Source organism: Neomonachus schauinslandi, chromosome 2 (assembly GCF_002201575.2).
Source record: "Neomonachus schauinslandi chromosome 2, ASM220157v2, whole genome shotgun sequence".
NCBI lineage: Eukaryota > Metazoa > Chordata > Mammalia > Carnivora > Phocidae > Neomonachus > Neomonachus schauinslandi.
This window is the reverse complement of record NC_058404.1, coordinates 163567467-163683992: the sequence shown is the minus strand read 5'-3', so window position 1 is coordinate 163683992 and position 116526 is coordinate 163567467. Positions and strand designations below refer to the sequence as shown.

Sequence of the window (116526 nt, the reverse complement as noted above, 5' to 3'; positions counted from 1 at the left end):
ACGGTCCCGGAGTCCCGGGATCGAGTCCCGCGTCGGGCTCCCTGCTCAGCAGGGAGTCTGCTTCTCCCTCTGACCCTCCCCCCTCTCATGTACCCTCTCTCATTCTCGCTCTCTCAAATAAATAAATAAATCTTTAAAAAAAAAAAAAGAAATTGTATCCCTTCTCATGGGCGCCTGGGTGGCTCAGTCGGTTAGGCGACTGCCTTCGGCTCAGGTCACGGTCTGGAGTCCCGGGATTGAGTCCCGCATCGGGCTCCCTGCTCCGCAGGGAGTCTGCTTCTCGCTCTGACTCTCCTCCCTCTCATGCTCTCTGTCTCTCATTCTCTCTCTCACAAATAAATAAAATCTGAAAAAAAAAATTAAAAAAAAAATAATAATGTATCAACATTGGCTCATCAATTGTAACAAATGTACCACACTAATACAAGATGTTAATAAAGGGGAAAGGGTGGAGGATGGGGGAAGGGGAAGGGAGTATATAGGAACTCTGTTCTTTCTTTCTTTCTTTCTTTTTATTTTATTGGAACTCAGTTCTTTCTGTCCATTTTTCTGTAAACCTAAAATTGCTTTCAAAAGATAAAATCTATTAAATAAGAGATGGAAATAAACCTTTCTGAATGAAATTTGTCAGATGGTTTTGATCTGGAACCTTGCAAATGTGGTTATTAAATAACTTAAAAACATAAGGTTAACTTAAAAAAATAAAAGAACAAAACAATCCCTAAAAATCTAAGCCAAACTGAAACAAGTGAGCTTAATTCTACATCAAGTTGATGGTACAACCAGAGAAGAGCTATTTCAGGTGATCGTGAAAGCAGTATTTTGACTACATTTTTTTTGTGGGATATATTCTAAAGACTATAGGAATGACAAAGAAATCTTAACCTATATTTAGTTGTTTTAGTGTTAATTAAAATACTGTGATTACTCTTTTGAAACTGTTATTTTAAAAATACCTATGCACATATATTCTAATAAAAATATTAATCATTAACAATTAACAATTACATATTTGCTTTTTCCTACCATATATTTTGATCCTTCCTGAAAGCAAATAATATGTTAATGTTATAAAAACAAATTTTTATCTTAAGAGAACAGAGATAAAATATAAAATAAAAAATTAGCTGAAATTTCTAATCTTCAATTTAAGTAGAAATTATCAGTATGAACTCATTATTTACTTTCTCTTTCAAAAAAATGGTTATTTCCTTGTTCTGCTAACTGGAAAGGTCTGGAAGTAATAATAACTTATTACTTATTAATAAGTTAATAATAACTTAATAGGGATGCAACAAGCAACCCTAGTGCCCAGAGTGTAGTCTCAAAATACTAAGGAAGCAAATTCTATGGTGAAATAGCTAATTTCAGATCTAGAATAAGAAATATACCTGGTGAATCTGGGGCCTGAAAACCAGGAAGCTATCAAACACTACAGGGGTTATGTCAAAATGACCAAGAGCCAAACTGAAGAGGCTCTGCTGGCTGAAATTGGCAACAATATGAGCATCAAAAAGAATAATAAGGCACTTATCATATGATCTAATCGAGTAAAAGGATTCAGAGAAATGATTTCATTTTTAGGAATTTCTAAAAAACTTAAATCAAATCTATAGTGACAGAAAGCAGATCAGCAGTTGCTTCGGGCCAGAGATGGGGTAGGACTGACTGACTGCAAAGGGGTGCAAAGGAACTTTTTTGATGATGGAAATGTTTTATATCCTGATTGTGGTGGTAGGTACATAGGTATGTACATTTTTCAAAACTCATTCAATTGTACTCTTTACATGGGTGCATTTTATTGCATATAAATTATACTTGAAGATAGTGTATTTTTAAAGAAATAATCATTGCAATGGATAAAAAATATGTAAAAATCCTGCCAGAATTCTTAAAAATTCTTAATTTTTAAAAAAGATTGATTGATTGATTGATTGATTGATTTTGACAGTGGGAGAGGGGGAGAGAAAGAGGGAGAGAGAGTTGTAAGCAGACTCCATGCTGAGCACAGAGCCTCTCACCTGGAGCTCGGTCTCATGACCCTGAGATCAGGACTGTGAGATCATGACCTGAACTGAAAGTAAGAGTCCGATACTTAACCAACTGCGCCACTCAGGCACCCCTTAATAATTCTTTTTTTTTTTTTAAGATTTTATTTATTGGTCAGAGAGAGAGTGTGTGTGTGCAGGAGCAGGGGGAGTGGCAGCCAGAGGGAGAAGCAGGCTCCCCACTGAGCAGGGAACCCGTCTTAGGATTCCATCCCAGGACCCTGGGATCATGACCCGAGCCAAAGGCAGATGCCTAACCGACTGAGCCACCCAGGCGTCCCAATAATTCTTTAAAAAAAACCTTTTTGGCCACCAAATTGCTAGGTTACCAGCTCATTATTCTAAAAATTGATAATATGGAAATTATCAAACATATACTTCTTTTCCTATATACGGTGGACTTCAAGGAAACTACTCATTGATGAGGGAGAGTTCTTTATAGAAGCACTGCAGTTAATAAATGCAGAAGGAATGATAAAATTAGATTATCATTTTTGAATCTTTTAGGAAAGGATGGATCTAAGCAATGATTACCAATGGTTGCTAAAACCATGAGGTAAAAGTTTGATGAGGGACCTTATTCTTAAATGTATTGATGGATGAGGTTGACCACATTTGAACCTACTGACTGCCAACCAGACATTATGTGCCTCTTGATGTGATACAATAGATAGTGTATAGCATCATGTGTGAAGTAGTCTTGCCTAAATAAATAAACCTGAATCTAAAACAAGCCTCTTGGTGGGGCACCTGGGTGGCTAGTCGGTTGAACACTGGGGTCTTGATTTTGGCTCAGGTCATGATCTCAGGGTTGTAAGATCAAGCCCTGCGTCCGGCTCTGTGCTCAGCACAGAGTTGGCTTGAGATTCTCTTTCTCTCCCTGTCCCTCTGCCCCTCCCCCCCCCACTCTCTCTCTAAAATAAATAAATAAAAACAGAGAGGGAGGCAAACCATAAGAGACTCTTAACTATAGGGAACAAACTGTGGATTGCTGGAGGGGAGGTGGATGGGAGGATGGGGTAACCGGGTGATAGGCATTAAGGAGGGCACTTGATGTAATGAGCACTGGGTGTTATATGCAACTGATGAATCACTAAATTATACCCCTGAAACTAATAATACACTATGTGTTAACTAAATTGAATTTAAATTTTAAAAATATATAAGAAAATAAATAAATAAATAAATAAATAATAAAATAAATAAAATCTTTTAAAAATAAAATAAAATAAAACAAGCCTCTTGGGGCAACTGGCTGGCTCAGTTGGTAGAGCATGCAAATCTTGATCTCAGGGTTTTAAGTTCGAGCCCCATGTTGGGTGCAGAGAATACTTAAAAAGTAAAATCTTAAAAAAACAAAAATCCAAACCTCTTAATCGAACTTTGTTTATAGGACATACCATTCTATACTCATTAAAATGATAAAACTCGGTAAGTCTGATCTTAGCAAGCTTGATGAAGATGTGCGACATTGGAAACTGTCATGTCCTACTGGTAGGAAAAGAGCAATTTGGCCCACACACTTTGATTTTGACAATCTTTAACCCTAGGGAAAAAAATCACCTTCTTGCCACTAGATGGTGCCTATTGGCTTATCGGTTTATTGCATTGTCTTCTATTACATTGCTTCATTTCTCTTATTACTTCTAGTGGGTCTCTGGAGGAAAGGACTAGAGTCTCACCAAGAAGTTGTAATCTAGATCCAGTCAGCCATATGAGCCATATGAGCCGTATCTGCTTTCTGGCTTTGCACAATGTTGGCCCTGGGGACAAATCATTGACACTTGCTGTCTCCCTAAGGCACTTAGTTAATTCAGTTCCTTAGCAATATCTATCTTTAATACTGTGTCAAGAGTATTTTTCTGAAGAATATGTTTTTCAATATATTCTTATTATTTTCAATTAGACCATAATAAGAATAGCTACATTCTCTATGTTAAGTTGTTTTTGTTTTTGTCTTTTAGTTTGAGATCATTTCAAAGCTACAGAAAAGGATGCAAAGAAATCCTGTATACTCTTCACCCAGGACCCAGGTTCTCCTACTTATTAATATTTTACCCTTCTCTCCCTCTCCCTTTCTCTCTTTCTTCCTCCCACCCCCACCTTCTCATTATCTCTCATACATAAATATACAAGATATAATCATATATAATTTTCTAAACCATGTAAGAATAAGTTGCAGACATGATGCCCGTTGGCTTTATAAACAAGGGCACTATTCTACACAACTACAGCATACCTATCAAAATCAGGAAATTAACATTGATACAGTACTATCTAATCCACAGACTTCATCCATATTTCAATTATCCCAATACTGTCCATGATAGCAAACATAAAACAGAACAAAATAAGCAAAAAACAAAACAAATAATTTTTCTTAAATTTTTTATTTTATTTCTTTATTTGACAGAGAGAGAGAGCCAGAGAGCACAAGCAGGAGGAGTGGCAGAGGAAGAGAGAGAAGAAGGCTCCCTGCTGAGCAGGGAGCCCCATGTGGGGCTCGATGTGGGGCTCAATCCCAGGCCCCTGGGATCATGACCTGAGCCGAAGGCAGACGCTTAACTGACTGAGCCACCCAGGTGCCCCAACAAATAATTTTTTTAAAGCCTTCCTATTTTCCCCTTTCCTTTCTGTTCTGGACCCAACTGAGAAGCACGCACAGCATTAAGTTGTCGTGTATTTTCTTCAATCTGGACAGTTTCTCAGGCTTTGCTTGTCTTTAAGATCTTGACATTTTTGAAGGTCAGACATTTTGAAGGCTTTCAATTTGGGTTTTTCTATTGTTTCCTCATGATTAGATTCAGGTTATGATTTGAGGGGCAGGAATATCACAAATGTGATGCTGTGTTCTTAGTGCATCGTATCAGGAAATCTACAATGTCATTTTGTTCTGTTACAGGTGATGTTAGCTCTTATCATTTTGTTTTTCCACTGCAAACTAATTAATTGGTTATTAATCTAAAAATAATTTCTAAGTATTTTATAGGGAGATACTTTGGGACTATGTAAATATCCTTTTTCTCATCAAACTTTCATCCACTATTTTCCCTGAACCATTAATTACTAGGGTTGTTACCACATGGTGATTTTCTAATTACATTATTTCTTCTACATTAATTAGTTGGCATTCTACCATAAAGTAGAGCTTTCTATTTATTTATTCATTTCCTTGTATCAGTGTAGATTTATGGATTCCTATTTTATTCAGTAGTTTATAATGCATTATTAATATTATTTATTTTGGTGCTCAATTTGTTTCGTATTTGGCCAGTGGGAGCCTTTTCCAGTTGAATCCTGTGTCGTTTAACATGATCCCAATATTTTTTTAAGATTTTATTTATTTATCTATTTATTTATTTATTATTAAATATCTTATTTATTTATTTGACAGAGAGAGAGACACAGCGAGAGAGGGAACAGAAGCAGGGGGAGTGGGAGAGGAAGAAGCAGGCTTCCCGCCCAGCAGGGAGCCTGATGCGGGGCTCCATCCCAGGACCCTGGGATCATGACCTGAGCCGAAGGCAGACGCTTAACCGACTAAGCCACCCTGGGACCCCAACATGCTCCCAATATTTTTTGAGAGCTTCTTTATTTTCTGGAGCAAGCAGATGTTTCAGACTCAACTTGTGTTTTCCTTGGAACAGTCCTGGAATTGGCAACTTATCCAATGAACCCTGGTTCCTTTAAGTAAGGTGTTTAGAAACCAAGATCTGGGTGCTAAGTTGCTCTTTGTTATAAGAGCACCACTGGGTCCAGGCCTCTTGCCAGAAAGAGCCAGGAAAAGTTCTATGCCTACCCAACATCTATATCTATATCTATATCTATCTACACAGTAAAACAACTATGAGTTCACAACACTACCTATACATCCAATCCAGTTCCACAGTTTGTTCTAGTGTTCCCCTTTCCGTATTTGTACTGCTTCTCTGATAATAAGAAAATTGTCTCCCATCATCATTAATACATTTATTTTCCCTGTAAGTAACCAATATCCAGATCAAGGGAGCCATCTCCTCCACCTCCTTGGTTAACATCACCAAACCAAATCCACAGGCCACCTTCTCAGTCCTGGTCCTGCCACACCTGCCAGTGACACTATTTAGTCCCTCTGACCCCAAACAGTCCCCAGTCATTCGTGATTGCGCCCTCCCCTTCACTCTGCCCGTATAATCAACCACAAAGCCCTGATTATCCTGCCTCCTAAATATTCCCTGAATCTGTCTCCTTCTCTCTACTCTTTCCATGGATGGTATAACCAGGAAAACTGTACCAACTGCCTAGCAAATCGTTGATGTCATTGAGGGCGTGGTAGATTCTTTCTCCCTCCCCCTCTAATGTTTTTTGGCTGGTGACCAATTTTTAAGGGCCTTATTAACCATAATTAGAGAGTGACATGTTTCCCAGGCCATGCTTGCTCTCTCCCCGATGATTATTCAGAGCCAGGAATTGAATGGGAGGAGTTAAGCTTTGGTCCTGGCCTGCAAGGTGGGGAGACACTCAGATGACAGAGCTGTTCTGGTTGAAGGATGGAGGAAGAGGCAGAAGGTGAGAGGCCATCTCTATTAGTTGAGCCCCCCTGGTGGCTTGGTATCTTCTAGCTTCCGGTCCTAACCTCTAACGGGCAAATTGAAAAGCCCAGCTCTTCTCTGTAATTCTGACAGGTAACTAATACAGCATTAATCAGCTACTAACTAATTGCTAAACTCCTATGGGTAGGTGAGTGCAGCTCAGCTTGGTGCTGCACCCTCTTTTCTAGTAATTTGTCCCAAGAGTTGAGTTAACTTCCCTGTCTTTTAACTATTTCACATTGTCACTGACCTTGCCTTATCAGCTCAGAGCTGATCTAAGAAGTGCAGGTGGGGTAGGGTTGGGAAAGTGGCTTTTCTTCTGATTATAAAAGAAATCACTACTTTCCAAAAACTGGGGGACAATGAAAAGAAAATAAAGAAAATGAAAGTCATCCACAATACCACAACTCTCTGATGTAATTTCTTCCAGTTTTTCTCTGCTCTTATAAAACAACTTGATATTATAAAAGGTATTTCCTTTTATATCTTGTTTTTTCTTAACATTATGATATCAGCATTCTTCCATTTCATTTAAAATCTTTTGAAAATATTATTAATGAAAACATAGATGTGTCCTAACAATATCCCAATTTTTACATTGAGGTTGTTTCCAGTTATTTTACAATCATAAATATTGCTGGAATAAACACTTGTGTACATAAATCTTTGTCCATTGATAATTATTTTCTTATGTTCGATTACTAGATGTAGAATTATCTGGCCAAAGTCTGAACATAGTTAAGTTCTTGGAACATACTGCCTAATTGTTTTCCAAAAAGCTTGCTGGAAAAAAAAAAAAAAGCTTGCTGGAATTTACACTTTCATCAGTCGTGTGTGAAAGTGAGTACCCTTCTCACTCTAGCAACACTGCACCATAAAGGATTGGAGAAGAAGCAAGATAGGAAGATAAAAAGGAAGATAAATGGAAAAAAAAAACAGATCAAGTAGTCACTTGAGGAAGAACATTCCTATCTGACTTCCATCTTTTTACACTAGGATTTGATGGTGATATGTAGCCGTTCTGATTTTCTTAGGCGCTTTTAGCCTTGGACACTATGTATACATCGAGGGAAAGAGAAGATTCTAAATTGCAAGATGCTTTGGTGGTGCTGGACGCTCAGCTTTATTATTTGGTAGGTAGGTTAAACACATTGAATTGCCCAGGCTGGACACTTTAGAGCATCCTCTCTCCCTCCTTTCTCTTACCCTTCACATCTGATCAATCAACACAGCCAGCCACTCTGCCTCTTCTCTATCTGTCTCCATGTCCTCACCCCATTAGCTTCTCAGGTTCAGGCTGTCATCACTCTTCACCTGAACAAATGCAATAGCCTCCTAACAGATCTCTCTCAAATCATCCTTCACACAGAGCAATCTGTCTAAAGCATAAATCTAGCCATGTCATCTTCTGGTTTAAATACCCACAAGGGTGTTTAATTGCCTGCAGAATAAGGATCAAGCTCTTTATCCTGAAGACAAGGGTATTGTCTATTCCCCTCTGTTACTACTGCTTACTTTCTCCTGCCTTGAGCCTTATACATCATTAATAGCATGTTATTTACTGCCCAAACATCATTCTATTTCTTGCCTCTAATTTGCTCATTCCCACTACCTAACACACCTTTCCCTCCTCCCTGATAATGGCAGGGTTACACCTTATCCTTTTTCAAAGATAGTAATTGCCCCTCCTTGGGATCATATCACATATCCGGTTTGGACATATGATTTGTTTTGGCCCATAACATGTGAGCAGAATTATGTTTGTCACTGCCAAGTATAAGCTTTAAGAGTCAGAGTGTGGCTTGCTATGCTCCCCTCATGCCCCACCCCTGCAGCTGTGAGATCAGCAGTGCTCCAGGTAGAGAAGCTTCATCAGCTGGGTCCAAAAGTGAAGACAATACGGACAATCTGCAATAGACATGAGTGAGGGATAAACTTTTGTTGCTGTAAACCACTGAGATTTTGTAGTCATTTGTCACTGCAGCATAATGAATCGTACTCTGACTGATTAAAAAACAATGGCCATCTCCTAATCATCCTTCACACAAGGTACTACCTCTAATGAGGTTCTATAGTACATGTCTGGCTGCCATGTTTGGTGATACAAATAGACTTCCTATTTGGGAACCATCATTGCCCAAACCATGAGTTTGGGCAGGGGGCAGTTTCTGCCTCCCACCAAGGAGGCCAAAAAGAACCAATACCTGTTCTCCCAGATTCCTCACAGCTAGGGAATAGGCGTGTGACCTAATGTCAACCATCTAGAAACTCCCTACACATGATGTGGAGTCTTGATACAAAGAAGCAAGAATGGGATATTACAGCATTAATTCTGGTGCTGGGGGCAGCATCTGGTGGAGTGACAGCAGTGAGAGCAGAGTTAAGGGCTGAAAACAGTGAATGTCCTGTAGCGACAAGATAAGCAAACTGTTCCGGTGGTGTGATCCAGCTGTGTTCCAGATGGCCTCGTCCCCTTAGGTCCTGCTCACTTTCTGAGCCCACTTTGCCAGTTCTCCTACAGTTCTTTGATGTACCCAATGTCCTTCCAATCAATCTGTTTTCTTAAATTATTCAGACTTGTTTTCTATTGTCTGCAAGAATCTTATTCCTACTCATCCCTAGGGCTCCAAGTGATCTGGTCTCCACATGGAGTCACATTTTATTTCATTTTTTTTATTTTTTATTTTTAAAGATTTTATTTTTTTGACAGAGAGAGACACAGCGAGAGAGGGAACACAAGCAGGGGGAGTGGGAGAGGGAGAAGCAGGCTCTCCGCTGAGCAGAGAGCCCGACGCGGGGCTCGATCCCAGGACCCCAAGATCATGACCCTAGCCGAAGGCAGATGCTCAACGACTGAGCCACCCAGGCGCCCCTGGAGTCACATTTTAAAAGGCCAATCCTGCATCCAAAAAGAACTTTATTTTTTTTTTAAGATTTTATTTTTTATTTATTTGCGAGAGAGAGAGAGACAGAGATAGCGAGAGAGAGCACAAGCAGGGAGGAGAGGGAGAAGCAGGCTCCCTGCTGAACAGGGAGCCTGATGCGGGACTCCATCCCAGGACCCTGAGATCATGACCTGAGCCAAAGGCAGACGCTTAACCGACTGAGCCACCCAGGTGCCCCAAAAAGAACTTTAAAAAGAATTCCAATATTTATCTAATTTCTCTGAAGAACATTAAAAGGAATCCCATTCTGATCCATTCACCCACATTTATTCATGCTCTTTCCTCACCCACCTCCACCCTGAGAAGAGTTCTCATTTTTAGAGTGTCTCGGAGCCCCAAACTCACAACCCACCTACCTCTCCACATCTGGATTGCCCAACTCTGGCACCTCTTTTCCTCTTACCCTCTTTCTCCCCCAGTTCTTTGTTAGCTAGATCATCTTACCTCACCTACTGAGGTCTTTTTGTATTTTATTTCACCACCTCGTACCTCTCTACTCATTTTCTCAATTCTGCATCATCAATTCTGCAAAAGGTCTGTTGCTGTTGTCTTTACTGAGTTAGTTGCCAACATTAAACGGTGGGAGAATTCCAACACAAAACCTGAATTTCCAGGTCTTCCGAAAAATCAAAAGACCTGGCAATGTTGGGATCCCATTTTTCCACAGTAAGAGTCAACTGAAATTTGACAGCTGCTGCCTCCTTCGACAGGGCATCCCTCCAGTTCTCCGTGATCTCTGCCCCGTCTTCCCCACTCTGGCTCCTACAGGAATTTGAATTTGCAATCCGTGCTCTATAATTGGCCACCTGGAATGGCAGGAAGAATCTGTGAGATGAAAGAGTGCATTTTCTTTAGGGATGGGGCCATAGAGTGAAAGGAAAGACAAAAGAAGGCAATACTTCGCATATTGTAAATCCAGTCCTCTTACAATAGGACTTATGGAAAAAGAAATGCACAGGAGAAAGTAAGGCAGCTTCAGAAAGAACCAGGGGGCCAGGAGGCAAGACAAATGCATTAAAGTGGCTTGCTGACAAGAACCAAAAAAAGTACGTTTACAAACTTCCACGAGCTTACATTTTGTTTTGTTTGTTTTCATTTTTTTATTGAGTTTTTTATTTTAGTTCCAGTATAGTTAACATACAGTGTTATATTAGTTTCAGGTGTACAATATAGTGATTCAGCACTTCCATATATTACTCTGTGCTCATCATGGTGTGTGTACTCTATAATCCTCATCACCTATTTCCCCCATCCTCCCATCCACCACCCCTCTGGTGACCATCAGTTTGTTCTCTATAACTAAGAGTCTGTTTCTCGGTTTGTCTCTTTTTCTTGCTCTCTCTCCTTTTCTCCTTTCATGAGCTTATATTTTTTTTTAAAGATTGTATTTATTTATTTGGCAGAGAGATCACAAGCAGGGGGAGCGGCAGGCAGAGGGAGAAGCAGGCTCCCTGATGAGCAAGGAGCCCATCGTGAGGCTCAATCCCAGGGTCCGATCCCAGGGTCCTGCGATCATGACCTGAGCCAAAGGCAGATGCCTAACCATCTGAGCCACCCAGGTGCCCCCTTCTTAAGCTTATATTTTGAATGCTCTCTCTCTCCTCCCACTCTCCACCCCTACCAACCCCACCCCCTTCTCTATACCTGAAAGGCATCATCCTTGATGTGCCTCCAAGCTGCCAAGGAAGATACATAGTGCCTACGGTTTAGTAGCAACTACATTTGATTCCATGTTAAGCGTATATAGGGGAAAGTTTTTGAAAGGAATCATAAGATAAAAATATTTCAAAAGGAATACTTATTTTCCAAAGTTTGCTCATATTCCTTTTAATCCTAATTTACATGTGCAGTGTTAGATTTGTTTAAAGTTAGACACATCGGGGGCACCTGGGTGGTTCAGTTGGTTAAGCAACTGCCTTCGACTCAGGTCATGATCCTGGAGTCCCAGGATAGAGTCCCGCATCGGGCTCCCTGCTCAGCAGGGGGTCTGCTTCTCTCTCTGACCCTCCTCCCTCTCATGCTCTCTCTCTCTCTCAATAAATAAATAAAAATCTTTTAAAAAATAAATAAAATAAAAATAAAGTTAGATGCATCTAACTTATCAAACAACTGGGACTAAAATTTCTTATACCAAATTTATTGTTTTCTTACAACTTTATCATAGTTCTTCACTGAGAGAACTTACTTGATATCTATATCTCTATATTGTATCTGTATTTGTATATGAAACAGAGTTTCAGCTCTTTAATACTCCATGGTTGTGAGTGAAAATAAAATGGTAAAGTTCAGGCTGGTAGAGAAGAAACCTACGGCAATATTTAAGGAAGAGAAAGTCAATAAAATAGTAGATTATTAAGGAACTCCACTTTAGGGGCACCTCAGTGGTTCAGTTGGTTAAGCATCTGCCTTCAGCTCAGGGTGTGATCCGGGCTTCTGGGATTGAGCACCCCCCTCACAATGGACTCCAGGTTCAGTGGAGAGTCTGCTTTTCCCTCTCCCTCTGCCCCTCCCTCACCCTCTGCCCCTCCCCACCTCCCGTGCACACACTCTCTCTCTCAAATAAATAAATAAAATCTTAAAAAAAAAAAAAAAAGGAACTCTACCTTAACATAATTCACCCTTGTAGGAAGAATTCAGGGGTTTTAATATTTATAAATAATATATCACACTCATGCTTTTCATGGGAGATCTGAGAGTTGAATTTACCTTGGAAGGAAAGGAGAGGGAGAGTTAAGTTGAGAGTAGAGAAATACTGTTTCATCTCTGTTGCATACACTTAAAAGAAAGAAGTTATAAATGACAGATTTGGGTTACTTTACTACACTGTTTTAGCTTCCATTTCTTGTCACTTTATTCTCTTGTAGTATTTGGTTATTTCATATATTGTAAACATGAACTGCAGAATTTTTTACAAACTGATTTCTTGGAAGTAAAATGATACAACCATTTTAGAGAATAGTTGGGAATATCTAGTTAATTTGAAGATATGCATACCATGTGACCCAGAAATTTCTCCTGTAGGTATATACCCCTAGAGAAACTCTTGCATGTGTGTACAGGGAGAACTGTACAAGAATATATGGCTGCTGGAAAATGAAAATGGTTAGTACTAAAGTACTAAGAAAAATATAAGGTACCATTAGTTTACATAAAGTGTATATTGAGTCTAAAATCATGCAAAAATACTGTGTATTCTGTAAGAATGTATATATGTTAGTAAAGTAAGTATACATGAATGAGAAAGTAAATACAAGTTCATGATAGCAGTTTTCTCCTGGACAGAGAGATATTTCTTGGGCTGTGATAGGTACATGAGTGTTTTTTATTATACTTCTTCTGCCTTTGTGTATGGTTGAACTATTTCATGATACATCTTAAGTCAAATGAATGAAATCTACTTTTAAAAACTATGCACACAGTGTAACCAAATTTCTGAAAATTTGGAAAATAAAGGAAAAATCACCCCAAATTATACCATCTTAACCCTCAATTTATTTTTTTTTTAAGATTTATTTACTTATTTATTTGACAGAGAGAGACACAGCGAGAGAGGGAACACAGCAGGGGGAGTGGGAGAGTGAGAAGCAGGCTTCCTGCTGAGCAGGGAGCCTGATGCGGGGCTGGATCCCAGGACCCTGGGATCATGACCTGAGCTGAAGGCAGACGCTAAACAACTGAGCCTCCCAGGCACCCCTAACCCTCAATTTAAAAAATTAAGTAATTCCTTCAACATCTGAGTGAGGTTGGTGAATACAAATGTTATTTCTGCAGCTATTCATAATAGCCAAAATCAATCCAAATGACCATCAATGAGCGAATGGATAAACAAAATGTGGTATATCCATACAATGGAAGGAAATTCAGCAATAAAAAAGGAATGAAATGATAATATATGATACAACTTGGATGAAATTCAAAAACATTATGCTCAATAAAAGGAGCCAGACACAAAAAAAAACACATGTTGTATGATTTCATTTATATGAAATGTCTAGAAAAGGCCAAAAAAGTGCCAAAAATAGATTAGTGTTACCTAGGCCCTCAGAGGAGGGAACAAGGAATGACTACAAATGAGCACAAAGGTTGTTTAGGGGATGATGGAAATGTTCTACAATTCAGTTGTGGTGATGGTTGCACAATTTTGCATATTTACTAAAACTCATTTAACTGTACACCCCAATGGATGAAGGTTATGGTATCCAACTTACATGTCAAAAAAGCTGTTTTAGGGGCACCTGGGTGGCTCAGTCAGTTAAGCATCTGCCTTTGGCTCAGGTTGTGATCCCAGGGTCCTGGGATTGAGCCCCATGTCGTTGGGCTCTCTGCTCAGTGGGGAGCCTGTTTCTCCCTCTCCCTCTGCCTGCCGCTCCCCCTGCTTGTGCTCTCTCTGTCAAATAAATAAATAAAAATCATTAAAAATAAATAAAATAAATAAAAGCTGTTTTAAAAAAACAGTCATTGAGGGGCACCAGGTTGGCTCAGTCAGTTAAGTGTCCAACTCTTGATTTCAGTTCAGGTCATGATCTCAGGGTTGTGAGATCAAGCCCTGCGTCGATCTCCCTGTCTCCTCCCTCTGCCCCTCCAATCTCTCTCTCTCTCTCTTAAAAACAAAAACAAAACAAAAACAAAAACAGTCATTATAGAAGAAACAGTTAGGCTTGAGGGAGGAGGAAGGGAATGTTATTTCAGCTTAAGGACATGAATGTGGTAGAATATAAATCTGAAAAAGGACCCAGAATCCTAGCCCATTAAACTACATCAGTTGAAACCTTCCAGGTAGGTTGAGGTGGAGGCTGAAAGCAAAGCTTCCTTTCAGTCAGGGGCTCTGGAAAGAGGCCACCTTTTAGGAAGGCCCTTACCAACATGGAACAGCCATGGTAGAAAACATAGTAATGGTGGCACCACTAGGTAGAGAGAAATCTAGAGATGATGTTCCTCGTACTCCATGTTCTATGGGTGGTTTGCCAGAGATTCAGAAGTTCCTGCATATCCTGAATTGGAGAAAGTGGGCACCAAGGCCTGAGAAAGAATAAACTGAAAGAAGACTTAAAGATTAGAATCCTGGGAGCAAATACCATGTATATATTGAGGATCCCCAAATATATATGTCTAACTTGGATCTTGCATCTAACTCGAGGCTCCCATCTTCAGTGGCCAACTTGATAGCTACCCTTGGGTACTGCAGAGAAATATCAAACTAAACATAGCCCCAAATGGCAATTTTGATTTCTACAGACCCACACCTCCCCACCCCCCCAATCTCCCAGGTTGCCACTCCCACCCACATCCACTGTTTCTGTTTCCTCAGGACATGGAATCCACTTTCTCTCTCTGCTGCCACCACCTGTTCCTGGGCACCATCATTTCTCTCCTGAACAAAGCAACCACCTCTCCATTTCTGCTTTTGCTTTCCTCCAACTACCCTCCACACAACAGCAAAAATATTTTTTTAAGTGTACTTGTTTATTTTTTTAGTAATCTCTACACCAGTCGTGGGGCTTGAACCCACGACCCCAAGATCGAGAATCATAAGCTCTTCTGACTGAGCCAGGCAGGTGCCCCACAAAAATCATTGTTTTGTTAACTTGGGTCCTGTCACTCAAGGGCTTAAAACTCTTCAATAGCTTCTCATTGTACACAGAATAAATCCAAACTCCTTCTGTTGGATGATAAGGCCCTGAATAATCTGGCTCTTGCCTAAATCTCTGTACCATCTGGCCTCCTTCCCCTTACTCACTATGCTTATTTACATTTGTTCTTTTCTCAATTTTCACTTTTCCTAAGCTTTTCCCATCTCAAGGCACTTACTGTTCCTTCAATTCGTACTGACCTCCTGCCTTCTTCTCTGCCACATTTCAGCTTAAATCTGCCTCTCTCAAAGTCACCCTCTCCAATCACTCTCTGTAAGGTAACCTCCCTTTCTAGTCTGCCTTTGTCCTGGTTTTGTTTTCTTCATAGCACTTTTCACTATTTGCAATTATTATGTGTTGGTTTACTTATATTCTGGCCTGCTCCGCTTATGAGAATTGAAACTCTGTGAACCATATGCTATTTACTATTGTAGCCCCAGCATCCAGCATAATACGTGGAATGCTGTAGTGCTCAACAAAGATTTGTTGAATGGAACCACTTAGAAAACCACTTGAATATTTCCTCCTATTGTTCAATTTTCAGAAAGAAACAGATTTTCTTGGCTGGATCAGACTATTTTGATTACAAGGAATGAGAGCCCATTGAAGCCTAAATAAAAGGGAGATTTATTGTGCAGACACAGGGTTCTCTCAGGAAGCTGAAGGGCAAAGGTACAGACGTGTCTTAGGAAAGAACTCAAAGCAGAAACTGGGGTGATGTTAGAAGCCTATGGATTTTGCTCTACTAGCAAGTTAACAAGTTAGCCTGCCACGGTTTCATAGATTCTGGCAGAAGACACAAGATTCCTGCATTAGAGAAAAAGAACAATATGTCATTTATACCAATAGTATTAGCCAGCGTTTGCGCTGGTTCCAAGCTCTGATTCCCACAGGGTGGGATGTGAAGAAAGCCGAGTGATGCTTACATACCCAGGGGGTTGTGTTACAGGCGAGAAACCCTGAGTTACGGGAGCCAAATTTTTTTTATCATGGGTAGTATGCATGCCTGACCTTGGCTCTGGGAAGGCACATTAGCTTTATCATGCTGGATAGTAAACAAACCTGCTCTTTATTCCGGAGAGACACATCATCTCTATATTCCAAGGCTGTTTGCTGTGTAAACATTTTTGAAAAGATAATCCAGAACAAGGGCAGTCAGTGCCTCACTCACAAGATACGCAGATATGCAAGAGATCCAGGGAGAAATGTCTCCCACCAATCAGGTGGTGGGGAAGTGGGGACAGGATGAGCTAGGCAGAAAAAACGACGGACATCCTCCACATATACATCTCAGGGAATAAGTGCAACACTTTTTACAAGTGAATTTAGGGAATATTTACTAATTTTATCTTACAAAACCTCTGTCCTTAGACCTGTTTTTCTTAAGGAACACATTGATACCTCTTTCTAAAAGGCGCCTGGGTGGCTCAGTTGGTTGGGCAACTGCCTTCGGCTCCATTCATGATCCTGGAGACCTGGGATCTGATGGAGTCCCACATCGGGCTCCCTGCTCAGTGGGGAGTCTGCTTCTCCCTCTGACCCTCCCCCATTTCATGCTCTCTCTCTCTCAAATAAATAAATAAATAAAATCTTAAAAAAAAAAGAAAACAATATTGTATTTTCATACCAATTGGTATGGAGAACAATTTAAATTCCTGGCAATGATGCATTTGAAATAATTCTTTGAAAATAGGTTCTTTTTTTTTAAATTTTCTGTTTCCGTTATTTAAAGTGCAGATTGTGGCAAAAGGTCAAGGTGGGTATTGTTTTGTTTTTCCTGCCTAAGGGAATGTGAACTATTTTGATACTGTGTGAGTAAAAACAAAACTTGAAACATTTATTAACTGACTTTAAAAGAAACCTAAGGCAGTACTAAGAGAGTTAAATGCTCTGGTCTAATTCCCCATAACCATTTCAGATATTTTTAAATTACATTTGTGTATGAATTTAAAATTCTAGTTACCCAGAATTCTGTGGATAAAGAAAATCATATAGTCTTGGGAAGTAAACCAATAGTCAAAGCTTGCTGCTACCAGAGTAATCTTACTCTATGATTTCTTTCAGATCAATGATTATAGAGTGGTAGTTTGTAAATAACTATGATTTATTTATTATTTCTTCACTTCTACTGGTTGTTACATTTGTCTTAGATGATGAAACCATAAAATGTTGAGCTTAAATCAGTTTGATTCTTTGTATAAAGAACTTAGCATAGCAATTAAATACTTGCTAAATTAAGAAAATGGTCCTTAAAATAAAGAAAGACAGAAAATTGACCTCAAGTCAACTACAGAATCAGGATTTTAAATCTTTATGAAAGATGAACATTTAGAAACAGCTTCCCTCTAATTCAGTGTGAACACTTTTTCTTTGTCTGTCTCTGAAATTTAAGAAAGATAATTCCTTTGACCCCTTATTTCTCCCAAGAGAAAATCAAACCTATTTCAGGTATACTTAGCGAGAGCTAGTATGTAACAACAAATCTAAATAGAACAGATTACACATTGTTGTTCATGTGACGAAATGTGTCCTTAAACTAGGGAAATATTTCAGTTAACAAGGGTTCGTTAGAAACTACATGCAGGACACTAAACTTATTTACTGAGAAGAGTGAAGAAAGTACAAACAACAATAACATAACTTCCTTTCTTTAATGTACTCATTCAAAACGTGAAATGCCATTCACCTGCTGTCGGGATTGCAAAATGTAGCTACTATTTGGATAAATGAGTGTGCTATTTAAAGTGTGGAACTGCTTGTGACTAGTGCGTGGTAAGTACAGAAATGGAGACTAAGCAAGTAGAGACCTTTTTTTTAGCAATTCGACAGAATAATTTTCTGCGTGTTGAATCTAATAAAAAAATTAGGTGTCAATTTTGTATATCTTCTTAAATTTACTTTTTCTAAGAATTCATTTTTTTTTATATTTTACAAAAGTGCCATTCTTCTACAGTTTGGAAGTAAAAATAAGAAAACTGGTCCTTACCACAAATCATTTTAGAAGCTGTTTCAGTAGAGAGCATTATAAAGTCATCTATTATGACTACTACCCGTAAGCAATCACTGAGCACTACGTCATATGATGTGATTATAGGTTTGCTTACTAAATAAGTTAGATGTATTGACTGTTAGGTATGTACTGAGAACCCAAAATATTTGGGGTACCTGATGAAGCTGACGTGCTAGCCATGACCTCTTGGTCTATAATCCCTTCTCCGAAATGTTGTAGGATCCTGTTCACCTCTGGGAGCTGGCCTCAGCTTGTTCTATCACAGTGGATTAATATTAGTTAGCCTAAATAATATGTGAGTCTAACATTATGTCACCCAAGAATCTGGAATTGGGACACTGAGAGACTGAGTGGTTAGGTCACAGTTGGGCGTATGAGCTGAAATGTCAACAGTTGTTACAACACCAAACCACATGTAAGCTGATGTTATAAAGGCAACACAGAAGCCACGAGTAAGCAGAAATTTTGCGAGCGAATAAAGGGAATGAGAAACTGGCAAACGTGCAAGAAGCAGAAAAGAGAGGGATCTTATTAAAATAGAAATCAGATCATGTCACTTTTTGGCTCAAAATCTTGCCTTTTCTTCTCATTTTAGAGTAAAAGTCAAAGTCTTTAGAATGGCCTACTACGCCCTATGGAATCTTTCCTCCATCCCCCTGAGTTCATCTCCTATGATTCTCCCCCTCATTCATTCCAGTTTAGCCACACAGACCTAGTTTTTCCTTGAAGCCAGTACATTATTGCCTCGGGGCCTTTGCACTTGCCATTCTGTTCTATTTCATGTTCTTCCCTAGTTACCTGCATGTCTTGCTCTCTCACCTCCTTCAGACCTTTGCTCAAATGTCATCTTCTCAGTGACGCTTTCCCTGATCACTCTGTTTAAAATTGTAATCCCATCCCCACCCACACCCCTAATCCTCTGTCCCTAATTCATTTTTCTCCATAGCACTATCATCATAAGGCATACTATACATTGTACTGAAGTGTTTATTGTCTGTCACCCATCACTAAAATGTAAGCTCCATAAGGTCAGGTGTTTCTCTTCCTGTTTGGTTCTTTGCTATATGCCCAATTCCTGTGCCTAGTTCCTGGTGCATGGTAAGTGCTCAATAAACACGTGGAATAAAATAAATGAATAAATCAGTAATGGAAATGGAGGACATTGCTTTGCTTTCTTGCTTTGTAATTCTAGTCCTCAAGGGGTCTGGTCACACTCTATTACCTATCATCAGATGTTAGAATACTACCTTTTAATAGCTCTTTTCTTTTTTATTTTTTTAAAAGATTTTATCTATTTATTTTGACAGAGAGACAGAGAGAGAGGGAACACAAGCAGGGGAAGTGGGGGAGGGAGAAGCAGGCTTCCCTCTGAGCAGGAAGCCCAATGTGGGGCTCCATCCCAGGATCATGACCTGAGCTGAAGGTAGACGCTTAACGACTGAGCCACCCAGGCGCCCCTTCTTTTTGATTTTTTTTAAGATTATTTATTTATTTATTTGACAGAGAGAGACACAGCGAGAGAGGGAACACAAGCAGGGGGAGTGGGAGAGGGAGAAGCAGGCTTCCTGCTGAGCAGGGAGCCTGATGCGGGGCTCCATCCCAGGACCCTGGGATCATGACCTGAGCCAAAGGCAGCCACTTAATGACTGAGCGACCCAGGCGCCCCCAAAGCAAAGTTTATTGAGCAATAGTAAAGTTATTGAGTTATAGAGTACAAAGCTCCCGAACACGGAGGGAACCAGAGAGTGTTGCCACCAGAGTTTCTAAGTCTAGGGGTTTTTACGGGCTTGTTGGTGGGGCTGTTTTAACCTGATTAAGTCTCTATGCACCTGTCATCCAATCAGGTTTTTGTCATCTATATATCATGTGGGAAAGAGTGGAGGGCAGGGTGGTGTAAAATCCTTTAAGGGTGGTTTCCTCTTGGGGTGGGGTGGGGCCCTTGTCCCTGCCTGCCTTTCTTCCAACTATCATAATTTTTATTGAGATGATTCAAGCGGTTTTCTGTTCATTGCAACCAACAAATCAAGATTAAGATAACTACCTATCCCTGAAGGCCCATCTCAAATCACACTCCTTCTGGGAAAACTCTTATTATCCTAGGCAGAAGGAATAAATTTCTATTCCCCTAATACTCTTAAAAAAAAAAAAGTCATAGAAAAAAAAACAGGAAAAAAAACACAAAGAAAAGCCCTTGTATTCTCTCTTTTCTATATTGCTCACATGGCCTTTTCACATGCTGCTTTGTATGTACAGATACCGATGTTCATCTCATCTCCTCAAATGAATAATAAGCTGCTGCAGAACAAGGAGCACATTCCTTATGATCTTTATCATCTCTGGCTCCAAATGGTGTACCTTGAACTAGGAACAATGACCAAATGAACAAATGTTAATGCAGCACATGACAGGGCCTTATATGAACATGTCCATTCAGAGTTATGCCTCACATAACATACCAGAATGAATCTCAGATCAACTAAAGAGTCGAATGTAAGAACTATAAGAAACTATAAGAAAAAAAAGATGTGATATTTGCCATTTGTTTGGAGGTTGGAAAAAGTACTGTCTGAACTTTGCACATTTCAGCTAGACTGACCCAATAAAAATGAGCCTGAAGCCCTCTCACACGTCATTTTGGATCCTTTTTTCTCCTGCCCATAGTCTCTGTTCCTGGTACTAATCCTGGCTGGAGCCACTGCAAGGCTGGCCCTTTAAGAGACAATTGAATACTCTTGCCCAAATCTGAGGCTCCGGAATCAAGCCCATAGCTACAGTCATGTAGAAGATCTGACAATTACATGATTGTGTTCAGTGAGCACATTGGCTTTAGTGTGAAGGTGGTGGCCTTTGTTAGTCTGTTGACTAAGTGTAGGAAGAATTGTTTTTTTCTGCTTGTACTCTAACAGGCCATGCCCACTCTTGAAGGGGACCTTGTGCAACATTATGATGTAGCTCTGAATGCATCTGAGGTGGAGAAGTACAAAGGCATCTCTTTGTTCTGGCTGTTAGAGAGGTTGGAGAAATTCATTGCCTTCCATGCAGCCTGCAATTCCATCTTTGAAAACAATACCCATTTCCAGGCTCTCCCATTATCTACATACCCTCTCCCTGCCAGGATGGTCCTGGTAAACACTGTGATCTGTCCTGCTGCCAACGCATAGCAAAAATTTGGTGATTTTCTCAAGAACTGCCTATAAATGATACCACATCATAATTTGGGTCCGAGACTCAGAGGATGCTTAAGCAGAATGGCTGAGAGCTGCATGTGACTGGAAGTTGCCCAAATACCTGGCCACACTACATGATCAACTGACCTGGGCTGGTAAAATGGGCAAAAGTGAAAGCTCCACCGATTTGGGAGAATGGTGCTTGTAGAAAAGAAGAACCAGGTCTTGCAATTATGCTAGTAGACAAACGTGCCAACAGACAGAGCAGCTCTGTTTGAACCGTGAGCCACCACATCATGTTCAGGAGTCCCATCTGAAGTCACCCACTGAAAACAGTGGAACCACCTGTGCCGTGCCCTACTACTCATCTCTTCCCTACCCAGCCCAAGAACCTACCCTCATTTCTCTAGACGAGAGCACAGGTGTGAGATGAGGGCTATCTGGTTTCCAAGAACTTTGGGGAGATGGAATCTGTTTACAGATCAACACAATGGTGGACTCTTGGGCATCAGGGAGCTTTGCAGATTGGGCCCTGGTCCAGGATATCTGGTTACCAATTTGTCCCAAGGCTAGAAGCTCATAATCCTGCCAGGCAACAGCAGTACTGGCCCTTTAAATGCCACTGTTTCTCCCACATATCTTGCTACAAAGGCCATAGAAGGGCAACTGCCTGCAGCCACTTAGTATTTGCTAAGGATCACCTTCTCATCTACTGTTGAGACCACTGCCCCTTGCTCTGCTCTGTTTCCCTGGTTCTATACTTGCTCTTTTGATATCTGCTTCTAGTCTTCCTTACTTCAGGACTGGTTCAAATTTTCCTTCTCTCATTTATAGGCCTAGGGCTCTTGCCAGTAAATTCCCTTAAATCTTCATGCTTTGTTGATTTAGGTGTACTACTGCCCTGGGTAAGAGATTCCCCCTCCTAACTTCTTCTCCGTGAAACTAATCTAATAGCTTTTCCAATGAGAAGCTCAGAGGCTGAAACTTACCTTAACAAACTGCTGACTGGGGGGTCTTGAGGACTCCTGCATCCACCTCTCAAGTGCCTGGAGTACTGTCCAAGTAAATGGCCTACTAGGAAATCTTTTGAGCAAGAAGTAGAGGAATTGCCTCTCTCTCTAAGGAACAGATTGTTTCAATGTGTTGGGCTGAGACTTCAAAACTGGCAAACCTGCTCTTAGAGCAAGAGGATTGAGTCATTGGGTATCATAAACGCAATAACCCTTGCTCCCAATCTCCACCCCAGATGGTAGCTGACTGAGATATCAATACGCCTATAAGGTCCTTTTCTTATAGGAAAACATGGAGAACTCATTTGGTCATGGACTGTTGGAGATTGTGAGTGCAGATTCTGAAGTCAGACCACCTGAGTTCAAATCCAGCTCTACTACTTCCTGACCATGGACCTTGGGAAATTATGTTACCTCTCTGTCTCAGTTTCCTCATTCATAAAATGGAAATGATGATGTTAATAGCAGCGACCTCAAAGGGCTATTGTGAGTTTTAAATGAATTATTACATATCTTAAAAGTGGTCAATGATTGTTAGCTACCATGATTATTAGGCCAATTCAGAAATACCTGGATATTTACAGAATTAATATTCTAGGGTACATATAAGTTTGTTTACATAAGGATGGTGATAAATAAGAAAGTAACCTTTCCAGACATGCTTCGACAAATTGAATAGTTGATGATGTCTTTCAGTCTGTAATATCCCAGGAGTATCTCAGAGACTCAGGAATGGAATTGTCTACAACTTCTGAGATAGAGGAGTATATTAAGTATCTCAGTGACAGCTTAATTTGCTTTAGCCTAATACAAACCTCTATTTTTTTTATTATGTTATGTTAATCACCATACATTACATCATTAGTTTTTGATGTAGTGTTCCACGATTCATTGTTTGCGTATAACACCCAGTGCTCCATGCAGAATGTGCCCTCTTTAATACCCATCACCAGGCTAACCCATCCTCCCACCCCCCTCCCATCTAGAACCCTCAGTTTGTTTTTCAGGGCCCATCGTCTCTCATGGTTCATCTACAAACCTCTATTCACAGTCTACTATCTCTATAGCATCTCTAAGTCAGTACTCAGAATAATATATTTTAGATCCCAGATCAGATTACTGGGATTTGTATTATCAACTTGGAGATTTGGATGATTCTTAACAAGTTTTCTCCTTTCCTTATATGGTAGGTTTTCTAGATCATGGATACTCAGAAGTAGTTCAGATCCTACTTTTCCAACTGTGCTGTGCTGCTGATACAGTACTTACAGAGGAAATAATAAATGTTATTTAGCAATCTTATCTCCTCACTTGCTACCACAAAAAGTGTGGCAGAAAAGGTATTGTTTCCTTCAGGGCTAAGATAGCAGTCTCATAGAGTTTAAGAATATGTTCACATCTGCCCTGATCATGAACCTCCTCACCCCTACATCAGTATAATACATGCCCCCACGCTGTGATAGGGGGCCACTCTCTGGCCAGAGGACCTTCCAGAAGGAAGTGATACCTGCCATTATGGCCACTTTTGAGGCATCCCATAAAGGTAAGATCTGATCAATGCTGACTAGAAAAATCCTAAGGTCCAAATCTTGGGTCCCTCTTCTTTTTGCCCATAGGATTTCAATTCAGAATCTCATATACACCTAGCCTTTGAAGTTCCTGAGATTCCTTCTTAAAATTGCATATGCCAAGACAGTGAAGAAAAGACCCCTTGACAGACCTGAGGAGGTACACCTAGGAGAAGGATGCTGGTGAAGAATAGGTGAGAGAGGACACATGGGAAATGACTAGCCAAGTGGGTGCGTGTGAGGATAAAATGGATGTGTTGGATAGTAGAGGTTTCTTCAACAAATTTGAGCATGTTTTAAACAAATGCAAATATTTCTGTAAGCGCCTTGAGGTTTCTAATATCTTTTTTTTTTTTAAGATTTTATTGATTTGAGAGAGAGCACGAGCAGGGTGGGGGGCAGAGGGAGACGGACACACAGACTCCCTGCTGAGCAGGGAGCCTGACACGGGGCTCGATCCCAGGACCCCAAGATCATGACCTGAGCTGAAGGCAGATGCTCAACCATCTGAGCCATGCAGGCGCCCTTTCTTTTAATGTCTCTCTTTTTTTTTTTTTCCTGCCTTGCGGTTTTGTTTTTTTTTAAAGATTTTATTTATTTATTTGAGACAGAGAGAATGAGAGAGAGAGAGCACATGAGAGGGGGGAGGGTCAGAGGGAGAAGCAGACTCCCTGCCAAGCAGGGAGCCCGATGCGGGACTCGATCCAGGGACTCCAGGATCATGACCTGAGCCGAAGACAGTCGCTTAACCAACTGAGCCACCCAAGCACCCTGCCTTGCGGTTTCTAAACTACCTTTGGGCATGTGCTCAGTTACACTCTCACACACACATATGTACATACATCGTGATTAGGGATTTTAGGATTGCTGAATACCTTTAGGCCACTGAGTAATAGTTTTTCCCTCTAAATACTTACAGTGGTTTGTAATATTTTTCACTTCGTCAGGAGATTTGGCAGGAGCTAACATGCAAGTAGGAGCAAGTTATGGAAAGGGCCACACCTGCTGAGAAAAGGAGCCACTCCTTCATCCAGGAACAAAGCAAGCTTATCGTGAAAGGCAACACCTGATAAACCTAGTTGAGACACCTGTGATGCACACTGCAGACATGTACCAGCGGAACTTCTCCTATCTCCATGAGAGAGCCACTTTTAGAGTGACTTTAAAAACATGCTCTAACACTTCTGAGTCATCAGAGAAGACAGTACTGTAGTTAACCTGAAAGAGAAGGATCCAGGCAACATTTAGGACAGAATGGAAATATTCTTGTCCTCATACTTTTAAGTGAGAACCTGAGACTTTCCTCAGCAATTCTTAAGGGCTGTTGACACGCAGGAAGTGGAGAATGACCTAGTTTTGAGGATGACATATATAGTGTGACATGTTGCTCTGTGGAAGACAAATATATAATTTTAAAAAAACAACCATTCAACATTATTAGGAATTTCCACTTCAATGATTTGAGACATAACACATTTATCTGAAACTCTCTGTTAGGAGGCTTCACTTGACCTAAATCCATCATTTATTCAACACTTATTGAAAATCTGCAATATAGTAAGGGCACCAGGGATAGTGCAGTGAATCCCGTTTTCACATAGTTCATATTCTACTGGGGAGAGATAGGCAACAAACAAAGGAAGAAATAGACGATGTGTCAGAGGAAAAATGAAACAAGCTAAGAGCTTGGGGAATGATAGGGATGCTATTTTATGACGGTCATAACGATGAGAATAGTGAACTTGCTAACCTTCCTAGATAGAAGGTATAGCAAGTACAGAGTTCCTACAGTAGAAACATGTTTGGCATGTTTAAAAAAACATCAAAAAGGCCAGTGTGGCTGGAGTGGGGTGATGGCGGGGAAGAGTGATTGGAAGTCAATAAGATACTTGTACAAGCTGCCAAATATCCAGTCTTACAGCCAAGAAAAGGACGTGGTAGTTTAAATACGTTGAGAAGCAAGTCGACGTTCCTAGCAGGGGGGTGACCTGATGCAACTAAGCAAAGGATCATTTGGTTGCTGTGTGCATCACAGATTGTAAGCAGCAAAGTGGAACAGCCCATTAAGAGAGTACCGCAGTAAGTTAAACAAGAAAAGATGGGAATTGGAATGACAGTCGTACCAATGGAGGTGCCAGAAGTATTCAGATGTATTTTAAATATACAGCCAGTATGACTTGCTTAAGGATCAGAGATTAAGGTCAAGCACCACATTTGCGTTATAGCTAGAGTCTGCCACCGGGCCTTCTGATTCTCCATTCATTGCTCCTTGTCACACCAACCTCTTCTTGCTTCCATGCAATATTAGTGTTTAACTTCATAATGTCATATGAACTATTCTTTTCAAGGAATATATTTGAAGTGTTCTCATTAAAGAGCCTAGCTAGTTGGCATCTATTTCACAAACTGTTAAATGCAAGTGAAAAGTGCTATATGTGAAGCAGTCATGATACTGAACCCTCCGGCAACTAGTTCAGATGTGTCAGACAGACATGATATTCAGATGTGCATTATATAGATAATACATATTACTTCACAATTATTGTGTTAGCAAACAAAGACATCTTTTGATTAGATACATAAATCTATGAAAATGCTTATTTATAAGTAGCAAACTTTGAAAATACTCAATGCTTTTTTTTTTTAAAGATTTTATTTACTTATTTGACAGAGAGAGACACAGAGAGAGAGGGAACATAAGCAGGGGGAGTGGGAGAGGGAGAAGCAGGCTTCCCTCGGAGCAGGGAGCCAAATGCGGGGCTCGATCCCAGGACCCTGGGATCATGACCTGAGCCGAAGGCAGACGCTTAACGACTGAGCCACCCAGGTGCCCCGAAAATACTCAATGCTTTTTTTGCTATCAGTAAACATCTAGACCTTGACCTGTCAGAATTTACATTCTTCTCAACTTTCAACAAACCAGATATTGAATGTCCACTGTGTCAGACACTAGACATGAAAAAAAACCAAAATAAATGGTCCCTTTTCATCAAGTAAACAAAAACAAAAAAGCAAAAAATTTAAAATACAAACACCTGTTGAAAACTATTGATCAGGTAATGCTAAACAGAACAGCTGAATCCTGTGGAATTGTCAGGAAAAGTTTTCCTAGATATGCAAGCATGGGTTTTAAAAAAAGGAATCAAATTTGGCAGGTAGAATATTCTAGGCAAGGAAAATACAGCACAGAGAGGCTAAAAGGTAGAAGTAAGCCATGGCATATTAGTCCACACCCAGGTGTAATAGGACTGGATCATTATAAGCTAAGGGTGGAGGAGGCAATTAGAGGAAACCTGCAAACATAAACCAAATAGTTCACAGCTGACATCTGAAAATAATGAATGTGATTTAAAAATAAACCCATTTAAGTGGTTTTTGGTTTGTTTTGCTGTTAGTACACATTATAAACAGGTGCCACTGAAGGCAGATTTTTTTTACATTCATACATCCCTCAGCATTCATCAGTATGTTTATTTTTGCTTATTAGGTTTATTTTAGTTTTTAATGTTTATTTATTAAGTTCTCTTAATACACTTTTTAAAAAGGCAAGCCACACCATGAAAAAGTTTTTCCCAAGAAAACGATCCAAAGAGCAGATTACGCATCAATAAATAAAGGTAAGAGGAGCGGTTTTCTATCCCCCGCTTCCAAGCCAGTGTGCAGTAAACTTTAAGTGAGAAAAACTGTTTTAATCGATGAGATGCCTTTAAAATGCTTAGTACAGGGGCGCCTGGGTGGCTCAGTCCGTTGAGCGGCCAACTCTTATCTGGGCTCGGGTCTTGCTCTCCGGTGAGTTCCAGCGGGCTTTGGGCTCCTCGCTGGGTGTGGAGCCTACTTTAAAAAAAAAAAAAATGCTTAGCATAGTGTCTGGCCCATAGTAAGCACTCAACAACTTCTGGCTATTATTTTGACCTTAGACCTCTCAACCATTTGCGATTCTGTTTTCTCATTTTCAGAGGAAGAAAGAGGTCACCGACAGTCCCTGAGGCTCCTGCCAGCGCTTACAATCTCCTATTTCAAGTAGGTATCGAATGAATATTTGCTGAACAGACAAAATAAACTCTTTCCAAGGGGTCCGGCTAAGCGCCCACCAGAGAACCAGCCAGGAGATAGGATCAGGCGCTGGTCCCACACGCCAGTGTTTGGGGGTGGAGAACACATCACACGCCCCCCCCCCATCCAAGACCAATAGGCGGAGAATCTGAGTTTGCGATCTTAGCCCTACCCACAGCCAAGTCTTTACTCCTCTCCCGCCTCTGCGAGCCTATCTCCCCGCGGGGGCCCCGCCTGCGGCCAGAATCGCTCTTCCCAGCCAGCGGGGCAGCTTCCCACCTCCACGGCGCCCCGGACACGCCCCTTCCGGCCGAGGACCCGCCCACCGGCCTCGCCCACGGCCCCGCCCCTCCGCGAGCTCTGCGCTCGCTCCTCTCAGCGCCCGCCGCCGGCCGCGTCCACCTCCGACGCTCTGAGGTCACCGACGGGGCCGGGCTGCGGGGGGCGGAGGGACGGAGGGAAGATGGCGGCCGAGGCCGGATATTGGCGCCGCCTCCCCCAATCCTGGAGCCGGCGCAGATGAGGCGGCTCGGCTGGGGCCAGCGGCGCTTCGGAACCCGAGCTGGGGGGACCCTGGCGGTGGGGCCTGGCCCTGCTGTATGCCGGCGCCTCGGCTAGAGTGAGCGGCGGCGGCGACGCCTCTTTGCCCTGGCCCTCTCCCTGTCGCTGTGAGTCCGAGCGGGTGGCAGGCGGCACAGGCGGCGGGGCCGGGATGGAGGACGTTAACTCCAACGTGAACGCGGACCAGGAGGTGCGGAAGCTGCAGGAGCTGGTGAAGAAGCTGGAGAAGCAGAACGAACAGCTGAGGAGCCGCTCGGGGGCCGTGCAGGGCGTCGGCTCCCTCGGGCCCGGCAGTCCGGTTCGGGCTGGCTCGTCCACTCCCTCCTCCGGCGCGGCGTCCCCTCGGGGCTTCCCCTTGGGCCTCAACGCCAAGTCCGGCAGCGGGGTCGGGTCGGGCCCGAGGCGGACGAGTAGCGAGGAGCTGCGGGACGCCACCTCCTTGCTGGCAGCGGGCGAGGGCGGCTTTCTGGACGAGGTGGAGCCGCTGCGGCCCGAGGAGCTGGAGCGCCTGTCAGGCTGGGAGGAGGAGGAGGAGAGCTGGTGAGCGCAGGCCGTCGGGCCGGGGCTGGGCGGGGACGGGCCCGGGGGCGGAGAGCGTCTTCCGAGGGTACCCCTGGTAAGACACCTCGCTTTGTGTAGCCAGATCCGCTCTCTTGACGGGGACTGGTGGGTTTTTTGCTTTGGCTGCGGAAAGGTCAACTGGAGTTGGGGATTCAAGGCGTGCTAGAGGAACGAACGGCGTTGTAGCTAGTTTTATTTTCCCCTGGGTTGTGGTGGACCCTCTGGGTTTTAGACCCTGTTGGGGTCTGTGGTTTGGCACAGCCTGGGAAGGAAGGGCTCCTCGCGGGGGGAGGAGTCGGCGGTGGGAAACTGCTTTGTAAAGAAAGGATCTTGCTTTGTGTGAAATGTTGGCTTTCGGAGTGTGGTCTGAGTATTTTGGATGTCGGGGAGGGGTCTGCATGATGAGGTATCACCGGGTGCGGGGAGCAGACCAGAGTGTTCTAGTGCGGTCGTCAGTGGTTTGGACCGGTGGGAGATGGGTACATTTCTGGCCGCGACGGGGAGACCGTGTGAATCAGCACTCCCCTTTTGGGTAGTGGGGTAAAGCTTGCTTTGTGTGAAGAGGGCAGAGGATGGTACTGCTTTGTGTGAAAAGTCAAGGGTGGAACAAGAGCCTGGCTCTTATTTTTTAAACAAGAATTGGGGCTGTCATTTTTCGGTGCTGTGAAGTGACAGTTATCACATCCGTCCTTAATTTCCATGTCATCCTAGGGGCAGAGAAAAGAAGCCCTATTTTAAAAATATAAACCAAAGCTGTATTGTCATAAGCTACTTCTTGATAGAATTGTGACCTATACCATAATATCACTTACATAAATAGAAAGGTCATGGGAGGCATTCTCCCTCATTTTATTGCAACCCCATAAAGATGTCTATGAGAAACTGTCTTAATTTATCCCTTTTTAAAGTTTCGATTTGTAGCTAAAATGTGTCAACTCTTTGTTGAAATTGAAACTTTTAAGCCAGTGAAGTGGAAATTCTTCATGGACTCTAATACTGCAGAGGTGCAACTTTACAGTTACTGAGATAGTTAAGAGCTTTGCCTGGATTCAGGCCCTGGCTCTGCCACACGAGCTGTGTGACCTTGGACAAGTTACTCTGAGCTTCACGTTTTTCCTCTATTTGATGGAGAAAATAATAGTTCTTATCTCTATGGAGTTGTGAAGATTACATGAGATAATTCATGTATGGTTTTAGCACTGGGTCTGACACATAGTAAACTCTCCAAAACTAACTGCAGTTACTCTTAAGCCTAGTTATTTAAATCGCGAAATATTTAGTAAGCTCTTACAGGATCTTGTGGGAAAGTCTAAAGATTCATTAACATGTTGATCCCTGTTCATTAAGGCAGTTACAGTCTTGGGAGCCAAGTTTTATGCAGTTAAATAAGCTAGGAGATATACAGTGAATTGCAAAAAAAAGAGTGAGAGGAACAAAAGTACTGAGAATGCTCAAAAATTGGGAAGAAAATAATGGTTCAAAGTAGCTGAGGCGAACTTTGAGGAGAGGTGGCTTAGGAGCCTGAGGGTGGGGAAAGAGTGGGAAGGGCCTTTATGCTCTGACAACTGCTAGAGCAGAGTCAGATTATTTGTAACTCCCAATTAGGAAGGTTTGAATTACAGAGATACTCGAATATATGATATCAAGCTGTTATTTTATTTCCAAGTAATACGAAATATTATTAGAACTGTCTATGGTAGTGACAGTTTTTCATATTAGTGTGAGATCACGTCCTCCCAAAGGAATCCTGGGTGTGTGTACACTTTAAAAGAATCCAGAGTCATTTAAATATCATCACATGCCTCTTCCAAGTGATGATGATAATGATGCTCTTAATAATGAGGATTAGCTGCACTCACGAGCCCGTTTTAGATTATGTATTATTAGAACACTGACTCCACTTGGGGAAGCTGAATACGTATTTTGCTGCTTTGGTTTCTGAGCAGAGTTTGTTCAGGTAAAGCAAGTCTTAAATACTGTGCCAGAGTTTTCTTTTACCAGATGGTTCCTGCTTATTGCTTTGATCCTGGCTACATATCTTGATCCTTTCCTTTTTCTGAAAAGATTTGTGTGAATTGAAAGTTTTATAAATCATTTAAAGTGCTTTAGAGTATGCTTTTGGAGTACAAGTGGGAAGGGGTGGATGTTAGTGCGGGGGGGGATGATTTCAAAGAATTAAGAATTTTTTCTTAGCATACCAAAAATTTACTTTCTGTAACTTGACACCCATTGTACCTTCTTTTTCATGTAATGTTTTTCCCCAAGTGTACACTATAAAATGCTAGTTCTGAAGATGTTAATAGATACTGTGTGAAAAAATAATGGTGAGTCTGAGGTTAAATACATGTGGGAAAAATAGTTTAACAAAAGTAAACAGGTTTCTTTAATCCTGGACCTGTTTAATATGCTAATTGTATATTGAATATAGTAAATTTCTAAGTGGTAAACTTTTTTTGAGCTCCCAAGGATCTAGTACCTATAGAACACACTTAGAAAACAGTGCTTCAGACCAGTGGCTTTCACAGCCTTTTTGATGGCTTTTTTTGGACCCACCTTCATGATAAAGAAATACATTTTACATCATAGCCTATTACACAAGTATATGAATAATTGAAACAAATGTATCACAAAGGTATAGTTACTTTTAGTGCATGTGGTAAGCTCTAATATTTTCTGTTTCTTTAGGGAAAAAATGCTAGTTACAACCCATTAAGCTGATTTTGTGACCCATTAATGGATTTTATCTCAGTTTGGAAAGCACTGTTACAGAACAACTCAGAAGAGTCAGAGAAAGCAGTTAACATCATTGTACGTCACAGTGTATTAGGCTATGCCGGGTAGCTTATAAACATTTTTGCATTTAATTTTCATCCACTTGTGAATTAAGTATCATTTTTAGGTAAGCAAACAACCTTTTTTTTTTTTTTTTTTAAAAATTTTATTTAGTTATTTGATAGACAGCGAGGGAGGGAACACAAGCAGGGGAAATGGGAGAGGGAGAAGCAGGCTTTCCGCTGAGCAGGGAGCCCAATGCGGATCTCTGTCCCAGGACCCTGGAATCATGACCCGAGCCAAAGGCAGACGTTTAACGACTGAGCCACACGGGCGTCCAGGAAACAATCTTTCTAAGCATCAAATAACACACAGTAAATGATGGAGTCAGGGTTTGAATCCAGGACTTCATGACATCAAAGCCTATGCTGTTCCCCCTGTATTTTGCTTTTTCCAGGTATAATCCCTTTTCCATATGAATGGCCCCTTAAAATATTTGAAGACTGCTGTCATGATCCTGTTGACCTCTTCTACCCACCACACACACTGAGCATTCTCATCTCTTCTGCAGAGTAAAACAGTCCCAGTTTATTTCATCATTCCTAGTTAATATAACTTTCTGATCCTTCGACCGTGATCACTTTTCTCAATGAATTCTAGTTGCGCATTGTCATTAAACATGGTACTCAGAACTGTCTGTACTCAGCATTTTATTCTTTTTTTTAAGATTTTTTTTTTTTTTTAATCTCTGCACCTGTCATGGGGCTTGAACTTACAAACCCCAGATCAAGAGTTGTATGCTGTACTGACTGAGCCAGCCAGGTGCCCCTGTACTTAGCATTTTAGATGATACTTGACCAGACAGTGTGTGGTGGATACACCTTGCTTGAGGTAAATGCTGTTATTTTGAAACCAAATATTTCATTAACAGTTTTGGTTTCTGTTGCTTATGTTTAATATGATCCAGTAGTGTCAATTACACTTAGTATCTTTTATACATTAATTGTTAAACTAAGTCTCCCTAACCCTGTTTTTGTGCAATGAATTCTTTAGGCTTTTGTATTTGTGTTCATATATATATCATATATATATATGGCTTATATTTAAATTAGTCTTGATTTCATTTCTTAGTCTTGATTTAGGCATTTAATATTATTTTTTGTCATTTTCACATTTAATAGGCATACCTACTGGGTCTTCATTCAAGTTGTTAAAATGACAGAATAAAGGGCTCTGAAATGTGCAGCTCAACTAGAATCCCTCCTGATTAACATCAATCTATTAATCAGCACACATTGTGGTTTTTCAGTAACTTAGTTCCATTTGTTATTATCAAGCCCATATGCCATTTTTTTAAAAGATTTGTCAGAGAGCGTGAGTGCACATGTGCACACAAGCAGGGGGAGCGGCAGGCAGAGGGAGAAGCAGGCTCCCCACTGAGCAGGGAGCCCAATGCGGGACTCGATCCCAGGACCCTGAGATCATGACCCGAGCCCAAGGCAGACTGAGCCACCCAGGCGTCCCCATATGCCATTTTGTATGGATATTATGAAAGATTTTGCCAGTTGCTTGCTATAATTAAGTTATACTGTGCCTACAGTGTCTTAACTGCAATGAAGTAAACCTATCAAAGTAGAAATTGCATTTTATTTGTTTTGACTTGTTCATGGTGAATCCTCTGGCTTTTTCCTTTTTTAACTTCACATTTTGTTTAAGTTTTGAATTTTGCAAGGAATAAGTTTGGTCTAGAAATTCTAGACGTGCTTATTTTTCTCTTTAAAAAGTATCATATTTCCTCTTACCTACACTTTTGACCCTGACAGGTTATTTTATTTTATTAATATTTTTTATATTTTTATTTAAATTCTAGTTAGATAATATACAGTGCAATATTGGTTTCAGGAGTAGAATTAAGTGGTTCATCACTCACATAAAACACCCACTGCTTATCATAACAGGTGGCCTCCTTAATACCCATCACCCATCTAGTCCATCCCCCCTCTCCCTTCCTCCATCAACTCTGTTTGTTTTCTATTGTTAAGAGTCTCCTATGGTTTGTTTCCCTCTCTTTTCCCCCCCTCCCATATGTCCATCTGTCTTGTTTCTTAAATTCCATGTGAGTGAAATCATATAGTATTTGTCTTTCTCTGACTTACTTCATTTAGCATAATACACTCTAGCTCCATCCGCATCATTGCAAATGGCAAGATTTCATTCTTTTTGATGGCTGAGTAATATTCCATTGTGTGTATATGTACATATACAATATTGGCTATAATGGACATTGCTGCTATAAACATCAGGGTGCATTTACCCCAATCTGTATTTTTGTATCCTTTGGGTAAATACCTAGTAACACAGTTGCTGGTTGTAAGGTAGTTCTATTTTTAACTTCTTGAGGAACCTCCATACTGTTCTCCAGAGTGGCTGCACCAGTTTGCATTCCCACCAACAGTGTAAGAGGGTTCCCCTTTCTCCACATCCTCACCAACATCTGTTGTTTTCTGTGTTGTTAATTCTATACATTCTGACAGGTATGAGGTGGTATCTCATTGTGTTTTTGATTTGTATTTCCCTGGTGATGAGTGATGTTGAACTTCTTTTCACATATCTGTTTGCCTTCTGGATGTCTTCTTTGGAAAAGTGTGTATTCAACCTGACATGGTACTTTAGATTGACATATTTTGAATCAATAATTCAGTGACAAAATTTCAATTATTTTACATTATTTGGAGGGGTAGGCCTAAATCTGTTTCAAGCTATATTCTGGCTTACATTCTGACTTATTGTCTATCACCTTGCTTTATTTGAAATTCAGTTTCCTTTGACAAATGTTTATTTGGGCTGCCCATTTGAACAAAGTATTGACAGAAATGCAGAAGGTAAAGAATATTTCTGCCCACTCTTTGTCATTTAGCCTTATTGCATATTTTGCTCCCATATTATGGGCTATCCCTCTTTTGATACTAATGCCCTTAGTATACTTTTTTTATCCATAAATATTTGTTGATTGTAATTCACATGCAATAAAACTTGCCCTTAAGAAGTGTAATTTAGTGGCTTTTTTTTAGTATATTCACAAACTTGTGCAGCTGTCACCACTATCTGATTCTAGAACATGTTCATTAGTACCCTTCCTGCCCCCCTGCTTAAAAAACAAAACCCCAAAAAACCACCAAACCCATTATCAGTCACTTCCCATTTCCCCCTCACCCCACATCCATTTACATACTTTCTGTGAGTATGGAACTGCTTATTCCGGTCATTTCATATAAATGAAATTATGTAATATGTGGCATTTTGTGTCTGGCTTCTTTCATTTAGCATGATGTTTTTAAGGTTCATGTTGTAGCATGTATCAGAACATTTCCTTTTTTTCCTTTTTTTTTTTTTTTAAGATTATTTGAGATAGCACACGAGGTGGGGGAGGGTCAGAGGCAGAGGGAGAGGGAAAAGCAGACCCCCTGCTGAGCAGGGATGCCTGATGCAGGACTCAATCCCAGGACCCAAAGATCATGACCTGAGCCAAAGGCAGCCGCTTAACTGAGCCACCCGGGCGCCCCTTTTCATTCGTTTTTATGTCTGAATAATATTGCCACATTTTGTTTATCCATTCATCAGTTGATGAGAATTTGGGTTCTTTCCACCTTTTAGTTTTTATGAAAAATGCTGCTATGACCATTTATTTACAAGTTTTTATATGGACATGTTTTCATTTTTTGAGTATATACCTAGGAGTGGAGTTACTAGTTCAAATGGTAACTCCATGTTTAACTTTTTGAGAACTGCCAGACTGTTTTCCATTCCCATCAGCAATACACAAGGGTTCCAGTTTTGCCACATTCTCTCCAACACTTCTTATTGTCTTTTTTGTTATATAGCCATTCTACCTGTGTCTCATTGTGGTTCTGATTTGCATTTCCCTAATGACTAATGGTGTTGAGCATCTTTTCAGCTATTTATTGGCCATTTGTCTGTCTTTGGAGAAATGTCTATTCAAACCATTTACCCATTTTCTAATTGTGTTAATTGTCTTTATAATAAGTTGTAAGAGTATATATGCTGGATGCTAATCCCTTATGAAATATATGATTTGCGAATATTTTCTCATTCTGTTTTTTTCCCCACTTTTTTTCTTTTTTTAAAAAAAGATTTTATTTATTTGTCAGAGAGAGAGAGAGCACAAGCAGAGGGAGCGGTAGGCAGAGGGAGAAGCAGGATTCCTGCTGAGCAAGGAACTCAGTCCCAGGCCCCTGGGATCATGACCTGAGCCAAAAGCAGACACTTAACTGACTGAGCCGGCCAGGTGTCCCTGGTTTTTTTTGTTTTTTGTTTTTTTCACTTTCTTGATGGAGTCCTTTGAAGCACAAAGTTTTTAATATTATAAAGTTTTATTTATTCTTTTGTTGCTTGTGCTTTTGATGTCATGTCTAAGAAACCTGTGTCTAATCCAAGATCACAAGATTTATTCCTATCTTCTAAGAGGTTTATAATTTTAACTCTTATATTTAAGTCTTTGACCTGTTTTTATTTTATTTGAAAGAGAGAGCACGTGCACAAGCAGAGGTAAAGGCAGGCAGAGGGAGAGGGAGAAGTAGGCTTTCTGCTGAGGGGGGAACCCGAAGCAGGGCTCAATCCCAGGACCCTGGGATCATGACCCAAGCCGAAGGCAGATGCTTAACCAACTAAGCCACTCAGGCGCCCCTTTGATCCATTTTTTAAATTGTGGGTAAAATATACGTAGTATCAAATTTGCCACGTTAAACCATTTTTAAATGTATAGTTCAATGGCATTAAAGTACATTTTATATTGTTGTGCAACCATCACCACCATCCATCTTCAGAACTTTTTCATTTTCCCAAACTGGAATTCCATACCGATTAAACAATAACTCCCCTTCTCTCCCTAGCCCCTGACAGCCATTCTTTCTGTCTCAATGATTTGACTACTCTAAATAACTCATATATGTGGAATCATACAATATTTGTGCTTTTGTGACTGCTTTATTTCACTTAGCACAATGTCTTCAAGATTCATGTTGTAGAATGTCTCAATTTCCTTCCTTTGCAGGGCGGGGTAGGGGGCTGTCTCTAAAGCTTTATTTAATCTTATAATCCTCAATGGGCAAGAAAAAGCAACACTTAAATCTTCCTATCCCAAACCTGAGCTGTGTGATGCATATGATTTTCATATTTAAATATGGAATTTATATGTATGTGCTATTTTTTGTGGCACAAAACTCCCACAAAAGTCAGCCTTCAAACAGTTTCCAAGTATATAGTTCATTATTGTCAACCACATTCACATTATTGTGCAACAGGTCCCCAGAATCCTTCCATCCTGCATGACTGAAACTCTACACCCACAGAACAGCAACTCCTTGCCTCCCTTTTCCCCAGCTCCTGGCAACCACCATTTTACTTTGTTTCTATGAGATTAGATGCCTCATAAGTGGAATCATGTAGTATTTGTCTTTCTGTTACTAGTTTATTTCACTTAGCATAATGTCCTTAAGGTTCACTCGTGGTATAGCAGGTCATGTGGTTTCCTTTTTTAGGACTGAATAATATTCTGTTCTATGTATATACCACATTTTTTTTATCCATTCATCTGTCAGTAGACATTTGATTTCTCTCTACCTCTTGGCTATTGTGAATAATGCCGCTGTGAACATGAGTGTACAAATATCTCCTCAAGTCTTTGCTTTCGCTTCTTTTGAAGTAGAATTACTGGATCAAATGGTAATTCTGTGTTTAATTTTTTGAGGAGCCACCATACTGTGTTCCATAGCAGCTGCACCATTTTGCATTCCGACAAGCATTACAAAAGGATTCCAGTTTTTCCATGTCCTTGCCAACATTTGCTTTGACCCATTTTGAGTTTTTATGTAATGTGAGGAGGAGTCCCAACTTCATTCTTTTTGCACGTATATATCCTGTCACTGTACCTTTTGAAGACTTTCCTGTCCCCATGAAATTGTCTTGGTACTCTTGTTGAAATCGATTGTCCATAAATGTATGGATTTATTTCTGAGCTCTCAATTCTATTTATTGATCTTTGTCCTTATGCCAGTAGTAAACAGTCATGATAACTAAAGGTTTTTAGTAAGTTTTAAAGTTGGAAAGTGCGAGTCCTCCATGGAGTTTTGTTCTTTTTCAAGATTGTTTTGGGTATTCAGTCTCTTGTATTTCTATATGAACTTTAGGATCAACTGGTAAATTGCAGCAAAAGCAGCTGGAATTTTGACAGGGATTGTATTGCGTCTATAGATAAATTTGTAGATCAGTCTATATTGAGAGCTTAACAGTATTTATTCTTTGAAATTGTGGACATTGGGTGTCTTTCCATTCACTTAGGGCTTTAATTTCTTTCAACTATGTTTTGTAATTTTTAGGTTATAAGTTTTGCATTTATCTTGTTAATTTTATTCCTAGTTATTTTATTCTTCTTGATGTCATTGTAAATGGAATTTTTTCTTAATTTCATTTTTTGATTGTTCATTGCTACCATATAGAAATAAGGTTGATTTTTGTTTATTCATTATATTCTGCAGCCTTGCTGAAGTCACTTATTAACTGTCATAGTTGTTTTTGTGTGTGTGTGTGTATTTCTTAGGACTTTTTTATATATAAGATCATGTCATCTGCTAATAAAGATAATTTTACTACCTCTTTTCCAACCTGGGTGCCTGTTTTATTATCTTCTTGCTTAATTGCCCTGGCTAGAACATCCAGTATAATGTTGGGTACAAGTGGTGAAAGTAGACATCCTTCAGTGTGATTTTTATTGCTCTTTTATTTTTAATTATAGCTAACAATTATTTATTGCATTAACATATGACAGATACTATGCTAACCACCTCATATTTTGTCTTCATAATAATTGGATATGATCAGACTATTATTAACCTCCATTTTAAAGATGGGGAAATTAAAGCTTAGATTAAATAATTTACTTATAGTCACTCAAGTATATGGCTGAGATTGGATTGGAACCCAGTTAGTCTTACTCTTTATTTTTAAAAAATTTCAATCTTTACCTAATTCTGATTATCTGTATTTTTGTTATTTTTAAGATTTATACTGTTATTTACTTAAGGGTATTATGTGTCCCCCCAGTTCTGTCTTTTGGTCATTTGTCTATAATAACTTGATGTCTGTGTACATTTTTATTTCTGTATATGAGGACCTCTTTTTGTACTCATTATTCTTGTGCTAAATTGGCCTTTGGGGCCCTTGGGAGTCTGATAACGTAGTAGCTGAGAGCTTTGACTCGAACTAGATAGCCTGAGTTGAAGTCCCTGCTCCCAGCCTTCTTACCTGTGGGACCCTGGGCAAACCACTTAATCTCTGTGCTTGAACCTCTTCATTATCTCCAAAATAGAGATGATTATTGTAATATAGAATTTAATGTAATATATGTAAAATATTAAGAACAGTTCTTGGCACACTGTTCACTGTTTTATTATTTTAGTTTCAGATTTGCCTATCTTTGCATTGAAATTTTAAAAAACTTTTTATTTTGGAAAATTTCAAACATATAGAAGTGTAGAATGAACCTCAACTTATTACCCATCTTTAACACTTAACACCTCATACCATTCTTGTTTTATCTATACCACCCAAACCTCAACATCCTGGACTATATTGAAGCAAATTCCAACCAGATATCATTTACTTACTAAATATTACAATAGAAGATAAGGACTTTTTTTTTTTTAACATAAGCACAATACCAGTTTCACTCCCATTAAAAATAATTTTTTAGCATCATCAAATGTGCTATGAATGTTTTTAGATCAAATTTTCTAAAAATTGATTTGCTTATCTGTGTTTAGAATTTTTTTATTCTGTGATAAACTCTAAAATGAAATGTTCTCTTCAAGCATTTTGATCATTTTCATATCCCCAGTTAATTTGTTGGTGATGGTCAGAACAGACCCAGTTCTCATTTCTTTCTTTCCATATCACTATTACATCTTTTCTTTGTACTAGAATTGAAATTTGTGTTAGTAATATTATTCATATCTTCCCTTGGCCTGTTGGCTTGTAATCAACTCTCATAATATCATCCCTGTTTTTACATGTACAGTTATTTAATATTTTTAGTTAATTTCGGTTTTAGTGTTTCTGTGCTTTGATTCCATGTACTTTTACTCTTAGGCTCCTACATTTTTGTAAAACAAAATAATTTCAGTCTAATTTTCCATAAATCCACATTTTCTTCACTAAATTTACCTAGAATGTTGTACCTTATTGAGGAAAGAAGCAGTCTTGGGTTTCAGAGAAAGGAGTTTTTACTAATGGCTTTTATTAGAATTTTTTAAGGGCCTCATATAAAAGAATGAACAAGTACATATACGCATAAAAATCTTTACTATTTAAAATATTTCTTGTTGAGGAGGAGAGTTAGGAACTGACTTGTCCATCTCTTCAAGTCTCTTAAGATTGTTTTCTCCATCCTTACTGTGAATTGTGCTAATTGAAAAGGAATTTACATGTGGGCAAAAGGGGAGTGTATATGTGAAATACTTTCTAAATGAGTTTTAGGTTGTTTATTCATCTACTCTGCTGCACTTTTGTAGTTGAAAGTTTAATATTGCACATATAGTGACTGCATTACCTAATTAGTATTTGTTAGTTAACATTAGTTGTTAGTATCTAGAAGTTTGTAATTTTATTTTTTCCCTTTTTTGTTTGAGAGAGCCATTATTTGTTGACATAAACCCCTGTATCTGTAGTGGAGACAATAGATTGAAAATAGAGATGTTAGGAAAAATTGATAATGAGTTGTCAGGCTCTTTGCAGGGCCCCTAGGAACTTTTGCAGAACATAAAATCATAGAAAGTGAAATTAGAAATGGACTTTGAGATCAGGTGGTCATGCCTCTTGTTTTTAAGCTGTTTAATATCCAGACTGGTGAGGACAAATGGTTGTATCTTCTTAAAAATGTTTGAGGGGCCCCTAGGTGGCTCAGTCAGTTAAGCGTCCAACTCTTGATTTCGGCTCAGGTCATGTTCTCAGGGTTGTGAGATCAAGCCTCATGTGGGGCTCCACGCTGAGTGGGGAGCCTGCTTAAGATTCTTTCTCTCCTTCTGCCCCTCCACTCCCCCCCCCAAAAAAATTTGAAATTAGAAATCGAATAAGTCATTCATGTCTTGTTAAATCCATTTTACTTTAAATCAATTTTCTCTTAAGTTTATGAAGACATATTAAACTCAGACTGACTTCTTATCAATAAATTTTATTGATAAACTTCCCTAACTTAGATAGTATGTGGTTTTTACTTGCTCTGTTTTTTCACTCACGGTCCTTCATATCTAAGAATGAACTTTATTACATGGCCTCTTTGTTTTTATGTATGCTTTTCATGGGAGACCATTGGTAGAATTTGACTGTAATTTTATTTGCTAAGTCTAGATTAATAAAGCATTTGATTTGTATAATTATCACTACTTATCTGAATAGCTTGGCAGTTATTTGCTGATTAACATCTTGAAGTTTGTTTTCTAGACTCTTTTGTACCAAGGAGATGTTACTTTAAAGTAACGTGGCTCTTTGCCACGTGTGTGTGTGTGTGTTTTAAATGAATTAAGAAATTACACATCTAGGTGAGCATTTTATTCCCTTCTTAGTGGTTTTCCAGTGATTCTGATGTGACTTAAAATTTTTTTTATTAAGAGAACAAATACTTAGAACCCCTATGTGTAAACAGCACAATGTTGGGGAAGCTGAGAGACATAATAATGAGGTTCTTGCTTTCTTAAAAAAATGGAATTTGGCCAACAAGGGCCACATGGTTGGTAAAATATATTACGGTCACTATTGTTTAATTATGTTCTGTATACAAAGTACTGTATAAGGCATTTTATGCATGGCAAATCATTTAATCTGCATAATTTTACATTGTTATCTCCATTTTTTATTGTAACATATGCAAAACAAAAAATTACCATTTTAACCATTTTAAGTGTACAGATCAGTGGCATATACACTGATTTATGCAGTCCTCACCACCATCCATCTCTAGAAGTTTTTATCCTTCCCCATTGAAACTCTGTATAAACAGTAACTCCCCAATATCCCTATTCTCTTGCCCCCAGCTCTTGGCAGCTACCATTCTACTTTCTGTGTCTATGAATTTGACTACTCTAGGTACCTCATGTAAGTGAAATCACAAAGTAGTTGCCCTTTTCTGTCTGGCTTAAATTTGTGTCTTCAGAGTTCATCTGTGTTGTAGCATGTGTCATGTTATCCCTGTTATAAAATTACAGGTAATGAAGTTAAACTCAAGTCACATAGCTGATAGAGTGAATTGAGACTCATGCTAAGCGTGAGAATAAAACATTTGATGTGTATTTAACCTATGGTTATTTAGCTTTCGGAAGAGAATGTTTTTTAAATATTTGAAGGAGTATAATGAGGATTATTAGACTTACTCTATAACTCTGGAGATCATTACTAGAACAATAGGTATAAATTAGAGGCAGGCAAATTTTTATTTAATATAAGTTAGAATTTTCTAATAGAGCTGTTTCTAGGTGGTACGGACTGTATTTATTTTAAACTTTTTTTAGAAGATTTTATTTATTTGATAACGAGCGAGCACAATGGGGGGGGAGGGGCAGAGGGAGAAGGAGAAGCAGGCTCCCCACTGAACAGAGAGCCTGTGTGGGGCTCGATCCCAGGACCCTGTGATTATGACCTGAGCCGAAGGCAGACAACCAGCTGAGCCACCCAGGGGCCCCTGGTATGGACTGTCTTTAAAAAGTGTAAGTAACCTGCAGGTGCACTTGGCTGGCTCAGTTAGTAGAGCATATGACTCAACCTCGGGGTTACAAGTTTGAGCCCCACATTGGGGGTAGATTACATTAAAAAAATAAAATCTTAAAAAAAAAAAGTGTAAGTAACATTCAGCAGTGAGGACTGTTGAATAGTCCTGTGATAAAGGATGTTACAAAGAGTTTATAAAAATTAGTTGAATTAGGTTACTTCTGAGTGTTAACTCTGTTTCTGTGATTAAAATATTGCAATCTATTTGGGAGTATAAGATACCTTCAAGACAAAGTGCTAAGCTTAAATGTGGGAGAGATCTTTAGCAATGGGAGCATCATAGATTTTTTTTTTTTAAAAAAAAGATTTATTCATTTTAGAGCGAGCAAGTGAGGGGAAGGCTAGAGGGAGAGGGAGAAAGAAACTTCCAACAGACTCCTCGCTAAACTCAGAGCCCAGTGCCAGGGTCGACCTCACCACCCTGAGATCCCTATCTGAGCTGAAACCAGGAGTTAGATGACCAACCGACTGCGCTACCCAGGGGCCCTTAGATTTTTTTTTTTTCTTTTCTGAATCTATAGCACATTTTTCTGAATATTCTTAGCAATGGAAGATTCTTTTCCTTGTGAGGGTAGGTATGAGTTTTGAAAACTATTAAAAGTCATTATTATGCTAGCAAATAAAAATGGGTTAGCAAGGTATTTAAAGTCTTGAGCAGTCCAATTCCAGTTCTCCTTTTTCCTGTGTTTACTTACTGTTGCCAGCAAACTTCGTGGACATTCCTGCCCCGTGGCATGTTCTGATGTTCATTCAGCAACAGAGCACCTTTTTTCTTTGTGAAATTCTAAATATCCTGCTTAGTTTATTTCCTTTTCAGTGTTACCTACCACTGTTTACACACCATTTTTAGAGTCAATGTAACAAGACAACCTTGTACTTTGGTCTCTGTAGTCTATCTAGATTGTGAGCAGTTTCAGCAGAGGGACAGTATCATATTCATCTTCATGTGTCTGAACAGGCTCTCAGTATCTTATGTGTAGTAAGAGTTCAGTTACATTAAATTACATTAATCAATCTGATTGTCAGTGATGTTAAGTTGAAATGAGGTGAAGCTGGAAACTAATGAGACCAAATTCTTGCCTGACTTGATGACTCTTAGGCTAGTTGAGATGAGGAGTTTCCCACACATTCTGAATACTAGCAGTGTTGAATCTACACTCTCCCATGATGAATTAAAGAAAAAAATACTGTCTAGATAGTGTCTGATGTTAAAAAGATTTTATTTATTTATTTGACAGGGACACAGCGAGAGAGGGAACACAAGCAGAGGGAGTGGGAGAGGGAGAAGCAGGCCTCCCGCTGAACAGGGAGCCCGATGTGGGGCTCAATCCCAGGACCCCGGGACCATGACCCGAGCCGAAGGCAGACGCTTAACAACTGAGCCACCCAGGCGCCCCCAAAAAAATCAGTTTTAAAATGAAGATAGTGATATCTCTTTTGTGGGTTAACAGATGCACCCTGTTTTAAACTTATTTGTACTTTTTGTGATTTCTAAATTTCCTGTTATGAACACAAATTGCTTTTATAATTTAAAAAATCCTATTTGGGGCGCCTGGGTGGCTCAGTCGGTTAAGCGGCTGCCCTCGGCTCAGGTCATGATCCCAGGGTCCTGGGATCGAGCCCCGCATCGGGCTCCCTGCTCGGCAGGAAGCCTGCTTCTCCCTCTCCCACTCCCCCTGCTTGTGTTCCCTCTCTCGCTGTGTCTCTCTCTGTCAAATAAATAAATAAAATCTTAAAAAAAAATAAATAAAAATAAATAAATAAATAAAAAAATCCTATTTATGGGACTCCTGGGTGGCACAGTTGGTTAAGCATCCAACTCTTGGTTTCAGCTTTGGTTGTGAGATTGAGCCCTGCATTGGGCTCTGCACTCAGCGAGGAGTCTGCTGGAGATTCTCCCTCTGCGCCTCTCACTCATGCACATGTGCGCTCTCTCAAATCTTTTTTAAAAAATCCTGTTTATGAGATTTAAGTCAGTTTCATTACCTTGTGGTCACATAGGTAGGGATCATAATATAACATGATACATTAAAAAGCCATTGATGTTTTCCTTATTACTTAGTGGTAGTAAGATTATATATCAAAGATGAAAAAAGGGGCGCCTGGGTGGCTCAGTCATTAAGCGTCTGCCTTCGGCTCAGGTCATGATCCCAGGGTCCTGGCCCTGCTCCGCGGGAAGCCTGCTTCTCCCTCTCCCACTCCCCCTGCTTGTGTTCCCTCTCTCGCTGTGTCTCTCTGTCAAATAAATAAATAAAATCTTTAAAAAAAAAGATGAAAAAAATTTGGTTCCAATAAGTTTAGACATGTGTTTTTGATAGAACTGGAGCCCAGGTCAGCTGTTGTATATGATTTTATCTATTATTCTTGTATTTAACTTTGCATTTTAAAAATGAAATTACTCAGGGACGCCTGGGTGGTGGCTCAGTCGGTTAAGTGTCTGCCTTGTGCTCAGGTCATGATCCCAGGGTGTTGGGATTGAGGCCCGCATTGGGCTCCTTGCTTGGCAAGGAGCCTGCTTCTCCCTCTGCCTGCCGCTCCCCCTGATTGTGCGCGTGCTCTCTCTCTCGCTGTCTCTCTGACAAATAAAATCTTTAAAAAATAAAAAATAAAAAATTTTTAAAAATTAAAAAGAAATTACCCAAGTGTAAATTTTCTTTTTAATTTTTTAAAGATTTTATTTGAGGCAGAGCAGAGCAAGAGAGAGAACACAAGCGGGGAGGGGCGGGCGGAGGCGCAGAGGGAGAGGGAGAAGGAGAAGCAGGTTTCCCAATGAGCAGGGAGCCTGTCACAGGGCTCCATCCCAGGTCTCTGGGATCATGACCTGAGCTGAAGGCAGACGCTTAACCAGCTGAGCCACCCAGGCGCCCCCCAAGTGTAAATATTAATATCAGATTTGCCTAAATAAAGTATATCTATTTTTGTGGAGGTGGAAAACCGTGAAACTTTTTTATTTTCCGGGAATATCAGATAAGGAACCCCAAAGCTGTGTGTAGCTCACATCTCGTGAGCCTTCTGGGCAAAGAGATCTGTATGCCAAACTTTAGGGAACCTGATGCTGCTGCCCTGTAAACCAGAAGGGCTTTTTCCCTTCTCCCCCCACTTACCAGGCCCCCTGCCTCCTTGCTTGTCTGCTAGGAACATACCTAAAACTATATTTGTAAATCAGTTTAATTTTGGCTTTTTTTTTTTTTTTTGACAGAAAGAGCACACAAGCACGGAGAGCGGCAGGCAGGGGGAGAAGAAGTAGGCTCCCCTGCTGAGCAAAGAGCCCAACACGGGGCTCAATTCCAGGGTCCTGGGATCATGACCTGAGCTGAAGGCAGATGCTTAACTGACTGAGCCACCCAGGTGCCCCACATTTTTAATTTTCTATTCATTTTTTAAAGATTTTATTTATTTGAGACAGCACAAGCAGGGAGGAGGGTCAGAGGGAGAGGGAGAAGCAGACTCCTCGATGAGCAGGGAGCCTGTTGGTCACCGGGCTCAATCCCAGGACCCTGAGATATGACCTGAGCTGAAGGTAGACGTTTAACCAAATAAGCCACCCAGGCGCCCCTAATTTTTTTTTTTTTTTTAAAGATTTTATTTATTTATTTGAGAGAGAGAGAATGAGAGACAGAGAGCATGAGAGAGAGGACGGTCAAAGGGAGAAGCAGACTCCCTGCCGAGCAGGGAGCCCGATGCGGGACTCGATCCAGGGACTCCAGGATCATGACCTGAGCCGAAGGCAGTCGCTTAACCAACTGAGCCACCCAGGCGCCCCGCCCCTAATTTTGACATTTTTTTAAAAAGGAAACAATTTGAGTGGTAAGTAGCAGAATTAAGTGTCTTAATGTAAATGGGTTGATTTACAATAACGTACTGTTCCTTATGGTAAGGACTCATACTGGCCAAAGCACACTGCATGTTGTCTCTTGTGCTAGTTTAGTAGCAAAAATGAACATGTAGAAGTATGTAAGTTTTGGGGTGCCTGGGTGGCTCAGTCATTAGGCGTCTGCCTTCGGCTTGGGTCATGATCCCGGGGTCCTGGGATTGAGCCCCGTGTTGGACCCTCTGCTCAGCGGGAGGCCTGTTTCTCCTCTCCCAATTCCCTGCTTGTGTTCCCTCTCTCGCTGTCAAAATAAATAAATAAAAATAATAATTTTTTAAAAATATGTAAGTTTTAAGACTTTAGGTAATAATAAGTTTTTATTTTGCCTGTTGCATTTACTCAAAATCACATCCTCTGGTGTCTTTCACTTGGGAATCCAAATTATGGAGGAAATGGACACCTTTAGGAACAAACTAGCTTATTGAAGAGGAAGGCTTTGTAAAACTAGGTCTTTAAACTAGGTGTGGCTCCAAAAAATGCAAAACCTACAGTTTGCTTTGACTTTGAAAAGGCTCAAATGCTGAAATAAAAGTGAAATTTCTTAAAGGTGTTAAAGGGTATATAGGGAGGAAAAGAAAAAGTGATTGTATCTCCTTGAAATGTGAAAAATAATAAAAACAAGATAATGCAGCACCATAATATCTGATATGAATTTTTTTTTTTTAAGATTTTATTTATTCATTTGAGAGGGAGAGAGACAGAAAGCACAAGTGGGGGAGAGGCAGAAGGAGAGGGAGAAGCAGACTCCTGGCTGAGCTGGGAGTCCGACGTGGGGCTCGATCCCAGGACCCGGAGATCATGACCCGAGCAGAAGGCAGACGCTTAACCATCTGAGCCACCCAGGTGCCCCTGATATGAAATTTTTGAAAGTATTTGGAAAGGTAAGGTGAAGAGGGAGATAGTGTTTAGTTAAAAATTAGAGGTTTAGAATCCATGAGGATGAATCAAACCATCTCCCACTTCTACAGTTTACTAGAAGGAAACTCCTCCCACACACAGCCCTCCATTCAAGAGATTTTGCTCATTTCTCTGTGAGAAATAAGTACCAACTTTACTCTGTGAGAGTAAAAAAGTACCAACTTTGTGTGGCTGTTAAAGGGTTTTGTTTGAAAGGTGTGAATAAGAAGCAAGGGTGGGCCAGGCCAAGTAAGTGGCCTGTATGTCTGATAACATTGAGGAATGGAACTTAATAGATGCTATCGAGTTAGGAGGTTTTAGAAGTATGTATTTAGTGCCTATTTAGTATTGTATTTTATAAGGATGATGTAATTAGGTTGTATGTCTTTATTAATATTAGATGCAGAAAGAATATAATTTAGTAATTTCAGGATGTGAGTATTTTTTGAGTGGGCTTGCTAATTTCCTTTCTAGGAGGGAGATAATTGACTTGTGTTGACTTGTCATAGTAAAATTCTTGTTTGCCATTGGTTATTTTTAGCTAGGGCTGTTCTGGAGAGGATTAAAAAATGAAATTTAAAAAACTGATGAAGGGCCGCCTGGGTGGCTCAGTCGGTTAAGCGTCTGCCTTCGGCTCAGGTTATGAGCCCAGAGTCCTGGGATCAAGCCTCGCATTGGGCTCCCTGCTCAGCGGAAGCCTGCTTCTCCCTCTCCCACTCCCCCTGCTTGTGTTCCCTCTCTTGCTGTGTCTCTCTCTCTGTCAAATAAATAAATAAATAAAATCTTTAAAAAATAAAAAACTGATGAATCCTAGAAACCTAAGTCTAGAGGCTTGGAACTTCACAAGCAGGCATTACAGGTCTCAATGGTAGTACATCAAGTGAATGAGAGAGGCTAACAGATAGCACTATGTATAATCTAGTTTTGTCCTAATTCATCTTTAGTTTCCTGTCTAGCACCGTGCCTGGCCAATGGTACTTGCTACGTTAATATTTCTTTAAATGAGCAAGTAGAACCTGATACTAAGGCTTCAGGGTACTTACAGTTTAATTTGGAGACAGAATGAACACGGAATTCGGGTCTCTCTGAAACCAACAATGAGAGTTCATAGAAGAAAGGCATATATGGACTTGAATGTGACAAAGGGCTTAGGTACAGGTGGAAGGTATTTCTTGCTGTTCTGTCAGAATCAAAACAGATGAGTGCTGTATTTGAGTAGGGTAAAGAGAAAGCCTGTGAAGATACCTCAGTGAAGTATGTTGGGGAACAAGTGAGAAATCGTTGGGTTTGGGACCATACTGTGGATGGCCTGTGAAATCTAGGAAGAGATTTTTGAGTGGTGGAATATTCTTAGCAAAATGGTGTTTTGGAAAGATTAGTACGGCAATTGTATGTAGGTGGGAACAGAAGGCAGAGCTATGCTTAAAGGGCTAGAAAACTGAGCCTCTGAGTTTTATCAGCCTCTTGTGCCCAGAAGCACATGGCAAAACTGGAATTCAGTCTTTCCATTTCATTCCAAACTCTTCATAATTGATTACATAAAAATCATCATATCAAAGTAAATGATTAAAGATCAGAGTAGTTCCTCTATTTTTTTTTTTTTAAGATTTTATTTATTAGACAGCGAGAGAGGGAACACGAGCAGCGGGAGTGGGAGAGGGAGAAGCAGGCCTCCCGCAGAGCAGGGAGCCAATGCGGGGCTCGATCCCAGGACCCTGAGATCATAACCTGAGCCGAAGGCAGACGCTTAACGACTGAGCTACCCAGGCGCCCCAGAGTACTTCCTCTTATAAGACATTTACATTGTTTAAAAATAGCATTTTGGTCTTACTAGCTTTTTTTTTAAGATTTTTTATTTATTTATTTGACAGAGAGACAGCGAGAGAGGAAGCACAAGCAGGGGGAGTGGGGGAGGGAGAAGCAGGCTTCCCGCAGAGCAAGGAGCCCAATGCGGGGCTCTATCCCAGGACTCTGGGATCATGACCTGAACTGAAGGCAAACGCTTAACGACTGAGCCATCCAGGCGCCCCCTTACTAGGTTTCTTATATGAGGATATTGACATTTGGGGCCAGATAATTCTTTGTTGTGGAGGCTGTCCTGTGCATTGTAGGATGTCTCCAGACAAAAATGCCTCCAGATACTGCCAGATGTCCCTGGGGGCACAATCACCTTAGATAATTGCCTTACAGCATACTTACACGATACAGCCTCAACCTAACCAGAAGTATTTAGTGCTGTATTGCAGGAATAAGGATTGCATTCTAGTAACTGTGTTCCCTTTACATTTCTAAGTCATGAAATAGTAATGTTCTGAACATTAAGAAAAACTAAAGTAATTTATTGTACAAACCTGGGCTCTATTTGAGAGTCAAGGGAGTGCTAGGATGCCAAAACAACAGGCTTAAATTAGGACTTCCCTGGGCAAACTGGATGAACGGTCATCCTAGGAGTTAATCTTCACACATACGTTCGGTACTTACTATGAGTAGAGTAGTATGTTAAAGTGGTAAGAAGTAGGCTTGAGACCTATGGTGGTTGGAAAGCCTCGTGAAAAAGGCAAGTCTTGAATTGGTCTTGAAGTGAGGCTTGAATTAGATCAGGAATATGAAAAGGAAATTCTGCCCCCTACCCCCCATTGTTAAAATTATGAACAAAGACATCTGTGGTTTAACTATCCAGGATGCATGAGATGAACATTTGTCTGGTTTGGCTGGACAAGATGGTTTTTTACTGGAGTACATGGGAGAGAAGATCAAAGGATGTAGTTTTGGATGAGATAGTAAGATCCTAAAAATTAAGGTGGGGGCTGTATTCTAAATTTTTTTTTTTTTAAGATTTTATTTATTTGCGAGAGAGAGAATGAGAGAGAGCATGAGAGGGAGGAGGGTCAGAGGGAGAAGCAGACTCCCTGCTGAGCGGGGAGCCCGATGTGGGACTCGATCCCAGGACTCCAGGATCATGACCTGAGCTGAAGGCAGTCGCTTAACCAACTGAGCCACCCAGGCGCCCTGGGGGCTGTATTCTGATGAGAAAGTTTTTGAGCTGTGAAACAATGTTACACTGATCTGTATTTTAGCTAAATGGTAGTGGGCAGAGGATGGATTGGAGGAGTAAAAGTCTAGTAGGTATGGGGAAACCACTTGAGATTATTAAATTGCTTATGTTGGGTGAGATGCGGGTCTAGACTTGAGTGAAGTCAGTGGAAATGAAAAGGAAGGGTTGGATTTTAGGGGTATTAATGAATTGATAGGATGTGTTGATTGAGCACATTGAATATGTAGAGAGAGGAAACAGTCAAGGTTAGCATAAAACTTTCATTGACTGGAAAAAATAGTGGTGCCATTTTGTGTTTGGAGGTATTTGATTTTGGGAGGATGTCTGTAGTAAACCATTGGAGCTCTATGATACTCAGAAAAATTAGGACTAGAACTATTTGAAACTAATATATGTCCAAAGAATGATAGTTCTCAAGCCTACTTTTTACCACTTTGTTATGATGAAACAAAAAAAGACTTCTTCAAATTAAAAGTTTCTGGTTAAATATAGAATAAAATAATAGGAACAAATTTATAGTTGTATCCTGTGAGGCAGCAGTAGATAAAGTAACAAAAATCCTGTGATACAGAAAATGTGTGACGAAATAAAACTCAGTTTTTACACTTGTAATGTGTATTTTCAGACCCTATGTCATCACTTCTAGTTTTGGTAATTAAACTTTAATAAGTGATATGGTGAAAACTGATGGGAAAGGAAGAAAGTTAAGAGACAGAGAATAGGTTCAATTTAGTCTCTTAAAGACCCTGGCATAATTGATAACTGTCACTTGGGAGAGATCCTGGTTAGTTGTTATGAGTATTTTGAAAGGAACAAATGAAGTGGAATGGATACGAATTAAATAGAAAAAAAGTTTTTTTAAATTTTTCTTCTTTTAAATAGGAAAAATTTAGTTCTCATCTTGTAACTAGAGTTTACTAAGTGGTACAATCGAGAATAACTGTAGAATTTTTGTATAATTTTTCAAGAAAAAGTGCAGTGCCCTATTATGGATTCTTTATAGTTATTTCTTTCATTCATTCTGCAATATTGAATTCCTTTTCTACTATGTACAGAGCAGGTTTCTTTGGGGTTGAGGGTATAGCATAAGAGATGATGGGGATGCCTAGAGTCCCATATGAAAGACAGTTATATAAGATATAAATAAATATATTTATATATAAATAAATTGTATATACACACACACAACTACAAATTGAGGACTAGATTGGGTTTTCTTTCTAGGAAAATGTCAGTTCTAGAAATACCGTCCCTCTCGCCTCTCAAAAGTATTTTATGCATTCTGACCATTTCAATATACGGTATATGTCGGGAATCCTCACATACTCTTATCTTTCTTTTTATATAACTCAAAAAGAAGAGAATGTCTGAGCTATTCTTAACTTTAATTCTATAAACAGTACAGAGTACCATTCTCACTTCTACTCTGGCATGTAACATAAAAATATTGCCAGATTTTCTTTAGCGCTTCAGTTACCTGATGTTTTAGGCCAACCTGTTGTTGGGGATAAACACATATATTTGAATACAAATATGTAAACATATATATGTATCTAATACATATATATCACACATACATTGGGTACTTACTATGAGTAGAATAGTATGTTAAGGTGATTAGGTAGGCATGAGAACTATGGTGGTTGGAAAGCCTCGTGAAAAAGGCAAGTCTTGAATTGGTCTTGAAGTGAGGCTTAGATTAGATTCCTCCCATTATTTTGTTCATATTTTCACAAAGTGGATAAAATATTTAATTTTATAATTCAAGAAACTAATTTTAGAACCGGTAGGAATACTGCAAATAGAAATTCTCTGATAAAAGAGTTGTTTATTGTATATACAAACCTTTGTTACCAGTATGTTGTGGATTCTTTTTTTTTTAATAAAGATTTTATTTATTTATTTGAGAGAGAATGAGATAGCATGAGAGGGGGGAAGGTCAGAGGGAGAAGCAGACTCCCTGCCGAGCAGGGAGCCCGATGTGGGACTTGATCCTGGGACTCCAGGATCATGACCTGAGCCAAAGGCAGTCACTTAACCAACTGAGCCACCCAGGTGCCCCTGTGGATTCTAACTTTATGCTCTATCTTTTCTCAGATATTTGTGCAGAAACTTTCTTAACAATAAGAAAAATATATTAATTTTTAAAACCTAACCTTAGTTGACAAATTGTTAAAGGTCATTATAGTATGTATGCATTATTACCCGGGATTTGAAGGACATGTCATTTGCTAAAAGTTATGACTTGTTAGCCATAAGTACCATGGCTTCTACAGATAAAATCCTGTTTAAGGCATTTCACCAATAAAAAGTTATTTAAAAAAAAAAGTTATTAACAAGCAAAGTACTTGAAAAGAATCAGTGTGGATTGTACACAAACACACACACTTCATATACATGTAACCTATATATCTGTATGTAAATATACACACACACAAATTTATGTTCTCTGTGGACTAAAAAATTCTGCTTTTAGTAGTAATTGTTATATTGTATGTGGTTGTGGCTGAAATTATATGTTTAGTTAGTATACATAAGGACTGTCATGCTTTGCCGCTATTGTCAAAATTTTGCAGTCTGGTATAGTTTGAGACTCCCAGCCTTCCTGATGTCTTTTCTCAAGCAAAACAAAACACCAAAAAAAACAACAAAAAAAAACCCCTCAGTTTTTGATTGCTGCACTCGAAGTTGGTCTCACTGTAACTATTGTTTCCCAGCAGTACGTGGCTATGCCTCAAACACTAGAAAATTGTCTTTTTAAAGAAGTAGTTTCCAACCTCACTTTTGTGGAATCCCAGAGAACATCAAAACTGTTTTGATTTTCTTAAAATTAAAAAACTCTTGCCATACTGGAATGAGAATCAACAGAGTCATGAAATGAAAATGGAAGCATAGAGTGTCACTATTTGAAACTTTGGAATTCACTGTTTTAAAGCTTTTCTTTAGTCTTTTCGGCTTGCTTGCTTGCTCTGCCCTGTGTTTTGGCTCACTGTGTTGTATTCTGCTGTCATACTTTCTGTTTATATATGTGTCCTACCTACCCTGTAGCTAATGTCACTTCAGTGCTTGTGAACTGTTTTTTTGGGTTTTTTTTAATATTATCTCTTTGTCAGAGAGAGCACAAGCAGGGGGAGTGGCAGGCAGAGAGAGAAGCAGGCTCCCCGCTGGGCAGGATCCCGATGCAGGACTTCGATCCCAGAACCCCGGGATCATGACCTGAGCAGAAGGCAGATGCTTAACCGACTGAGCCCCCAGGCGTCTCAGTGCTTGTAAACTGTATAAGAATTTCTTAATGAATTTGCTTTGCTAATAATTACCATTATTATTGGTAATACCAATGATAGTTCTCTAAAAACTAGAAGAGTATTTTATATTTCTTCATATAAATGTAGTGTATATGCCTTTAAGTCTGCTAATGGGCCAAATATAGTTAATGTCATGATCAATCTAAAATTTCAGAAAGACTCTTGCTGTATATATGAACTGAAGATATTTTTTTCCTTTTCCTTTTTTTTTTTAAAGATTTTATTTATTTGAGAAAGAGAATGAGAGAGAGAGCCTGAGAGGGGGGAGGGTCAGAAGGAGAAGCAGACTCCCTGCTGAGCAGGGAGCCCGATGTGGGACTGATTCTGGGACTCCAGATGGGATCATGACCTGAGCCGAAGGCAGTCATTTAACCAACTGAGCCACGCAGGCACCCGGAGATGTTTTTTTTCAATTGAGAATGGAGTTCTGATTTTTTTATTGTAATAGTGGGATCAATTACAACTTTATGCTTGGTAGGGTTTAGGAAAAGAGAACAGGGAAACCGCAGGAGCCATTAGAATGATGAGTATACTGGAGTTTTTTGTTTTTAAGTAAATTCTACCCCCTTCGTGGGGCTCGAATTCAGCATCCTGAGATTGAGTCCAATGCTCTACCGACTGAGCCAGCCAAGAGGCTAATTAGGCAATAAAATATAATAGTTAAGTGCACAGGTTCTGGAGTTATCTTGGTTTTGTCACTTAGTAACTATGTCACTTTGGACAAGTCATTTATCTCATTGTGCCTCAGTGACCTTATCTGTAAAATGGGGATTAAATATAATATAATTAACCAACTGAGCCACCCAGGTGCCCTTTATTATTATTTTTTTAACATTTAAGCTAGGTCTAAGTGAATAGCCATCTGTTTGTTTGTTTTTTTAAGATTTTATTTATTTAAGAGAGAGAGAGAGAGACAGTGAGAGAGACCACGAGAGACCACAAGCAAGGAGGAGAGGGAGAAGCAGGCTCCCGGCGAGTAGGGAGCCCAACTCGGGCTCAATCCCAGGACCCCAGAATCATGACCTGAGCCGAAGGCAGACTCTTAACGGAAGAGCCAGCCAGGCGCCCCCCCCATAACAATTTTAATATAACTTTTATTTTTACTTTAAAGTTAAATCTTTGTTGTTAGCTTCACTAGCTTACTTTCAGCTGACTACAATATGAAAAGTGATTACTGTGGTTACCATAAATTCAGCAAAGTAACTCCAGTCTCCCTTCCTATCCATTATTTATTTATTTTTCCATCATTCAGTTATATGTCTACTATGTGTTCATCATAAAGTCAGGAGAGACCTATTCCAAACTGTAAATAACTTGGGGGGATAGAACTGGTAGGGAGAGGGAGGTTATTACCACTCCTTACATTTATACATTCCTATATTACTGAAAGTCATTATACTTTTTAAAAAAATAATAGTTATATTCTTAGCTTTTTTCCTTTTTTTAAGATTTTATTTATTTGACAGAGCAAGAGAGCGCAAGCAGGGGGAACAGTAGAGGGAGAGGGAGAAGCAGGCTCCCTGCCAAGCAGGGAGCCCGATGTGGGACCCGATCCCAGGACCGTGGGATCATGACCTGAGCTGAAGGCAGACGCTTAACCATCTGAGCCACCCAGGCGTCCCTATTCTTAGCTGTTTTTATCATCAATCATATTATATAGGTATGTGTGACATATGGGCCAAAATATGATTTATTACGGTCAGTTTCATAATCTTAATTACATTTTGACTAGTTCTCTCAGACAGTATACATAAATTATATTAATGATGTTTAATTCTTCTGTAATGATCATTCTAAGGGAAAAAGTAGTATCTCGAGGGCCAATTTTTAAAAATTTTTAATTCAATTAATTTATGTATAATGTATTATTGGTTTCAGAGGTACAGGTCTGTGATTCATCAGTCTTATCTAATACCCAGTGCTCATGCTCATTACCTCTCATGGGCTCCTTAATGTCCATCACCCAGTTACCCCATCCCTCCACCCTCCTCCCCTCTAGCAACCCTCCGTTTGTTTCCTATGATTGAGTCTCTTAGGTTTTTCTCCCTCTCTGGTTTTGTCTTGTTTTATTTTTTCCTCTCTTCCCCTATGATCCTCTGTTTTGTTTCTTATATTCCACATATCAGTGAGATCATATGATAATTGTCTTTCTCTGATTGACTTATTTCATTTAGCATAATACCCTCTAGTTCCATCCGTGTTGTTGCAAATGGCAAGATTTCATTTTTTGATGGCCTGTAATATTCCATTACACACACACATACACCACACCACACCACATCTTCTTTATCCATTCATCTGTCAATGGACATCTGGGCTCTTTCCATAGTTTGGCTATTGTGGACATTGCTGCTATAAACATTGGGGTGCAGGTGCCCATTGGGATCACTGCATTTGTATCTTTGGGGTACATACCCACTACCCAATTGCTGGGTCATAGGTAGCTCTATTTTCTACTTTTTTTTTTTTTTTTAAGATTTTATTTATTTATTTCTTTGACAGAGCAAGCAAACACAAGCAGGGGGAGCTGCAGGCAGAGGGAGAGGGAGAAGCAGGCTTCCCACTGAGCGGGGAGCCCAATGTTGGGCTCCATCCCAGGACTCTGGGATCATGACCTGAGCTGAAGGCAGACACTTAACCGGCTGAGCCAGCCAAGTGCCCTGTTTTCAACTTTTTTTTTTTTTAAGATTTTATTTATTTATTTGACAGAGAGAGACACAGCGAGAGAGGGAACACAAGCAGGGCAAATGGGAGAGGGAGAAGCAGGCTTCCTGCTGAGCGGGGAGCCCAATGTGGGGCTCAATCGCAGGACCCTGGGATCATGACCTGAGCCGAAGGCAGACGCTTAACAACAGAGCCACCCAGGTGCCCCCCTATTTTCAACTTTTTGAGGAGCATCCATACTGTTTTCCAGAGTGGCTGCACCAGCTTGCACTCCCACCAACAGTGTAGGAGGGTTCCCCTTTCTCCGCATCCTTGCCAACATCTGTCATTTCCTGACTTGTGAATTTTAGCCATTCTGACTTGTGTGAGGTGGTATTTCATTGTGGTTTTGATTTGTATTTCCCTGATGCCGAGTTATGTTGAGCATTTTTTCATGTGTCTGTGAGGGCCAATTTGTTTCTAACAGATTTTTAAAACAGCTTTATTGAGATATTTTACATACTACAAAATTGGCATGTTTGAAGTGTACTACGGTTTTTAGTATTCAGTGATTTCTAGTATATTTACAGAATAGTACAACCATCACCATAGTCTTGTTTCAGAATATTTTCAACATACCCCAAAGAAACCATGTACCCATTGACAATCACTTCCCATTTCTCTTCTCCCTTCGCCCTCTCCAATCCCTAGGCAGCCACAAAAGACCACATCCTATATGATACCATTTATATGGAATGTCTAGGACAGGCCAATCTATGAGACAAAAAAGTATTAGTGGTTGCCTTCTTTTGTTTAGTATAATGTTTATAAGGTTCACCCATATTTTAGCATTTTTATTGTCTCTAGTACATTTTTAAAAGTCTATTTTCAATTTATAAATACTAACTTAAAAACTTCAAAAGGACAAAAATGAACAAAGTATAAAGTAGGTCTTTTGTAACTAGAATGAATGTTAGAGGAATTTCCTTTTTGATAGGACATTTAAGTGGCTGCAAAGAAGCTTTGTTAAAACACCTTGGTTCACCATATAGTACTAGTCTTATGAGAGGTGTTGAAGAAAGATTTCCCTGATGAAGTGACATTTAAGCCGAGATGCAGTAAAAAGTAGGAATGGGATGGCTGAGGTTGGGCAGGGAAGGGTGAGATAAGCAAAAAGTAGAATTGAGCTTGTTTCAGGCAAAGGGGACAACATGCACATGTGACCTAGAAGTAAAAGTGTTGGGCTTTCCAGGAATAGAAGTTAGTACCATATGGCTGTTATTAAGATTTGGGTGGTGGAGGAGGGTGAGAAACATAGCTTAAAAATAAAAGCATTGCAACAGTTAGATCACTGCTCATGCCTCAAGGGCTGTGGGGACCATTTTTTGGAAAGGGCTCTATCATAAGGGCAAAAAGGAAAGTGGGACAGAATTTTTAGCACAGGAATATTAACATACTCAGATTCATATTTTAGAAAACAATTAGGCTTCATTGTATAGAAGGGATCAGAAAGAAGTAAGACCAGAGATTTTCAGGGTGTTTTTTTTGTTTTGTTTTGTTTTAGGATTTTTTCTTTTCAAAATTGTTTTGGCCATTCTTTGCCCTTTACCTATTCCTATAACTTTTAGAATTAGCTTGTCAATATCTATAAAAATGCCTGCTGAGGTTTTTTAGGGATTGTGTCAGTTGTGTAGATCAGTTTCGAAAAATTGACATCTTAACAGTATTGAGTCTTCAGGTCTATGAACATAGTACATCTCTCCATTTATTTGAGTCTTCTTTAATTTATCTCAACAATGTTTTCAGTGTACAACTCTTGTACTTCATTTGTTATATCCCATTTGAATTGTTCATTGATAATATATAGAAATACAATTGATTTTTTTGCCTACTGAACTTATATCCCACGACCTTACTAAACACATTTATTCTAGTTGGATGTTTTTGGTTTTGGTGGATTCCTACAAAGTCATTTCTATATAGAGGATCATGTTGTCTGCAAATAAAGACTGTTTTTCATTCTTTTTTAAGATTTTATTTATTTATTTGAGAGAGAGAGAGAGCACAAGAAGGTGAAGCTGGAGGGAGAGGGAGAAGCAGTGTCCCAGCTGAGCAGGGAGCCTGACACAGGGCTCGATCCCAGGACCCTGGGATCATGACCTGAGCCGAAGGCAGACGCTTAACGACTGAGCCACCCAAGTGCGCCTGCTTCTTTCTTTTCAATATGATGTCTTTAATATCTTTTTCTTGACTTCTACTGGCTAGACACTCCCAGGATATCATTGTAGAGACATGATGAGCATTTGCACCCTTAACTTTATTCCCAGTCCTAGAAGAATTCAGTCTTTTACCGTTAGATCTATTTTTCTGAAAGAGTTTGTATAGGATTAGCATTTTTTTCCTTAGTGTTGATAACATTAATAAGTGAAGGCATCTGGGCATGGGGTTTTCTTTGCAGTAAGATTTCTAATTACTAATTCAATTTCTTCAGATTTTCTACTTCTTTGTGAGTCCCATTTGGTAACTTACATCTTTATAGGAATTTGTATATTCTATTTAAGTTACCTGTTTGGATAAAATTGTTCATAATATTCCTTTATCATCTTATTTGTAGCAATGCTCACTCTTTATTTCTAATTTTGGTAATTAGTGTTTTCTAGCCTTTTAGATCTTTTAGATCTTTTCAAAGAACCAACTTTCGTTCCCCCCAATCTATTTTTCTATTTCACTGATTTTTGCTAATATTTGTATTTTCCCTCCTTCTGACTACCTTGTGTTTAATTTGCTCTTCTTCTTTTTTTATGCTTAGATTGTGGATTTGAGACCTCTTTTCTTTCCTAATGTTTTTAAAATTCTAAATTTGCCTCTAAGTACTTCACTGTCTTCATCACCTAATTATTGGTATGTTATATTTTGTTTTTATTCAGTTCAAGATATTTTCTAATTTCTCTTGTGATATATTCTTTGACCTGTGGTTATTTATAAGTGTGTTGTTTAATTTCCAAATATTTGGGATTTACTTAATTTCTTTCTGTTGATTATTAATTTAATTGCATTGTGGTTTGAAGTTTTTAAACTCAAAGACTTTTTCGTGGTTGAATTGGTCTGACCTGAGGAATGTTCTGTGTGCACTTAAAAAGAACGTGTATTCGGGGCGCCTAGGTGGCTCAGTCGGCTAAGCGACTGCCTTCGGCTCAGGTCATGATCCTGGAGTCCCGGGATCGAGTCCCACATCAGGCTCCCTGCTCAGCAAGGGGTCTGCTTCTCCCTCTGCCCTCTTCCCTCTCGTGCTCTCTGTCTCTCATTCTCTCTCTCTCAAATAAATAAAATCTTTAAAAAAACCAAAAAAAAACAAAAACAAAAAAAAAAAAAGAACGTGTATTCTGTTATTGGTGGATTGAGTGCCCCTTAATTGTCAGTAAAGTAAAATTGATTGATAATGTTCAAGATTTCCATTATCTTTACTGATTTCTCTATGTAGCTCTTTTTTCAGGAAGTAAGAGGCAGCTATTGAAAACTCCAAATAAAATTTTTCAATTGTCTCTTTTTCCTTTTATTCTGCTACTGTTGTTAGGTATCTTTACATTTGATTGTTCTACCTTCCTGATATATTTATATGTTTTTCTTTGTCTCTAGTAATATTTCTTATCTTAAACTCCAGCTCTCTTATGGTTACTATTTGCATGGTATATCGTCTCATCTTTCAGTTCAACCTACTTGTGACTTTGGTTTTTTGTTTGTTTTACCCTCTGAGCAGAGAGCCCGACATGGGGCTTGATCCCAGGACTCTGGGATCATGACCTGAGCTGAAGGTAGGCTCTTAACCAGCTGAGCCACTCAGGCGCCCCGACTTGTGACTTTGAATCTCAGGTGTTTCTTTTATAGATAACATATAGTTGGGTCTTTTTTTTTTTTTTTTTTAATCCAGTCTGACCATCTCTTTTGAATAGATTGTTTATAGTCTTGTTCACATTTAATGTAATTATTGCTGTGGTTTGATTCATGTCTGCCATTTTGCTTTTTGTTTTCAATTTGACTCAAGTGTTTTTGTTCTCTGTCCCTCCTTTAACTGGTTTTTTTTTTTTTTTTTTTTTTTGGTATGATGAGTGTTTTCCAGTTGTATCCTGGACATTCTGGGTGTTATATTGTGAGACTCATAATCATATTTCTTCTTTTTTAGTAGGCAGTCTTGTTTAGATGTAATGCATGGGATAGATGTTCAGCTCCCTGCCAGGCCCTGGCTCACACTATCTCCTTCCAGATGGATGGATGGGGTATAAAATCAGCTCTATACTGGGCTCTGCTGACATGTAGAGACCTGGGAAAGGGAGAGGAGGTGCTCACTTCCCCTTGTGTCCTGCATTGTTGATGCTGGGTGGGGGTAGAGGCTCTATGACTTAATTTTAGCAGAATTAGGGTAATGAAGTTATATGCTTCACGTTTTCTTGGCAAGTAAAAACTTGACAAATCTCAACCTGTTGTAAGTTGCATTAGCCATCTATATACTGGTGGTGTCCATCAGAACTAAGTCCCTCCTAATTAAGCCAAATATTATTTAAAAACTTCAAAAGCACCAGAGTGAGAAAAATGTTTTTAGTAGGCAAAAGTTATTTTGAAGAAGTCTATGTGTTTGTAAGAAACAAAGGAGATAATATGTATAGTTATTCAAATATTTTTATTAGGGATTTTTCTTTAAAATTCAGGGACTGAAACACCTTGGTCTTGCTAAAAGAGGATCCAGTTACAAGCTGCAACTCAGTTTTTGTGTCCTCTGGCAGGTTTAGAAGTACTTTGAAACCTCAACCAAAGGTTGACCAAAGAATTAATTTTGTGCCAATACCATTTGGGCCACAGCACTCCAGTTTTAGACCTGGGGGTAGTGATGGGGCATTGAAATAAGAGGAGAGAGTGATAGGAGATAGTTGGCATACTCAGGGGTTATTGAATCCGTCTCCCTCTTTTCATCACTCTAGGAATGTACAGGTTGCTACATTAACTTTTATCTGTTAATGGAAGGAAGGGGCAGTCTCTACCGCCAGTTAGGGAAATAAATACAGGAATAGTGGGGGGAAAGGTAGTTTGTACATGTAGGATCAGCAAGACTTGGTAACAGATTATTGGTGAAGGTAGGAAATAAAACAGACGGAGGAATCCAAAATTACTCTTATATTTTTAGCTTTTATAACTGAAAGAATGGTGCCATTGACAAAAATAGGAAAGCTACCATGCATGTGATATAGGAGAGATGATGATGCTTTAGTGTAATTGATTTTGGATTATTATTTTATTCAATTAGTTTATAGTAGATTCTATCTTTTTAAAGATTCTAAAAGCACCTTACAATTTTTTATAAAAGCTTTATCAGGACATAATTTACATGCTATAAAATTTACCCATACTTGTGTAATTTATGTACAAGAAAACTCATCATATAATTCAAGAGTTTAGTATATTTACAGTCATGACATTGTTACCACAGCCATCAGCACCATGTAATTTTAGAACATTTATATCACCCTAAAAGAAATCTCTTTCCTATTCCTACCTCCAGTCCTAGGCAGTGACTAATCTACTTTCCGCTCTGTGTCCTTTTCTAGACATTTCATATAAATGGAATCATATAATATGTGTGTTTTGGTGGCTGGCTTCTTTGAGCATGTTTTTGAGGTTCACTCATGCTCCTTGCACTTTTTACAATTAGTATATTCCTCTACTATTAGCTATGAAACTTAGTATACATGAATCGTATGGGTAACTTGTGTGAAACCAGTTAGTGTAGGGAAAAGTTATATGTTGAAAGAAAGCTATCAGAAAGTGATTTTATTGATACTCATCTATAGAGGTTTTGTTTGCTAAGTATTTGCTAACCTAGAATATCTGTATATGATAGTTATCACAATTAAAATGGGAATGCTGAGATAGATTTATTATGAAGCATTTGTAATATTTAAGTTGGAAAGAGAGTGAACTCCCTTGGTTTCTTTTCTTTTTGAACTGTTAATAAGTTATTTACTAAATTGAGATTTTATTTCATTTTTGTCCAAATGAACATGGATTTTGACTAGAGAAATGATTATTTAGCCTATTAGTCTTGATTATCTTGATCAGAGCTAAATAGTTGATGTGAGTGACACACCTAAGTTATAAGTAGGGGAGGTGAGAAGAGAGATGGAAAATGTATATATTGTCACTACAAAGTAGTTCATCAATTCTGGTACAATAGAGATGTATTTAAATATTTATGCCAGAACACACTTCATTTTATTGCCCTAACTTGATTAATGTAAAATGTGAAATTACTAACTCCTGGCCTTATTGAGACATTTAACTATGTGGATAAATCAAAGTATACTTTTGTTCACTTCATTAATTCCACTTAAAGTGTCTTAATTTGGGAAGCACTCTGGTTAGAATTCAGTTAACTTCACATTTTTCATATGGCATCATATTTGAAATAAATCAGTATCAATTGAAATAATCTAGACCAATCTGAAGAAAAAACTATGAAGTAGAAAATTTAAGTGTTTCCCTCCCTTGTCTTCTGCTCACCTTTTCTTTTGTATCCTTTCCACAGGAGCTTACAAAATACTGTCCTACTCTTTGCCAAGACTGAAGTAAATTTCATAAATGGATTCGTACTAAGTTATTAAGGATTTAAAGTATTGCTTTTTTCTGATGTATCATAGCTTGAAAAGAGGGCTACAGAGTGTACTGCTTAACTAAAAGGAATTAATTACTAATGGTAAAGTTTTGGGTGGTTTGTGGTACGAAGGGAACCGGGAGGTAGAAAACAAGGTATTTATCTCCTCATTCTGTCTCCTAGACAATACTTAATGATATGGTTATATTAGGGAGTTGGTCAAGTACTAGTGAAAACAGAAGAAACTACTGTAAAGACAGATGTTTGCTCATAGTTTTTGTAATGAGACTAAAAGAGAAAAATAAGACATTTTAGGATTGGACAGTTGGCTTCATTTGGGTTTATTTAAAATTTGAAATTTCGGTTAATTTTGCTCGTTTTAGTGTCATTTTCTTTTTACGCACAAAGTAAAATGTGGATGATTTTAAAGATAATCTATGACACCTACGATGCCCCCCTCCCAGTTTAAGTCTGTCCAAAAGGATCTCTATCTTATGACCTTGTGCTTAATAATGAATGTTACCCTTTTTGTTTTCTTCTAGGCTGTATTCATCACCAAAGAAAAAACTTACACCAATGCAGAAATCAGTTAGTCCATTAGTTTGGTGCAGGCAAGTTTTGGATTACCCAAGTCCTGATGTTGAATGTGCTAAAAAGTCTCTTATCCACAAACTTGATCAAACTATGTCAGGTATGTCTATAATTTTACTTGTAAATGCATCTCTTTTTTTAATCAAAAACCAGATAAATGTTGAGTGGGTATGTTTTTAGGAAGGCAATTCTTTGCTTGGTAGTGTTTTTTGAATCTCATTGTGCATGCCATCATGAGTTTTTGCCATATGCACATAACCCTGTGCTATTACTTAATAGCTTTTTTCCCCCAATCTTTTCATTTTTATTTCACTTCATCCTGAAGAATAATATCCATGGGGGCACGTGGGTGGGTCAGTTGGTTAAGCGTTTGCCTTCGGCTCAGGTCATGGTCCTGGGATGGAGCCCCACATTAGGTTCCTTACTCAGCTGGGAGTCTGCTTCTCCCTCTGACCCTCCCTCCTCATGCATGTGCGCTCTCCCCCTCTCCCTCCTTCTCTCTCTCAAATGAATAAGTAAAATCTTAAAAATATAATATCCATGAAATAATGGGTTTTTGCAGCAGGGTTTTTTTCCCAATGCAAGTTAAAACAAATAACTTTTAAAAAATAGGTTTGGTATCATCTAAAATCATCTCACTACCTTCGGGAAATTCTGATGTGGTAGAAAGGTACAGCCGGAGAACCTAAGAGACCTCATTCTCACTCTAGCACTTAGTTACTGAGTGACTCTCAGCATTATTTAACTTCTGTGAGCTCAGTTTTCTCATAAGAATGATGAACCTTGTACATTTATTTTAAGGACTAGATGATAGTGTTTTTGCAAGAGCCTAGCATGTTTCTCTGGCTCATAGTAGGTACTTAATAAATGTATTCATTTTCTTTCCCTTGTTTTTTGTTTCTAACGTGGCATTTTAGTTCAGATTGCTTTTATGCTCTTTTGTTTAATAGCACTCACAAAGCTGACAAAATGTGTCTGTCACTATTTATGGCATTTAATATAGCATGCCAGTGTGGGTAGAAATGTAGGAAAAATATTATTTACTCTTTCTTGGAATTTCAGTCTCTTAAGAATGTTACTGTTTTTTGGAATACTTACGTAGTGAGGAATTGATGTGTGATTACTAATCCTAAATAGGTTTTCTGTTTTGCCTTGTATTTACTTGACAGCCATGTACTTAAAATCGCTTATTTTGCTTAATTATTAAAACTGTGCTACTATTAGAGTGTAAGCTGAAAATGTTCGGGGGAGGCAAAGGGGAGACTAAACAGTTAAACTGGCATACGATGAAGCATAGTTTGGTAGGCTAGAAGTAGTGGTTATTACATGAAAATAACATAAAAGATGTGATTACAGAGTTTCTGAATCTGTTTTGACACCAAATTGTTACTTTTTCCTCCCATGGAGGATTCTTTTTGAAAAAGCAATCGCTTTTATGTAATTTTAAAAAATGTTTTTTCTCCCATCTAAGTACTAACCAGGCCTGACCATGCTTAGCTTCCAAGACCAGACAAGATCAGTATGTTCAGGTGGTATGGCCATAGACTAAAAATGTTTTTTCTGAATATTAAGTGTTTATAGAATTATATCCTGGAGCTTGACTTAAATTATACTTATAAGAGATGATTAGAAATATGTAGACAAGGTAGTAGACAATTTGAAATAACTGGAAAATTTCTAACTTATTCCAGTTAGGTGATATTAAAGATTTATTTGAGAGAAGAGCATATGTGTGTGTGCATATGCACACATGTGTGAGCGGAGTGAGGAGAGAGAATCTCAAGCAGACTCCCCACTGAGGGTGGAGCCCAGTGCAGGGCTTGATCTCATGACCCTGAGATCATGACCTGAGCCAATATCAAGAGTCGGATGTTTAACTGACTGAGCCACCAGGGTGCCCCTAGATGATATTATTTAGATGTTTATTAAAAACATCTTTAGGAACAATTTTCTAGTATTCTGTCTCATCTTAGAAATACTGTAAGTATATTTTACAGTTAGGAGTTTTCATCATTCAGTACTATATGTTCATAACCTAATATGTGCTATGTATTGTTCTCAGCTCTAAGGATATTGCAATGAATAAAACAGACCAGAGCTTATATTCTAATGGGTGTGGCAGACAGTAGATAAATAAACATTAAAAAAAGGGTTGGCAAGCTTTTTCTATAAATAGCCAGATAGTAAACATCTTAGGCTTTGTGGACTATGAATGGGCATGGCTGTGTTACAGTAAAGCTTTATTTACAAAAAGAAGTGATGGGCTGGATTTGGCTCACAGGCTATAATTTACTAAACCCTGGTTTAAAACATCCTAAGACATAGGAAGTATTAACAATTGGTAATTAGTAAGTTGCACTTAGAAGGAGAAAACCAAAATAGCACCTCAAAAATAGCAATTTGAGGGAGTAGCTTTTTGCTTTATTATATAACAAGGTATTAAAGATAGTGGGAGTGTGTAAGAGAAACTGCTACTCTTGAACTACTAGATGTAATCAAGTACTGGATTTAATGCTGTGCATCCATCAGCACTGTCCATCTCCAGAACTTTTTCATCATCCCATACTAAAATTCTGTATCCATTAAATTTCCCATTTCCCCATCCCCCATCTGCCCACCTTTTAAGTTTAGGGTGACCCAGGTCTCTTTTGTCTGGATTCCCTGTTTTGATTATTTTATCCATTCATATGGTGGCCAGATCCTCTATTCAAATTAATCTTATTCATCATGTATATATTCAGTTAATATTTACTGAGAGCCTGGTATGTATCAGACTTTGGGGAAAGGGTAGAGGATACATGATGAGGAAACACTAACACTGTACCTGAACTCATGGAAGTTTGTCATTTACTAGGGGAAATGTACTAATACAAAATAATTTTTTTAACTGGTGATATGTAATGAAAGAATGGTACCTAGTGCTTTGAGCTTTGAGAAATAGGAATTTTACCTCAGGAAGCAATGTTTGACCTGAGTCCTAAAGATTCAGAAAAATGTGAGTGATTTAAGGGGGAAGGCGGAAGAGGGAGTAACGTATTCCAAGTAGAGAAGACAGCATGTGCAAAGGCTCTGTGGGAGGCCTGTGGGAGCATGTGGGTGGAGTATGGCCCACACTTGAGGACCTGGAACAAGCCAGGGTGGTGGCTGGAGAAGACTAAGGAAGGGAGAGATGTGAGGTATGGCCAGAAAGATATGTAGGAGCCAGACTTTGCAAGGCCTTATAGATGATGTTAAAGGTTTTGGACTTTATTCTAAAAGCAATAGAAAGATATTGGAGGGTTTTATTCAAGGGTGTGGTGTGTATGGGCAGGAAGATGTGATCAGGTTTGCATTTTGGTTAAGGTCTTGCTTAGCGGTAGTATGGAGAGTAGATTGGAAAGGGCCAAAAGTGAATGAATGTAGGATGCTTTTGAGGGGGGGTTGATAATGACAGCTGAGCAGTGTGTGTTGATGGTAGTGAAGATGAAAAGATGTGGAAGGAAAAATGAACGAACCAGATTTGAGGGAGAAGTATCAACAATGATCTAGGTTTCCAGCTTGTGTGACAGGATGAATGTTATTAATCATTCTGAGATAATAAACCCAGGAAGAGAATTCAATGTTAGTGGGAAAATCATGAGTTTGAATTTAGAAATGTTGACTCTGAGGTACACATGCCATACCTATAGGGGAGACATTAAATAGGCAGCACACATGGGACTGAAGTCCAGGAAAACTTAGGACTGGAGATACAAATAATGGGGAGTTTTTGGAATACAGATAATAACTGAATGTCATGGGTATGAATGAGATTTTTTAGGAGAAGGAATATGGTATAGAGTGAGAAGATAAAAGGGCTGAGGACTTGAAATGCTAGGGATTAAACAAATAACCAAGTAGAAGAGAATAAGCTTAAAAGATCAAAGAGTAAAGGGGAAGAAATTAGCACCCCAATTTCTGCTCAGGTTGGTATTTCTGAGATCCTGCCACATACTACATACTAAATATGTTTAAAGTGTGGCATCTTGTCTCATGGTGAATATGGACAAAACCACATTGTCCAACTTAAACTACACCATCCAACTAAACAGAAAAGCTAAACAGAAAACACATGTTCCTTCTCTCTAAAGCACTACTCTGCCCAGTAGGTAAACCAGAAACTTTAGAGTCATCTTATTTTGTTTCCTTTAGTAATCCTTCTAGTTTTTAATACTGATTCTTTTTGTTTCCTTTTTATATTTGTCTCCTCTACTGTGTAGTTCAGTCTAATTAGTCAACATAAAAATGTCCATCAGTTTTCTTCTTCTTTTTTTTTTTTTTAAAGATTTTATTTATTTGACAGAGACACAGCGAGAGAGGGAACACAAGCAGGGGGAGTGGGAGAGGGAGAAGCAGGCTTCCCGCGGAGCAGGGAGCCCCATGCGAGGCTCGATCCCAGGACCCTGGGATCATAACCTGAGCCGAAGGCAGACGCTTAACGACTGAGCCACCCAGGCGCCCCCATCAGTTTTCTTCTTAAACTGTTTGGATCATGTTACTCTTGCTCAAAATTCACGGATGTGAATAAAGTTCATTCTCCTGAGCATAGTTTCCAGGACTTCCATGACCTAGCCCAGCCATGTTTTCCTGTTTTGTCCCTCAGCTACGTGTTTTACCTTTCTATATTACTCACTCTTTCTTCCTGAGTATACTGTGTATTTTCAAGGCACTGCTTTTGTTCCTATCACAAACATGGATGAAAGCACACACTTTGCTCATTTTCAGTGGTCTGTCAAACTGCTGCTCATCCTCTCAAGACTGCTCCAGTGCCTCATTCCAAAAAGCCTTACCTAGTTTCTCTCAATTGTAAGGAATTACTCTTATCTCAAAAGTTCCACAGCTCTTTGCACCTTTATGATAGTACTCATTTAGTTTTGCCCTGAAGTCATTGTTTTTTTTCTGCCTGCACTACTTGGTTGTAAGCCTCTTGAAAAATAGTGGCATGTCACATTTGTCTATTCGTTCTACATATTGCTTTCCCAATGGTCTGAAATACTGAATAAGCTATGGATTTTAGAATAAAGAAATACTATTTTAAGTATTAATTTTTCATGTATATAATTGCACTCAATATCTTAGTTCTACTTTTATACTGTTTCTATAATTTTATACACATAGCATAAATTTTTCTTTCCTCTTTTGGCAGAAGTATTCCCCTTGGGTCAGAAAACTGGAGTTCGGGGGGGAGGCTTTTTTCTTTTTAAAAAGAGAATTCTCACACGTTTGGCCTTAATCTGGCCTAAGTAGTCAATATTGCTTTATTTTTTTCAAAAATCCAAACTTTGGAAAGACTGTTTTTATTTTTATCTATTTTTTAAATTTTTTGAAAGATTTTTATTTGTCAGAGAGAGAGGGAGGGAGCACAAGCAGGGAGAGCAGGAGAGGGAGAAGCAGGGAGAGCAGGAGAGGGAGAAGCAGGCTCCCCACTGAGCAAGGAGTCCAACGTGGGACTCTATCCCAGGACTCTGGGATCATGACCTGAGCCAAAGGCAGACACTTAAACCAATTGAGCCACCCAGGCGCCCCTGGAAAGACTGTTTTTAAATCTCATTTTATAGGGTTTTTTTTTTCCTTTTTCTTTGCAATACGTGTTTGTTATAGAAAAATGAGAAAACACAAATATACCTTTTCATTCATTTTATTTTTTAAGGCTTTTCAGGGTTGATACAGTTGGAACAAACTTTCCAACAAGATAGAAGTAAATTAATTTAATGGTTAATAATTTGTTGAGAAGATATTCTTCTTGTGATATTATTTATGTTGTTTGGTGTGGCTACTCTTTTATTTGCATAGCACAATTGAAGATAATGGAAATATATTGTTGGAGTTCTTAATATGTATTATATGTATTTTCTCCTGCTACTGTAAGAATATTTCTGTATTTAAATTGAGATAATGACTTAATGAATTTCCCAATAAGAAAAACTTTTAAGTAAAATGTGAACTTTTCTCAGTTATTAAATTTGATTTCTCCCCTTCTCATTAACACAGCTCTCAAGAGGCAGAATTTATATAATAATCCTTTCAACTCCATGAGTTACGCAAGCCCTTACAGTCCGAATGCAAGTAGCCCATACAGCAGCGGTTTCAATTCTCCATCCTCAACCCCAGTGCGACCTCCTATAGTCAAACAGCTAATACTTCCTGGAAATTCAGGTAAGGAGAAAATGAAATGGAATAATTAAGGAATTTACTGCCCTACCTCAAAAAAATATGTAATCATCAGTTGTTCAAGTTCTTTTATTCATGAAACTTTTAAGTGGTTGGAGAAAGTATCAGTGAGGAGCACCAGGTGCCATTCTAGGCACCAGGGATACAGATAAACCAGGTTACCTCCATAAAGTTTTCTTAAGCATATACTTAAAAGTTTGTATATATTACTTGATTAGATTAACAAGCTTTTGATTCTTTTAACCAATAGATGCTTGCTGAATAGCTTGATTGGGTTGTACAAGCTAAAAATAAGAGTTCTTTTTTTAAAATAGCATTTTCCTTTTATTTATTTTTTTTAAGGATTTTATTTATTTGTCAGAGAGAGAGAGAGCACACGAGCAGGGGGAAGGGGTAGAGGCAGGGGGAGAAGCAGGCTCCCCACTGAGCAAGGAGCCTGATGCGGGCCTCTGTCCCAAGACCCTGGAATCATGACCTGAACTGAAGACAGCCACTTAACCAACTGAGCCACCTAGGCATCCCTAAAAATAAGAGCTCTTATTTTCACTTATTTTGTTAAACAATTTAAGCTTTATTTAATAAGCTTTGATATTGCACTTAACTAATAATATAAGGCCATATGTGAATGTGCCGACAGAGTGGAGCCCTAAATGATAGGGGAGGGATAGACTGCTGTAACTCAGAGAAAGAATGTTTATTGTGGTTCTGACTGAGATGTTACTCTGTAACTTACTGTTCTTCAGAATTCACTCACTGGTTAACTCTTACTGCTGCTATCTTTATGGCTCATTATTATACCTTCCTTAAAAATTAAGGTTATTGTTAACCACCTCAAATTTTGACCTGTGTATTCCCTAGTCTAATGATTTTTTTGACCCTGCTGTTTGCTTTGTACATAAGTTGTTACTCGCTATTTATTTCACCCATGACTGTATACCAAAAAATATTTGTTTAATATAAAGCATTTTATTTGGGCACTATTTGAGCCTGACCTTGTATTACTTTTGCTATCATATGTACTGTGTTCTTCTTGATAATATAAACATTAACTATTTTGCTTTTCTTATATTCCTTTCATGTTGGAGCTAACTTTTCTCTTTTCAAGTTTTTATTTAAATTCTAGTTAGTTAACATATATGGTAAAGTTGGTTTCAGGTGTAGAATTTAGGGATTCATCAGTTACATATAACACTCAGTGAAAGTTGACTTTTATGGTAAAGAATTCTGGGAAACAAGCATTTCAGATAAATCTGTATTAGAAACATTAGTGACAGTGTTGGGATTTTATGCTTCACCAGAAGTTGATCTGATGAAAGCATTTCCTTAGAAATAAGTTAGACTCTTGGTTATGTATATCCTTTATTCCTCTGACCTGTCTTCTATCCCCCTTTTTGTTTTGAGTGATTAAATGCTTTCTTTTAATCTAGTTATTTTCTTTACTCCATCTTTGTGCTTCACTGCTAAACTTCAGAGGACTCTTTGGATCCCCATTACTAGTTTGACAAAGGAATTTTGTAAACATGGCATAATGTAGGAAAAATGAGCCTATGTTCTTTTTTTGGTTTGTTCCTAAATCTCTAAAGAATCTTGATTTTCCTCAAATTATAGTTTTCTTGCTTAGGAAAAGTAGATGCTTTTATTCAGGGAAAAAGATAATGACTAAATTGCTAATGACCGAATTTGAGAGGAGAAAACCCATCATAAATTCATCTGTTTATGAGCAGTTTAACTGGCTATCTTATAAAAGCTGGAATCTTCTAACATGTATTGGACACCACCTACTTGCCAAGCGCTGTGGTAAAAGCTTAATTGTTTCATAAGAGGATAGATAATTTATAGTTAAAATGAAAATGTTTTTATGTCATAACATATGAAGGAGTCCCTAGAGTCTTCTTTATTCTTTTTTTTTCCTAAGATTTTTTTAAGTAATCTCTTCACCCAACATGGGGCTCAAATTTACAGCTCTGAGATCAAGAGTCACACATTTCACCGCTCAGCCAGCCAGGCACCCCATTCCTCTTTATTCTTAATAAGGTCAATTTTTAATTTCAATATTTGGGAATTTTTTAAACACAGAAGGCAGAATAATGGTGAACTGAAGCAAAGATTTAGTATCAATTAGAACAGATGTTTATTCAGTTTTTGTTTCACCAAAGTTCAAATCTTTTTTTTTTTTTTTTAAGGTAATTTGAAAAGTTCATCAGACAGAAATCCTCCACTCAGCCCTCAGTCCTCTATAGACAGTGAGTTAAGTGCTTCAGAATTAGATGAAGATTCAATTGGATCCAATTATAAGCTAAATGATGTAACTGATGTACAGATTCTAGCTCGGATGCAGGAAGAAAGTAAGTATTTTAATTGTTAAAGTTGAGGTCTAGTTGAGGTATAATTTTGTTGGGGTTATTAAATAGGTCTTAAGATGTTGTGGAATAGTAATAGAAATGTTAAAATTTCAGAGGCTTATTCAATATATAGACTTGCTTGTTCATTAACTTATTTTCAGAGTTCATTTTACATAGAAAAGTTGTGTGAGGAGCAAAGAAAGGCAGGTAATACTCTACTTCAATGACTGGTAACCATACCCTGCATGTTACTTTGCACAGGAACTCTCTAGAGTAGTTACTACTCTATTACTTTGTGTTTTCTTATTCTAGACCATTGTTTCTCAACCTTTTTCCATTATTAGCCCCCCCAAAGGACCTTTTCAGACATTTTTTTTCCTTTTTTGCCTACCATCTCCCACCATGACATTTTTTTTTTTTTTTAAAGATTTTATTTATTTATTTGACAGAGACACAGCGAGAGAGAGAGCACAAGCAGTGGAAGTGGGAGAGGGAGAAGCAGGCTTCCTGCCGAGCAGGGAGCCCAATGCGGGGCTCGATCCCAGGACCCTGGGATCATGACCTGAGCCGAAGGCAGACGCTTAACGACTGAGCCACCCAGGCGCCCCTCACCATGACATTTTAATATCACAGATATGCCCTGCATCTCTTTATGTACAATGAAGACCACAAATTATTATGATATCTAAGATTTTTTCATACCCCAAGAACCAGTTATCCCCCCTTCGGGGATATATCACCACTCTCAGAATATATGGTATAGACTACAAAAAAAAGACCTTTATGAGAAAATTGGAATTAGGACATTAAATGAGGTAAAGCATATGATACTGCTTTGGTTCAGAGTGGTCCTTGCAACTTTTTAGGTCACAGATACCTTTGAGAATCTAATAAAAATTATATCCCTTGCCATCCCCAAAATGCACATATGCACAAAATTTTTCATACTATTTTAAGGGATCATAGATGCCCTGGCTCTCATTATAAGATGGTGGTGAGAGTATTATTATTGCCTATACATTTCTTTCTTTCTTTTTTTTTAAAGTTGTCAGAGAGAGAGAGCACAAGCGGGGGAGCAGCAGGCAAAGCAGGCAGAGGGAGAAGCAGGCTCCCGGCCGAGATGCGGGGCTCGATCCCAGAACCCTGGGATCATGACCCGAGCCAAAGGCGAACGCTTAACTGACTGAGCCACCCAGGCATCCATATACATTTCTTTTTAACGCAAATGACAATTCATTCTTATTTATATAGTTGCACTTTTCACATTTGTGTATAAAATATTTGAAAAAATATTTCAGCACACAAAATGTGAGTATATAAAGATGAAGAATGAAAAGAGTAAGTGAAAATAATCAGGCTAAAAAAATCAGTGTCATTCTCAGGAGGTCATAAAAAGATTCTCAACCTGAAGAAACAGGAAAACTTGAACATGTGAAGTACCCTCACCTAATTATAATGATAATAGTACATATTTTTAAGAGGCTTTTAGAAAGGACGGGATTGTTTTATATATTTAGTAAAGTATTATGGTTTGCCTATATACATTTTATCGTAAGATACCACAAGCTTAACTGTGAAGTAAGCAGTCTCTAAAGTGACCCCCTTAACCTTTACAATGAAAAGATTCTTGAAGCGCACATTTCAGAGTGTTGAAGTTGGCTGAGGGTAATGGAGCATTGCTATAATTTAGTTGAAATACTTTCTGCTTTAGGCCCTTTTATATAAATATGGAGTTTTATTAAGCTATAACATTTATTAAGAAACTGCAGAATGTTATTCTGCTGATTCATTTCCCATTTTTACACAACTTCCCATAGAAAAATAGAAAGATTTGGTGCTTGCTTTATCTTAAGCCCTAGAAACTAATAATATGGTACCCTTTTCTTCTGTAATTATGTATAACTCCTCATTGAGACTGTGGTATTGTCAGCTAGTGAGGGACTAGTTTTTGTCAGGGATGTGAAAGAATAAAGAATGCTTCCTCACTATAACTTAGAGTTAATTCTCTCATTTCTTCTTTGAACTCTGACTTTTTAGACCCCAGGATTTTGTTAGAAACGCAACCAGCTATTTGCTGTCACTTTCATACTTTGTTTTGGTAACAAGTAAAAGAAATTTTAGCTTTACTTTATTTTTTTAAAAGATTTTATTTTTGTTTATTAGAGAGAGAGAGAGAGAGAGAGACCGCAAGCAGGGGGAGGGGCAGAGGGAGAGAGAGAAGCAGGCTCCCCACTGAGTGGGGAGCCCGATGGAGGGCTCAATCCCAGGACCCTGGGATCATGACCTGAGCCGAAGGCAGACGCTTAACCAACTGAGCCACTCAGGCTCCCCTTAGCTTTACTTTAATCATTCTTTTTAAGCCATCCACATGCACAAATATTTCTTTTTCTAGTGAATAAAAAAAAAAAATGCTAAAAGTATGTCTGATACCTCCTTCAAAATGCCTGTTTTTTTTTTTTTTAAGTGAATGATATTTGTTCTAAAGTATCATTTCTTCAGTTTCTTTGGGTTTTTTTGTTTTTTAACAGAAATGTAGAATTACAGATTTTGGCTGTTGCCTGGTTAAGCCCCTTATTTTTAATATGAAAAACAGACAATCCTATAGAGATTGTTGCTTCCTTAGGATCCCTCTAGTACTGGAGGGCCTGCTTTTGGGATCGGTGTTTTTCTTTGTAAAACAGTCCGCTGTCTTTTGTTAGGTGACTTTAATGCCTTGTTTGCTGGAAGGAGACACTATGTAACTTGTCAGTTACTAGTGAAACTTGTAACTTGACTGAAGGACCAGATAGGCCCGAGGAATCTGTAGTTTTATAGATACCCTAGTGTGATTCTCACCCACTACTTTGGGTACCATATCGATAGCACTCTCTGTGTATGAGTACCCATCTTAAAAGTTTGAATACTACTCTATAATAGTAGAGCTTTTTTTTTTTTAAACATTTTATTTATTTATTTGACAGAGATCCAGTGAGAGAGGGAACACAAGCAGGGGGAGCGGGAGAGGGAGAAGCGGGCTTCCCGTGGAGCAGGGAGCCTGATGCGGGGCTCGATCCCAGGACCCTTCGACCATGACCTGAGCCAAAGGCAGATGCTTAGCGACTAAGACACCCAGGCGCCCAGTAATAGAGATCTTTTGAACTAGATTGTCCATAGTTAGCAGGACTTGCTCAAAATATTAGCTAAATTCTGTACTTTTCTTGAGTATTAATTTTTTCTTCACTGAATATATATCATTTGTTTTTGTTTTTGTTCCAGAAGTTTTTATACTGTTTGAAGGGCCTAAGGTTCCTTGGGTGTTTCTGAAGGTGTCAAGATACATACGGGACTCCTTTGAAACTTAGAATTTAAACTTGTTTTACTGAAGTGTCTTGGATGAAGCAACTGAAATTCATTCATGCCCAAATATTGAATTCCTGAGGGTAGGATAGAAGTTTCCTTCATTGATAACATCAGTTTGAAGAAATTAGTATTCAGGGAGTTTATTTATCCACTGGTGTATTCTTTTCGTTGGTTGCACAGTAATTGTTTTCCCTCAATATTTCTTAAATGTTGATCTCAAATTTCGATTATTGTCTTTAGGAGTAGAAATATTTTTAAGTTTATGGTTTCTCCCTCTACTATAGATTTCAGATTCAAGAAGAAAATGTTGGATTGGGCAAAAGTTTATAGAATTTCATTCAGTTTAAAAATAATCTTTTAAATGTTTTAGGCATCATTATATGGGATGATATCTAAGATGATTCAAGTGGAAAGGGAATTTTCCTTTATACTTTATACCCTGTTTGAATTTCTCAATGATACTCTTTTGTTTTTAAACTTCAAAAATATTTAAATGTTTAAAATACCTAAAGAATGAAATAACGCATTCATTATTGTCAGGTCTCCGTCAGGAGTATGCAGCCACCACATCTCGGCGCAGTTCTGGTTCATCTTGCAATTCTACAAGAAGGGGTACTTTTAGTGATCAGGAACTTGATGCGCAAAGTTTAGATGATGAAGATGACAATATGCATCATGCAGTATACCCTGCTGTTAACAGGTTTTCACCATCACCACGCAATTCACCTCGACCATCACCTAAGCAGTCACCCAGAAATTCACCTCGTTCACGATCTCCTGCTCGGGGAATAGAATATAGTAGAGTGTCCCCACAGCCTATGATTAGCCGCTTACAACAACCTCGCCTTTCACTTCAAGGTCATCCCACAGATTTACAGACAAGCAGTGTCAAAAATGAAGGTAATTAGAATGTTTCTGGAAAAACAATTGTCCTTCATATTTCAATATGAAAGTAACACAATTCTTACCAAGGTTTTGTATTTCAGATAAGTAGATCAAGAATTTGGTCAGTTTACTATTTTATTACTAGTGAATCCATACACAAATAAAGGAGAAAGTGAATTATACTTGATTATGTTAGTGTTGCTTTGTCCTCATGAAGTGATCTGTATGTAGGTTTTGATTTAATTAATTTATAATTCATTTAAAGATTCTCTTCTACCCATTTATAGAACCTGGGTTGAGTTATTTATTTTTATAAGACATGTACTTCCTGTTAACTCTTCTAAAATATGCTGAATGCTTAAATAATTTGATTTGTGAATGCCAATTAATATTTTAACTCTTTCTTCAACTAAAAGAATGGTTTGATTTTTTTTTTCATTAAATTCTGTTGTTAGAAAAACTGAGACGCAGTCTTCCAAACCTGTCCCGAACATCTAGTACACAAGTTGACTCAGTGAAAAGCAGCAGAAGTGACTCAAATTTTCAAGTGCCAAATGGAGGAATACCTCGCATGCAACCTCAGGCTTCAGCCAGTAAGTATCGTTTATGTATCAGTTATTTAAAGGAAAGTGAAAATTATAGGTAGTAATTTTGTGCTGAATAGCTGTATTAAACCATATCTGTAGTAAAATGCAGTGATTATTCGTTGCTATAATAGCTATATTAAAATTCAAATCTTGTTCCTATAAGATATAAAATTTAAATTTTGTTCCATTTGTGTCAGTACTTATATCTGTATGAAACTTTGGTCTCTCCAGAATTTTAAAATAAGCAAAGTCTACTGGCTAAATATATATGTATGCTCTTAAAAATATACATATATATGTATGTATATATTCCTTAAAAACCTATACCTTATGTATCTGTATATACATACCTTATGTATACATAGATATAGAGATATATTCCTTAAAAACCTACACATTAAAAATAACAAGATTTTTGTGGGAGATAGTCCTGGAACAGACAACTTAAAACCCAAGCAGCTTTCTTACTAGAACATTCATAAAAAGCAATAATGATCCTGCAAAAAATACTAGCATAATCAAAAACATGTTAAATTTTCAATGACTTAAATAAATACTCCAGCAAATATAGAACTTCACTAAAAAAAAAAGTTGAAGGTAATTTGATGGAAAGGAAGAGCTGAGTCTGTTGAATGAAGGAGACATATGCAACAGAAACAAAGATGAGAAAGAATCATGAGGAAGGAACTTCTAAGACAGAGTAGCCAAACTGAGCCAAGAAGTGATATGGAAATAGATGGATACTCTGTACTTTAGTGTAAAAGATGATTAAAAAAGAATTGAACACTTTCCAAAGAATATTATTAACTACAGTAGATAAGAGCATGTAATCAAACCAGTTTTAAACAAACTATCACAGTTATTCCTATAATTTTAGAAATGCTCTGTATGCATGTCTTGTATCCAACAGCTCACATCAGTCTTGTGGTCTGATTGACTCAGTTCCTTTGTAGCATATTATGTTACTGGTTGAAGTGGTGGCTGTGATGTGTTCCTTCATTTCCTCAAGGCTATGAAGAAGTCACACAGACATGAGGTTATTGATTATTTATATAACTTGCTTATTGAATAATACAACTTTGAAAGCATTTGATTATTTTTTAATTCCCTTACACTCTTCCTTGGCTCTCTTGTGTTTAGCTGACTTTGTGTATTTTGTGTGAAGCTGCTGTTACTTGGTGACTCAAAAATAAACCGGCCCAGGAAAAAATACATTTGAACCCAAATGATTTTTGTGATAACACTGATATATTTTCCTTATTTTCTAGTTGTATATGATATTATTTATATTACAGAAACTCGCATTTTGCTGTACCATACATACATAATCCTGTTTAATCCTCAGAAAAATTCTAGGAAGTAGGTACAGTTATTAACACATTTTGCAAATTAAGAAATAGGAGCTTTGAATGGTTGAATAACTTATCTTTGATCATATAGCTTATAGGTGGCAAGTTAGGATTCACACCCATGTTGATTGTGCTCAAGAATCCAAGTCCACCTAGAGAGATTTGTCACATTTATGGTTTAGAACTAAGATTTAAAAATAATCCAGAAATATTATTTTTTTCCTAAGATGAACCATAAAATTTAAAGCACTGTGGAAAATTATTACATAGAGATTTGTGTACTTCATTTATTCAGCTGGATGTGTGCACATGTTTTTGAACCAAATTAAATTTTAAACTTAGTATTCCAGGTCTTACAGACTATGTGAGTAATAAGTAAGAGTGCCATTATGATACTCATATGGTGTACTCATAAATGGTATAGAAAATAGGGAATCACAAAACTTTAAAAAGTTACAATTTGAACTCTTAAGTTCTATCAAAATGATAAATGATAACTTTTGTGCCTTTAAGTCTGCAAGTTAAGTTAATTTGTCCCTTGAGGACAATATGTTTCTGGTTTTTTTTCTTCCCTTGGTATATTTGCCTGAAACAAAAAGCAATGCACAATGCTAATAACAACAGGAAAGAAAATTTTATATCATTAAGAAGATTAAGCAATAAAAATCATGCATATTATAAGGTACACTTTTATAGCCTATGCACAGATAATCCAAAACATCATTTGTATTTGTGCTTTTATGCTTAGTTTGAATTGTTAAGTTCGGAATTTCTCAAAACTTTACATGATTATATCTCCAGAGACAGCTTCCCTGCTCTTTGTTACAACTAGCTATATCTATATTCTCTTTACTTTTATTCAGTAAATTCTCAGTACCAACTCTTTACTCAGGGTTGTTCTCTCATGCCCTCATGTATGTTCTTTGTTTGAACTATTTTAGCACACCTCAAAGCTGTATGGAAATAAAAAAATTCTTCACAAAAATAGAAGAAAATAGAAAAGGTTGAGAACCTAGAATAAAAATGTTAATAGAAAAATATACTGACCATGTCTTAAACTTTGTGATAATTACTTGCCTTCCCCAGTGGTAGAATTACCATTGTAATTACCTGCTGATTCCCTAGATTTTTTTTCTGTAGGTGAATTATTTTTTCTTTTTACCTATAAATTGATAATTAAAGAAAATATATAGGGAAAAATAATGAGATTCTGAACACTAATTTACTTTTAAGTAGAAAATATGCATGTAGTTTCATAGTGGTGTATTTCAATACTTGTACAGGTACAAGCAAAAGACAAAGCAAGGTACCATCCTTTTTTTTTTTAATTGCATATAGTTGTTTATTTTTATACTTGAAGCTATAATGAAGCTTATTTACAATTAAAATGCCACGCTTATTTTAGTGTAGAATCACATTAGTCACAAAAATATTTTTGGAAAATAGTAAATCCAGAATTTTATCAAATTTAAAACTTGTTTATTTTATAAAAATATTTTAAAGCCTTCTGTTTAAAATTAACATTTTGTAACATATTATCTATTTTTCTTAATTTTACATATATCTTTGAATAGAAATGTATGTATGTGTTCTTTTAATTACTGTGTGTATATATACTGTTTTCATAATAGCCTTTTTATTTTGATATAGAATTATTTATAAATGTTATAATAGCAAGTCTTACACATTTTATACACGAATTAGTATTTTTTATTTTTTGTATAAACCGGTTAGTATAATAGATGTTGCATTTTGTTATCCTTTAAGTTTTTATTTTTCCAGCCCTTAAGTGGTAAAGCTTTGGTTCTTACTTGCTGGTCTGCATGAACCTAACTTTGCAAGGTTGCTGTTATTTCCACTTACGGGACCACTTCTTTTGCCTTCTTATGCCAATCACTGTTTTTATATGCTTATTTGCTATGGCTGCATTATTGTGGATGCTGGCATTCAAATATCAATATTATGAGAGTTCTAATATATTTTAATTTTTATAGCTATTACCAATTTCCAACTTTTATATTTGAAATGTGAATAACTTAAAAAGCTTAAGAAAACCAGAGCATTGGAGAGGTCATGGATATATGTCATTTTCTCAGTTTCTCCGTTTAAAGGAAGGAATGTTTGTCAGGAACAGAGTTTTTCAAAAGACTAGCGCCTTGCTAAGACTACTAGAGTAGAGGTTCAGTAGGAAATTTAGTTTTCAGAAAGATACAGGAATTATTGGTTCAGAAATAAGAAAAGGGAGAAAAACCCAAGACAACCTGCTGGTTTAAAAAAATTAAAGTAATACTCAAACTCTGGTTAGTATTTTTAAATGTTTACTTTCACATTAATTACCTCATTTGAACCTCACAACAACCCATTTCTTATTTTTATAGAGGAAGCAGAGATCCATATGTGTTATACGTGCAATGGCATATACCTAGAAAAGTGCAAAACCAAACCAAATTACTCCCTCCTCCCCATCCCTCTTTGAGTCCCCTGTTTTCCTCCCAATAATTTTTTGATTACATCATGCTGACCTAACTGCAAATGAGTAGGCATCTTGGAAAATATTCCTGGATGACTCTGTTGGAGCATTATTGAACTATAAATACTTTGTGAATTACCACAGAAGAGTAAAATAGTCCAGTGTAATATTTATCCACTTACTTACATTTAGTCAAATGGAAGAATATTTTTATGTAATATTTATCCACTTACTTACATTTAGTCAAATGGAAGAATATTTTTGCGTAGGATACAAAGTATTCCCCCAGAGAAAAGGTATATGGTCAATATTCTACTCCGGACTTCTCACTGAAGAGGGAGTGTCGAAGGCAGTTGTCAGCTTATGCATAACCAGACTGCCCTGAGACTCCTGGGGAAGGAATTCTCATCCAGATTTCGCTGGGAACCAAACCTTAAAAGATTACACTTGAATTTTACAAAATTATGAAACATAAATTCAAAGAAATAAGTCATGATAAATCTCTGTAATGGGCTGATGTAAGAATGAATGGAATACTTGTAGAATTTCTTTTTAAGAATGAGTGCAATGATGGGTCAATTATCTAATTACAAAGAGATTTTATAAATGTAGTTTTTCTGACACTTCTGTAAATTTTGATTGAATACATCTGGAATGGGTACCCATCATCTGTATTTTTTAGAAGTGTCTTACCTGATTCTGGAGTATATTCAAGTTTGAGAAACACTAGATTAGACCTCTACTCCGGAGGATCTTGAATACTTAGTTCAGATCTCTGGATTTTATCCAGTGATCAGTCACTCATGTCTCCTTTATTATTCAACAGATATTTATTAGGTATATGTTATGTTCTGGACACTGGGATTATAAATATAAATGAGACAGCACGTGCCCTTCAATAGCAGGGAGTGATTGGCAGGAACTTCTGTGGGAACAGAAGAGAGGCATTAAACTCAGCAATGTGAAGAGGTTTTCAGAAAAGATACTGAAGATATCTCTCCACTAACTCAGGAGGAGATTATGAGACCACATGAAGAAAGACAGGTTTACCTAACAGTGGAATTGGTAATGAAGTCTTAAAAGTAGCACCCTGATTATAGTGGTTTTGTATGACTAGAGTGTAGGGTGCAGTGATGAAGGATGAGAGAGATACGTAGGGCACAGATTGGGAGTTTTTTAATATATTAAGGAATTTGGGTTTTATCCTATAAGTGTGGAGAGCCATGGTAGACTTTTAATCAATGTTACTTCTTAGAAAATCCATTCTGGTAGCAATATGAAGAATGGATTAAAGTTGAAGAGAGAGTAGAAGCCATTTAAAAGGCTTTTGTATAATCATGGCAAGAAATGAATATCTGAACAAAGGCACTGGTGCAGGAGGTGATGAGATCTGGATGAATTTTTAAAAATGAAGTAGAAGATATGTGACTTGGTAACACCCGAGAAGATGGGAGGTGAAGAGAAAGGATTGAAAGGTGACTCAGAATTTGTAGCAATGAAAGTTTCAAAACAAAATGTCATTGCAGAGTTAGGGGGAACAGGGGACATTTTACTTAGCAGTAATTAACATTCTTTTATAGTGGCTTATGCTTACTTAGTATTTGGGACCTGGAGATTATTTTTAACATCTCCCCATATGACAAAATTATGTTCAATAATAATGAAATAGAATGAGTTATAATAATAATGGCTGGAGAAAATGCAGACAATGAGAAATATTCTTTTATTGAGCATTATTTTATAACTGTCAGTAAAAAAATATCAACATTACAGTACAAAAAAGATAGATACTTTTAAATCATTTTTTATAAAAAAGGAAAATATGTTTTTACATATTGGTTTGTCACAGTAATGAATATTATAGCTTTAGTTTCTGGAAATTTGTCAATAAGTTCTTCAGAATTGATCTTTGCATGTTGAAGCTCAAGACACAGTATAGCCAGATTTATCAATTTCTCTTCAGTCATGTTGACTGAAGAATAGTCTTCAATTTTTAAATCTGAAAAGGTTTTTTCCCCCCCCCCCACAAAGCAGCTTTTATACAAGTAAAGAAATATTCAACATAATGATAAGTTTGGCAGAAATTCATAAAATTCCATTTTACAGGATATTTCAGAAATTGCCATCTTATCCATATCTTAGTTCCTTTGGGGATCAAAACTAATGATTTTTAAATGTCTTCACAGCGGAAAAAATTTAATACTCAGTCACATATAATTACAATTGAAGTAACTCACATTCTGTTTCATTGACTTTATAATCACTGTACCATCATTGTTTATTTCTAAGCTGTGTGGATATAGGAATATATTATTATACCATAGGGGTTGGAGGCATATAGTGTGCTAAGCTTGATTTCACATCTCTATGAACTCTGGAAAGAAATGTGTAGCTGAATCCCCCATGTTAGGGGAGACCATATAACTGGGAGTTCTCCTGATGATTTTTCATGTGAAATGCAATGTACTTTAAAAGATAAGTATTAAAACATGTTTATTTAAATCTTTCATATATGCTATTAAGAGGCAACAGTACCTGCAGCAGTTGTTTATAACTTAGGCTGACAAACTGTTTTCTTCAGGGAGGAGCATTTTATCGCCAACATTGATTATTAATCCGGGACATGATGATAATAAAAAAAACAGACCAAGCTGGTTTTATTTTTGTTCTGAATTCCTTACAGACCATTCACTCACTTACTGCCTGCGCTGGACTGGGAGGGGGAGGTACTGGGTGGGGGGACCTCACTTCCACTAGCCTTCCCCTGATGCACATGAATAAAGTGGAAGGATTGGATGTAGGAAAACCCAAAAGGACACTGTTCTAATCCAAAAATAGGGTGATGGAGGTCTGAATTAGGTATTTAGGAAACAGTAGGGATGTAAAGGAAGAGATCAACATAACTGCAGGGATGACTAAATGGAATTAAAGAAAACTTTGAGCCAGAATGACTTGGAAAATGGTGGTGTATGTTTAACAAAAATACAGAGGCATTTGGGATTGGTTTATGGAGGAAGACATTAACCTAAATAATGGTAGCATGAGAGAATAATATTTTTATTGTACCATCTTTGCTTTTCATGGTGGGGTCTTGCTAATTTGGAATTATGTAAATATTAAAAGAGAAACCGGGGAAACCATGAGTATTTTTAAACAGCTAACACACTGAATTCTATTATTGTAGAAAAATTTGGAGACTTTCCGTTTACTACACTTTATCATTTAAAAAATGATACAGTCTTTAGAAGACTCATCAAATTAAGAGTGATAATTCAGATAAAAATTTAGTTTTCTTATTTGAGTAATACACCACTATGTTGTATCTTATGAAAATCACTAATTTCAGGGCGCCTGGGTGGCTCAGTTGGTTGAGTGACTGCCTTCGGCTCAGGTCATGATCCTGGAGTCCCGGGATCGAGTCCCGCATCGGGCTCCCTGCTCGGCAGGGAGTCCGCTTCTCCCTCTGACCCTCCCCCACTCTCATGTTCTCTCTCTCAAATAAATAAATAAAAAAAAAAAAAAAAAAATCTTAAAAAAAAAAAAAAAAAGTTGGCATATGAAAATCACTAATTTCATTCTGTCAGATTTATCAGATTTGTTGTATTAGACAAATTTAGTGTATACTGCCTGATTCTATTTGCAGTCTGATTCTTCAGATTACCATTGCATAGGTTTTACTTGTTATGCATGCTTTTGTTGTGACCCATGAAACTTGAGAGAGAAAGTTTGGAGTTATCATAGCTATTAATTTAAATAGGACCTTTCCAAAACAGATTATAGATGATATTTGATGTTAGGCCCTCACTAAAAAAATTTTAATGGTTAATAGGTATTGTGGATTGCCAGCATACATACAGATAGTTACCTTTTGCCCTCATTTCTCTATTCCAATCATAGTGGCCTACTTCCTGTTCTTCAGATATACTAGGCACACTCTTACCCCAGGTCCTCTACCATTGCTTTTCTGTCTGTCTACAGTGCTTTCCCCAGATATCTGTATGGCTTACTTCCTCTCTTCCTTCAGATCTTTGCGCAAATGATCTTTGTCATCTCAGGGAAATCTTTCCTGATCACCCTATTTATAATTGCAATTTAAATCTCCCCATTTCCTGTCTCCCTTCCCTACTTAGTTTTCTCCTTAGCAGCTATCACTGACTATTTGACTCTTTTATTTCCCCTTTCCTTTCAGAATGTTAGTTCTATGAAAGTAGGAATTTTATCCACCTAGTTGGCTACTGAACAAATCCACTATACCTAAAACCTGAAATAAAGTAGATAATTAACTATTTGAAAGAATGAAAAAAAGCATCAGTGAATGAGTAAATGAATGACACTGTGAATGGTTGAAAGCATGTATGAATAAATATGCAAATGGAGAATATTCAGTGATGATAGGATCCTATATTTCTGTGGGATAGGTATGAGGTAATTATAAAATTGATTTTTTTTTTTAGGTTTGAAGAAGTTTTTAGTAGTCTTCCTGGCAATATTTAAGCTGAATTGGTATATATTTGGCTACGTAATGTGTGGAGTAAAATTGGAAGTCAAATACATTTATTACTCTTTAAAAATATTTACTATCAGACAGTGAGGAAACAATAGTTTTTTAAAAGCATTGATATAGTTAAGCATTAGGGCAAAAGAGAAAGTCTCCTTAATTCTCTTTGATGATATTATCAAGTATTCCTTTGTCAATCCGATAATTGTTTAAATGCTGGCCAGATTTATGGTTGTGGGATCTCTCTCTCTCTCTCTCTCTCTCTTTCACATATAAATCCTAGAAGTCCAACTTCTCAATCAGTAGAGTGACATTTTAGAACCGCTTAAATAGGTGACTATACAGGTAGGTGTGGGTCTTTTCAGTTCAGTGAAACTATAGTGAGCTTTAACACAGGATGGCTCCGAGCTGCTGCTTACATGCCAGTTCTGAGAGTTTCGTTGCAGTTAATAGAGTAGGAGTTTTGAAGAAAGCTTAGAACTCCTCATTGATCACTTTAAGAAGCAGATGCTCTGACTCCTCCAACCCTGTCAACCCCAACACACAGTGTGCACCCCCCCCACACACACCCCCATCCACCACATATAATATGTGCACAGCACAGATATATTGCTACCCAAAGTCTAAAGTACAAATTAGTTTTATGCTACAGCAAGATGATGTTGAATATATTAAAGCCACTGGGTTTTTACTCCCTTGAGGACCTGCCTGGTTCTGAGTTTTCTTCTCCTTTTTGAGTATGGGGATTACTGTTCTATGTTAGGGCAATTCATCTAACAATAACTGCTTTGCCAAAGTCTGCTTTTTTGCATTGAACAAGTACTACTTTTATTTTATTCTATACTGTGTGCTTGTGTTCATCACTTTTACTTACTTAGCTTTATATTCTTTGCATCCTGTAGCATGTTTGCCGGTGGTTTGTTTTCTCTTTGATATTTTGATTAGTTTACATATTGTAGATTTTCTCATCTATAAGAAACTATTTCTGAAAGTATGCACTTTGCACTAAGATTTCCATCCCTTTTCCTTTCCGACTTAATGCACTAAGCATCACTTTCAGATTCCTCTGCTTCTAGGTTTCTAACATATTTTCACCTTATGGTTTCTGTTCCTTGATAAATTTTCAAGTATGTATTAAAATATTCAAGTTTACAGAAGCTATAGCCTTTATCTTGTCCTTCCAGGCAAATATTACAGTTCCTTATTTTTCAACAGCTTCGCAAAGGCTGAAAAATTTGCCTCGTACTTCTCTCAAAGCCAAACAGTTGCTTCCAACTTCATCTACAAAAAGAGGTAACTACAGCCTCTTACTAAGTTTTAAATTTCAGCAAATAATCTGATAGTTAAATCTCATACCTTTTGGTACACTGAGTCATTGATGTCTGTAGGGCATGTTTTAGTCTTTTTTATTTTTTTACATAAAGTAATGTGGATTCATTCTCTCTTATTTGGATAAATCCGGAAGAAACTTATTTTCTGCAGAGGTATGTATTGGATTGCTCTTCTGAAAGGAATAAGTGATATATAGCATTTTCTATTAGAGAATTTATCATTTTTCTTACCAACCTAAAACTGAAGGTCATTGTTTTAACTTAATGTAGATGAATGTAGTGCTTTAAAATGAACCAAATGCCAGACATTTTGTATGTAAATTTTTTTCTTCTGACTTTTGAGTTTTGGATTTACTTATCTGTAGGATGAAATGGGACTGCTTTCATGTTAGAAGTTGATAAACATTAAATCACAAGTTGTTGTGGTTAACTGGTAATGTTTAGACTATTTAAGGGAATGGTATCTTTTTTAAGACCTGAGAGTTGAAGTATTTGGAGGTTGGACACCAAAGCTATCATACTGGTTTGAAGAGATTGGATGTATGAGCAGCTAGAAAGAAGTAGAATTGGGGAAAATACGATGCAATTGGGTAGGACCAGCAGTAATAAGAATGAATAGAAGCCTCAGAGGAAGTGGGACATAACAAATATAAGCAATGAAGAAAAATATTTCCCGTCCAGGACATGTAGATTTCCTGACGGTTCCAGAACTCAGTAAATAACAAAGATATATGAGGAGGATAAAGTATTAAAGGACATTATGTGGGAAGAGGAGGTTTGAGATTTGATTGTCAAAGAAGAAGATTTGGTTAATATGGGTACAAAAGCACTGAAATACGTATTTTAGCAAGTTCATTAATGTGTAAATGTTTTAGCAATGATTTGGTGGATTAAATATGATTTAAAGAAATAGTTTTAGATAATAGAATCTGAAGGAAAGAGAATAGTCAAATGGAAATGTTGGATGTGTAAATGTTTGTGTTTTGAATACCAGAAGTTGATCATAGCCCTCCAATACAAATGTCTTTTGGTGCTACTGTCCGAAATAAGAATGGATAGGGGTGCCTAGGTGGCTCAGTTGGTTAGGTGTCTGCCTTTGGCTCTAGTCATGTTCTTGGGGTCCTGGGATCGAGCCCTGAGCCCTGTGTTGGGCTCCCTGCTCAGTGGGGAGTCTGCTTCTTCCTCTCCTTCTGTGCGCCCCCCCCAATAAATCCATAAAATCTTTAAAAAAAAAAAAAAAAGACTGGATAGTATATGTTCTTTTGATAGAGAAGAAGGTGATTTATTAGGAATTATTATAGAAAGGGTCCTTATAGAAATTATTTGAGGACCATAGGCTTCTTTTTTTTTTTTTGAGACTTGTAGATATTTTTTGAGTACTTGATGAGAGGTAGTAAAAACAGGAACATGAAGAGATTGTGGTGTCTAAAACAGGGCAAGAAATTACTGTATCATAATAAAACATAGGATTTTAAGTTTATATAAATTTTATTTGTATGTCTCTCTAAGCTGCTTCATAATTTTGGGGGGGTCAGGTAGGTTTAAATAATTTTAAATATTTACTTAAGGATTTTTTGCTCTTTATTAGGTTAAGAAGATATAACTTCTGGCTGGTTGGGGTTTTTTTGTTTTGGGGCTCTTTTTGGTTTTTTGCATATGGAAGTTACATATTTTTGTGATTGAGCCACCAAACTCCCACTTTCTATGATAAAATGACAGGAAAACCCAATCTTATAATTCCTGGTACCTCTAGTTGTCCAGTTGACTTAGTAAAGGGAAAGAAGTTTGTATGTTTGTGTGTTGGGTTTTGTTGTTGTTTTGTTTCTTTTTGTTTAATCTCTTATTTAACTTAATCCAGACTCATATTTTTTTGATTGGTATTGTAGTTTGGGGATGATCATTTTACATTACTAGAAGTTCTGAACCAAAATAAAAAAAAAATTCGGAACCAATTGAAAAATGGACACAGATATACAATAGGATTTCAAATAATTAGGTTAGGGGTGCCTGACTGGTTCAGTCAGTAGAGCATGTGATTTTTTTCTTTTTTTTTTTTTTAGATTTTATTTATTTTTTTTGACAGACACAGCGAGAGAAGGAACACAAGCAGGGGGAGTGGGAGAGGGAGAACAGGCTTCCTGCAGAGCAGGGAGCCCGATGCGGGGCTGGATCCCAGGACCCTGGGATCATGACCTGAGCCGAAGGCAGATGCTTAACGACTGAGCCACCCAGGCGCCCCAGAGCATGTGATTCTTAATCTTGGGGTGTTGAGTTCTAGCCCCATGTTCATCATCAAGCCTACTTTAAAAAAAATAAAAATAAAATATTAGGTTAATTACTGGTAAAGTTGAACCCGAGAATATGTCTTGGATCCAAGGCCAAATGGATTTTCTAATTTCCCTTCATATCTAGACTTTGAAAGAGAGGGGTCTGCACTGGACTGGGGGATTCTCTGTTCTTGTTAGGGGTGTGAGGCAGATGAGATTCAGATACCATGTGTTCATAGGTACCTTTGGCACTTTAAACCTGGACTAGAGAAACATGGGACTGGATAGTAAATTGTCACATAAATCAGTTGTCCCATCCTGGGGATGAACCTGTAACATCTTAGAAAGTTGGACTCAAAGGATCATGGGAAGAGGGAGAAGGTCGTTCCCTTAACAATTGGAAATAGGACACTATGATTTTATTTTATTTTATTTTTTTAGAGAGTGCGCATGAGTGGGGGGTGGGGTGCAGAGGGAGAGAAAGAATCTTACGCAGGCTCCATGCTGAGCATCCACTCGATCTCATGACCCTGATCTTGTGACTTGAGCCAAAATTAAGAGTCAGGTGCTTAACCACTCAGGCACCCCAGTCACTTGGATTTTAATTGCATTTAGTAGTAGCTGGAGTTTGAAGATAGGAAGGGAAGTAAGAACTGTGTTGCCTGGCACAAAGGGACGCACCATAAACATCTGTGGAATGAACACAGTCATGCCACTAACTCAAGGCTGGACACATTCCTCTTTGCATTTTCTTCTTGCAGGGTTTTTTGTTTGTTTGTTTCTTCAGCCCATCCTTCTCTTTGAAGAAAAAAAAATCCATTGTGTATTGTTAAGGCTTCGTTCATGGGCGTGACTACTTAAACTGCTCTGACAAAGAGATATTCATTCCTATTTGTTGGGAACTCAGTGAAGGGGAGGTAAACAAAGTAGAGACCTCACCAAGTCAGGGAAAAAATAACTACTTAGAAAAAGTGAATGTGTAGATCAGGACAAATTAAAATGTAGAAACATACTTTAGAAGGAAAGAGGCAGCAACTTAGGACGAGTTAGCGGTGGTAGTTTTCCAGTACTGCTTTAATTCATTATATTTTGAATATTCATGTAAGGTGAGATAAACAACATTTATAAGAGGCCGAATTGATAGGAGTTTAAAATGCTGTTTGATATCAGACTATCTGAAAATGGAGAACCTAGGAATTTTGCCATTACCTTTGATCCAAAATTTAAAATTTCTTATATTTGCTTTTCATTAACAAGTATTTATTGAATCTGTATCATAAACAAGATACACTCATTACATGCCCCCCTCTCCCCCCATGTCTAGTCCTTCTTTACTTTTTCTTCTATTATAGTTGTGGTCAAAGCCAGCCTCTGCCGTATAGAGTTTTTGGATACAGTTAAAATGATAGGAATTGCTCCCTTTCCCATGATTTTATTATATAAAATTGAGAGAATGGGAAAGGAGAGGGAACAGGGCTCTCTCCGAACACAGAAATTCCTGTTAGCCATTTCATGCTATTTTTGGAATGATAATTGAATAGATTCTACTTATATTTAGAGTTAATAAGTCTTTTGTGATTTTCCAAGATCTTTTTTCTTCTTTAGTTACATCTTGACTACATCTATTAATTTCTTTTGCAGATAAAGTCCTAGATCAAAATTTTCTCCTCTGAAAATTGTGCTTTTATTTTTCTGATTAAAAACTATCTGCATTTTAGAAAATTAAAGTTAGAGCTAGAAAGCCTTCAAAGATCACCTAATTTCAGTTAACCTCATTTTATTCTTTTTCCTTCCCAAGTTTATACATAAGGCATAAATGCTGCTACCATTAGAGGAAACACTTTTTATAATAGTAACACTATAGCTTAGTGCACTTTACTTTCTGGTTTTCCCTTAAGTTATACATTAACCTTGTTAAAAATTTTTTTTTTTTTTTAAGATTTTATTTATTTAGGGGCGCCTGGGTGGCTCAGATGGCTAAGTGTCTGCCTTCGGCTCAGGTCATGATCCCAGGGTCCTGGGATCGAGCCCCACATTGGGCTCCCTGCTCAGCGGGGAGTCTGCTTCTCCCCCTCCCTGTGCTTCTCCCCCTGCTCATTCTCTCTCTCTCTGTCTATCGCTGTGTCTCGAATGAATAAATTAAAAAATCTTAAAAAAAAAAAAAGATTTATTTATTTGACCGAGAGAGATACAGCAAGAGCGGGAACACAGCAGGGGGAGTGGGAGAGGGAGAAGCAGGCTCCCCGCCGAGCAGTTAGCCCCATGGCTCAGATCATGACCTGAGCCAAAGGCAGACACTTAACGACTGAGCCACCCAGGTGCCCCAACCTTGTTAAAATATTTCTTTCCATATTCCGAGATTGTAGAACTTTTCGACTTGTCCTTTCTTATACTCTAGTGCATTTTTCTAAGAATTTAGGATTAATAAATTTAAAAGGATTTCTAATTTATAAATCTGTTTAAACTTTGTTATTTTAAAATATAACACAGATTCAGAAAACCATATAATACATAGTTTAATGAATTCTTGCAAGGCAACCCCTTAGTGACCACCATTCATATCAGGAGACTAAAGCTTGCTACTTCAGAAACTACCTGTCTCTTTCCAAACACAGTCCTCTCTGGACCCACTCCCCCAGAGTAGCCATTGTTCTGAATTTTTATAGAATCGCTTCCTCACTTCTTTGTATGATTTTTATCATTCAAGGAATGAAACTGTAGTTCTGCCACTTTAATATGTGTCTTTTTACATTTCTCTTGATTTATAGTTTTCTTCCAACTCTTTACTCCCCCTTGTTAGGTTTGTTTGAAGAAACCACCAGATCATTTGCCCTATAGATGTGGATGTAGATCCACAGGCTGGATCTTGCTGATATCTTTTCTACAGTGTCATTTAGTAGATTTCTCTGTATTTCCCATAAATTGGTAATTGGATCTAGATGCTTTACTGGACTCAGTTTTGCTATTTTGGGCAAGACTACTTCATAGGTGGTGGTGCTGCTTTAGCCACAAGTGCACAAGGCAAGATTACCTCTTTTCTTGATATTATCAGTCATTGATGATTAATGCCGATATCCTTATTTTTCTTAAATATATATATATTATTATGAACTTACAGGTTCAAACATTTTTTATGTAGTTTGATTCATTCTGGATATTTTCCCAGCTTTGGTGGAAGCTTCTTCAAGTTGGCCCTCAAGTCTTTTTGACACAACCCTAGTAGTCTGATAAATTCTTGCTAACTGGTATGACAAGATAGGCACATCTTGTACATTTCCTGCCACAGAACTGGATTTAGTCATTTCTCCAAAAAGTCCTGATTTCCTTTGATAGGAAAGGGTATTTCAAAACCAAAATCTGAGTTTTTAGCTATATTAATTGCTATTGGATTGGCCATTGTTTCTAGGTTTTTTAGTTACTAGAGTTAGTACATATATGTGTAGATTTATGTCTGTGTGTTTTTTAAGATTGGATTCCTTAATGAGATCATGCTGATACCTCCTATTCACATTCAAGGCTTCAGGGTAATTACGTAATCTCTTAACTTAAACCAGTATCTCCTTTATCTTGCTCTGAGAATTCTGTCTCTCACCAACAGATAGAATTTTTTTTTTAATATTTTATTTATTTATTTGACAGAGAGACAGCGAGAGAGGAAACACAAGCAGGGGGAGTGGGAGAGGGAGAAGCAGGCTTCCTGCAGAGCAGGGAGCCTGATGTGGGGCTCGATCCCAGGACCCTGGGACCATGACCTGAGCGGAAGGCAGACGCTTAACGACGGAGCCACCCAGGCGCCCCAACAGATAGAATTAAAATATCATTTAACACTTTATTTTATCCCATATTACACACAAAATCTGGAGAAAACATTAGCATAATACCATACAATGTGGCTACTGAAAATTGTTTAAAAAAACTTTTTGCATATGCTCACTCCTTTTTTTTTAAGCAGTTACACTGCATATCCATTATCAGCTTAGTTATTTGTACTCTTTTATTTAGTCTTAGTTCTACATTTAAATATGTATTTAATGCTTACCGTCAGTCTGTACATTATTGTCTCACCAACCATTTTTCTTGTTTGAAGCTCATTCTCTAGTAGATTCCTTAAAAAAGGAGTTGTAGGAGCAGTATCCATTCCCTCCATTTTTGTGTGTTGATGACCGTTTGCCCTTTTTATATTTGAAATTCATTAGCTAGATATGAAATCTTTGGCTCATATTTTCTTTCCTTGAGTGTCTTAAATATATTACTCCATTTTTGTCAGGACTAAAAAGTTATTTCTCTTACATTCATTTGGTTTTTATCTGGATGTCCAATGGATGTTTTCTTTTCCTTTAAAGTTTAATCATTTATTTTTTTAAAAGATTTATTGATTTATTTTACAGGGAGAATGAGCAAGTGAAGGGAGGGCAAAGGGAGAGAGAGAAGCAGACTTCTGCTAAGTTTGGAGCCCGATGCAGGGCACAATCCCAGGACCCCAAGATCATGGCCTCAGCTAAAATCACGAGTTGGCCACTTAACCAACCGAGCCACCCAGGCGCCCCTAAAGTTCAGTACTTTATGAGAATATATCTTAATGTTGGTCATTTTGAGTTGATTTCCCCAGATAGGCGTGTGTTCTTTCAATATGGAATTTCACATACTTTAAAATTTCAGACAAATTCTTTTGGATTATGGTTTTTAGTATTCTGTTCTCTTGCTTTGGCTTTCTTTTTTTGTAGGAACTCCTGTTGTACATATGTTGGATGTTCTTTGCCTGTCTTTTCTATCTGTTTCCTTCTCTTGAATCCTTTTCCATCTCTCTTCATTTCTTCTTGTTCTATAAAAGTTTCTTTTCATTGTCTATTTCTCTTAAAGCATTATCTGTCATGTGTGTAGACTCTTGTGTTCTTTCTATCTTAGACTTCATTTTAGGATGATTTATGTCCGGTTCTTTTCTGTGTTCCATCACCTCATTTTTTAATGTTTCCTATTCTGATTTATGATGTTCTTTCATATCTTTTATCATTTTCTTAAATACTTTTAGAATTTGAAATATTAGATTATAACTTTCATTTTTGCATGTGTGTACATGGTGGACACAATTTCTGGCAAGGTTGTACCATTAATAGAAATGTTATTCTGCTCCTTTCTTTTTTTAATAGTAACTTCATGTGGGATTTGGCTCAGTTCTTTTCTGTTGCCCATTTTTCTTTGGAATTGGTTTTTTTAACCATTTAGAAAGGAACCTTGATTTAAGATTTTCTAATTTTAGGTCTCTAGAGATCCCTCATCTGTTGTTTTGGGAAACTGTTAAAAAATATGGCTGCTAATTTTCTGAGATTTCTTACCTTTGCTCCTCTTCCCTACTTATAAAATTCATCCTTTTGGGGCACCTGGGTGGCTCAGTCAGTTAAGCAGCTGCCTTCCACTTAGGTCATGATTTCAGGGTCCTGGGATTGAGCCCCACATCAGGCTCTCTGTTTAGCGGGAGCCTACTTCTCCTTCTCCCTCTACTGCTTGTGCTCTCTCACTTGCTCACTCTCTCTCGAATAAGGAAAATCTTTAGAATAAATAAATAAAATTCATCCTTTTAAAGTGTACAAGTCAATGTTTCTTAGTATATTTACAGAGCTGAGCAATTATTTAGACTTTAGAGATTTTCATCACCCCCAAGAAATATCATACCCATTTTCCACTCCTTCCAGCCCCTGGCAACCACTAATTTTTCTATCTCTCGTTTTACCTGTGCCTCTGCCATTTCATGCAAATATAATATGTGATCTTTGTGACTGGCTTAGCATAAGGTTTCCAAAGTTCATCATATTACAGCATATATTAGTACTTTGTTCCTTTTTATTGTGATACATATTCAGTGTATGGATATACCAAATTTCATTTATCCATTTCTCAGTTGTGAACATTTGAGTTGTTTCCACTTTTTGCCTATTTTGAAAATGCTAATGCTGCAAGTATTTGCCAGCAGCTTATTTATTCATATCTTATTTATTCATATCTATCAATCTTTTTGTATGTAAGGAATAAAAACTATAGTAAAGCCCATTCCCAGGGGTGTCTTCTGCCTCTTATGTTTAATAAATCTTCTCATAATAACTGTGTGCTTACAAAAATAATGGTGAGTCAAGTATAGTAATGGAAGAAGAAGTCAAAGGCTTCTGTGCCTTGTAAATTCTTTTTGTGTGTGATTACTTGTCAGCCTTCACAAGTTTAATAGGGCCTTGGTATCATGTCTTAGGAAACCTGCCTAGGATAGTAGCTCCACAAACATACGTTCTGAGTCCAGTTGAAAATAAAAATAGTGAGAATAACATTTTAATTTCTACTCCCAGAGGTGTTTCTCTTTTAGTTCCCAGTAAAGAATACCAATCTGGGAATGAGGAGATGTGGGTTCAACTTCTGACTTTCTTATTTGCTCAGTTGATCTCTGTGGTTGTGGCAAGTTATCTTCTCTACACAGTGAAAAGGTGGGAACAGATAGCACTAGTGAGAGAATCATATTTATGTCATCTCTGCAGTCTTTAATAACCAGAACTTATTTTTAAGTCTTTATTACGTCTGTAACCTCTTACTATCCTTGATGGTGTGTAGACCACTGAGGAACTGGGATGATGTAAGGGAGAGTTAACAAGTATTTTTGTTTTTAATCTATTGTTAAATAATTGGATGGCATGTCTATTTTAATAAATGTTTTTCTCCCCATTAGTCATAGTGGCCAGTGTTTGGGAATGTGTATATTTTTATTGTAAACTATATATTTGATATTTACATATTTTTAGCAATTATACAATTAATGGAATTTATAGTTTAGACATATCACTGTGAAGACAACCATTTGGAGTATCTATGTTTTTTTTATGTTGCTATTTACATTTGAGATATATTATTTATAAAATATTCTCTGAATATCTACTAAGCTAAAAACAGTATATAGTTTACTCAGTTTCTCCCATTCTAAAGTGCCTGGTGTATTTTCTAAGTCTCAATTAGAAAACTTGCCATTTTTATTAAATGCTTATTAAAAGACAAAAAATGAATGTTTTAAAAATAGGAATCCTCATATTACCCATCGTTTCATTTCAGAGGTGACTTAACTTAGACACCAAGGTTAGCATTCTTAGTCATATGTCAATTTTATAAATAGAGTTCTAATTCTTGCTCAGAGTAGATAACAACTTCATTTTATGCCTTGATTTAAGTGCAATTCTCAGTTTCCAAAATGAGCAAAGAGAAATTATAACCTACTATCATAATTAATTTGGACAATAAAGCCTAATTAACCCCTGTGTTTTAGTTAATTTATAAGGATGGCCTAGGAGACAACGGTCTTGAGTGGCATTGTTTGTTTGTTTTAAGATTTTATTTATTTATTTGACAGGGAGAGAGCACAAGCAGGGGGAGCAGCAGAGGGAGAGGGAGAAGCAGGCCTCCCGCTGAGCAGGGAGCCCGATGTGGGTCTCAATCCCAGGACCCTGGGATCATGACCTGAGCTGAAGGCAGACGCTTAACGACTGAGCCACCCAGACGCCCCTTGAGTGCCATTGTTGAATATCTTTCCAGAGAACTCAGCTGCAACAGGCTGAAAGGCTCCAGTATTCCTTAGATAAGGAAGGCACAGATGTAATATGCCTTACAGTTTGTGTAATATTATACATTTGCCAACTATTTATACAGATATTACTCATTTGACTTTCGCAGCTAACCTATGATATTTGCTGAAATTTGCTTTCTGGGTTTTGTTTTATTAGATTTACATATAAATATTTCTTTTTTGGGGGAGCAGTGCAAGTGGTGTTGCATTTTTTATTTTGATTTCTGTACGTTCATTACTGCTATATAGAAATACAGTAGATTGTTATATGTTAATCTTTTATCCTGTGACTTTACTGGACTTAGTATTTCTAGAGGTTGTTTTGTGTGTGTGTGTGTGTGTGTGTGTGTGTGTGTGTGTGTGTGTATTCCTTGGGATTTTTGATGTAACAATCGTGAAGACAGTTTCTTTCTAATCTATATGCCTTTTATTTTCTTATTGCACTAGCTAGAACTTCCAGCACTATGAATAAGAGTGGTAAGAGTATATATTTTTCCTTTGTTCCTATCTTAGAGGGTAAGCAGTCTTTCACCAGTAAGTATAATGTTATATGTGTATTTTTTTTAAATGTTCTTTAACAAGTTCAGGTTCCCCCATTCCTGTTTTTCTCAGGATTTTTATCATGAATATGTGTTAAATTTGGTTGATGCTTTTTTGCGTCAGTAGATGTAATCATGTGACTTTCCTTTAGTCTGTTGTTGTGGTGAATGACACTGATTGATTTTCAAATTTTGAACCAACTTTGCATCCTGGAATAAACCCCACCTGATCGTGGTATATGAGATATATATATATCACTGAGTTCTTATTTGCTAATTTGTTAAGGAGTTTTACATCTACATTCATGAGAGAGATTGGTCTGTGGTTTTCTTTTTTGATACTATATTTCTGGTTTTGTTTTTTCTGGCTTTATATGTCTTTCTCTGACACCACTCAGGCATTTGGTGGATGAGGCTTGGGGCATTTTATTACTGCTAGGTGGAAATAGGAGCCTGGGTTTTCAACTCAGTCTTTGTTGGCACCTAAGGGAGAGGGGCCAGGTGGGTGGAGGTAGGAGTTCTGGCTCCCCACTTGGTCTCCACTCACACTGTGGTGGAGGTGGTCTTGTTACCACTGAGCAGTTAGCAAAGTCCTGACTCTGTACTGGACCTCCTCTGACACCAACCCATAAGGAGAGGAAAGAACATCTGATTACTGTCTTCTCTGACACCTTCCTGGAGAAAATATTGGGGCGCCTTGTTAAACCTCACAAGAATAGAAGTCCAGACACCCCACCAGCCCTTGCTGATGTGGGTGAGAGTAAGGCTACAGTTTTTCTGTGGTGTTTGGCTGGAGTAGAAGAGTTATCATCTGAAAGTTCTCTTTCCTAGTTCTTTGGCTAGAGAGAGCAGGCTTTTTTTCCTCTGTCACACCTGATGGCTTTTCCAGGTTGCCAATTTCTTCAGCTCCAATTTGGGATATATGTAGCAAGAAGAAAACCCTAGCAACTCATTACCGTGTCATCCCTTAGGTCTCAAGGTCCCTAGGCAGTCTTCCTTTTTCCTCTCCACATAGAGTTTTCTTATGTCTGTTTTATATATCATGCCCAGGGTTTTAAATTATACTTTATACTCATGCCCAGGGAGAAATAGGGAAAAACACATCTCTCCCATTTTCCCAGTGGCAGTCTGAAATTCACATTTTTAAAAAATTTCGGGAGACCATCATTTCCCTGGTATTACTATTATCAGTTCAAAAAATGGTCAGAAGTTTTTCCAGAAGAAAAGATGCTTTTCACAAAGCCTATTTTCAAGATGAGGTTTGGGTAAGACATTCAGAGCATTATAGATATATTCCTGTATGTGTAAGGTTATCATGTAGAAAGGAAACACTCTTAGCCTCATTGGTATAAGTGCCTAATTTCACCATGGGCTTTACATCAGTCACCATAAGAAGGAAGCCTAGGACTCTTCGGTCATCCCCCATCTAATAGATTGTCATTCACAGTGTCTTAGTGCATCTCTTAATCTGACCTCATTGCTATCTTTCCTCAACTCCCCAGACTCTTCCAGAATACTCTTTGAAGCTTATGATCCTGTGAACTGTACTGTTCTTGCTCCTATCAGAAACCTGTGTTCTACCAAAACAAAACCCTGGCTGAAAGACTACCAACTATGGGAAAAGCTAGGACTGAAGATGGCCTTTTTGGAGTTGGTACTAGAAGGAGGAGGTCCAGGCCACACCCTCAGGTAGTGGCTAGATGAATTAGAGAGCCTTGGTTATCCAGTAAGCCTCCAGGAAATCACTGGAAACAAGTTGGGTAGAGACTGATTTGGCGAGGGAGACAAGGCTGGGCGTAGAGAATGGAGTTGAGAAAATATATTTACAGTCACCTATAGAAAGGGGAATATGGATTATGTAAGAGTTAAAAAAAAAAAATCTTCTGTGAAGATCATGGAATTTGCAATTCAGTGTACTCAGGCCCTGTGGACATCTTCAGTTTTCTGCCAGAGGAGACTGTAACAGTTGTTGGGGACCAGGACATGATTGATTCAAGAGCCATTATTCTGTCTTGGCTCTACTGTAGAGTCCCTTATGGAGTTTTCTTAAAGTCAGCTATATTCAGGTGGAATTTTAAACACACAGTTTTAATTTCAGCAAAAATTCACATTCATGGGGCGCCTGGGTGGCACAGTCAGTTGGGCAACCAACTCTTGGTTTCAGCTCAGGTTGTGATCTCAGAGTCTTGAGATCCAGCGTCCCACCAGGCTCTGTGCTTTGGAGTTTCTCTCTTCTTCTCCCTCCGCCCCTCCCCACTGTGCGTGCGCTCTCGCTCTCTCAAATACATAAATAAAAAATCTTTAAACACACACACGTTCATGTAACCACCAATATAGTGAAATTATAGAACATTTCCATCATCCCCAAAAGTTTCCCTGTATTTCTTCCCAGTCAATTCTTCAAACCTCAAGCAAATACCTGATCTGCTTTGTTACCATAAATTAGATTTGCCCTTTCTTTTCTTTTTTTTTTTTTAAGATTTTATTTATTTATTTGACATAGACACAGTGAGAGAGGGAACACAAGCAGGGGGAGTGGGAGCGAGAGAAGCGAAGCAGGCTTCCCACCGAGCAGTGAGCCCGACGTGGGGCTCCATCCCAGGATCATGACCTGAGCTGAAGGCAGACGCTTAACAACTGAGCCACACAGGCACCCATAGATTTGCCTTTTCTGGAACTTAGTATAAATGGAGTCCTTCAATATGTGCTGTTTTGTGTCTGGCACTTAATTCACTCAGCATAATATTTAGAGTCATCCTTACTGTATCTGCAGTTTACTCCTTTTTATTGCTGAGTAGTATTTTATTGTATGAATACACCACATTTGGTTTACTCATTCACCTGCTGATGAAAGTTTGAACTGTGATCAGTTGACTAGAGTGTTCTATAAATGTCAAGCCAATTTGATTGATGGTAGTGTTTGTCTTCTATGTCGTTTCTGATTTTCTACCTATTTTATCAGTTACTGAGACTGGAATAGTGTTGAAAGACATAATTGTAGACTTTTCCCCCCCAGCTTTCAGTTATGTCAGTTTGTTTCATGTGTTTTGTACATCTGTTTTTGGATATACACAGTTGGAATTCTTAATTCTTTTCTGAATCAACCCCTTTAACATTGAACTCTATCTCTCATGGTCATCTTTTTTTCTGATGTTATTACAGACATTCCAGCTTTTTCATGATCAGTTTTGTGTATTGTATCTTTTTCTGTGCTTTTACTTTTAATCTATGTTTTATGTCTCAAATGTGTTTATTTTGATTTAAATTCAATTCATTAACATATAGTGTATTATCAATTTCAAGGTAGAGTTCAGTGATTCATCAGTCTTATACCCAGTGCTCATTACATCACGTGCCCTCCTTAATATCTATCACCCAGTTATCCCATCCCCCCACCTACCTCTCCTCCAGCAACCTTCAGATTGTTTCCTATAGTTAAGATTCTCTTATGGTTTTTTTTCCCCTCTCTGGTTTCATCTTGTTTCATTTCTTCCTCCCTTCCCCTATGATACTGTGTTTTGTTTCTTAAACTCCACATACCCGTGAGATCATGTGATAATTGTCTTTCTCTGATTGACTTATTCGCTTAGCATAATACCCTCTAGTTCCATCCATGTCCAGCTCTGTAAAAAAAAAGTTGATGGTATTTGGATAGGGATTGCATTGAATGTATAGATTGCTCTAGGTAGCATAGACATTTTAACAATATTTGTTCTTCCAATCCGTGAGCATGGAACGTTTTTCCATTTCTTTGTGTGTCCCTCAATTTCTTTTATGAGTGTTTTATAGCTTTCTGAGTACAGATCCTTTGCCTCTTTGGTTAAGTTTATTCCTAGGTATCTTATTATGGTTTTGGGTGCAATTGTAAATGGGATCGACTCCTTAATTTCTCTGTCTTCTGTCTCATTGTTAGTGTATAAATGCAACTAATATCTGTGCATTGATTTTATATCCTGCCACTTTGCTGAATTGCTGTATGAGTTCTAGCAATTTTGGGGTGGAGTTTTGGGTTTCCCACATAGAGTTTCATGTTGTCTGCAAAGAGTGCTGATTCAGATGTCTTTTATTTCTTTTTGTTGTCTGATTGCTGTGGCTAGGACTTCTAGTATTATGTTGAATGGCAGTGGTGATAGTGGACATCCCTGCTATGTTCCTGAATTAGGGGAAAAGCTCTCAGTTTTTCCCCATTGAGAATGATAGTCACTGTGGGCTTTTTATATATGGCTTTTCTGATGCTGAGGTATGTTCTCTCTATCCCTACACTGTGAAGAGTTTTAATCAAGAAAGGATGCTGTGCTTTGTCAAATATGTTTTCTGCATCTATTGAGAGGATCATATAGTTCTTGCCCTTTATTTTTTTTATCTTTTTTTTTTAAAGATTTATTTGAGACAGAGCAAGAGAGCAAGCACAAGCAGGGGAAGGGCAGAGGGAGAGGGAGAAGCAAACTCCCTGCTGAGCAGGGAGCCTGACTTGGGGGTCAGTCCCAGAATCCCAGGATCATGATCTGAGCTGAAAGCAGATGCTTAACCAACTGAGCGACCCAGGTGCCCTGCCCTTTCTTTTATTAATGTAGTGTATCACATTGATTTGCAGCCCAGGAATAAATCCCACTTGGTTGTGATGAATAATCTTTTTAATGTACTGTTGGATCCTATTGGCTAGTTTGGTTTTTTTTAAGATTTTATTTATTTACCTGAGAGAGTGCGTGTGTGTGCGTGTGGGGGGAAGGGCAGACTCCCCACTGAGCAGGGAGCCCATCGTGGGACTCAGTCCCAGGACCCTCAGATCATGACCTGAGCTGAAGGCAGCCTCTTAACCAGCTGAGCCACCCAGGCATCCCCCTATTGGCTAGTATCTTGGTGAGAATTTTTGCATCCATGTTCATCAGGGATATTGGTCTGTAATTCTCCTTTTTGGTGGGGTCTTTGTCTGGTTTTGGGACCAAGGTAATGCTGGCCTTATGGAAAGAGTTTGGAAAATTTCCTTCCATTTCTGTTTTTTGAAGTAGCTTCAGAAAAATAGGGTATTAATTCTTCTTTAAATGTTTGGTAGAATTCCCCTGGGAAGCCATCTGTCCCTGGACTCTTGTTTGTTGGGAGATTTTTGATTACTGCTTCAATCTCCTTGTTGGTTATGGGTCTGTTCACGTTTTCTGTTTCTTCCTGTTTCAGTTTTGGTAGTTTATACATCTCTAGGGATGCATCCACTTCTTACAGATTGCCTAATTTGTTGGTGTATAGTTGCTCATAAAATGTTCTTATATTTCTTCGGTGTTGGTTGTGATCTCTCCTCTTTCATTCATGATTTTATTTGTCCTTTCTCTTTTCTTTTTGATAAGTCTGGCCAGAGGTTTATCCACCTTATTAATTCTTTCAAAGAACCAGCTCCTAGTTTCATTCCTCTGTTTACTGTTCTTTTGCTTTCTGTTTCATTGATTTCTGCTCTAATCTTTATTCTCTTCTCCTGATGGGTTTAGGCTTTATTTGATGTTCTTTCTCAGCTCCTTTAGGTGTAAGGTTAGGCTGTGTATTTGAGACCTTTCTTGTTTCTTGAGAAAGGCTTTTATTGCTATATACTTCCCTCTTAGTACCGCCTTTGCTGCATCCCAAAAGTTTTGAACAGTTGTATTTTCCTTTGTTTCCATGAATTTTTTAATTCTTCTTTAATTTCCTGGTTGGCCCATTCATTCTTTAGCCTCCATGTATTTGAGTTCTTTCCAAATTTCCTCTTGTGATTGAGTTTCACTTTTTTTTTTTTTTTTAAAGATTTTATTATTTGAGACAGAGAGAATGAGATACAGAGAGCATGAGAGGGAGGAGGGTCAGAGGGAGAAGCAGACTCCCTGCCGAGCAGGGAGCCCGATGCGGGACTCGATCCCGGCACTCCAGGATCATGACCTGAGCCGAAGGCAGTTGCTTAACCAACTGAGCCACCCAGGTGCCCTGTGATTGAGTTTCACTTTGAAAGCATTGTTGTCTGAAAATACGCAGGGAATGATCCCAGTCTTTTGGTACCAGTTGAGACCTGATTTGTGACTGAGTATGTGATCAATTCTGGAGAATGTTCCATGTGCGCTCAAGAAGAATGTGTATTCTATTGTTTTAGGATGGAATGCTCTGAATATATTTGTGAAGTCCATCTGGTCAATGTGTCATTCAAAGCCCTGTTTCCTTGTTGATCTGCTTAGATGATCTATCCATGCAGTGAGTGGGGTGTTAAAGTCCCCTACTATTATATTATTATTGATGTGTTTCTTAAATTTTGTTATTAATTGGTTTATATAATTGGCTGCTCCCATGTTAGGGGCATAAATATTTACAATTGTTAGATCTTGTTGGATAGACCCTTTAAGTATGATATAGTGTCCTTCCTCATCTCTTATTACAGTCTTTGGTTTAAAACCTAATTTGTCTGATATAAGGATTGCTACCCCAGCTTTCTTTTGATGTCTATTAGCATGATAAATGGTTTTCCACCACCTTACTTTCAGTCTGGAGGTGTCTTTGGATCTGAAATGAGTCTCTTGCAGACAGCAAGCATATCGATGAGTCTTTTTTATCCAATCTGATACCCTGTGTCTTTTGATTGGGTCATTTAGCCCATTTACATTCAGAGTTAACTATTGAAAGATCTGAATTTAGTGCATTATATTACCTGTAAGGGCTCTCTCTTTGCTTAAAGGATCCCTTTTAATATTTCTTGTATGGTTGGTTTGGTGATCACAAATTCTTTTAGTTTCTGTTTGTCCTGGAAGGTTTTTATCACTCCTATTTTGAATGACATCCTAGCTGGATGAAGTGTTCTTGGCTGCATATTTTTCTCTTTTAGCACCCTGAATATATCATGCCAGTCCTTTCTGGCCCTCCAGGTCTCTGTGGAAAGGTCTGCTGCCAATCTCATGTTTCTCCCCTTGTAGGTTACAGACCTCTTGTCCCAGGCTGCTTTCAGGATTTTCTCTTTGTCTCTGAGATTTGCAAGTTTCACTATTATATGTTGGGCTGTTGCCCTATTTTTATTGATTTTGAAGGGTTCTCTGTGCCTCCTTGACTTGGAAGCCTATTTCCTTCCCCACATTAGGAAAGTTCTGTGCTATAATTTGCTCCAGTATACCTTCTGCCCCTCTCTTTCCTCTTTTTCTGGGATCCCAATTATTCTAATAATGTTTTGCTTTATGATCTCACTTATCTCTTGAATTCTTCCCTCATGATCCAGTAGTTGTTTATCTCTCTTTTTCTCGACTTCTTTATTTACATCATTTTGTCTTCTCTATCACTAGTTCTCTCTTCTGCCTCATTGAGCCTAGCAGTTAGGGCCTCCATTTTTAATTGTATCCCATTAATAGCCTTTTTTATTTAGACTTGATTAGATTTTAGTTCTTTTATTTCTCCAGAAAGGATTCTCTAGTGTCTTCTGTGCTTTTTTCAAGCCCAGCTGGTATCTTTATAATCATTATTCTGAACTCTGTTTCTGGCATCTTACTTATATCCATACTGTGATTAGGTCCCTGGTAGTTAGTACTGCCTCTTGTTCTCATTTTTGAGGTGAGTTTTTCTGTCTTGTCATTTTTGCAGAAAGTGGTCGCTTTTCTATTTGTAGAATTGCAGCAATTCTTTTCTTACATCTCCAGGTGAGTTCACAGGTGTTCAGAATGATTTGGTAGCTCTCTAGCTGAATTACTGGGACCAGACAAAACTAAGGTCTCCTACTCCTCCACTGTCTTGGAAAGTCCTCTCTAAAATGTTTGTTTTAGATAGCATGTAGCTCTTTCTCTCTTGTGGGTACCAACAATCATTACCTTTTCATTGGCGCGATTACTATTCATAGTTAATGCAGTTATCAGTATAGTTGGTTTAAAATCTACCATCTCTCAGTTTGTTTTCTCTCTGTCCATTCAGATCCTTGTCCCCCCCCCTTTTATTGTTCTAGAATAGCTGAGTGCCTTTTAATATTACATTTTATTTTTATTGTTGGCTTATTTTTCATATATCACTTTTTTTTTTGCAAATTTAACTTATTATAATTTATTTTCAAGTAATAGGCTTCATTTAGTTTACAGCATTTCAGTCTTCCTTTGCTCAGTCTCATGGAACTTCACTTGGTATATCCGTAGCACAGTATTTAGCCAAGGATTCAAGTAGACTCCTCAGCTGAGTTATGGAGGTCTTCTGGAGCAGCTCCCTCTTCTAAGGTACTCTTCTCCTCAAATTCCAGCTTTTGTCTTCTCAGCTCAGCAAGATAACTTTGATCTGCTCAGGATCCTCCTTGCTCTACATTCCAAAAAGCATCTCCTTCCCCCCCAAAAAGCCAGTGTGCTCACAGGGCTCACTACATTTATTTTCCTTTTCTCCAGAATTATAGTTTTATACTGCCTGTTGTCCAATATTTGAAAACTGTTTCGTATATTTTGTCCAGTTGTACAGGTGTTTACAGGTAGGAAGGTAACCCCCTTCCCAGTTTTGCCATCATGGCTTGAAGCTCCTGTGGTGGTTTTAATATAAATATCTGAGTTTCATTCTGGACTAGATTTTCTGGAGGTGGTGCCTGGGTTTCTGTATTCTTTTTTAAAAAGCTCCTTGGGATTCTGATGCACAGTCAAGTTTGAGAATCATGGCTCTAATGTTTTTGAAGCCAAGCAGAGATCATTTGAGCCTATCAAGTACTGGGGCCTAACATATCTTAAGTACAGAGATGCTGACATTTGGGACTTCAATTAAACAGAAGGCAAGAAAGATCAGTTGGGAAGGAAGGAGGCTATGTATAAAAAACATTATTGAAAGGATGATAAGAGGAATTTCCCGTTTGGGAGTTTTGAAGCTAAAGTGTATCCTCTCTTCTTTCTCTCAGATAGCAGAAGAAAATAGTGGCCATCCATTTTTTCCTTTCCTACCCGCTACTGTGGCAGACCTTACTGTTACCTATTACCATGTAGACAGATTAGTAGAAGTGAAGAAGATGGAGTTGTGTGGAATAATCCATTTCTGGAGTCTTAAGACCAAGGTTTTCCCTTCAGTCATATCCTCCCCAACCTAATAGAGGTTGAGAGAGAATAGGGTGACCTGGTTCTGTCTCTGATCCAGCTCTCCCTCTTTCCTTCCACATCCCATTCTCTTCACCTCCCAAATTCTTTGTTAGATAAGCAGGTCAAGGTAATATTTTTTTATTTACATTTGGTGTATCCATTCATGGACATTTGAAGAAACTAAAATTGATGCCCTTTTAGAGGTGACTTAGCTAAACCAAACAAACAGGGAACAATGAATGTGTCCCCTAGGAGAGCAGAACTTATAATGTTAAGGAATAACCACAATAATATTTATTTGTAGTCCTATTTTGGCTTAAAACAATGCAAATTTTACATTTTATTCTTTCATGTATCAGTATTTATTTTAACTTAAAAGTGTTTTAACTTATAGAATTGACATTCCAGAAGAATGTACCATCTTTATCCTGTGCCTTCATACACATCTTGATATGCCCTTAGATTTATAACTTCTCTACTTGGTGAAGCACAACAGTAGAAGCTGTTTTGTTTTGTTTTTAATGTTTTATTTCCAAGTCTTAAGTTACACTGTAGGTGATATAGGACTTTGAAGTACAGCCACCAGATACTTGATACATGTTTATGTGAACAGTTTTTTGAAGGGAGAGTATGTTTCAAATTCTAGTCAACCATGTGGTAGTCAACCGTTATTCCATTTCTAGAATGTGGCCCAGGTTAGTTGCTACAGTGAAATAGATTCCTGAATGCCTTTTCTCTTCTGGTATTGTGGATTCCTAGCTGGCATAGTTAAAACATTGTAATGAAGGATAGTTGCAGTCCTCTGAATAAGGACTTGGTTATTTAGGACTTACAGTTATCTTGTTTTGTTTTGTTAGCCAGAAATATTCTTTATTCCTTGCATTTCTGTAAAGCAAGTTTTCGTGAATACAGATGTACTGGTGGCCTAGTCATCAAGTGTAATATAAAGCACTGGTTTCACTTACACTTAGTTTCTACTAAAAACATTGATTTTTCTTTGCCATTCTGCAGTACCTTCTCCAGGCAAATTCCGCTCCCCTGCAGCACCATCTCCTTTGGCTCTCCGGCAACCAGTAAAAGCATTTAGTAACCATGGCTCTGGTTCTCCTGGTAGCCAAGAAACAACACAGCTCACACAGACCACCTCCTCACCTGGGCCTCCCATGGTTCAGAACACAGTCCCAGCAAATCCTCCCAACAATATCAACAGCACTACTCTAACCAGACCTGCAGGGACAACCGCGATGAGAAGTGGCTTGCCCAGACCCAGTGCCCCTTCTGCTGGGGGTATACCAGTGCCTCGCAGCAAACTTGCACAGCCCGTTCGCAGGTAAGTGACAGATGTTCTGTTGAAACAATCTTGAGCATAGGAAAGTGGGTAGTTTAGAATTATGCTTATCACAGCACGTGGTAGCAAACCTAGAGAGTCCTAATGGGTTCCCATTAGAGTCTTAGTAGAATTGGAATAAAACGTGACTTTATTGTTTTAAAGAAATCGTCATTTAAGATACAAGGGTGTCATTCCACTTTGGTCAGCTAAAATTCACACAGATGCCTAACATGATTAGGCACCAGCGAGAACTCCTAGAAAAAATTGTTAGAATCACTCAATTTGGTTGTGATATTTGTTCATTTTAAATATGTTATTCAGTAAAGATAAGCTTATTAGAACCTAGAGTAAGATTTAAGATAAAACTTCTAGCTACCAAATCTGAGTATAATCTAGGAGGGTGGTTTTCAAACTTTGATATAGTTCAGAATCTTCTGTAGAATTTATATAAATGTAGAGGCCTAAGTTTTACCCCTAGAGAGTAGATCTAGTATGAAGGCCAAAATCTGTGGGTAATTTTTTTGTTTGTCTGTTGAATCTTCAGGTGATTCTGAGGCCAGCCAGGCTGGGAACCATGCATCTGTGTAATCGTAGTATCTGCCTTTCAGGAATGTGATTACCACCATCAATAAACTTAGGAGTCCAAGCATAATTAAACTTTAAATATTTATTTGCATGGGGAAAAAAATGGCTTTCATCTTGTAAGCATTTAAACTGAATTACCCATATCTCTTTCATTCTTAGATAAATGTATTACATTTCTGAATTCAGTAGTAGAGTACAACAGCTTTTTGCTATGCACTGTGCTAAATAACTTACAGGTACCTTATTGAATTTTTACAGTAACATTAAACATTACAATAACATAAATATTAAACTGTTATTATCCGTGTTTTTCAGAGGAGAATATTGAAATTTAATGAGGTTAAGTAATTTGCCTAAGACTACACAACTAAAGGCTTTCAGTTCTAAGTATGTCTGACTTAAAAGTCCATTTAAACACTATGTCGTTTTGCCTCTCAAAGTGATGGTGACACTAAGTCTCTACTGTCACATTCATCACTCTGCCCCCCTCAAATTTTTTAATTAATTAATTAAAATGTTGGTGATCCATGCCATTGGAAGAGATGAAACAGTCTTTTCCTTTCTTTTACTATAGTAGCTGTGTTAACAAGAAGATGTTAGTGAAGTCACCTGGAAAGTTAGAAATGCCAGGTGTGGGACAATTGTGCTAATAGGCTGTTTAGAGCTTTGATCTCAGTAGTCCCCTGGAACAGCTTTCATTGGATCGGGATGCCACCTGCAAAGTAATTAATATATGTGGGAGATAGTATGGTAATGTTTCATAAAGCCTAACAAATCACTTAACAAAATTGCTTTATTTCAGATCCTTGCCAGCTCCTAAAACCTATGGTAGCATGAAAGATGACAGTTGGAAAGATGGCTGCTATTGACCAGCAAAGATGGGAATGCAGAGGCCCACAGCTTCATGGATACCCCTTCACCAGGCTAAAAGACAACTTTTACATGCAGACTGTTCAGATAAGACTCTTGGGGTTTATAAATCCCAGCCCTCTCTGTCTTAATTAGCACAAACTGACAGAGATGATCAAGCAGCACTTTAATGACATTTAACATCAGATGTGTTTGGTAATCATACAATCACTCTCCATGGAATCACATTTAGTTTTGTTTAGTAGAAACTAAGTTGATTTTTTAATATTTGACAGAGGCCAATATCTGGGCAAAAAACTAATGGATGCCAAAGAGAAATGCCCATTTGTAAATGAGAGAATACCTTTGTGCACAAGAAAATGGTGAATTCAAGCTATCCAAAACTTCACATTCGAACTAATTTACTGTATAAATAGCATCAATAAATATTTGTGTTAATGAGAACTAATATTCTGACTAATTATCTAAAATGTTTCACTAGTGTTTCACTAGTACTCCAAGAAACGAAATTGAGGTGGAAGGGAGGATGGGGGTGGGAAGAAATCTAGGCTAGAGATTTCAAACATGATACCTGATGCATCAGAAAAACTGTCATTTTGTTTAATCTTAAGTTTTGGATGTAGCTCACATATCACCACCACCAGATAACGTTACACCGTGCATCCACTGTATTGCATTGACATATCGGACTTCTGCGTGTTTGTTTTGATTGCCAAAAGGGCTTAATATCAGTTGTACAATCTTTCTAAACTTTATAGCTCCTGGCTCAGGAAAGATAGCCTTTGCTATTGAAGCCGACTTCTTCACATGCTATTACATCTGTTACAGAACTAAGAGATTGTCTTTTTATTAGCAGGTTTCCATGATAGGAAAGAGCAAGTAGTATGTGTCTTTATTCTTGATATAACTAACACCGCCTCAGTGCTTACAACCTGGAACGATACCATACCATGAGAGAGAGGGGGAAAAAATCTATGCACTTAACTTATAAAATCTCTGGTAATGACAGTTGTATTGTTACTATTAATTGACACAATGGTCTATTATGTGGTAGGAAGATAGAGCCTGCTGAATCCTACTTAAGTTGATCCACTTTAAACTAGGTAACTGTGTAAAACCTCGTTTGAAAATACTGTCCCTTTTGACTTGGATTCTGCCTTACGTTAATTTTTACATTTTTGGTAACAAATGAAACCCACTACATATGACTCTAATCTGTTAAATACTTGCTCTCTAGTGGCCCTTATGTATATCCTGGAAATCACTTATTTCGGTTTTATTAGACAATTACCAGACTAAAACTTCCTTCAGCGGGCTTCTCATTTTTCATGGTGAGGTCTGTTTTAAAATACTTAATTTGAATGGCTCTGAAATATTGGCAGTCAGGTTACCTAAAGGATTTTAGAGACTTGAACATAAATTCATTTCCTGTTAGTCAAAGACATTCTGTAAGTTGGCAAAAGAAATTGAGAGACAAGTGAGAGACTTGATATTCAGGATAGCATTGAGGTTGATAGGTTGAGAGAATGATAAAATGTTTAAAACCAAGGCCCCAATTCTGCCGTGACACCATGGTATTTTTTATTAGCTTGACCAATAGGGAGTCATTCAGTTAGCACGTGCAGCTGGAGATTTAAACTGCCAGTGCTAATGTATTTTGGTGTATAATGCAAGGGAGAAATTGTATCCTTGAATTTGAGGGTGATGGGTGTGGGTCAGGGAAGGGCGGCGCCAGAATTCCACATGATGATGAACTAAAAAATGTTGCTGTTCAGAGGAAGATAAAGCATCTGCTTTGGGTGGGGGGTAACTCATGTAAAAATCTAAGGAAAAGAAAGAACTAGCCACTGTCTCTTTTTAAAACCATGTACACAAAACAAAATAGGTCTCAGTTTCAGTGCAACATTGCAAAAGAAAAATATGCTGCAATCTAATAATTACAAGGAATTTTAACTCTATTTGAAACACCCATTACATTAAGTTAGATTATCTGTTTCAAAAGGAGTATTCAGGTTATTTAACTTTGTTTTTAAATGGCTGCATCAGAAAAAAAATGTCTATTTTTTTTTTTATTAAAATGCTTCATCACTTGTTAGAAATGTATTTGGGTCTGAGTTGGGTAAAGCATTATTTTACCTGCGGTTGTACAACCACAGACTATTGGCTTTTAGGTTCCTAAAGAGAAAAATTGCCTTTTCACTAGAAGGCCTTTGTGTATTGCCAATTTTTCTGTTTGGGAATATCTAAGGATTCACTGTGGTTAGTCTTACAGAAGAAATGTGGATTTGATAAACTAGTGCCTATGATTTTAACTTATGTTTGATATATAGTAGTAAGGGTTTTATGAATGTTGATTATTTTTCTGTGCCAACAGCCCAGAATTGTCACTTATATGTAAGCAGAAAGCTATGAGCTCTGCTTCCAAAGTTATTTAATTTTCTCAGTGTTTGAATGTTATTTTTTTGTAAGTGTGTTAATAAAAGTGTAAAAAATTGGAAAAAATATAAATATTCTTAACTCAAGCATTTGCTGGATCATTTTTCTACAGAACTTGTTTGTATAATATAAAACACTCTCTGAAGAGTTGACTTTTTTCAGTTTTCATGCCCTGGAAATCACATTTTGTAAAACTGGGGACCATTCATAATTGTCAGATACTTTTTAAAATTATCTCAATATATCACTTTTATAAGAGTTTTTTTTGAAAGGAAATTAGATACATGTGTCCCCAGACATTTGTATAACTCCAGAATGATCTAGACTATGTATGTTTAAATTTTTATTGAATGTACAGACATCCATTTTTGACATTACGCATGGTCCTTTTAGATCACATGAAGTTTGATTTGCAAACATTTCTATAGCTGAACTTGTATGTGTGGTTGCCTCCTTAATAAAACAGCCTGACCATAATGTTTATTATTAAATTTATATTTGTTTTTTCAAGTGTTTTATGAATTTCTGGATATGGTAAGATTCCCCACCCCAAGTTGCCTACAATTGGTTTTAATCAATTTCTCAGTTGATTTTCTTTTTTTTTTTTTTTAAACACACAGACCCAAGTCATATTGCCCTTTCAAACTTGATCTTCATGAGTTGGAATATATCATGTTATATTCTCCTTGTCCTAGTTATTTCATATTTGAATTATTTGGAGTATATTTATAGTTTACTCAAAACTGGTATGTTCTTGGAACTTTGTCACCTGCTGTGAATTGATACCTACTTTTAAAAAGCCAGCATTAAAAAAAAAAAAAAAAAAGCCAGCATATGTAAAACAAGCAAAAAGACATTATATATGACTTTCCAAAAGGGAAAATTAATACATTTTCAAACCAAATACATTTATTTAGTTAATCGTGCATTTTTCTCTTATGGATAAATGGAAGAAAATCCAGAATTATACAGTGATTAATTAGTTCCCCACATTCCTTTTGGAAGTTTTTCTGTCCTTTGTTACAATTAGTCTCATTAATACAGCATAGAGAAATGATATGTTTGAATTTTCCCCTCAAGCCAACCCAAAAACTTCTAAGAACCATTTAAAATTAAATGTCAGTGTACTTGTAAATCAATGAGTGAGAATTTTTCTTAAATTTCTTATATACCCAATACAGTGGAAAACCCACATGGAGGTTCTTGTGAGATATTTGCTATATCAAAGTTTAACTTTGAGTTACAAAAGCAGAGTAAATAATAGAGAAACGAACTTTGAGGCAGGTAGTGAACAGGATGTTCACATGAGCATGAAGCCAAAGTTAGCAACCCCTAATATATTTTTAATGATCCTAAATATAAGTCTGAGTGGACTAAGTGGTCCTCTGGTTACTAGTCTGAAAATGGAACAGATTTCGCTCACAGACCTTACTTAATACAAGTCAGTTTAAAACTATGTTAACTGCATGCCAATTTCGAACCAATTCTTTATCTAAACTGGCTAAACTTAATGTTTTCTCTTTTAAAAACAAAAAACAAAAAATTTAATATTTGATTTTGAAACTAATAGAGACTCATTGCTTCAAAAACTGAGAAAATATAAATGATCCCACATTTCACCTTGGGATCCTGCAATCCCACCATCCAGAAATAAATACTTAAGTGCTAAACCTAACATTCTTTTTTTTTTTTTTTTTAGATTTTATTTGTTAGAGAGCTCACAAGCAGGGAAAGCAGGAAGCAGAGGGAGAAGCAGGCTCTCCGCTGAGCTCACAAGCAGGGAAAGCAGGAAGCAGAGGGAGAAGCAGGCTCTCTGCTGAGCAAGGAGCCCGATGTGGGACTCGATCCCAGGACCCTGAGATCATGACCCGAGCCGAAGGCAGACGCTTAACCAACTGAGCCACCCAGGCATCCCTAAACCTAACATTCTTATAAAATGCTAAATGGAAGGGTAGAAAGTCTTCCGTTGAGGATGGGAAAATATTTTAACATGAGTTTGCTTTTGAATGGAGGTGTACATTAACTGATACTGAAAGCTTGACCCACATTTCTCCATTCCTGAGTGCAGATATTCCTAGATGTTATTTAAAAAATCTGTCATATATATTGTTTGTATCTTTATAACGTTAGTTGGTTTTTCTTATGAAAAATTGTTTATTATATAAAACTAGAGAAATAGTTAAATTATAAAAGAAGACAAAGCACTTAATTCCCTAGGTAATCAACCACTTAAATTTGCAGATATTGTCATTTGTTTTTTTCTTCTTATGAAATTGGGATCATATTCATGGTTGACACCGTAACTTTTTAAATTTTTTTATTGTTATGTTAATCACCATACAGCATTAGTTTTTGATGTAGTGTTCCATGGTTCATTGTTTGTGCATAACACCCAGTGCTCCATGCAGAGCGTGCCCTCTTTAATACTCATCACCAGGCTAACCCATCCTCCCACCCCCCTCTCCTTTAGAACCCTCAGTTTGTTTTTCAGAGTCCATCGGCTCTCATGGTTCGTCTCCCCCTCCGATTTCCCCCCCTTCATTCTTCCCCTCCTGCTATCTTCTTTTTTTTTTTTTTTAACATATATTGCATTATTTGTTTCAGAGGTACAGATCTGTGATTCAACAGTCTTGCACAATTCACAGCGCTCACCATAGCACATACCCTCCCCAATGTCTATCACCCAGCCACCCCATCCCTCCCACCCACCTGCACTCCAGCAACCCTCAGTTTGTTTCCTGAGATTAAGAATTCCTCATATCAGTGAGGTCATATGATACATGTCTTTCTCTGATTGACTTATTTCACTCAGCATAACACCCTCCACTTCCATCCACGTCATTGCAAATAGCAAGATCTCATTCCTTTTGATGGCTGCATAATATTCCATTGTATATATATACCACATCTTCTTTATCCATTCATCTGTCGATGGACATCTTGGCTCTTTCCACAGTTTGGCTATTGTGGACATTGCTGCTATAAACATCAGGGTGCACGTACCCCTTCGGATCCCTACATTTGTATCTTTGGGGTAAATACCCAGTAGTACAATTGCTGGATCGTATGGTAGCTCTATTTTCAACTTTTTGAGAAACCTCCATACTGTTTTCCAGAGTGGCTGCACCAGCTTGCATTCCCACCAACAGTGTAGGAGGGTTCCCCTTTCTCTGCATCCCCGCCAACATCTGTCGTTTCCTGACTTGTTAATTTTAGCCATTCTGACTGACACCATAACTTTTTCTTAACTCCGAGGTCACTGCCATCATTTAGATCGATTCTGCTGGGGGAGGAGTTCCAGAAAGAGTATACAAATACTAATTCCAAAACTTCACCAAACCAGTATTACCATAGTTCTTCATATAGTATCTGTTATTGACACTTGAACTGCCACCCCGCCCAACAGTCTACCCAGACAGAATTGACAATATTGGTTGAATACAATTCCTGTTTTAAAACAAAATACTTTTAAGAAATAATAGGCACAACCAAATAAAGAATTGAGATAGTCTAGATTAGAGTTCTCAATCCTTAGGATCAGCTGATTGGCTGCACCCCACCCCAAGCATGCCTATTCAAAAATAGGACTCTGATCCTGAGAACAAAACTTACAGGAATAGGATTCCTCAACACAGTCAAGTGCTCATTTCTGGACTAGTTGACTGTGGTCAGGTGATCAGGGTTAATTAAAAGCTCCTATGAAAACATGGATGGAATGAGGGAAGACCATTTTCCCTGAAAGTGGTGCTATCCCCAGTAAGTGGGCCTAGTCTTGCACCACAAATGTCTCAGTGTATATCCTATAAAATGATTGTTTCATGTCAGTGGTCATATTTTCCTAGAGGGAACATCTGTAGTGAGAGAAGGCTCTAACAGTATTTGAGCCCTTGGCTCAGTTGTCCTTGAGGCCCAGGATCATTCCTTTCTTGAATTCCATGAAGTAACCTCAGTCATTATAAATTCCCCTTGGTACATAGGTCAATTTAAGCTAAGATTCTGTCCATTCCCCAGAGAAGGAAGAGTTAAATTTTCAAATGTTTTTTGAAGTTGATATGCAAAATATGTACAGAAAAGTACAAAATGAATGTTCAGCTCAGTGAATTACTAAGTGATTACATGTGTAACCATGTGGGCAAGAAATAGACCATTAGCACCCCTAAAGCTCTCATATTGCCACCTGCCAATCACTCTTCCCTCTCTTCGTGATAACAGCTATCCTGATTTCTAACATTATAATTTAGCTTTATATAAATGGAACCATACACTGTAATTTTCTTCTATCTTAATTTGATTAAAGGCAAAATGGAGTTTCTCAGACTCAAGCACTACAGAAGTAATGTGAGATTCACCCATGTTGCTGATATCACTGTAGTTTGTTCCTTCTCGTTGCCATGTTATATGCCATTGTATAAATATATCACAATGTGTCTATTCTAATGTTGAAGGAAAGTGGGGTTGTTTCCAGTTTGGGTCTCTTAAAAATAATGCAGCCTTGGATTTCAGGCATAGTCAAGATGGAGTAAGCCCTCAAAAAACCTCTCTCCCACTTAAAAACAAAAATGCAAAAGGCAACTACCTGAGGACACTGAAAAATATACAAAAGCAGATGGAATGGGAGTAGAGTCAAACCTGAAGAGATCCATACAAGGGTGAGTTTTCATCCCCTACCCCCTTCCTTTTCTCTCTTGGCCCCGAGCCAGGAGAGGGCACCTAGTAGACCTGTCATAGTGGTTCCTCTGATGGGTTAAACCAGAGGGAACTCTGTGGAAAAACCTATGAGAGAAAAATTCTAGAAGACCAGAAAAAAATTAGCTCCTGGAAGCTAGAGCATGTTGAGGGTTTTTCTTTTCTCTTTTCTGTCATGGCATGTCACTGGTAAGCCCCGGTAACAAGCAGTGCCAACAGTTAAAATTGATGGAAACTCTTGACAGAAGTAATGGGAAGAGAACACTTGGCATCTGAGGAATGTGAGGATAATCCTCATTTTTTTCTCTATTTACTCTTTGTCCTGAAGATGGGTTGTACGGTGGGAACTGCACAGTAATGGTGTCAAGTTGAGCTAACATGCCAAGAGGACCCCCATATATCTGGTCAAAGGACGGGGCAAACGGGCCCTGTGTGGCAAGGGGGGATACCAGAGAGAAGAGAGCTAGAGAAGGGACTCCTC

At 38.1% G+C, this 116526-nt stretch overlaps 1 protein-coding gene across 4 annotated transcripts; it reads left to right on the top strand.

Moving 5' to 3' along the window:
* The first annotated feature begins 28447 nt into the window (after positions 1–28447).
* On the top strand, positions 28448–109371 carry SLAIN2 (SLAIN motif family member 2). Of its 4 annotated transcripts, XM_021701573.2 has the most exons (9): positions 28448–29103; positions 63683–63831; positions 69741–69905; positions 72104–72265; positions 76142–76501; positions 76942–77079; positions 86606–86683; positions 107150–107468; positions 108856–109371. In XM_021701573.2, the coding sequence occupies exons 1-9, from the start codon at positions 28715–28717 to the stop codon at positions 108920–108922; spliced, it is 1827 nt and encodes a 608-aa protein (XP_021557248.1). In that variant the 5' UTR covers positions 28448–28714; the 3' UTR covers positions 108923–109371. The 4 variants fall into 4 exon arrangements, with proteins under 4 accessions (XP_021557248.1, XP_021557250.1, XP_021557249.1 ...); XM_021701575.2 differs by lacking the exon at positions 72104–72265; XM_021701574.2 differs by lacking the exon at positions 86606–86683.
* Positions 109372–116526: the final 7155 nt, after the last annotated feature.

Bases quoted from the DNA above. Each gene is read 5' to 3' on its own strand.
- SLAIN2 (XM_021701573.2), top strand. From the start codon at position 28,715: ATGGAGGACGTTAACTCCAACGTGAACGCGGACCAGGAGGTGCGGAAG. The intron at 72,266-76,141 runs GTAAGTATTTTA...CATTATTGTCAG, and splicing joins AGCTCGGATGCAGGAAGAAA to GTCTCCGTCAGGAGTATGCA. The intron at 76,502-76,941 runs GTAATTAGAATG...TTCTGTTGTTAG, and splicing joins AAGCAGTGTCAAAAATGAAG to AAAAACTGAGACGCAGTCTT.